The sequence below is a fragment of the Camelus bactrianus genome, chromosome 10 (genome assembly GCF_048773025.1).
Source record: "Camelus bactrianus isolate YW-2024 breed Bactrian camel chromosome 10, ASM4877302v1, whole genome shotgun sequence".
Taxonomy (NCBI): Eukaryota; Metazoa; Chordata; class Mammalia; order Artiodactyla; family Camelidae; genus Camelus; species Camelus bactrianus.
The window spans coordinates 49,443,467-49,564,558 of record NC_133548.1 but is presented as its reverse complement, the minus strand read 5'-3'; the positions used below and the strand labels follow the sequence as shown (position 1 = coordinate 49,564,558).

Sequence of the window (121,092 nt, the reverse complement as noted above, 5' to 3'; positions counted from 1 at the left end):
GCCTGGCTTAAAAACTTCCCAGGGTGCTCTTCTGGTAACCAATGGCTTAGGGGCTTCAAGGCTGGGGCTTCAGCAAAACCCTGTTGGGTCAGGCACACAAGCAAGACCCCAAGAGAGTTCTTGGCCCTTAGAAAAAAGTCTGAAACTCCCCGGCTCCGCCTACCTCTTCCCATCTGTTCTGCTCTTTTTTCTCTGGGAGCTTCAGCTACCCTGAACTTGTCTGGGTTCTTCAACAGAGCAGTGCTCTCCCTCACCTCCAGGGATTTGCCCAGGCTAGCCTCTGCCCAGACAGGGCACTATCCATTCCCTGAGACTCCCTCCTAAGCTAGCTAACCCCTGCTTCGGGCCTGAGGCAGCCTGTCACTCCCTGAGGGAAGCCTCTCTTAATGCCCCCATAATAGGCCACGGGTCCCCAGAAGTGTTCTCTCAGACTGCCTGCTTTTACACATGCTATTTCCTCTGCCACGAGAACACTTCCCTCCACCCTCTGAAGCCTGGTGCTCACCCAGTCCCTGCCAAGTAGCAACATCTTTATTTCCCTTTTACAGATGAGGAACCAGAGGCTCAGAGAGGTTGAGTAACCAGTTCAAACCCACACAGCTTTGCCCAAGAATGTGATAGTGATGAGAGAATGGAATCCTGTGTGAGCTCTATGGTCTTGGGATCATCACTTGGCCACTCTGTTTTGGTGGCCTCATCAGTGAAATGGGGTACCTATTGCATAAGGTTGCTGGTAAGGCCTGCAGAAAACCTGTACTGTGCAGGCTCCATTCCTTTGCTCCCCAGGCCAATTAGTGGCTTTCACATGGCCCCTGCAGGACATTCAACTCATTTATTCATACATCAAAACCCTCCAAGATCTGCTCTGTGCCCCGCCCTGCGCAGGGTGCTGGGGTCTGGGAACTCAGAGCTACATCAGACACAGCTCCTGCCTGAAGGCTCGAGGGGAGGGGAGGGAGCACACGGCAGAAACCAAGACAAGGAGAGAGAGAGCGCGAGAATGTGTGTGTGTGTGTGTGTGTGGTCCTCACACACCTCTGCTCTTGGTTTCTTATTTTTAGAACTGACAGCGACGCTCTTCCCCGCGGATGGGCGCTGGGAATGGGGAAATGTTGAAGAAAGATCTGCTCTTTGTTTCCAAACTTATTTTTCACCGATTCCTGAAATTTGAATATTTCATGCCATCCAATACTCACCTTGCGTTAAGCCCTAGAAGCTGGGGAGGGAGAGGAGTACCGCGAGGGTGTGTCCCACCAGTCCCGAAGGCCGATAACTCACCTAGCCTCCACCCTGCTTTTTCCTACCCCGACCCCTGTTCCTACCCCATGACTCCTCCACCTCCGTGGCAGCACCCCACCTCTCCCTACATCCGGATCCCCCGCTCAGCTCTTTAACCCCCTCTCCCCCTCATTGTCCTCTGTCCAGCCGCACCTCTCCATTTATGGCCCGCCCTCTCGGAGGTAGAGTCCAAGTTCCGCAGAGCTCCGCTCCTTTCCCACTCTCCGATTGGCTCCCGCTGCCCGACGGCGCGGGACCAGGGAAGGGGATCTGGAGCGTGCCCCGCCCCTTGCCTGTAGCCCGGGTGGGGCGGGGCCGCGGGCTGGTTCCGCCCCACTCGGGAGCCCCGGCGCTGGGCGGCGCTGCCTCGGCTCAGCTCTGCTCAGGTTCGAGCTGCAGCTCCTGTTGGGGGTGGGCGGCAGGGATGACAGCGGCTGTGGTAGCCGCTGCGGCGCGAGACTGAGCGAGCGGCGAGAGAGCCGGAGAAAGAGAAGGAAGTGGAGCCGCGACCTGGAGCTCTGGACTCAGCTGCCACGCCGAGGACCGCCCCACTTCGCAGAGCGAGCCGAGTCCGGACCTAGGAAGACTTACCCGCCGGGCGCCGGCCGCCGCGGCTCCGAGCCTTTTTGCCGGCGCCCTGCCCTGCCTGCCCCAGCCCCGGGTTCCACCGGGACGCTCCCTGGTCCGCGGTCCTGGTCGTGTAGCCGGGACGCCCCGAGCCCCTGACCCTGATCCAGTGCACCGGGGCGGGACGCTCTTGGCCCACCATACGGCTCCATGGTTACGGGCTCGTTCCCAGCCTTTCTGTAGTGTGTGTCGGAGCCCCCGGCCCTCCGCCCAGGGTTAAGGCAGAGTGCAAAGGAGCCCTGACGCCCCCAGACTCTGGTTCGCCGAAACCCTAACCTTAAGCTGCCTCCGACTCGGTGCTTAGGACTTGGGACCGTGCGAACGTCCGGGAAGCCCCAGTCCCCGTTCAGAGCACTGTGAGGGGTCCCAGTCGGACTGAACCGGACCAGGCTGGTGCTGCGAGCCAGAGCTGCCGCCTTCCTGCTGCCCCAGTTTGAGGGCTGAGCGATTGCTCCGAAGAAAACACAGGAGAGAGCCGAAAGCTGCAGGTGAGAGAGCCCCGGATGCCGGGCAAGGGCGGTCTCCGACCCCATCCGGGTAGCGCCTGGGCCACCTGCGGGCGTGCGCGGGGCACAGCTGCAGCTGGAACTGGCTAGGAGGGGGCTTAGGAAAGGGAGCGGGGAAAGGGAGAAAACGGGCACATATTGAACGCCCATTGTGTGTGGGTCCGCGCCCCACCCTTGCGCAAATAATCCCTCAAATGTCTCGCTACTACTCCGTGAGATAAAAGGTGCTGTGTGCTTATAGATGGGGAAACAGTTTCAGCAGGGTTGAGTGATCTGCCCTTTTCACTCAGGCTGAGACTGGGGAGGATTGACTGTTAGACTGGAGAGGGAAAGGAGCGGAGAGTGGGGAGGAAAAGAAAGGACGTGCTGAGCCGCCAGGCAGGAGGTAGAGGGGAGGTGTCAAGGTGGGGCCACTGGGGCATCTGAGAGCTGATCCTGAGGCTGGGGAAGTGGTTTCCTCTGGCCTCTTTCCCTCCCACTCCATGGCCATTTCACCTCCCGGGAAAGATGACCCAGAGTTGAGAGCAGAGGTGAGAAGCCTCCCTGTCCGAGAGCAGCTGCCCCTTCCCCTGTGTGCCAGACTCCAGTGTCTCTAAGACACTCCGGAGGCCCTGAGACTCTGCTTATCTGCTGGGAAAACACTCTGTAGAGGACCCCAAGTCAGAGCCCATCAGAACTGGAGATGAGCCCCCTCAGCACTCCGCAGCTCACATCCTTCACAATAGTAAGGGGGACACTGAGGCCTGGGCTCAGGGCAATTGTTGGGGTCCTAAAGTGAGTGAGTAATTGAACCAGAAGTACACTTGAGAAAACCTTCCCAAACATCTTTCAAGGTGTCCACCCACCTCCCTAGTTAGCGTCTTCTGGGTGGGTGGCTGGGGCTTTCCCCACCCCTGATGTGAGGTCTGGGTGACCATGTATGAAGCTGTTGTGAGAGTCTGTGTGGTTGGTGCTGGGGCGTCAGACATCCCAGCAGCCCCACAGCCTTTGCCCCAGACTAAGGGTCTGACCTCAGCCTCTCCGGGGCAGGGGAACCTGCAAGACACCTCTGGTCCAGGAGGGGAGGGGCTTGCACAAGACCTCAGGGCTGGGGGCACAGTCTCTGGTGTCTGGATTCCCAAGCAGGGACTACTTCTCTTGCACCCTGGGGCTGTACAGAGAGAGGAGTGTTGTGAAAGAGAGCTTGGCATGGCCTCTGTGGGCTGTTGTTCAGGGGTGAGGGGGAACGTGGCCTCTGTCTGAGCCCTGTGGCCTTGGCTGGGACTAGTTAATCCCTGCTTTGCCCAGCTTCCTGGAGTCTAGGGGAAACCACCTTGGAAAGCCCCTGGGAGGTGGGGGAGGGTGGAGAGGTCAGCTGAAGCCTGGAAGCTCAGTCCCTGGGGGTGAGGGGGTGGGGGGAACCAGAAGAGAAAGTGACTGAGGGACTTGGGATTCCCCCAATATCACCACCATCCATGGGGATTCAAATTCTCATAATAATCCCTGCAACTAAACAAAGCTCCTCTTTGATGAGATAATTTCACACCTGTGATCTCGTTTCATGGTGTGGTGGGAATCTGGAGTGAGGCAGAACAGGGCTGGAGGGCCATCTGGGACCTCTTGGATCCATCTATGGCTCCAAGCCTCACCTGTTAAATGGGGTCAAGGCAGGCTGTGTGTTACTTGCTCAGATAATGGGACCATCACATCCAACACACTGTCAAGTGCTGAAGAGTTTTTTTGTGTGTGTTTACCAAGACTGGGCTTGTTATTAATGGCTACCTCGTGTGGGAAACTGAGGCTCAGAGAGGTTGAAACCACCTGCTCAGGGCCTTTTGAGTTTGCTTCAGGAATTGAGTGCCGACTCAGGTGCCCTGGAAGTTACCCAGATGGAAAAGGCAGTGTGGTGACTAGCTCTCAATGGAGTGCGCTAAGCGGCTTGGGCTAGCCACGGTGAGTCAGCGGACCAGGCGGCATACATCTGCTTTGATTCCTCCCACTGGCCATGTGGCGTTGGGCAAGTCACTTCACTCCTCTGAGCCCCAGCTGCTTCTCTATAAATTAGAATTCCTCCTTAACAAGGTTGTTGTGAGGTTTAAATGAGATATAAATATACAGTGCGTGACCAAATAGATTCTGTTTCCTTCCCTAGAAGACAAGGAAGCTTGAATTTTGATCAGGAAATCCTGGGACATTCTAAGATTTGCCTTAGATTGGAATGCAAGCTACTGTTACAGGTTCAAAGGCCTGGTTTGTTCAGCTGAGACCCCTGTATGGGTCAGGCTCCCTTGTACCACGTCCCTGGTCCCACAGTCCTCTAGAATCTGCCTGGGGACCCTGGCAAGGGGCTCTGGATTCTGGCCCCCCACCCCAGGGCTGCTGGCTTCCTTTGGGGTTGTGGGGAACTGGTGTTCATTCCCTCTGGCCTCCCTAGGCACAAAGGTGCAGTGAATAATTTATGGCTCCCCTCACTGGGAGGCAGTCTCAGGGAAATTACTCTATGTTCAGCTGAGCTTCTGAATCCCACCAGAGGAGGCAGGTGGTTCCTGTTAGTGCTAGAAGTCTTAGATACAGGGGAAGGAGGGATAGGAAGAAAGTGACCTGTTATCCGCCCCAGCTCTCTTATCAGGGGCAAGGTGGACTGACGGGAAACAATGAAAACCAAGCTAGAAGAACAAGGATCAAGCTGTGGGCCTCTGATTCCAAATGAGTGGGGAGGGGTTGTGAGGAGAGGAGGCTCTTAGGGACTGGAGTAACCAGGAAGGCTTTATTAAGGAGAAAGGTGCCTGGGCTGGGGCTAGAGAGTAGTGGTCCTGACAGTTCAAGATAGAATCCTGGCTGTGCCACTTACCCACTGTGAGACTGTGAGCAGGACACCTGACCCTGCCAGGCCTCAGGTTCCTCTGTAAAGTGAGGGTAGTTATGGTGACTGTGAAGTCATATATGTAAAGCAGATGGCACGATAGGCACTTAATGAAAGGGTGCTTCACGGTGAACATGAACCATGAGGTGGGCTAATGGCAGGGAAGATGGGAAAGTGTAATAAGCAGGGAAGTGGGAAGAACTCCGGGGTGATAATGGATCTGTGGGGTTAGAAGGGGGTTTGGAGAAGAGGGATGGGTGATCAGATGGTTGAGGACTTTGAGCGTCAGACAGAATTCACACTGCAGAAAGCATCATGAGGTCCCCATTCAGAGCCCCTTGTGACTCCTTGCCAGTAAGATGGAGACCAGGTCTCTTTGTTGTACATTCAAGGCATTGCCCACCGCAGCCACTGTGTGGACTCCTGGTCATTGCTCGTCATTATCTCCTAAACACATCACCTGTGGCCCCTTTATTTAAAGGGTTCCTCCCATCATCCACACCATCCATACCGCCTTTTTCTCAGCTCACCTCCCTGTCTGACAGGGCCCAACTCAGGTCATAAATTCCCCCAGAAACATTCCTGGATTACCTAGCCCTCTGATCACACCCCCTCTGAATCTTTAACATGTCACAGTAATAGTTACAAACAATACCTACCATCGCATCACATTTTACAGTTTGTAAAATGCGTCCACATGCTCATTTAATAATACTGTGATGGTGATGTGAACTGTTGCTAATGCTCTTGAGTTTTTATTCTGAGCCAGACACTGTGCTAAGCTCTTTACAGAGGATCTCATTCACAGCTCTGGGAGGTAGCTACTGTTAGGCCTCAGAAACGGGGGCTCAGAGAGGTACATTGTCTTGCTCAAGGTCACACAGCTAGACAATGGGGAGTGAGGAATCAAGAGTGTGCTCTTATCTGTGACCAAACAGACAGCTCTTAGAAGATGTCCTGCCTCTTCAACTCCACCCAAGTAGCAGGAGAGCACACTGCACGTGTAAAAAGCCTAGAAATGAACCTTCTCAGGTTAAGGAAGGGCAGTGCTGAGTTGTGCAGGGGACCCTGGGCCCTGCACTGGCTGGCTGTGTGATTTGGGGTGAATCAGCCCCTCTCTGTGGTCTTTTTCCCGGGTCTATGGTGAATGGGGTGGTGTCTGAGCTTCCAGAGCTCCAGCCTTCTGCAGTGTCCTTTGTGACCCTGGAAGGTAGGGGAGGAGACCACAGCATCAGGGCCAGAGGATGTGGTGTGACAAGTGACTGTGATTTTTGGCCCGGTCGCTGTCTGGGCCAGCAGGCTCTGTAGTTAGCTGCTGCCTCCCCCGAAGGAGGGTGGTGGCCTGGGCTGCTGGCAGCACGGTCATTAGCTGGGCAGAGGAGACCCTGTGATTGGGAGCTGGCTGGGCCAGGCCAGGTTGGCAGGGCTGGCTCAGCCACAGGGGGGTCATTGGCAGGGCAGCTGGCTGGGCAGCTGCTTCTCCTTTCACAGCCTCCAAGGCGGTACCCTTGGGGCACCAGAGCTTTGTAAGCCAAGGCTTGCCCTTCCTCCTGTGGTGGTCATGGGAGTGGAGCAGTGAGGAATCTAGCCAGGCCTGAAGATACCTCCTTCTAGAAGCTTCCAGGATTCCTCCCTCATAGATCCACAGCCCTCGCTCACCGACTGTGGTCTGTGGATTGGGCTTGGGCAGGTCTGCTTCCCTTGTTAGCCAGTCAGAAGTAGATTCTCTGCCGTCCCAACCCTCCGAGTGCCCAGCAGCGTGCGTGGCACAAAGTGGCCGCCCCACCCCTATCTGGGACAGGTAGTGTGAGCTACCCCTTGGGCAATTTGCTCACTTTGTACCTCTATTTCTTTCCCTATAAAATGGGGCTGTTAATCACAGTGTTGTGGGGGTTGGATGAGACAATGGGAGGCAGGTGTCAGGCCTGACACACAGGCGGGTGCTCCTTCAGCAAGAGTCCCCTTGCCTGTCCCCTCAGTAGCTTCAAGATTGAGTGACTCAGTAAGAAGCTGATGGAAGAGTCCAGCTAGTGATGCCAGGAGTGGGGTGTGCCAGGCAGGCAGGGAGGGCTTCCCAGAGGAGGACACTTTGCTGTCATACTGTCAGATGGGATTTGCAGAGCTGTGATTCCCACCACCTTCCCACTGGGCAGGCCCCAAGCTAAGTTAGGCAGGGAGCAGGACCAGGATGTCCAGGGACCTGATTCTTCTCAGGCCTTAGCAGCAGGAATGACTGGGAGAGCCGATCTGGGGTCTAGGTAGCAGATGCTGCAGAGTGAGTCCTTCCTTCAGGGGAAGCAGCATTCGTTTGGTCTCCCTCTTTCTCCCTCTCACACACACACATCCAAAATGTAACACGTTTGGAGATTTTGGTCTTTAGGGAAAACAGACACTAAACAAGTAAACACAGATCCAAAACTTCCAAATTGTAAAGAATGAGCTCTCAGGGCGGCGACTGGTCCCATCGACATCCTTGGATGGTGGGTAGAGGGTAATGCTCAAATCACAGCCCAAGTGCACACTTACTAGCCGTGTGACTCGGGCAGGTGATGTAACCTCTTTGGGCCTCAGTTTCCCCATCTGTAAAATGGGAACAATGATGTTTGTGGTGAGGATTAAATGAGTTATATGTGTAAAGCACTCAGAAAACTACCCAGCACATAACAAACACTTGATGCATGTTAGCTGTTGTTACCTGTACCTGGAGCACGAAGCAGAGTCTGGTAGGACAGGTGCTAAGGAAGAACGAATGGAATGAATCCCAGGCAGAGGCAGCTGCTCTGTGCAATGAATGAATGAGCGGTCCAGTGGGGAGGGGAGGCAGCAGTGCCAACACAGAATAGACAGAATATGGCAGGGAAGGCCAGGGGCTGGGGTTGTCCAGTGCTGGGTGGGGAGGAAGTCGGAAAAGGCTTCCCGGAGGTGGTGGTCCCGGAGCTGAATTTGAAAGAATTGTTTAACACATATGCACGCACACGCACCTCAGCACCACTGTGAGGTCAGCACTAGGCATGAACTCAGAGGGGACTGGTTCCTGTCCCAGGGTAGCTGTCTAGGAGGAGAGCTTGGGCAGACCCTAGTTCTGCTGGACTCCACAGGCATGCCTCTTCCTACCACCCCACGCTATCTCGCCATCTGTGACAATCTGCTTGGAGGGTGCAAGGAAGGCAGGTGGGGAGGAAGTGTGGGCCTAGGTCTGAGGGTCCCAGCTCTTCTCAGGCCTGGGACAAAATCTCCTACAGAAAAGAATAAACAGGCCTTGCTCAGAGTTCTTTTATCTTCTTGCTCCCAAGGCACACCCTCCTGCAGAGGTGGTCTTCCAGCATTAATCCCACAGCTGTTTAGCTTTTGAATGAGTGGCCTCTATTTGAAAAAAAAAAAAAATGCCATGAAGAATTCATCTCACTCTCCCACCCAGGAGGCTCAAAGTGAAAGTTTTCTTCCACTGACAAGGGAGCCAAGACCCCCCAAGTATCTTCAAAGAGTTCAACCCAGAGGCACCCTGAAGTCCGGGTCATCTCATGCTGCCTGCAGTCATGGCTGGTTGTGGGGCCTTGAGGACATGACCTCGTCCCTTACGTGTTGCCTGGTTTTTGTCCCTTTTGTAAAATGGTGTCAGAGTAACAAAGCCCTTCTTTCCTTCAAGAGGAGTGGGGTGGGAAGCTTGTGAGGGAGGAGAGGCTGTAGTGGGCATCTGGGCCCATGGGTCTTAAATTCGCTGCACAAATTAGAATGATTTAGGAAAATTTTAAGAGTCCTGCCTGCTCCCACCTCACAATCTGAGGCAAGACCCAGGTATCAGTAGTTTTTAAAGCTCCCCAGGTGATGTCAACGTGCAGCCAAGATTGAGAACCACCTGGCCACCCCTTGCAGCGTGGCTCCTACAGCATTTCCAGCACGATACCTGCACTTCCGGGCTGCTCCCTCCTCTGCGATACTGCTCTCCCTGGAGAAACAGGGGAGTGGAAAGACCTTGCAATCTGGTAAACCTGGGTTCCAGCACTTCTCTCCTCCCCGCTTGGGTGTCTTCTCTGAGCCTGAGCATCCTCATCTGAAAACAGAAATAACAATAATCTCTCTCTGGAAAGGCCAGAGAGACCAAACGAGGCTGGGCACAGAAAGCACCAGTGCAGTGCTGGACCCGCTGGCCGTGTGCAGCAGAAGTTCGCAGACAGTGGCAGAGCTTGGCTGGACTCAGACCCTGGACTCCCCATGCAGTGCTCTTTCTACTGCCCGGGCCACCTGAGGCTGGGTCTCTGAGGTGGAGGCTGATGGGTGGTTGGGGATCAACACCCAGTGTGGGGGCCTTTCCCTGTCTGCCTTCTTTCTAAGAGATAAGACAAGGCAGCAAGCATTTTATCTTGCTTGGTTTTGTTTTAATGGCCAAAGCGTCAAGCTCTCCTTAACAATGAAGCCTTGTCTGAATCTGCTTGTTTTTCCAACCTAAACACCCAATTGCACTGCCTGCTCAGGGCTTCCGTCCCACCTGGGAGAACTGAAGAATGTCAGAGGGTTTTTTTTTTCATCCAGGGGAGGGTACTGGGGAGACATGGGAGGCCTCTGTGTGGCCCTCACCAGTAATTGACCCCACTTACGTCAGCTGCCTCTGCTGAAAGCCAAACCAATAAAATTCTTTCAAGGTAGTTACCAGGATGTGTTTTGGAGGCAGAGAAAGTTGCATTTGAGTCCTGGCTTTGTCATTTACTGGCATTATGACTCTGGGTGAGTCATTTCAGCTTTTTGAGCACCAGTTTTCTCTTCCATAAAATGCATAAATAGGGTGTACCTCCTTGCAGGGTTCTGAGAGGCGAATGGAGTGCTTGGCGTGTAGCGCACAGTGCCTGCCGTATGGTGAGCACTCACACTGGCTGTGACTGCCTCACTGAACTCAGCCTCCTGCCCTTCGTGGCCCAGTCCTGCTCCCTGCCCCCAACCTGTTCCGCATGCTGGGCCAGGCCAGGCGGAGACAGTAGAGACCTGTATGCTTAGTAACAGCACCCCTGCAAACCACTATTCTGCAATCATTTGTTCTGTGCACATTGAGAGGAGGCTCTGTTTGAGGAAAGACTGCAAAAATGGGGTCATTGGCGGCAGCCCGTGATCCTGCTCTGGCCCAGCCAGAGAGGGTGCATCAGCCCAGGGTGAGCTGCCCGGGAGTGGAGTGTGGCAAACCAACAAAGGGAGGGCAGTACCCGGGGGCAGCCACTGCCCAGGGCTGCAGATGCCAGGGGAGGAAGTGGTCAGCTGTGTGGACAGCAGCTGTGTCCTGCAGGTGAGTGACCCAGTCAGCCTAGGAGACCTGGTTAGGGAATAAAACCTCAACTCTCTTTCTTCCTTCGGTCTCCCATGGGGGCCTCCTACTAGGTAAACCTCCAGCGGCACGTAGCCCAGTGCAATCCATTGAGATCAGCCTCCATGACTCCACGCAGAGTGGTCCAGGCCCAGAGAGGCAAACGGAAGATGTTCCTCACTCTCTTGGTCAAAAGCAGTGGGGTCTGTGGACTCACCCTCCTTAGGATGCAGTTTAAGGCTCATCTCTTGGTACTTGAGCATATCCCTTATGAAGGGGGTCTCAGCCCCGACCCCAGAGACGAACCAAGGCATCCCAACAGCCGCAGTCCCCTCAGGGAGAGGAGTTCAGGGGGCACCCATCTTTCCTTATCACCCCTTTGAGATTGGTGCCTAGGCCCCCGGCCGCTATCCCCATCACTTGATTCAGCTCTGCCACCACCAGTCCACTGAGGACCTGGCTCTGAGTTTTTTCCATCCTGTGTCTCTGTCCATCTTTGTCAGGCAATGGAGAGTAGTGGTTAGAACACAGGCTCTGAAACCAGACTTTATCCTGCAGTCCTGACTCTGCCGTAATATGGCTGGGGAACAAAACAGTGTGCCCCTTAATCTCTCTGTGCCTCAGTTTCCTCATCTTGGAAATGGGAATAACAGGAAGTACTTTGTAGGGTTGTTGTGAAGATTTAGTGAATAAACAAAAAGTGCTTCAGACGGTGCCTGGCAAGCAGGAAGTGCCCAGTAAATGACAGCCTTTACCATTATCCCAAATAATACAGTGAAAGCCCAGAACTGACGGTGTGGCCGGACCTTTAATGAGAGGATGGGGACCATCACCGCCCTCAGTCTAGACTTTGCCCCAGTAATGAGGCTGTGACACTTCCCCGCAACCTTGCCACGTTGTTGACACACACCTGTCAGCTATCCTCCCCTCCCCCAAGCCCTCTCCTGCAAACCAGGTCCTGTGAGAAGTGGGAGAAGTGGCCTCTCATTCTATCAAGACTCAGTGTCCCCTCTGTGGAAGAAAGCAGTTGGACGAGAGGTCCCCAAGTTCTGCCCCAAAGTGTGTGCTGGGAGCTGGGAGCAAGAGGACTCGGGTGTCGCTGCCCTGGAGGAGCCCCAAGGCTGGGGTGGAGGGGAGTGGTTGGGACACAGTCTAGGTCTCTTCCTCACGGGGCAGGTCTGGCAGCTACGAGCAGGAGACAAGTGAGAACAGAGAAACTCGGAGGAGAATGAGAAATCAGGGAAGCTTCACGGAGAAGGGGGCATTTGAAATGAGTCTTGAAGTTAGACTAGGACCTCCACTGGCCCAAACTGGACAGGAAAGGTATTTTAGGAAGGGGGAAGGGTAAGCATAAGGCCAGGAGGCATGGCCCCAGGGGTCGTGGCGAGCAGACCACACAGCAGGCGCTCACAGGTACAGTGATGTGCTGGGGACACATTTGGCTTCTGGAATCAGGCAGACCTGGGTTTGAATCCTGGCTCAGTTTCCTATTGAATTATTCCTTATACTTTAATGGTGGGCAAGTGTCTTGGTTGCTATGACCTTCCATTTCCGCAGTGGTGGGATGGGGCTCAGCCCTTCCAGGACCAGGGCAGTGATGTGTGAAGCACTGAGTGCATCTAGGGGAGCCAGGCCTCCTGTCTACCCTGTTGCTGCAGAGAAGACAGCAACTCTCCCCCCAACACACACACATCAGGCTACAGGTGGCTTCCAGGGTGGCCTTGCCAGGGACAGCCTTATCTCCAGAGTGGGACAAAGGCCACGGGTAGGCTGATGTCAGGGGAGCTGAGGTGCATAGTGAGACAGAAGAGGTGTCGGGCACATTACATGGAAAGCACCTTGAGGCTCCAGGGCATAGCATCTTGGGGGCAGCTGGGCAGGCCGGGAACGCAGAGCCCTTTCTTTATAACTGGCCACCACTGAGTGTCTGAAGATGGGCGGTAAGATGCCTGTGGTGGGTGTGGTGGTGCCTTGATCTCGATCTCAGAGGCCTTCCAGAGAAGAGAGATGTGCAGTCTTCTGAGTCAGTCCTGGCTTTGAAGCCCAGCTCTGCTTCTTCAGAGCAGAGCTTTGAAGACACTGGCCAAGTCACTTACCCTCTCTGAGCATCAGTTGCTCATCTAGAAAACATGGGCAGCCACACTTACCTTTCAGGTCTGTTTTGAAGCTAAAATGACATAATGAGTGAGATAGCATCTTGTCTTTTAGAAGAGACTCTGCAACCGCTTTCATCCTGCTCCCTTTCTCGGTGCCCTGTCATTTTTAATACTGCCTCCGGAAGTTCTTTCTGGTGTCTAATTTAAATCCATTATGCTGCAACTGGAACCTCCTTCCTCTTCTTGAGGACTCTGCAGAGGCAGACTGAGCCCATTCTCTGTACAAATCTGCCCTGTCAGTATCTGCAGTGAGTGAGGCAGGGAATGGAGCAACTAGCTGCTGGTTTTCAACTTGCTTCTTGGGGGTACAGCTGTCAATGGCCAGTGCCTCCTGACCAGCGTCGGGTGGGGTGGGTGCATCATCTTGACTATACTCACTGTTCTCTGCGCTTGATCCACGCTGCAAAAGGAGTGACTCTAGGGCAGTGGGGAGCCCTGGGTTGGGCCTAGAATGCTTGGGTCCCAGCACCCACTTGCCTTCTGATTTGCTGGGTGGCCTGAAGCCAGTTAGCAGCTTCTCTGGGCCATGTTAGGCCTATGAGGATGTCTGTGCCCCAGGGCCCAGGTGTCTCCAGTAAAGATAAATGCGGTTCATCTGAAGCCCCTTTTCCTCTCTCTCACTTACCTGGGCCCCAATTACCCTGGGAAGCTGGCAGATTAGGGTCCTGCTGGTGGTGGTAGTGGTGGTAGGAGCTGAGTTCACCTCTCAGGCCAGGTGAGGAGTTTAAGGTACAGTGGAGGATTCCTTGTGGGTGGGGTAGTGCCTTCCTCCTCAGCCAGGGATTTTGAGAGCCTGGATTTCGTCCTACCCACCCAGTTAAACTCATCCAACAAAAGTTCAGTCATATTTGTGAGTCCCTCTTTGGAGCAGATCCTTTCCTACGTGAGTTCTGCTTTAATCCCTCATTTTGTGGGTGGGAAACCCTAGGCTCTGATCGATGAGGCAACTGGCCCAGTGGTGGGGTGAAGGAGCCTGGAGGTGTCGAGCATAGCGGGGCAGCGGAGGTGGATGGTCAGGAATGAGGTCGTTTCTGAGAGGGGCCCCATGGGCTGTGTAGAGTTAGATGAGGCTCCTGGCGCTGCTGGGGCCAAGGAGGTGGAGGGATCAGGAACCAGGAGTCCTGGGCTGCTGCCAGATCTGAGTGCCCTGTGAACTTCAGCGTTTGCTTTCATAGAGGGTTGAGACTGATTTCTTGTTGGCTTTGGAGACAAGATCGTTTACCTTTACAAAGCAGTTTGATATCCATGACGTCACCGAATCCTCATGGCAATCTGTGAGAGCAGTGCGGGACGTGTTGGGGAAGGTAGGAGACAGTGAGCTCTGGAGTCAGACAAACCTGGGGTTAAATTCCGGCTCTCACCAGCTCTGCCCTTGGGCATACAAGTAACCAGCTGAGCCTCAGTTTGCTCATCTGTGAAAGGGACCATCTTCCCCCACAAAGTAAAGCAACAGCTGTCTTGCTGGCTGTGTACATGAGGTGAGACAAGGTCTGTAACCACTGGTCTAGTGCCTGGTGCAATGTAGTAGCTTCTGTGATTTTTGTTATATGCCCCATTTGATGGACAGGAACATGGAGACTCAGGGAATGAGGGTGACTTGCCTGAGGTCATGTGGGGATTTAGTTTGGTCCTCCAAGCTTCCTGTCTACGGCTTTTTTGTTTCCCTCCATCACCTACTCTTTCCTCAAGTGACCCAGCACCTCATTTATCTATCCAAGTCTTTGATGTGTGACACTGTCTGATGAGGCCTTGTGTCCCCCTCCCCCAGCACCTAATAGCACTTGCCTGGCACACAGGAGGCACTTTAAAAATGTTTGTCCTGTGCATGAATATGTTGATAAGTTAGTATAAAAATGTAAGGAAGCAAGGAGGGTATAGCTCAGTGGTGGAGTGCTTGCTTAGTAAGCATGGGGTCCTGGGTTCAATCCCCAGTACCTCCATTAAAAAAAAAAAAAACTAATTACCACCCCCTCCCCCTCAAAATCCAAAACAAAATAAAAAAAGGGAAAAAAATGTAAGTATTTTTTCAGACAGCTGAGGCTTGCGTCCCTAAGGCTTCCTTCTGTTCCCTATTCCTTTTAAAAACAACCCTTTTATAGTTTTGGATAGAAATCTTTGTGAAAAGAATTGATTACTTCCTTTCTCAGCATGACGCCCACAGTTTAACCTCTCAGGGGTGGGCCTTGTGAACACTGACTGCTCTGCTGGGAGACCAGCTGTCCCTGCACCCAGTGACCCTGGGCTGCTGTGCCCCTTCAGCACCATTTTCTGACTTTGTAGGTTTCTGCCTTTTTTCACCCCGACCCTTCATTCTGCTGCCCGCAGACCCGCTTCCAGCAGCCCAGCACCTCTTTTCCTCCTCTCTTGCTCTTATTGTGGATATTTCCTAATTTGCTTCTTCTACCAGTTGACTAAGAAATGGAGCAGTTGAGTTTATTGGAATTGGTTCATTGATTCATTCATGCATAACTATTCAACCAGCCATTTGTTGATCCCAGGTCTTACTAGGGATTCCTTCCTTCCATCCATCCAATCTGTCCATCCTGATTGGAGGACCTCTGCAGTGGCTTGTGAGCAATCAAAACTTGACACACCCTCCTGGCAGCACATGCAGGGAAATAATGATGTATATAGCAAATGCCAGTACAGGACTTTACAGTTTATAATCTGCTTCTGCCTGCAGTACCACACCGCATTTTCACAACAGCCCTGAGAACAGCATTATCTCTGTTTTGCAGACAGTGAAAGCAGAGCTCAGCAGGAGGAGGTCCCCTGCCCAGTGGCCAGCAGTGAGCACAGCATGGCAATGGGAACTGGGGTCTCCAGCCTGGCCTGTTACCTGTTCCATCCTCTGTGCTCTGTTTGCAGCTGCACGATGCCCCATTCATTTAGTGCTCTGTCACAAAGAAGTGTTGTTGGTGGTTTGGGTGGGACCTTCTGCCTCTGTAGAATGATCAGCGCAGGGAAGTATGGGCTTGGCTGGGTGCCAGCCACAAATACCCTATAGTGCACATGCATGTCCTGCATTGGACTTGGGCACGCCATCTAGTCCACACCTCCCAGACTGTGCTCTGGGGAGCCCTGGTTCCCTGGGATGGTAATGGGTCCTAAGGCACATACAGATATGGAAAATTCGAGTTCACGAGTTCACGTAAGTCAAAACAGGACTTCTCAGGGCCTTTAATAGGTTGATACGAATGAGGGATACCCAGCAGGTGGCCTGGTGCCACCAAACGTTCCCAAGCCTGTGTGAACATGCAGCTCCTTTGTCACAGAGCAGGGTCTGTGACTGATAGCCCAGAGATAACACTTCAGAGGGCTGATCAGCAGACCTTAACTTTCCCATTTTTCAAGGAAGCCTCCAGCTAGAGCTCATTTCTTTCCCAGGGCAGCTTGCATTTTGAGAGAGGAACCCAGGGAGCACTGTTTAGCCCCAAGAAAGAATTGGTAATAATGGTGGAGTTTCAGGTAGGGGTGGGGGGAGTAGACGGTAGAGATACTTTGATTCTTTAATCCACCAAAGGAACATATCTCAGACATCTCCTGTGTGCCAGGCACAGAGCCAGCGTTTGGAAATGCCAAGACGCATCTAAGAACCTTCCATTTCATTTTCCCGTGCCCACTAAGGTTTTTTTTTTTTTTTAAAAAGACAAATATAAGCCTTAAAAGGAAGAAGTGGGTTTTTCCATTGTTCCAAGTCTTCGTGGCAGGTAGGTGGGGGTGCCACAGTTACTCGATTGGGGGGATCTTTAGTCCCAGGTCCTGAGGGGCGTAAGGGAGACAGTTCCAGGGACAGCTACCCTGGGCAGAGTGCACAGATATTGTCAGGAGGTGTTGGGGGTGAGGGGCTCAGAAGAGGGAAGGAGGGAGGAAGGGAGGGAGCACTCTGTCAGCCTGAGCTGGGGGTCGGGGAACTTGGGTGAGGCTCTGCAAAGCAGAGCTGAGGTTACCATGGGGATTGAAGGGGGGTGGGCAGGTTCTGGCCAGCTGGGAAAGGCGTTCTTGGAAAAGCAACAGCCTGGAACAAACATACAGAGGTAGCAACAAGTGGGTTACACATCAGGGCACTGTGGGAGCCTGAGGTGATGGGGTCGGAGGGAGGAAAGCAGGGGTCACTGGAGATGGGGCTGGAGAAGCTGGCTGGGGCAGATCACAAGGGTCTGAACACCAGCTGAGTGGGTGCCCCCCTGACTAGGGTGCTTTGAGGCCAGGCCATTCATCCCAGTGTCCCCAGCACCTAGCTGATGCCCGGTAGGATGGTGGACTGTCTGGGCTCCTCCATTATGGGATCTTGGACAAGTCCTTCCCTGCTCTGGATCTTGAGTTCCTCATGCTTATGGTTGGGCAAGGTCACTTAGCATGTCCCTTCCAGCTCTGAAGGGATTTCAGGTTTCTTGGCATGTGTGCAGGGGGAGCTCAGACCATTATTCCCCCAGTCTTGAGGTCCACTGGGCTACCTGGCTGGGCAGGGTCCAGAGGCTCCCTGGGTGGGGGGCAAACATTTGCTGGAGTGGAGGTCAGGCTGGCTCTGCTGGAGAAATTCAATCCTCATTCTCTCTTGCTTCAGCAGTTAGCCTGCTGAGCTCAGGATGAAGTGCTCTGGTGTCTTCACTGATGGTTCATCTAAGGCCCCAGACTATGACTGAGGGCTGCGGGGTGGAGCTGAGCCAGGCTGGGGTTGAGGGTTGTGTGCAGGGTAAGAAGTTCTGCTTCTTCCTTCTGTGTGAACATGGCTAAGGTACTTAACCTTTGAGCCTCAGTTTCCTCATCTGTAAAATGGGAACAATATTAACTCCCACACTAGGCTTTTCGGAAGATTCAATCACATGAAATTTGTGAAAGCCGATAGCTGACCCCACATATGTAAACAGCTCTTGTTATTGGTGGTATTCATTTGTTTGATTTCTATAATCCCCCAGCCCTCTGGCCTGCTCACCCGTTTCCCAGAAGTGCTCCCTGTTGCGGGATTCTCCTGTTTGGTACACTTTATCCAGGCCAAAGCAATAGGAGCCCATGAATTATGTACAGGTTGCACCTGCAGGCCAGACCTGTGTGTTTGCACTCCTGTGTGTGTGCATTCCAACAGGAGGAGAAACTGCTCTGGGCCCTGCGACCAGACACTGCCCCTCCCCAGCTGTGCCCCAGAGGCCTTCGAGTTTTGGGTCTGGCCTCTGGGGAAGGGTAGGGGCAGATGTCAGGAACTGACCCTCCCCAGATTGTCTGTTCTGTGCACAGCCTGGGTCCAACAGAGCTGGTCTTTGTACAAGGGACTCTGGCCTGTGTCCCTGGGGCAGGGGCAACAATAGATAGGGCCTAAGAGGCAGAACAAGACTGTCACCTCCATCCTTTCCACTTCCCAAGAGGTGTCAGTGGGAGCAACTCAGATCTCTGGTGTGGATGCTTCTTTATTTCAGCAGGGCCTGGGCTGCCCACTCTAGGGGGCCACAACCTGCCACACAGAGTGCTTGGTCAAAGCCACCCTTGCCCAGGATGGGGTATGGGGGACAGGGCTGGGCTGTGCCAAGCATCCTTTTCCCAAGAGTTCTGAGGGCTCCTCTCAATGCCCTTGTTCCTGAGCGGCTCCCAGATGGTTTCCTGGCCCCACCAGGGCCAGGGTCGTGGGCAAACAGCTGGGCTCGGCTGGCACCCAGAGGCATGACAGATGTTCCCTCTTCTTGTGTTGGTTTAGGGTGGGGGGAGGCTGGCAGGGAGAAGGATATAGTGGAGTAGCAGCATAAACTTAAGCCATTTAAGAAAAAAAAAAGCCCAGTCTGTTCTCCCCCATCTTACAGAGGCCTGACGTGCCTGGAGTTCTGTCCTAGCTCTACCCCATGCCTGTGCAACCTTGCATTTGTAACATGGCCAGTCTGAGGCTCAGCCTAGGCTAACCTCAAGGCTGGTATGAAGTCAAATCAAACCACCCAGTGGGTGTGACACCTAGTAGGGTGCCGGGCACGTATTAGGCCACCGATTTGCAGATAGGATCTAATTCCAGCCCAGAGCAAAGAAACTGGGTTTTTATATACTTGATCTGTGATCCTTCTAAGCAAGAAAGGAAATTTCTCTAAGCTCCTCAAAAATGGTCAGTGCAGCTTAGACACATTCTCACACTGATGAGCCCAGCAGAGGAGGCTCCAGCTCCCCGGGGCCCTGGAGAACTTCCCTCTGGGACCAGGTGAGTCTTGGCAGCCCGGCAGCCCTGGGTGCAAGTCCTGACTTTGCATGCTTACCAGTACCTAGGGTGAGTCCCTGACCTCCTTGTTCCTGTGAAAGGGAGATAAAGGACTCCTAACTCTCAAGGTTGTGAGATTCAGATGAGAAATTACCTGTAAAATTATCAGAGTAAAAGCACTACTGATGCATAGTAGGCATTCGGGGGCATCTGGGAGGGCGCCCGGGTTGCCGGCCAGTGGCTCTGGAAGCCGAGGCTGCATTTGCTCCCTGTTCCGGTGACCAGCAGGCTCTGTGAAAGCCAGCCAAGTACAGCCTGATGTGCTTTCCTTAGTTGGGGGGGGGGGTTAATTAGCCTGACAAGCACCCCCATGAACTCCCCACACGTGTCAGGTCAGCCCTAGCCAGACCTTGTCAGCCCTATGCTCAGCTGGCCAGCCTTGGGCAGGAGGCTGTGACCCACTGTCCCATCCCCTGATTCTCAGCTTGTCCCTCAGATGACCCCATGGAGCAGTTGCTGTGCTGGGAACTGAGGGAGCAGGAGACAGCTCTGCCCCTGGAGGCTGCTTCCGGGTGGGCAGAGAGCGGGAATCCAGGGAAGGATCAGTGGCAGGGACATGGTCAAGGGATGAGGGACAGTCAGTGGAAACAGTTCTGCCTGGCTCTGCCCCCAGAATTCTCTGTGACCTTGAGCCCTTTCTCTGTCTGGACTTTGGTTTTCCATCTAAAAGAGGACGTTGGGAGAGGTGGTCCTGGGAAGCTGTGGGCTGAAGCAAAGCAGTGTGAAGCCAGGAATGATCTCTGAAGTCAGCCAGGCCTGGGGTTCTCACCCTGGCTCCTCCACATCCCAGCCTTGATCTTGGGCAGATCACAGAGCCTCCCTAAGCCTGCCTGATGGGATTACGGTGGCCCTGCCTGCACAGGGCACACAGTTATAATGGACGCCCTGCCCAGCAGTGTCTGGCGATGGTGGGCCTCAGGGCAGCTTCTACCTGTCCTCTCCTCCTTTCCCAGTTTCTCCTGCAGGGTCCGGAAGTGCCCCAGGAACTCCTGCCCCCAGCAGATCTGGTGGGAGGGGGAGCAGCTGAGTCCACCAGGGCTGTGTGTGTGGCTTGTGCCAGGGGCCCCAGAGTCAGGATAGAGCCCGCCATCCTCTGCTTCTTAAGAGAAAGAGGAGGTGCACATGCTAGAGCCCAGTGGCAGATCTTTGTTAGCATCTCAGAAACTTATCCTCTAGAGCTACAGAATCGTTCTATTCCCAAATCTTGGAAGCACTGGATCATGGAACCTTAGACTCTTGGCCCTTTGAAATCAAGACTTTGAGAAGCAGGCTGGACTCAGAAGTGGCCTTAGGGGTCATCTGATCTGGATCTCCATCCAGCCTAGGCAGCCGCCCTGGATACCCCAGGGTGGAAGCTCACTCTGCAGCCCTCTCGTGCAGGGCTCAGGCTTCAGTCAGGTCACCCACCACCTCCTTGTGGTCATGACTGACCCCCAGGTCCACACCACTGGGGCTGGTGGCGCTGACAGGCAGCTGGGAGGGAGCTACGCCCCTGGTCAGCTAAGAATAGAGAAGGCTTTGTGCGATTTAAGTAGCAGCCTGATCATATCAGGCCTCCCAGACAGGCCTTGGGGAGCTTAGGAAGCAGGACCTGGGGCCACTGTGGGTCCTCCTAGGTGGCGGAAGGAGAGAGTGGGTGAAGGGTACTGGGGCAGCCTCCGGGCTTCCCCAGGACTTCACTCCCATTTCCATGTGACGATAATTTTACTTTTTCCATCAAGTAAAGCTCATTGCTCCTCCCTTCTCCCTGGGGCTAGCTGGGGAGCATCACTCAGCATTCCCCCTGGAACGCTGGGGAAAATCTCTTCTGGGAAGAATTCAAACAAACAAACCAGCTCTGAGTGGAACAAACAGATGGATGAAAATGGCTTTGTCTTCAAAGAGAGAGCGGATGATACTGGACATTTATTAAGCACCTATTGTATGCCAGACCCTGGGCTCAGCATTTTGTGCCCTTGCCTCCTCTAACCCTCCCAGGGGTGCTTCGGGAGGCACGCTTGTCCCCACAGTGCAGACCAGGACATTGAAGCCCAGCTAGTATTTGGCAGATCTGGGCTTGGAACCAGGGACTGTCCTACCTTGTTCTTTCTGGGGACAAAGGATTCCTGAGTCCGAGGAGAGGTAACAGTCAGAATTCTTGGAAAGAGCCCTGGGCATGGAGGACTTTGTCTCCAGGGCAGTGAATTGTGCTTTACCTTATGTTACTCCAGTACTGGGCTAAGAGGGGAGATGGTGATCTTGTCCCAAACATGGTAGGTGTGAGCACCTGTTGGTAGAGTTGGAGTGAAACCAAACCCCCTTGGGTCTCACAGTCCCCTTCTGGGAAGTGGGCAGAGGACACCTGAGGCAGGATCATGATTCCTGGTCTTTTGACTAGGAGTGTCCTGGTCCCAACTCTCTGCAGTTTCCTGATGCCTCCCATCTCCCCTCCTCCTCAGAGATTATTCCCAGTGTGAGAATTGGAAGGAATCCTGGGTGACCTTCTGATTGTACAGACTGGAAAATTGAGGCCCCAGAAGGACAGGGACTGGCCCAAGGTCACTAAGTAAGGGGGTCTGGGAGCACGTAGTAGGGGTTCAAGAAATCCCTTCTTTAGTCCAGGCCAGTGCCTGCTCCCCTGTGGGTCACTGTGTGGGGAGCCTGGGGTGGACTGAGGGATGGAGTCAGCTGGATCCTGGAATGGAGGCCGGGAGGCAAGGGCCAAAGGCCAAGGCTCTGTCTGTAGTGCCCCAAACTCAAGTATGCTTGCCCAAATCCTGCCCAACTCAAATGTCCCCTCTTCTGTGAAGCCTGCCTGGATTCTCGCCACTAAAGCCCCTCCTCATCTCCCTCTCTACACCAAGAGTGGGAATTTTGTTAACTGTGGTTAAAAAGCAAACACATAACTTAAAATTTACCATCTTAATCATGTTTAAGTGTATAGTTTACTAGTGTTAACTATATTCACATTGTTGCAACAACAGATTTCTAGAACTTTTTCATCTCAAAAACCTGAAACTATACCGGCTAAACAACAGCTCCCCGTGCCCACACCTGCCCCTGGCCGCCGCCACTCTACTTTCTGTTTCAGTGGATTTGACTGCTCTAAATGCCTCAGATAAGTGGAACAGCAGTGTTTGTCTTTTTGCAAGCAGATTATTTCACTTGGCATAATGTCTTCGCGGTTCATCCATGTTGTTAACGTGTGACAAGATTTCCTTACTTTTTAAGACCAAATAACATGACATTGTACATGTATACCACGTGTTGTTTATCCATTTGTTCGTCAATAGATACTTAAGTTGCTTCTACCACTTGCTATTGTAAAAAGAGTGGGAGTTTTGAAGCTGAATGGGCCTGGGTCAGATCCTGGTTACCAGCATCACTTGAGTGGTAAGCCTGAGGTCCTTTGTCACTTCCCCTTGTGCCTAATGGGCTTGCTGCAAGGATTAGGAATGGTGCATAGGAAAATGCCGAGCATGCATGAGCTCCGGGTGAGTGGAGGGGAGGCGAGAGGTTCATTCTCATTATCCACTTTCCTCCTGGGGACACATCTCTTTTGGGGTTTATAGGACCCACACACTGAAGCTCACCTCAACCCCCACCCACTAGGCCAGCTCAGCATCTGGTGAGTCAGAACAGTGTCACTCAAGGGCATCTGGGATCAGATGGGCTTGCTCAAGTTCACACAGCCAAGGTCTCCAGCCTCCCCACCTGGGAAGCTTCTCGCTGCAGTCTCCAGGATCCGCAGGCCATGTCTTTAGGAGAGACGGGCTCTCTGGGGGATAACCCTGCGGCATGCAGGCTGGGGCAGGCGGGGAGCAGGGAGACAGCATCTCGGGCTCGTCTGTGAAGGGCAGAGGTGGGTGGCATCTGCCAGGCTTCTCTGATCACCGCCTTCTCCAGATGACAAGGGGCTCATGTTAGATTCATTTGCATGGCTCTGGGAGCTCACTCTGCTTTCTCTTACACTCATTCCACTGTTCTTTTGCTTATTCTGTCCCTTGCTCCTTTATTCAGCAACTGCTCCCTGAGGCCTGCCATGGGCCTGGAGACCAATCAGACCTTGGAGAAACCTAGTATGATGTGGCAGTGCATAGTGTGGACTCTGGGGCTAAACTGCCTGGATTCAAATCCTGACTCTGCTGGTTACCAACTGTGTGACTTTGGGCAAGGTGCTTAACCTCTCTGTGCCTTGGATTCTTCCTCTTTAAAGAGGGTGTAATGATGTTCCAGTTACTATTGTTACATAACCAGTCACCCCCAAACTTAGTGACTTTATGTAAGAACAATCATTTTATTACCCCCAGTTCCTATAGGTCAGCATTTAAGATGGCTCAGCCAAGCGGTTCTGGCTCAGGGTTACTCACATGGTCTCAGGGCTTCATTTCTCTCCACAGGCTCATCTGCACTTCCCCACAGTCTGGCAGCCTCAGAGCAGTCAGTTTGTCTGACTGTCTGCATGGTGGCTCAGGGCTCCAGTGGAAGTGTTCCATTAAATGAGCAGACGCTGCATCCCATTTGATGACCTGGCCTTGGAAGTTTTTGTAGTGCCACTTCAGCCATTAGTCCCAAGCCCTCCCAGATTCAAGTGGGGGGTAATAACATAGACCCCACCTCTCCATGGCTAGAGTGTCAGAGTTACGAGAAGAGCATATGGGATGGGAGATATTGCTGCTTATGTCTTTGGAAATGTAGTCTGCCAGGGTTGTAAGCGTTAGATGAATCAAAACACAGGAAATATCTAGAACAATGCCTAGGCATTGTAAATAAACGGTAGCTATATATAGTCAAGGGTGATTTGGACCATATGCAATTCACTTGTGATGTGCTGACTTCAAGATGTGACTCCCACCACCTTAGAATCTGGTTCACTAACCAGCAGCATTTCTCATTTGGGTAGTGAGGGATCTATAGGAGTCAACAAGCAGAAGCAAGTGGGAAGGCATTCTATGCAGAGGGAACTAGCTGTGTAAAGGTGTGGAGCTGGGGCAGGGACTTAGCTCCAAGTGGCTGGGGCTCCCCTGTGGCGAGGACGAGGAACCCAGGAAAGAGAGTTGAGGTCAGACTGAGAAAGGCTTTGTATATGGGGTTTGTTTGATCCCGTGTAGGTTCCAGGGAGCCCTTGGCTGGGGTATTAGGGGCTGGAGTGCCCCACTGGAGGAGCCACTTCTAAGGTGGAATCAGCAGGACTTGGGGAGCTCCTGGGCTGGGATCAAGTGTAGGGAGACGACAGGAATGATGGAGCTTATACCCAGGTGTTTGCCTGGGGTGTTTACATCAGCTTTGCATGTGCTCTGTACACCCACCTGTCTTGCTTTCCAACCCCTTCCAGTATATCAGATACTTCAGCATTTTTTTTCTCTGCTCAGATTGGCTTTCCTACAGAGGAAGATAGAAGGGTGGGAGGGTGGCTGCCTTGGCAGAAGGGAGGGGAGTCTGGCAGCCAACCCTGGGGCAGCCAGCAGGGCCGGAGAACACCCAGTGGCCGCCTCCTCTGGCCCCAACCCCATTGTAGGGAGCAGCCCCTGCACCCCTTGTGGTCTCCCCTTCCCACGACCCTTCCTTCTCTGCAGCCTTGCAGGGTCCAAATGGAACTTATCCCAAAGGCTGTGGTATCCAGCCTCCCTCACATCGCAGGTGGGGAAACTGAGGTCCAGTGACTTGCCCCACATCCCACAGCAAGTTGGTGAAGGAGCAGCCACAGGCCCTTCACGTGGCTGCAGCCAGGTGCGGTGGTGCTCAGAGCTCCTCCCTGCCAGGCTGTCTGTCCCCCACTCCCAGCCCCACTCTAAGGCCAGTGCTCCCTCCTGAGGGAAGTCATGGCTGGGAAGATGATTTCAAGGAAAGAAAAGAAAGGCTGCACAGTTATGTGGCCCTGGGGAAGTCAATGTCGTCTCTCTGAGCCATGACTTTCTCATCTGTAAAAGGAGCGTGAGAACACCGACCCCAGCAGCTTGTCCTGAGGATTAAATGAATTCACCAGTGCTGAGTTCTTATCTCTCTAATGCTGGTGCCACATCTGGGAAAGGGAACTGCCAAGGGTTACTGGGAGGGGACATTTGAGCTGTGATTTGGAGGCGAGGCAGGACTGGGGCTGGGAAAGTAGAGGATCTTGATCCTGAAAGCTCTGGGCTGGTGCAGCCCTCCCCTTGCGTATGAGAAGGGAAAGATTGAGGTAGGATCCAGGCAGCATCCCTTCTGGGGTCAGCCTCCTCCCCCAGAACTGAGAGGAAGGGTATGATGAAGGAGGGCTTCCTGGAGGAAGAGTTTGTGAAAATTGAGAGGGAAGGAAGGGCTGAGGAAGTTAGAGGTCCTCTAGGGCCAAGCATTCCCCAAACCCCTGCACTGCAGCTGTAGAATCCCATGCTGAGCCAGCCTTGACTCCTGGAGCCCTCGATGCACAGAGAGGCAGTGGCCCAAGTCCATGCTGCTTCCAGGAAGCTGTGTCTATGAGAGCCTGTCTGCACATCTTCACATACCTCCATGAGCCAGCGTGCCCATGAGTATTTACCTGGATCTGTCTGTGATTGTGTGTTTGGTGTATTTTTGTATGTCTGAGTATATGTATGTGCAGGCCCCATGTGACATCTCCTTGAAAATGCATGTAAGGTTAGAACGTCTTCTAAAAGGGGACTAAGTGCTCATGTGTTTTAAGCCCTGAAGAAGGGCAGAGCAGAGACAGCCCTTGCCCCAGGGGGCCTGTAGGCTGTGGGGAGATCCAGACCTCACCAGTGGGGAAAATTCAGCAGAAAGATAAGTTCCCAGATTTGAGAAACCTCTCCTGGGGCCTCTCTGTGCTGAGCTCAGCCTGGATGTCAGGACCCAGAGACCAGGCCCTGGCCTTGCACCTCTGAAACCAGCCTGGGGCCATCAGATGCGCAGCCGGACACTAGTGTGGTTGCTGAACTGAGGGCTGTACCGGGCACACCTTGGCTTGGAAAAGCCAGCCCAAGTCTGTCAGGAGAGTCAAGGAAGGCTTCCTGTAAGAGGAATCTGAGCAGAGGGAGATGTGAGAGACATCTGGTGGGAGATGAAGGGAGAGGGCAGAGAGCAGAGCAGGGCTTGGTGCCAGGTCTGATTTGGGGGCTTGAAGGAGAGGGAGGTAAGGAGGGTGGTTCTCATCTTCCACGCCTGGAAAACGGGAGAATGGAGGCGCCTTGAGATGGGAGGAAGGGAGAGGAGCAGTTTTAGGGGAATGTGAGTTCCCATTCGGCCACTGTGGGTGAGAGGTTCCTGTGGGATGTCCTGGTTGAGACAACCAGCCAGGTCATTGGTTACCAGGGCCCTGCAATTGGTCCAGGCAGGGAGGGGTGGCTGAAGCCCCAGCAGTGGGTGGGATTGCCCTTGGGGAGTGTGAAGGTCAGGGGAGGAGGAAAAAGCTTAGGATAAAGAGCGAAGGCCTGGGCTGAGGAGGAGCCAGCTCAGGGCTGGGTGGGGGCAGCCAGAGAGAGAGGAGGGAAACCAGAACCACTGGTGTCCAGGAAGCTAGAGAAGGAGGACATTTCCAGAAGCAGGGTGAGTGAGGGTCACGGTGTCAGGAAGGACTGAGGACTGTCCAGGGAGCTTCCTCACATGGAGGGTGTGCTTGAACTTGGTGGGAGCAGAGGGCGGTGGGTTTAGCAACAGGTTGGAAGGAGGAAGTGAGACTGGAAGGAAGAGGGCAGGGCACAATCATTAAAAGAATGACACAACAATTAGCACCAAGATGGTGGAGAATTCAATTCCCAATAGACCCTGAGGCCCAAGATGGCGGGAGATTTGACTCCTAGTAGACCTTGGGCTTTATTAGACGCTCATTGTAATGTATTAGCATGGTGAATTACACATTCTGAGGCTAACCATAAATGGTCAGAAAGTGGGTGGTGGCCCATTTCCTGGGAATCCCAACCACTGCCCCAAAGTAGTTGGAATAATCCTCCCACTTGTTAGCGTATGAAGCTACCAAGCCCTCAAAAACCAGCAACCCTGCGGCCTCTCATTCCCTTTTACTTTAAACTAAGCGCCCGACCCCGCACCTCATGGCCTTTCTCTTGCTTTCTGAGACGGCCTGTACTCTGAAGCCAAGGACCCTCACTTGGCGGGGTATGTCCCAGGGACTCAACCGAGACCTAGGGCATGGCGATCCTCTTACGCCCAATTTTCCTGTATCAGAAGTGGAGCGCTGAGTGTTGACAACTCTTTCAGAAATTTGGATGAGAATAAGAGAAGGGAGTGCTAGCTGGAAAGGGGTGGAGGGGGATGAACTGGATGAGACTTGGGCTGGTTTACTGCTGTCCAGCAGGAGCCAGGAGCTGCAGGAGGGAGACGCACTTTTATAAACACCTGCTGTGGTTGCTGCAGTGCCAGGAGGGTGCCCAAGGGGAGCTCTTCCTGGAGGGATGGATGCAGAGGGCAGGGGCAGAGGAGGTGACCAGATGGCAGATCTGAGCTTTGCCAGGCTCCAGGGCCTCCATCCATGCTCGGTGTGGGGAGGATTGGGGGTCCTGAGACTTTTGACCTCCTAGGAGGCAGAAGCCCCACAAACTCAGCATCCTCATAAACCAGGTTCCAGGTCAGCAGTTGAAGCGCAGGGCTGGGCAGAGTTGGTCTCCGTGGTTTGTGTCTTCAGTGCTCACCAAAGTGGCTTCTTAGACACTTCAAACAAGTAAGGCCTGGGAATGTCAGAACATCGATTCTTCTGCCTCCAAAGAGGGCAATCCCATCCCTGGGCCAGCTCCCAATTATCGGGAAGTTCTTCTTCTGGGTCTAGCCTTAGTCTTTCCTGCTGTGCGTTCCCTACCGGTGAACCTGTTCAGCCCTGCTCCATGGAGCCAAGCTCCTCAGCAGGCCTCTTTGAGTGGGGGCCAGGGCTTTTACAACTTGTTTTCATGAAGTTGGTTTGAAGACTCCCTGCATTCCCAGAATGTCAGACCCGCCCTGATTCGCAAGGATTGACCAAAACAGGATCTGAGCCAACGAGAGGAATCTGAGGACTTAGTCATCCTCCTTGGATCATCTACAGATTCTCCTGCTTTCCTTCCAGTAGGAAAAAAGAGGAAAAATTAACTCAGATGGCCTGGAGGGGACAGCGTTTGGGATGTAAACAGGCTCAGATTGTGCTGGCAGTGGACCGAAGGGGTCAGTGCTCAGGCTTTGCATGGAGTTGACCTCAATTCAAGTCCCTGTTCTGTGGCTTGCCACATGGGGCATCTTTGACAAGTCTGAGTCTCTGAGCCTCAGTTTCCTCATCTCTGAAATGGGAAGATTAACAGCATCTATGTCATGGCTGTCTGAGGTTGGAGGGTCTAAAAAGCAGACCCTGAGAGACAAGGATTTGTTTGAGAGGGATTTATTAGGAAGTTTAAAAACAAAACCAAACCTAAGGGAATAGGGAAAGTAGAACCAAGAAAAGAGAAGGAGAAGCAAGAGTGACTTCAAGCCAAGCTCTGGGAGGGGAACCTGGCTGAGTCCCTAGAGCTGGCTGCCAGGGGCAAGAATGCTGGGAAACTTAGACCTTGCCTGAGGGTCACTGGTAAAGGGATTCAGGCTGCCTGAGGGCAGTCTGTCCACATGCCTTCACAGATGTTGGCTGTTGGGAGGCTGGGTGGGAAGGTACAACCTGGTCTGACCCTGAATGGCAAAGGGATCCCAGGGGTGGGTGGAAAGAACAGAGGCCTCTCCTGAGGATTTGTGTTTGGATTTCATGTGATGAGCAAATGGGATGCCAATTATGCAGAACCTGATTCAGAGGAAGCACCAGTAAGTGTCAGCTCTTCTCACCTGTTATAAAGGGGGTGCAGAATGGGTGCCCAGAATTGTGTGGTCAGCAGCAGGCAGGACCTTCTGAGAGCTGCCCTGTGCCCTCACTGTCCCCCCGACCCCAGGCACTGGCTCACTGTCTCTAAGCTTCCAGAGGCAGAATTTCTCAGAGCTCCCCTGGCCCCAGCCCTTGGGGTTCTCTCCCACCACTTGGCTTTGGATAATCTCTCCAGCCCTGCCCAGGGTCTGATGCCCTGATAGCCCCTTCTGGGGAAGTCTGCCTCCATGCCACCCTGCCTCCAGCCCTGCCTACACCTCCCAGAGGGGATCAGTGAAGATCAGGGGATAGCACAGTGCTATGGGCAGAGGTTTGGTCAGGACCATGGAGGCAGTGAGCACCATGGAAGAAACTGAGGTCCCAGGGGCCCATCCCCAACTGAACTGAATTTGGTTTTTCTGCCCAGCCCAGCCTACCCAACTCTGTCTACTGGGCTTTTTCCATAGAAAGTGCTCAGGGATCGCTTATGAAACTCGTGTTGGTCAATGTGTCCCAGGAACTAATAAACAAACTGTGCTTCTTGAGGACTCTGATGATGATGGCTTTAACTGGTGATATGAGCCTGATGAACTTGTCCCAAACCCTTTCTGGCACCTGTGATATCACAAAGGATGTCACCCTAATCTGGCCTCTAGGAGTCTAGCCCCACAGAGTGAGACAGGCCTGGGTTCTAGTCTAGAGTTTATCACCTGCTGTGTGACCTTGGCCAAGTCACCTGCCCTCTCTGAGCCTCTGTGCCGCATGTTTCTGACCAAAGTTTCATATGCACCCATCTAAAATCAGATGATTTCAATGTGATCTTAATCCCTGCTTGACTCATACCAGAGAGGTGAAGTGATTTGCTCCTGATCACATAGCAAAAGGGTGGAGGTAAGGGGGCTGGGTCCCACTGCCCTGCCCCCACCATGGCTGCTTATCTGAGCACCTTACCCTTTATCAGCTCTGCTCCGGCCCCCACCAGCCCTAGTCTGATTGGAAACCTGAGCTAACTGCCTAGTGGTCACAAGGAACTGAGCTGGGCATCACAGTGGTCAGTCACTGCTATTTAGTCATTAGTTCTCTGACCACAGTTTATTAAACACCTACTGTGTAGGGGTTCTGTGCTCAGATGGACAGGATCCTACTTTTGCCAGGCTTACTGTCTAGTCTGCTGCAAGGCTGCACCCTATCCTAAGGCCTGGGGAACCCACAGACCCCAGGGTAGAGGTGGACATAGTGTGGTGGTCCTGGAGGAGGAGGAGGTCGTCTGAATTGTCTAGGGCCCTGCCCTTCCCAGGGGCAGGCACGCGGGTGCTGGCTGAGTGGTGGGTACAGGGGAAACAAGTTTGCTCCACTCCTGAGTATCTGTTGCTGCCTATGGTGGGCTAGGCTGGGAGGCAAGGCAGCTTTGATCCACCAACAAGGCTCTCTCGTGCCCCTCCCCAGGCAGGATACCTTTGTTCACATGCACTCTCCATACGTCTGTCTGTACTGTGGACTGTGGGCTCCTCCAGCAGGTCTGTCCCATGGCCTCAGGGCTCTGTTGGCACACAGGAGAGCTCAGGAAATACGTGTTGGTGACTGGCTTTATGTTGTCTAGACTGGCTTGGGAGACAGACAGTGTATGAATCCTGACTCTGCCACTTGCTTAGCTGTGCCCTTGAGCACGGCACCCAAACCCCCTTGAGCCTTGGTTTTGCCATCTGTAGAACGTACTTGGAATGGGAGGCTAAGAGGATTAAGTGAGAGAACGGACTGGGAATCTTGGCCTTGTAGAGGGCTGTGGCCAGCCCTCCATAAATGATGGACAGTGTCTTAGTATACAGACTCTACATGTGCCAGACTGAGTAGGAAGAACAGGTAAGATGAGGTTAGGCCCCATCACGTGGTTCAGTACTTTACAGTTTACAAAGCCCCATCAGATCCTGCTCACTGGGATCTCCATTCATCACACAGGCAGTCTGGGCTGGCTACAGTATCCCCACCTGACAAATGAAGACCCCGAGCCTAAAGAGGGGGCCGACCTGCCTTTCAGTGGCCAGGCCAGGCCCAGAACCCAGGTCTCCCTGCTCTCAGTCTCCTTCCCTCTCCTCAACACCCCTACCTTGAGCCCCTCCAGAACCTGGTTCCTGCCCTCTGGAAAGGGCCCCAGAGATGCCCTTTGTGGAAAATGATAGGAAGGGTGGCAGGCAGGGAATGTGATTTGTCAGCCCAGATGTCAGGGGGCTGAAGTTGCATGCTGGTGGCTTTAGCCCGAAGAGGGTCACTGTGACTGGTAGGCCCAGAGTAAGGGGGCAAGAGGAGGGCATGAGTAGAGGTGGACCAAGTTGGGGTGCAGAGGAAGAGAAAACCAGTTGTGTGGGCCACGCTCAGCCTGAGCTAGTTGGCGCTAGCCTGGCCAGGAGGCTATCAGCCTGGTGTACCAGAGGTCCACCCAGGGCCCTTCGCAGATGCTGCTGGAATGTAAGAGACTTTAAGGAGAGCCAGGTTTGTGGGAGATGGCAGTCAGGTCATGGTCACTGCCCTTGAGGACATTCATGTCAGCTCTGGAAATAAGACTCTGATCTAAGCATGAGGACCTCTCATGTATAGGGCACTTTCTAAAAGGCAGATTCAGGAAGACAGGGTGACTGGCTGCCCCGCTGAGCCTCAGCGAGGAGAAGCGACCAGCACAGACAGCCTGGGTCCCACAAAAATGAGAGCTGGTGTGCAGGTGCTGGACAGGCAGGTCTGGCCCCAGATTTGCAGAGCTCAGGACAGAAATACGAATAGAGACCCATACGTGTTTGTCAGATATTTGAAGGTTATGAAAAAGACCAAGAAACTATTAAATAAGATAGTTTCATTTTCCCACTTTGATAAATAAAACTTCATAACGTAAATTGAAATATACATGTAAAGTTATGTTTTTTGGTGGGGGGGGACTAGGGTTATTTATTTTAATGGAGGTACTGGGGATTGGACCTTGTATATGCTAAGCGAGCACTCTACCACTAAGCTATACCCTCCCCCTTTAAACTTATGGTTTTGTACGACTCAAAGTGGCAAAATATCAAGGAAGAATGAATGTAGTTATTATTGCACATCTGGGTGTTGTGTTGGTGGGCTGGTGATGTTTGGATGAATAATAAGACATATTTCATACATTGTTATTTATTTCATAAGATGTATTTTATTATCTTCATTTTAGCAAGGACACTATAATTGTTATAACCAAGATTTCCACATCATTTGAAAATTCTGTATTGATGATAATAGTCTGAAGGATCCGAAACAAAATGCAGTTGTATTTAAAGTGCATAGAATTTGAATATATTTCCATCAAAAATGTAAATTAAACATAAAAAGAAAATTTCTATTTTCAAAAGTTGGTTTTATTCCTTGAAATTATCTAGGAATTTAAAACTATACACATCATAAATAACAAATATCTGATTTTCAAATAAAATTATTTAAATAGACACAAAATAGTAATTCAAATTTTTGAAGATTTTGTAAAAATGAAACTATTCGCAGTTTCAGTGTTTAATGTTCATCTAGCTGCCAGTGTGAAGGGTTAGTATCACATTCCATGTCACATTGATTTGAGTAACATCAATTGTTAAAGACTGTAAGATGTTCCTCAGCTGCCTTGTGCATTTATTGTGAATACCACACTAATTCACAAGTACTTTTAGAACCACAAATTGGAACAGGGAGAAAAGCCAAAAAGAAAAAAAAAAAGGATGCTCAGCATTACTGGGAAACGGATACTTTGTTATGCAAGAAGCTGTTGCACATTGCTCTCTGAAAGGATTTGACAAGTTTAATTTGTCTGCCCCTCTAAACATTCTTGCCACTTAGTTCCCTCTGTCTGCCTCTCCCGGCCCCTGCCCCGAGTAGTGTCCCAGATCCCCCAACCCCTCACCCCCATCAGCAACTGTGCAACCCGCAGACTTTCATCTGGACAGAGTCACCATTTGTTCTTCAAGCCCAAGAAAAGGAATTTCTTTGGGACCTGGGACCTGAGCAACGTTAGGGGAGCAGATTAGCCTTGTGGGTCCCAAGGATGGTGTGTGACTGAAGTTCTGTATGTTCTGTAATATACCTATGGAATATATAACGTTTGTGGTGTGTGGGGCTCAGGGCATGGCCTTCTTCCCTGTGCCTAAGTGTGATTCAGGGGGTGTCTTCTTGCCAATGAGATCTCTGTCCTACAGCAAACAATAAATAAGTGATGGTGCTTATGCTACAGCTGGAGCTTAAATCTAGGTATTGGCATTCACTCATTCATTTCTCTCATATATGTTTTTGTTCATCTATTTAAATCTGGATTCACATCCCCGAATCCTTTATTTCATTGTAGAACAAAAGGCCATAGCAGTCTTGTAGTGCAGTCCCATGAGTCTACAGATGAGGGAATTGAGGCTCAGAGAGGGACATTGATGTACCTAAGATCACACAGCAGAGAAGCCCCCTGGCCAGGTTTCACAGTGCAGAGGATGGGTGCTGCGTTTGAGTTTTCTGTAAAATCTGAATAAGTGTTGCTCTGTCTCAGTCAGCTTCCCTTCCTTCATCAGACTCTGCCATCTAGGCCACCTGCCCTGGGGAGATCCTTGGAGGAGGGGGGTTCTGTTTGAAGAGCTACTTCCTGTTTGTGGCCAAGTGCTTCCTTCAAGTGACTCACTGGTCCCCAATGGCCCCCTGCTGGGAAGCCAGTGAGGGGGTGGAGACAGGTCTGGGCTGCATCCCCTGCTTGCCACCCCAGCTGGGTGACCCTAAGACCGAGTGCCACTGACTGGAATTAAATGGGTGATGGAAGGAAGATGCTAGACTGTTCTCCTGGCCCAGACTGTGGGGGGAGGGGCAGGAGGTGCTGACAGCAGGGCTGGAACCCCCGACCCCGACCCCACCCCCAGAGAGAACTTGTGACACTTTCTCTTCCTTTCAGGACAGTAAAGTGTGATGGAAAGAGCACTAGGCTGGGAGTCATGGACTTGAATTTTTGACACTGACTTTCTGGTGACCTTGTCAGTCCTGGCCCCTCTCCAGGCCCCAATATCCATGTCTGTCTAATGCAGGGAGGGCTTGCTGGCTGGCACATGTTGTGGCAAATTGTTACTGCAGGATTTACATTAAGTGATTTGTGTTTGAATTGTTGCTCCAGTGCCTTGCTGAGTGTGTCCACCTCTCAGAGCCTCCATTTTAAAAATTTTGAAATAATAATCATCATTTTAAGCATTTTACATAATTCAATCCTCACATCAACCCTATGGGGTATATTTTATTATGATGATTATTGTTTTATATGTAGAGATTGACGCACAGAGAGGTTAAGTCACTTACCCATGGTCACACAGTAAGAGCCAAGATTCTAACTCAGGCAGTTTGACCCCAGCGCCCATGCTGTTAACAGCTGTGTTCTTGCTCCTCAAATTGTGGTCCCTGGACCTGCAGCATCAGCATCACACAGGAGCTTCTCAGAAATGTAGAATCTCAGACTCCAGCCTAGACATGCTGATTTGGACTGTCTTTTAACAAGATCTTCAGGTGATTTGTTTGCACGTTAAAGTTTGAGAAGCCCTGCTCTGTTTATTTTCCCTCTGTCACTTAAGCCTTAGGATCGTTGTGGGAGATAAAGGAAATAAGTGTGTTTTCTAAACTGTAAAGTGCAGTGCATTCAGGGCTCAGTGAGAAACCTGCGGCCTGGAGGTGGAGGGCAGGGCTGGGGGCCTCCCAGGAGTCCATCTCTCTGCAGCTGAATGTCATTTTCAAGCTGTCTCTGAGCCCAGCTCTGTGCCCCTCCCATCCAGGGCTGAGACTTGGCTATATTTCTTGCTGGTGTGTGGCTCCAGGGCCCCATCAGGTTGAAGAGAATTCTGTTGACATGGGATTGGGCTGGGCACTAGGCCTGAACCAGTGCTTCCCTGGGTATGCCAGGCACCAGGAGGCCTGGGTCTCACCCTGGCTCTGACTCTGACTCTCTGGGTGACATAGGTAGGCCCCTGGCCCTGCCAGCCTCAGTGTCCCCTAGTGGGCAACGTGGCAGCATCGATACTCCAAAGCCTGCAGTGCTGACCTGGAGCCCCCTTCCACTCTCCTCTTCTCCCCAGGGCCTGTCAGTACCATCTCTCCTCCCAGTTCCTGGGCAGGGGGGCTGCCCTGCTGGCTGTACGACCTGGTGATGGGGAGGCAGTGTGTGAGTCAGAAGTCAGCCACATAATTGTGGTGCCCCAGATCCCGCCTCCAGCCCATCAGCCCTCCCTCAGTGGCTGCTTGAGAAGACAGCTGGTTTGGCATCTGCCTCCAGAGAAGCAGGTCCCTGGGTAGCACAAAAGGGCCTCTGTCGCCCAGGAGCCAGGCACAGCCCCAGGTTTCATCCCAGGGTGGCTGGGCCTTGGATCACATTTCTGTGGGTCCTGAGAGGGCAAGAGTGGTTCAAGGAGCAGGTTGTACTGGGTTTGGGGCTGGGGATGGTTTGTGGGCAGCGTGTGTCAGGGTAGGATTGCTTGTGTGGGGTCTCACGGCCCACGACTGGTTCACATACGTCTCCTGGGCTCACCCACCAGCTTGGCGGCTTCCCCAGGGAATGGACTAGATGTGACCCATCCCTGGGCCCCATACCCAGCACAGGGTGAGCACAAGGTGAGGGTTCACTGAGAGTTGGGTGGGAGGGGAGAAGGCGGGGTGGACTGATGTGTAATCTGTCTGGGTTTGTCCCCTCAGCTCTCCCAGTGAAGTGACATCACCACCTCCGTGGACAGGACCCCCTTGGGAGCCCAGCTTACAGCCACTGGTACCTTCTTCCAGGTAAACAAAAAGCAAGGAAGGAGGCGGGGAGAAAGGTGTTAGAGGCAAGGGAAAACAAAAAAAATGGAGACTCTGAGTCGTCTCTTGCTTACTCCAGGGGACCAGGTACTTATCTAAGCATCTTACACATTTTAGCTCATTTAATCCTCACAACAGCCTGTGAGGTTGGTCCTAGTATTAGCTCTACTTTATAGACAAGGAGGCCGAGGTACAAAGGCATTGAGAAGCCTGCTCAGTTAGTAAATGGTAGAGCTGGGTTTCAAGCCTGGCAGGCTGGCGCTGGGTGTACATTTCTAACCCCTGTGATTTACTGCCTCTCTAAAGCCAAGTATTAAACTAAGTTTCCTTGACCTCTAATTTGAAGGTTTAATGGGCTCCCATTTCCAGGGGAGATATTTATTTTAAGAGAGAATCCTAGAGAAAGTGATGCTTCAACCAAAGGAATGAATGGTGAATGATGAAATTGGAGGCCTTGAATCATGGATTTGGCATGAACCTTCAAGGTGTGTTGGGTCAACCAACCCTAGGGACTTTCTCTTTCAGCATTCGAGCAAGGTCTTTTTTTTTTTTCCCCTCAAAAGGAAACCAGGAAATTTGAAACAGGGGGAGGAAAGATCAGGCCCCAGGTTCTCAGACTTGCCTGGAAGTAGAGGGCTTGCTGCTCGCCATAGAGCACCATGGTAAAGAGAGATGCATATGACAGTGAGGAAATCAGTATTCTGTGCTAAATCTGAGGTCCTCTTATACTAGACCTGGAACAGAAATGTGCAAACAGGTATCAGAGGCTTTAGAAAAAATTGTGGGAGAAAATACTTAATTGAGCCTTTTTTTTAGTAACTTAAAATTTTCTGTAAATAGGGAAAAAGCTAATTATTATTCAGAGGCAGAATTGGGACCAGGCTCAGAAGTGGCTCAGCAGTTGGATGGCTTAAGAGGCTCCAACGGGTTCCTTCTTCCTTTGCACGTTTAACCAGCTTTTCTGACTGACATATAAATGGGTGCCTTCTTGATGCTGGCCCAGTGCAGGGACACAGGTCCCCCTGTACAGTGGTTCCTTTAGCAGGGATGGGGCCTGGGGTATCTTGTGTCCCCATCACCTGGTGTAGGGTCACAGATACTGTGGCTCTTTAGAAAAGCGTGGCTGAGTGGATCAGAAATCCTCGCCTCAACCTGGTGGGCAAGGCAGCTTCGGAAGCAGATAATTATGGTGCACAGAGGCCTGTGATCATGTCTCAAGAGCTCTGCTTGGTGATGTGAGCACAAAGGGAGGAAGCAGTGGGCTCCTGTGCAGGGATCAGACTGAGCTTTGCCCAGGGCGTGTTGGTTGGGATGGGTGGGATTTGGATTGGGGTTGGGGGAGGGCTCTCCTGGCAGAGGGCCCAGCCCGAGCAAAGGCACAGAGCAGGGAAGGCTGGGAGGCGCCGTGTGCTGAGACCACAGCGGTGTGAGGTGGGCAGGGGCAGGTGAGGCTACACAGGGAGGCGTGAGGGGAAGGAAGAGAAAGATTCTGAAAATGGTAGGACTTCCTTCTCCTTCCATCCCCAGGGCCTGCTTGGGAAGCCTGTTTGTGTAATACCTCTGCTATTTTACATGAATAAATAAAATAAATCATTGCTCTCCATTCCCTCAGGGGGCAAAAACTGGGCAGAGACAAGTTTGCTCAGTGCATGTCTCTGCCAGACTCCGCTTCCTCCTCCTCCTGTTCGCACTCCCTTCCCCCTTCCCAGGAACCCAGGGAGAGGCATTGGAAAAAGCCGGCCTGGTCCCTGTGACTGGATCACTGCGTGCATGGGAGGGGCTAGGGTGTCCACTGAGGGCAAGAGGTTGGTGAAAGTCTCTCTCCTCGTCAGTCCCCTGGGCTAGCCCTTGAGGCCTTGGGGACGTTGGCTCACTCTGCCTGCTCCAGGCAGAACCTGTCAGTGCTGATGGGGGAGGAGGTGGCTGGGGCCTGGCCACTCCCATCCAAGGGCCTTCCTACTGTCCTGGCTCAAAGAGGGAACCACTCAGCCCTTCAGGGAGGGAGGGGCCTGTCATGAGGCGTCTGCAAGCCCATGCAGGCCAGTAGTGGGGAACCACCACTTGAGGCTCTTTGGCGAATTTCTGCAGGGAAGGGAGGCTGGATGGAATAGCTCCAGGTCTTTCCTGGTGCTGACACTTGATGACTTTCATAGTCTGAAATCCAGGGGTGTTTCTGTGATCTCTGTTGGGCTGCGACTGGACTCCACGGCTGTGTGCATCTTGGAGGAGGTGTTCTAAGTTTAGAGAGTGTCTGGGTCCATCCCAGTGACTTTGCAGCCCAAGCTCATAGCCCTGACCTGGGAGAGATTCAAGGAGAGGTCCTTTCTGTGCCAAGAACCCACAGGCCTTGGGTAGGGTCCCGAGCCTGGCCCCCATTCAGCCTATGGCCCCAAACATGCAGGTCTGTCCCCCGAGGGCCTTAACCTAGGGTGCGGCTCAGCAGACCAGTCCTGCCCTCCACCAACTTCAACTTTCTCATCCATAAAATGGGGATCTGGTACTCATCTGCGGAGTTGAGGCCGTGCTTCAATGGGAAATGTGTGTGAAGGCTCTTTGTATATTGTAAAGCGCTGTGCGTGTGGTTATAATCATAGCTGCTGCTGCTGCGATGAGGTCTTCTCCTTGAAAGGAAGGGCCATGTCTGATTCTCTGTGAAATCCCTCTTGGGTCCCAGCAGTGCCTGGCGCATAGGGGAAGCATTCACTGAGTGAGCTAAAGAGCCTTAGATGTGGAACAGATCGTTCTGGGGCCGGGATTCCCAGGAAGCCAGCCCTTCCCGAAGGAGAAGCGGGGAGTGCTTCCTGCAGGAGGGCAGCCAGGAGCGACCAGAGAACCAGAGAACCCACCACTGGGAATTTCCCTGAGAGGAAGCGCAGTCAGGAGTCTTCTGGGACAGAAGTGTTGGGTAAACAGGAGGCCCTGGCCCCACAGTGGAAAGAGATTAATAATGACCCTAATTACGGCATGATTGATTCTTTGATGGCTCCTGCTGGAGTCCCAGCCTGGCCCACTGAGTAGCTTTTCCCTAAAGAAAGAGTGGCCATGACAGGGGGCTGCTGGCCCCCCAGGCCCCTTCCTGCACCTCCTCCCCCAGCCTCTCCCCACTGGCAGCTGCCTCAGTGACCGACTTCCTTCCTGCCCTACACCTGCTTATCTTCTCTGCTAATTTCATTAGGATCTAGGGCTTTCTCTGAGGCCCAGAGAAGTGGAATAACTTGCCCAGGGCCACACAGTGAGATGTGGCAGCCCACATCTCTCAGGTTAAGCCATCTAATGAGGCCCAGGCAGCAGGGAATGTAATGACTGAACATTCTTCATAAGCTAAGCTCGGAGGCTGTGCCAGAGAGTTGTGGGGTGGGGTCTGGAATTGGCTGGTCCGGAGAGTGGGAAGTCCCAGAATCAGCCCTGTCCCCCCATCTCAAGCCCCAGCTCTGGGGCCAGTGGTTTGTTTTGTGGGTTTGGCTTCGGTTGGTTGTTTGGAGAAACAGCCCAGCTGGCGAGCTGCCTGGGGGGTGCCCTGTTGCCCCTGGGTCCTCAGAGGGCTGGGAGGCTACTGTTGGCAGCAGACCCCACTGTCACCACCAGACAGAACCCACATGGGGATTAACTTGCTGCTGGAGCCCTCAGCCCTGGGAGAGGCCCTGCCCACCCCTCCCTGCCACCAGGCTTTCCCTCTGTTGTCCCCTTACCTAGAGCCCCTTCTTCCCTGTTGTGCTACAGATCCTCCTTTATTTCTGAATTCTGTTGATATCCACCCTCTCCAGGAAGCCGCCCTGCAGTGATCAGAGCTGGGACCAGAGGAAGCATAGAAGTTGTGGATCCAGAAGGGACCTTGACCTAGGCAGGGCTGGGTTCCTGGGGGAGGGGCTGCTGAGCTGAGATGAGTAGGAGTTTTCCAGGCCTTGAGGATGGGCAGAGGAGCCCAGAGCTACGGTGGTTTCACAGGCACACCTGCTTGGGGACAGGGGATAGTCATGGCCGTGGGAAAGGACAACAGGGAGGCCCTTGTCTCGCTCCAGGGCCATGTTCCCTGAGCACTGTGAGGAGGGGTCCCCATGGCCCTGTGCCTTTTATTCCTTGAGTTTCACCCTAAGTGAAGTTTGGGCTCCTCACTGAGTTATCCAGGCCATGACTGCCTACACCTTGGTCCCTGTCAAAGATGTGGAGGCACCTGGGCAGCAGCAGAGCCCTGGCTGGGGCTCAGGGTGACCAAGCCTCTAACCTTGTCGCAGGCCTTCCTGCAGCTTTCGTCCTCATCTCGACTACCCCAGTCAGTGGCAAGCTGCTGACTTCCAGCCACTGGTCCTGGGAATGGAGGGGGCTCTTCCTCATCAGATCAGGCAAGGACTGTGGGATTTATCCTTCCATCCCTTCCAGCAACCCCGTCTCTGCTTATCTCTGGGGGATGAGGAGAGAGTAGGTGGTGAAAGGGTTTTAGAAGCTGAGTGCCAAAAAGGCCCTTGGAGATCATCTGATGTTGTTCAAACCCTCCTGTGATACAAATGGGAACGCTGAGGCCAGAGGCTTATGGAGGTCACCCAGCCCTGTTCCCCCATCTCCAGCCCCAAGGCAAGGCTAGGGTTGAGGCCCAGTGAGGACAGCCATGGCCAAGGAGAAGGCGAGGTGGTCCCCCCTCCACAGGTGTGCCCTGCCTCCTTCCCTGGGGCCCTGGCAGGTTGTTGGAGGAGGTCAGGTCTGTGCTTCCCTCAACCCGGAAGGAGTCAGTGAGAGGCAGGTTTCTTTTTCCTCCCTGGGGTTCTTGGTCCCACACTCCACGCCCCTGCTTCTTTGGTGCCAACCAAAATATTGAACTTGGCCCTTTGAGGTGCAATTTGCAGTGACAAATGCTGTGGCTGGCATAGGCATAGACATGGAAGGCGGCAGAAACATGGGCAGACGCTCCCTTTGGGGCTGGTGCCATGGAAAGACTGGTCTTTAGGATTGGCAGCCCTGGGTTCATATCTTCTCTCTTCCACAGCTGTTTGGCCATGGGTGAATCACTTAATCTCTCAGGCCTAGATCCATTGATCTAGCTATCTACTGATCAATCAACATAGATGTTTAAATTAAATACATATATAGTTAATTAATAGACTATTTTTTATAACGGTTTTAGGAAAATTGATTGGAAAGTACAGAATTCCTACATAATCTCCCTCCCCCACCCCATGGTTTTCCCTTTTATTAACATCTTATGTTAGGGGAGTATATTTGTTGTAATTGATGAGCCAATATTGATATGATATTATTAACTAAAGTCCATAGTCTATGGTAGGGATCACTCTGTGTTGTATATTCTCGGGGGGTTGACAAATGTTTAATAACAGATATCCATCATTAAGTATCATACAGAATAATTTCACTGCCCTAAAAATCCCGTGCTCCAACCCCTGGCAACCACTGATCTTTTTATACTGCTTCCATAGTTTTGCCTTTTCCAGAATGTCATGTAGTTGAAATCATATAGTTTGTAGCCTTTTAAGATTGGCTTCTGTCCCTTGGCAATATGCTTTTAAGGTCCCTTCATGTATTTTTCTGGCTTGATAGCTCATTTCTTCTTGTTGCTGAGTGATACGCCATTGTCTGGATGGACCCCAGTTTTTTCATCCATTCATCTGGGGTCCATATTTCTCATCTGTAAAAGAGGTCAGTCAAGCTCTGCTTTGGACGGTTGTCATCAGGAGCTGAGGCAGGTACGAAGCTCAGCATGGGCCCCACAAGCCCCCACACGACCTTCTATGACCAGCTTCTTTCACTTAACATCCTGTTTTCAAGATTCATTCATGTTGTAACATGTATCAGTGTTTTATCCCTTCTTATTGCAGCCTTGGGCTTTTCTGTGTCACTCTGTCTAGTCCCCACTCCTCAGACAGGTGAAGTAAGGCTCCAAGGTCACACAGCAAGTCAGTTGAAGGAGACCAAGCTGGAGTCCTCTTTCCATACTCAGGAAAGAGAGCAAGCTTGGGGCCAGGGGCAGCGGGCTCTGGGGGCAGTGAGGGCCTGCCAGTCATGGGAGGGACAAGGAGCAGGGGATTGGGTGAGGTGTGTTCCCAGGATGTCAGGAGAGAGAGGCCCCTGGAGGTGTGGGCCTGTCCCCAAATCTATTACTCCATCTCACTCCTGACTCCTGGAAGGCCCCTCCCTGTGCAAACAGGAGGCTGTACAAGTTCAGGGCAGGGACCAGGAATTCAGACAGAAAACAAGACTCAGGGCTGAGGAGGGCCCTCAAACATCAGACTCAGAGGTGAGAGCTTTCTCTTGTCCCAGAGCCAGTGGGGGCTCTGGGCTGGGGTTTCTTTGGAACTTGGCTGATATCAGCAGCTTTGGGAGGTGGCTTGGAGAAATCAATTGATGCTAAGTAATGCCATTAGCGCTGGCAGGAAGTGGGGCGGGTGGGGAGGGTCTGGTCTCTGGGAGCTCGTCCAGACTACCCAAGGTTGGGCAGCACATCTGTTAGCAGAACTTCTGGACTTTCTCAGAAGTGTAGTCTAGGAAGCCCCCAGGGCCGCCTCCCCGTGCTGCCCTGGGGATGTGGGAATAACTTGAGTAGTCCCATGGGGGAGACGGGCATGTCAGTGGTGCTCAAACAGGCTGCCCAGGAAGAATGAGGAACGCTGGGAGCCCTCTAACCAAACCTGAGGCTCGGGAGAGGCTCCCCGGCAGAGATAACATCCGGAGGTGTTAGCCAGATGAAGGGACAGCAAACTCTGGAGTGGTGAGGCTGGGGGAGCCGGATCCTAGCCATTTGCCTGCTCAAAAGCTCACTCTGGCTGCAGGTGAGAGCTTGGCTTGGTGGGGCAAGGCCACTGCAGGGAGGCCAGAGGATTCCCCATCCAGGGGAGAGATGAGACCTGGCCAGGGCAGGGCCGAGGGAATGGTGATTAAAGGGCCTTGAGGGATGTTAGAGGCAGGTTGGGGGTGGTGAGGCTGTCACTGTGTGCTGGGTCTGCAGGGCCTGGGTGACCCCCTGGAGACAGCACTGTGCCGTTGGCTGTCTTGATGGCTTCAGGAGAACGTGCAGAGGAAAGAGAAGTTTGCCTCTCTGAGATACCCCTGCAGTTATGAATACTGTGAAAATTCATGGTGGGGGAGGGGGAGAAGGAGTGCAGGAGGGGAGTAATTCCAAGAGCTACAATCAGCTGAGTCCTGGGTGAGGCCTGGAGACCTGGAGCCGGCCCATCTACTTCCCTCTTTTCCAGATTTGAAATGGAAATTCCATTCCTGGGTGAGTTGTAATGCTCAGTCATGGGGGTGGGGAGGGGGAGAGGTGAGAGGGCACATGGGAATCAGCCCTGGGTTGGGTGGGGGAGGCGGTCCTGGGAAAGGAATGTGAGGGCGAGGGAACCTGCTTGCAGAATGCCCACCTGCTGTACCTCAGTCACTGCCGTGAAGTGCCCTCCTGGCATCCCCCTCCCCAGTCATCTGATCTTTTTTAGAAGTCAAGGCAAAAGCTGAAGCCAAGGCTTAGGGAAGAGCCCTGAGTGGCTGTGGCTACAGGGCAAGCCATTGGCCAAGGCGGGATGAATCTGGGCTTCTTTCTACATATCAGCTGCCTCCTCCCTTCCTGGGGAGGTAGGGGCAGGGGTGGTGGCCAACCTGACAGTGGAGGCCCTCATCTGGGGGTGCACATGGTGAGACCTGACTCCCTGGCTGTGAACTCTGGCCTTTGACCCCTCTGGAAGGCCGTGGCCATAGGAGGACATTAGTGAGTACACACTCCTTCTAGAGAGGAGGAAAGTAAAGCCACGACGATCTCCTACCTGCCCACCCCGGCCCCAACCTCCCCAGCCTCCTGAGAGCTAAGCCAACTGTAGTAGCATCCCTTCCTATCCTATCCCCCAAGCCCTGGGCTCTACTCAGAGAGTCCACAGGAGCTGCACCATGTTCCACGGGGCTCCCCAGGGAGCCGCGGGCACAGAGGCTGCATCAACAAATCCCAGTGATTAGGAGGATCCATGTCAGCCAGTATTCCCAGCAAGCCCCTGATGCATCTCCCTACCCGGACTGGAGGCTGTAATCCCTGTGTGAGGTTAGCACTTAGGGAGTGGGGGCAAGTAGGGGGTGTTAGGCAGAGGCCCCGAGTAAGGCCCAGACGTGGAAGTAGTTGGTGGGCCTGAAGCCCGCTGCCCCTGTGGTGTGGCCTCTGGGGCCTTAGCAAGAGGAGCTCATCTTGCCTCAGCTCGGCGCTGCCTCTGGGAAGCAGCCCTGACCCTCCCCGTAACTGTTAAGCCCCTGCAGCGCCCTTTCCTCTCTCCACTGTATGCTGCACTCCAATACCAGTTCCTGGGCCATCATAGCCTTGTGGTTACGGGGTCAGCAGACTGTCCTTGTAAAGGGCCAGGCAGTATGTATTTTAGACTTTGCGGGCCACATGGTCTCTGTCATAACCCTGCAGTTATACTTAAAGCAGCCATAGACAGTACATAAGCGAATGAATGGGGCTGCGTCCAATAAAACTTTATTTATGGATACTGAAATTTGACTCTTCTATAATTTTCACGGATCACAACATATTTTTGTTTTGGTTTCCCCCCCCAGCCATTTGAAAATGTAAAAACCATTCTTAGCTTGTGGGCTGCAGAAAAATATGTGGCTGGTTAGATGTGGCCCATGAGATAGTTTGCCAACCCCTGGGTTAGAGCAAGGAGCCAGACTGCTGGCCTCTGCTGTGTGACCTTTGACAGATGGCTAAACCTTGCTGTGCTTCAGAATTCTGATCTGTAAAATGGGGATGATAGTACTTTGAGAACGTAAAATAGTGCAACAGTTTTGGAAAACAGCTTCAAAAAGTTAAACGTAGAGTTACCATGTGATCTAGCAATTCCATCCCAAAGTATGTCCCTAAGAGAAATGAAAACATACATTCACACACAAAAACTTGTTCATAGCGGACTTAACCAAAAACTCTATCAACTGGTGGATGAATGGATAAAATGGTATATCTATACAATTAAATATTACTTAGTCATAATAAGGAATACGGCACTGATTCAGGCCATAACCTGAAGTGAAAAAAACAAGACACACAGGGCCATATATCATATGATTCCATTTATATGGAATGTCCAGAATGGGCAAATCCATAAAGACAGAAAGTAGATTAGGTTGCTGGGTGGGCAGGGTCTGGGACGGGAGTGGGGGAGTGACTGCTAATGGGTATGGGGATTCTGTTGGATGATTAGGTCATGGGTGGGTGGCAGGGCACTGTCCTGGGGGACCTGCAAGGATAGGCCTCTGACTCCAAGAGAGACAGGGACCTATTGCAGGGCTCTGAGCAGAGACTGACCCACTCTGACCTAGACTACAATGACACATGCTGTGTTGGGGCCAAGTTGTCACCCTTCCCCTGCCTCACAGGCCTGTGCTTCCTCCTGCAGGACCAGTTGGGGGCCTCCATGGGCGCCTGAGGGCAGGGCGCCAGGGCCGCAGGCACGAGCATGGTGAGACACCAGCCCCTGCAGTACTACGAGCCACAGCTGTGCCTCTCCTGCCTCACGGGCATCTACGGCTGCCGCTGGAAGCGCTACCAGCGCTCTCACGATGACACCACACCGGTGAGCTGTGCTGGGATGAGGACAAAGGACCCAGGGAGCCCCAGGGTCTGGGGGGAAGGGTCTCAGCTCTGTCACTCTGCTGTGTGGCTCCGGACAGGCCACCGCCCCTTCTGGGTTTCAGCTTCTCCCTCTGTAAAATGGGCCTGTGGTAATTTCCGAATCTACCTGACTTGGTGGGCAAGGAAGTAGGCCAGCCTGTCATGGGTGTAGCTAGTTGTTAACTCTTCTCTGACGGTGTAGGGGCTGGGCTGCTCTCAGCAGGGAGGGCTCTCCCCATGGTGAGCAGAAGTTCTCAGCTTCCTGGCAGATCCGGACCAGGCAGGAGGCCAGAGGGGAGGGTGAGGAGGTAGGTCAGGCCATCCTGGAGCCTGGGAGCTGGCAGTGTCATCGCCTGGCACCAGGGCCCAGTCACCTGAGCTGCTAGCCTGCCAGGGCTGGCAGCAGGTGCTCAGCCAGATAAAGAAAGCCTCCTTTAGTGTCCGGCTTCTCAGGCCAGACCCCCAGCCGCACTTCCGTCCCTGGGGCGCCATCAGCCAGTGGATCTAGTTTCTTCTCTGAAGGAACCCAATTCCTTCAGGAGGGAATGGAGAGAGAGATAAATGGTGTTTATCTAAAAGCTTTGCTGTCTGGAAAACAACTTTTCTCCTCCCTCTGGCTTGTCTGAACAAAGAAGCCAGCCTCCAAATTCAGCCAGCCCCCAAACAGGCCAGAGTGGCCAAGGGCGGGGTGGCGGCTAAGGTCAGAGGCCAAGCATCGCCGGGCTGTCTAGATGGGGAGGTTGGGGAAGCTTGTCTGCCTGTCTGCCCTCCTCTGCCTCTGCGGGGAGAGACAGCGCTAGGCTGAGTCAGGAGCCTGGGGTCATGACCCCCAAAGGTGAGAAGCACGTACCACCTGGTGGGCACCTGGCCTGATTTGTTACCATGTCTCCAGTGTAGCACAGAGGAGGCAGGGAGAGGAAGGGGCCTGCCCAGGCCTACAGAGCAGGCCCCCGCCCGGGACAGCCTTGCCCTCTAATGTGGACCTAGAATCTCCTCAACAGTGGTGCAGGCCATCAGATCAGGAGTCAGGCAGCCTCAAGTTCAAATTGTACTGACTTGACTTTGAGCCTTCTCACCTAGTGTTAAACAACACCCACCACTCTCAAGGAGCTGCTGGGTGGATGGCGTGCGGCACAACATGAAGTGACCGGCACAGTGCTGGCTGTGGCTAGCCTTAGACAAGTCATTCCTGACTGCCACGCCTCGGCCTCTTCACATCTGAGGTAGAAGCGAGGTTGGGTTAAGACTTCAGAATTCCTTAGTCCCTCTGCTTTACTCTGAGCTCCATTCTCCCCTGAGACGGTGGAAGGGAGGCAGCAGGGCCTCCGTGTGTCAGGAAGGCCGGAGCTCGCAGGCAGCTGGCACCCGGGTGTCTGTGTGCCGGGTGCTGAGGTGAGCTAGTTGTCATTGCCACCACTTCACATGGGTAACAGAAGCCAGGGACGTCTGTAACCAGGCCGAGGTCACACAGCCGGTGAGGGGCAGAGCTGAGATCTGGCACTGTGTGGTGTGGGCCCAAAGCTCTTGGGGAAGTTGGGAAGGGGGAAGGGGAGAAGCTGAGCCTGAGGAAGGGAGGAGAAGGCTGGCTGAGATCCCAGCAGACAGCCCTTGGCTGTCGAAGTAGACACTGGAGGAAGGTGGATCTCCCAGGCACCTCACACCTCATGGTGGGCCCAGGGCCAGCCAGTCATAGGCTGTGGAGTCAGGAAGTGACAGGTCTTGGCTGTGGCCAGCGCCAGGCCCAGGGTGGAGGAAGTGGTAGGCTGAGGCCGGTTTTGCGCTGGTGCAGGCTCTGCAAATGCCAAGGCCCAGGGTGCCAGGTACGGGGTGATGGCAGGAGGCTGTGAGCCACAAGGCAGCTTGGCTGGGAGAGGGGAGAGGGTTTGCAGCACCTCCGAGTGGTGGGGCCTCTGCAGAAAGGGCTGAGCTTACCTCAGGCAACCCCAGCCTCCCAGCTGAGGAGGTGTCTCCTCCCCCTTCCTCCCGCTTCCTTCCTACTTCCTGGGTTCCAGCCTCAGCCTGCCCCCCTTCTCTCCCCATCTCTCTCCTCTCTTTTCTTTCCCCAGTCCCTCCCCAGACAGCTGGGCCAGGACAGGGATGGGGGGCTGGGCTTCTGGCCTGACACAGTGAAGGGAACAGCAGTCTGGGGTCTCAAAGTCAGGGTCAGTGCAGAGAAGCTTCTCCGTGAATTTTGCTGAACAAATAGAGGCCCAGAGTGAGCTCTGGGAGCACAGGCTGGGAAGTGAAAGGAGAGCCCCTCGGGCTTGGCAGGTGGAGAGGCGTCATCCCCATATTCCCCTCCTCCTTGTGAACCGCCCCCTCTTAGGCATTGCCTTTCCTCAGGACCTCTTTGGAGAGTCTCTTGTTGAGCACCTCTGGAGCACCCATTGTTTACAGGGAGCCTAACATTGCCAAGTTTATTGTTTTAATACCCCTGTGGGGCATGCTGTTTATGGATGGAGAAATCAAGGCTCCAAGCCATGTCATACCTGGAGTTCTTGAGAGATTTGCAGCAAGAGCCTTAGGAAGATAGAGGCTGGAGGGAAGGCAGGTGCATTTTGAGTCTGGGTGTGTTTCAAGGAGAAGAAAGGAAGGGCAGGGAGGAGGACTTGGGAAGTTACCTGATGCAAAGAGAGAGCAATGGGCCAGGAGCATTTGGGACAAGATAGGGAGTGAGTGGCTTGAGTGCCAGACTAGGCACCCTCAGTGCTTCCCTGGTGAAGATCTGGCCCTGTGGTCCTGGAGTGGCTCCTGGGGAGGGCAGAGGCAGGGCAGGGAGTTTGGGAAGGAGCCCCCTCCTCTCCCCAGACTGGCCTCCTTCCTTCCTGTCCCCTCCCCCCAGGACACACACTTGACAAATAAGGAAACAGGAAACTGAGGACTGGGAAGAGGTGAAATGACCTCTTCTCCTGTCCCCCAGCACGAAGGGAGTGGAGGAGCCTGGCAGCAGGAGGCCGGCTCTCTTGACAGCTAAGAAGGGGAAGCAAAAGCTTTTTATAACTAGGGATAATTAATTGGTTGTTGTCTGTGACTCATTACTCTACTACTGCCAATTAAGGATGGGGCAGGACAGAAGACAGTTCTCAGGCCATCCCCACAGGGTCCCCTGAAGACTGTGCATCTGTGGGAGGCAGCACAGTGTCAAAACCAGCTTCGCTGCAGCAAGGGGGATACAGGTCAGATGCCTAGAGGAACTTCCAGCCCGAGACACTGCAGGAGACAGACCGTGATAGTCAAGTCTCTTGTACTTCTGTAGTATGTTTGCCTTTCAAAGGGTATTTTAAGCTTGTTGTGATCCCCTTCTTCTTACGGATGGGGCTCCAGGAAGAGGAAGTGATCTATTCAAGCTAAGGTGCAGAAGGCACAGCATGCATTGCCCCTGACTGCACCCCCAGTCCTATGCCCTGTCCCCTGACCCACAACAACAGTCTTGTCTGGGCAGTACTGGTCATTTATTCAGTCAACAAACCTGTCCTGATACCTGCCCTGGGTCTGGGGGTCTCAGGTATATCAAACCTGGTTTCTCCTTCCCTTGAAGGGCTCCCAGGAGGGTGCAGAGCAGACAGGAACTGACATCCAGACCACCCAGGTTGATCACTGCCAAGGCCCAGGGACACCCCAGGCAGGAAAGCTTGTCAGAGAGTTAGCTGGTCATGTCATGCCAAGTGGGAAAGTATTCAAGGCAGGGGAGCTGCGTGTTACAAGTGTCCTGCGTTTGGAAACTGAAAGCAATTCAGCCTTGGGGGGCCAGGGTGAGGAGAGGGGGAGAGTGCGGCCCAGGGGGCTCAGCCAGAGGCTGTGCTAGGGAGCCTGCTGTCCATCCTGGGCGGTGGGAGCACAGGCGGACTTGGGCTGTGTGGGGACCCCTCTGGCTCAATCATGGAGAATGAGCTGAGGGGCCTTGAGTGGAGGTGGGGAGGGCGGGGAGCCAGATGAGAAAGGCTGAGGTCTCAACAAGGGGAAGGGGTCTGCATAGATATAACAAAGGGAGGGAGTCTAGGTGCAGAAGCATCTAGAAGGTGCAGTCGAATCTTGATGATGCTCCTGTCATCCTATGATTCCCACCTGACTGAGGCCGTTCCTGGAGGTGGGAAACCTTGCTCTGCCCAGAGTGGGCCCGGTCTCAGCAGAGGCCAGGAATAGCGTGGTAGAGCTGGGGGGAACACAGAAAAGATTATCTCCCCCAGCTGCCTACCTCTTTCAATGGGAGCCCCTCCCACCATGGCAGGAAGACACCTGCAGTGAGGAAATCCATCAACATGCCTTCACCCTTTGCTACACACACACACACACACACCCCCCCAACCACCCAAACCCACACACATCCACACACAACCCCACCCCCACCCCCCACCCCCGCTGTGGATGGACTTTTAGGTTGCTTCCATGGCTTGGCTGTTGTAAATAGTGCTTCTATGAACATTGGGGTACGTGTGTCTTTTTGAATTAGAGTTTTCCCTGGTTACATGTCCAGGAGTGGAACTGCTGGACCGTATGGTAAGTCTATGTTTAGCTTTTAAAGGAATCTCCATACTGTTTTCCGTAGTGGCCGCACCAAATTACATTCCTACCAACAGTGTAGGAGGGTTCCCTTTTCTCCACACACTCTCCAGCGTTTATTGTTTGTGGACTTTTTAATGATGGCCATTCTGACCAGTGTGAGGTAATACCTCACTATAGTTTTGACTTGCATTTCTCTAATTAGCGATGTTGAGCATCTATCTTTTCATGTACCTATTGGCCATCCATTTGTCTTCTTTAGAGAAATCTCTAGGTGTTCTGCCTGTTTTTTGATTGGGTTTTTGGTTATTGAGTTGCTTACTGCATTCCAGTGCCCCTGGCTATAGCTGGAGGGAGGGGTGCTGACTCAGCCAAGGGACCTCCCAGGCCACCCTTGGAGCTGGGTTCAGGCTCTGCCAATGGGCAGGAAGAGGGGGTGAGTTTCCTAACTGGCTCCCCACCTTCCTTTCCTACCAACACCATGTGGACCTGTAACAGGGGCAAGGAAGAATGGATCTCACTGGGGAATCAAGGTGGACTCCCTGGAGGAAGCAGCCTTTGGGATGGGCTCCAGGGTGTGATTGGAGTCCGCCAGAATCACCTGGGCATTTCTGGCCGAGGGAACTATGACCTGAACTGTACCCTGCCTCCTCCAGTGACTTAGTGTGTGACTTTAGGCAAGGCCAGACCCTCTCTGGGCCTCAGCTTGCTTGTGGGTCAAGTGGAGGTACAAACCCACACCCCATGTGTCCAGTTAGATAACAGATACCATCGTGTCTTATGTCCCAAACAAGACAGACCCTTGTTCCAACCTGGGGAAAATGTGTCCTCCATACAGACGTTCAAAGGGATGGCTGTTCCCTTCTCTGGTGCTTTGGGGAAAAGGGACCCAGCAGGTCAGAGAGGGGCCCTCTGAGCTTCAGTTTCCCCCTTCTAAATGGAGATGATAAGACCCATTTAATCCTGGAAACCTGGCAGGGTTGCTATGAGGATAAGAAAATGGGAGACGATATTACTGCATCCATGAGAGAGAGAAAAGGCTGGCAGAGGCCTGGCTGTTGCAGTGCAGGGAGCTGAGGATTAATTACTGCAATAAGGCCAAGCCGCCTCTGGCCTTCGGGAACCCCCGGACTCCACCTAGCTTCTCTCTGAATGGCACAGAGGGTGCCTGGTATAGTCACGCCACACTCCGGGGAAACGGATACGCTCTTGTTCATGACTCCGTGACAACCTTAAGTTTCTGCTTAGGAAGCGTGGATGGGGCAGGAGATGATGGGCATCAGCAGGAGGCTGTGGACAGTCACCACCCTGTGGCCTTGGCACAGCCCTCTGTGGGGCGCTGGGATAATCCTTTCTAAGGGCCCCCAGCTCTTCTGCTCATGTCTCCCCACGGGCTGATGCAACCACAGGATGGGTGGGGAGAGACGGCCCGCTCCAGGCTGAGCCCGGTTTCATTTTCCTGTCTAATGAGCCACTCTGAGTGCACCCCAGCAGATGCAAGGGCAGACAGAGGCCTAATTGCCCAGCTCTGTGTAGCCCAGAAAAATAAATCCAGCCTCTTAGGCTGTCAGGAGCTGGCTGGGGGTGGGGATTTTAATCCTGTTCCCTTTACGGCCCTAATGCTGCAATACATCTCAAACCTCCCTAGGCTGCACCCTCCCCCAAATCTCCTGGGTCAGGGCCAGAGTAATCCTGGCCAGGGCTGCCCATCTCTCTCCTGCAAGCGCCCCACACCCTTCCCAGCTGACATTCATCAGCACCCCCATTTGGAAGTTGGCGAGGGTTAATTAGACTGATGACTGGACGAGCTGGCATGCCCAAGGTCCAGCCTGCAGGTGGGCAGACTGGGTGGGTCGGCACCCCTCAATGGCCCTCCAGTTGCTGCAAGACTGTGTGGTGCTGAGGGCGCAGTTGGACTCTGAGGCCTCAAAGCAGAGCTGGGACCACAGGAGTGGCACAGGGAGCAGAGCTCAGACATGGGGAGGGAGCAGTGCCAGGCAGAGCCAGTACACGGGGAAAGGGCTGCCTTGGGACAAGCTAGAAAACCTGGAAGCAATCCACACACATCTGAGAACGTACTGCATAGCAAATGATCGTGGAAATTATTGCAAATATCACAAACCGTACAGGGACAGCTGAAGTATCCGTTTGGTGAAAGTAAAATTAGATCCCTGCCTCTTACCTCAAACCAAAAGAAATTCCAGATGGATTAAAATGTATTTTTTTTTTCCATAAGATCCCTTTTTTTCTATTTAGGGAGTACACATTTGTTGAGGAAATTCAAACAACTCAGGAAGATGTAAAGGAAAGGAAATTCTAATCTCAATGCTTTAGAGGAAAGGCTTTCAAACCTCTCTCCATACACATATACACACATAGGGAGCTATAGATAGATGGGTGGATTACAGATTTAAATGTAAACAGTGAGAAATTACCAATGTAAAATATGAATTAAATATATAATCTTGGGCCACCTTCCTTAAACATGATACCAAAGGCAAAAACCTGTAAAGGAAAAGAAGAGTGTAGATTTGACTGCATAAAAATTTAAATTTTTATATGAAAAGCATGAGAAACAAAATCAACTGATAAAATAGGAAAAAATAGACATCTATGTGAAAGTTAATTCTCTTACATAGAGAAAGCTTTTATAAGCCCATATGAAAAGAAGCCAGTTGCCCCAAACGCTGCCAGGCTCTGCACCTCTGCATCATCCACGTCCTCACTCTGCCCTTACCTCATCCCAGCAAGCCCATTCCTTTCAGCTTTTTTGCAGGCATTGCCTCCTCCAGGAAGCCTTCCAGACCATCCCTCCTCCCATAACTAGCAGTGTGATCCTAAGCAGCCCTTGCGAGCCCCAGTCACCGCAGTCATTTCTAGGAGTGGAGTTGCGTGCTAGCTGGTCTGTGTAGGTTGCTCGGAGTAGTCTCCAGGCCTCATCTAGCGCCCGGTGTCCGGGGCTTAGCACCTGTGTATACAATGACTGGAAGAGACTGGTGGTGAGGATGTGGAGGGGAGATGCTGGAATTTAGTTGGAGTGGGGTGTGAGGTAGGGGTCTCATTTTCTTTTTTATCGAATGGATGTCCAGATGTCCCAACGCCATCTGTTGAATTCTCCATCCTTTCTGTACTAATTTACCTGGTGTTAATCTTGTGTGCATTCTTCGAGGACATTCCCTGTTTTGGGGTCTCAGTTTCTCCATTTCCTAATTGGACCTTTAGAGGATGAGGCAAGATGATCTCGGAAATTTTTTCTAACTCTAATTCCAGGCTTCCCGCCCTGGCACTCTCTGTGACTTGCTGTGTGACCTTGGGCAAGGCCTGGCCCCTCTGAGCCAATTTCCTCCTTGGTCAGACAAGGATAATTACATGTCCTGCTTTTGTTGCTTTGGACAGTTGAGGAAGCTGGAGGCACTCAGACCTGGGTGTGAATTCTGGTTCCATCATTACATTTGCCCTTTGTGACCTTGAGCAAGTCACTTACCCTCTCTGAGCCCTGTTTTCCTCCAACTATTCCACCTGATTTGCAGAGCTGTGGAGAGGATGAGATGAGATGGAGTAAGCAGAGGGCTCTTAGGAGTGCCCCAGCCCTGACTCTGAGGTGCTCATGGAGGCTCTGTCTGTAGCCCGGGAAGCGGGGCTGTGAGCCGGGGTGGGGCAGCTGCTGTGCTGGGGTCTTCTTCCTTCATCTTCCTTCATGCTGGCTCCTAGGACTGCAGCCTGCAGAACTGAGCCTGACCTCTGCATCCCCTGACCATGGTACCGACCCTGGACTGGGAGTGGGTGATCTGCTTAGCTGTCCTCAACAGCCATAGAAATTTGGTGTAGAGCAGGGGGTGGGGAAGACTTGATCACTGTCTTCACATAATTAAAGGGCTGTCAGACACGGAATGATAATTATAGGCATGATCATGGATTTGGCGACTTACAGCTTACATCTGTAATCGCATTCGTGCCTGGCAGCCCTCCCGTGAGGTGGAGGTGATGTCATCCCCACAAACAGAGGAGGAAGCTGAGGCTTGAGATCCTGAGTGATTGGCCCACAGCCACACAGCCAGTGGGAGAATGGCAGGGAATTAAAATCCACCTCTTGATTATATTCCTCCACGTCCTGGTCGTTGGACCCCAGTATTCTTGCCCTCCTGCTGCACTTGTTTTGTGTAGTATCAGAGAAGCAGCTGCAGGTCAGCAGCTGAGGAGGCAGATTTCAGCTGCACCTCAGGGAGGGATGGAGACAAGGAAAACAACTCCTGCCACCCTGCTGTCACCAGACACTGCTGTCCAACGCTGCTGTCCCCATTTTACAGAGCAGTAAGCTGATGTTCAGGAAGGATGAAACGATGCCTTCTCTGAGGTCACCCATTTAGTAGGAGGCCTGTCTGGGATTCACAACCAGTGTTACTGGACTCCCAGATGCAGCCAGCCCCTCTCCGGCCGCTGTCTCAGAAGGAAGACCTTTCAGTCCAGTGGAGGAGTGGGCAGCATCCAGAGGGAGAATGCCCATCCCTGGAGCTGCTGGAGCAGAAGCAGGACGAACTGCTGCCCTGGAGGCCACAGAGGCACTCTCTGCCCCAAGGGGGACAGATAGGGAACAGGAGTCCAACAAGACAGCTCTGGCTCCAACAGTGAATCTGAAGTCTGCGGTGGTGCCAAGGCCAGGGAGGCGGCTCCTGCTCAGATGTTGTCCCAATGCAGATTTCAGGCTCCAGGTTCTATTTTGGGGACCCAGGGTTGGAGTGCTCCAGAGCCTTTGGGGGCCCTGGCTATGCGAGCAGTGTCTGTGCCCTGGCCCAGGGACGGGGTCTGGGGCGGGCAGGCGCCCGTAGTGGGCAGCATACGGCAGCAGCAGGGCCCACGCCTGCCTCTTGTGCGGAGGGCTGGGGTTTGCGGCTGCAGGGCTCTGTGACCCTAGGAGCCCCAGCTGCTCAGAAGCTCTCTTTCTGCATGCATGTTCTTTGAATGCAGAAGGCTCTGGTCTGGGTGGGACAGAGATAAGAGGGGTGAGGAGAAGGAAGGACAATCAGGAGACAGTGAGCAGGAGAAATCAGCACACTGGTGCCCAGCAGGGGATGGAGGGTCTCATCTTCCTGGAGGGTGGGGGCAAGAATAGGAGGAGATGGGAAGGAGCTGGGGCCTCTGGGATTCTCTGTCACAGCCACTACTGGAGCAGGGATGGAGCAGCCTAATCCATCCATGGCCAGGGGCCATCCCCTTCCCCAGCTGCTCTCAGCCACTCCTTTGTCCCTGCTGCAACTTGTCAGCCCAAGAACCGCCTGACCTTCTTCCCGCTCCCAGTGACTGTTAGGCTCTGATAGAAAGGGTCTGGGGTGTCACAATGGGAGCTCCTTCCCTCGGGCTCCAAGCTCAGCCTGAGGATAAGTCTGGGGTTGGATGACATCCTTGTCCACTGGTGGCCTGAGGTCTCCCCACATCTCCCCCCATCACATGCACACTTTCTGTTCCTCCCACCATGTCTCAGTACCACCTCCGAGGATATGGGCCCAGCCATCCCTGCCCTGAAGGAGTCCACAGCCCTGAGAGCTGTCCCTCATTATGCACCTACAGTGTGCCATATGACAGGCATCACCTCTTTTAACATCAGACCTCCGAGGTAGGGGTTATTATTCCCATTTTACAGGTGAGGAATCTGAGGCTCAGAGGGGTGAAGTAACTCACCCAGGTGACCTGGGTCTGTCTACGTCTCGAGCCTAGGCTCTTTCTGCCTCCACACTTCACAATGTGCCTGAGGGTTGTTGGTGGGTACCAAGAGGCTGTGCAGAAGCAGTCAGGGAAGGGAGGGCTTAGAGGCTAGAGGGATGGGAGGGCTTCCTGAAGGAGAAGGAGGCTTGGCCTGAGGAGTGAGTCCCAGAGAGAGAAAAGAGGAATGCCAGGGCGCTGAGCTGGGCCTGGGATCACCACGCTTGGGTCCCAGAGGGCAAGGGCGGGTTTGGGGGAGAGCTGCGCAAGGCTGGCTCCCAGGGGGGCTTGCAGAGGATGGACACCTGCATTCAGCCCCATCCTACTCCTCCCCTACTTGGTCACCTTGTGTATGTAGCTCACCCTCTGCCTCACCTCTGCTCACCCATACTGAGTCTCTGTGCAAACTAGCAAGGGGTGCCCCTTCCCCAGGGCTCTTGACCAATGACTGTTGGAAAACTGTCATGACAAATCTGCACATCGATGGTAACCACAGCATGAGTGGCACTTCTTAGTGCTGGGGTCCACAACTTGCTCAGCAGAGTGTGGTGGGCCCTTCTCTGAGACCTGGTGTCTTCATTTACTGTCGGATGGGGATAAACACCCAGGCATCGTGCAGACTGCGGGAGGTGACAGAGGGCCAGTGGCTCCAGCATCCCTGCCCATGGCCTGCATCTCTGGAGCAGGGCCAGGCTGGCCCGTTGATGGGAGGAGCAGGCTCAGGCCTCTTTCCTGTAATGCACCCTGACAAGGACCACTAGTGCCCTTTGGAGCCTCTTTGTCTGTGAGGCTGCTCCCCAGGCCACTTCCTCCCCCAGTTCCTGGCCTTCTCTCCCCTTTCTTTCAGCCTCTGCCGTTCAGTTTTTCCCTCTGATTGTTCTTAGAGTGACCTGCCATCTCCATCCCCATCTACAGGCTCTCTGTGGCCACGGGACTTCCGGCTTTCAGCTGCCAGGATTTTCATCCTTGGGTGGCCCCCAACCCCAGCTCATGCCTGGTTCCGATAATGGGGTTCCAAGTTCTTTATTTCCCAGGGGTGGGGGAAGCCCCTCATTCTTGCCTTGTCCTCCCTGCCCCACTGTCAGGATCAAGCCAAGTGAGGACAGTAGCCCTTAATGCACAGACCCCTGTCTCCTGTGGGCCCTCCTGACACCTGCAGTCTTCCTGGCCACCTGTCAGAATTGCCCCTGGGTCCTGCATCACACATCACCATATGACATCCCCCCAGGTACCTGTGGCAGGTTCTCTACCTGCCACTGTCCCTGCAGCAATTTCCCTGGCCCCACCACCTACTGATCCCCATGCTGCTGGCCTGGGACAAGACCCATCACAGGCCAAGGCTCACCCCTCACCTGGGCCCTTCTCAGAACCTTGTCTTCTGGCCAGCGGCCTTGCCCCGCTGAGGTGGAGAGATCTCTGCAGACAGATGGCCACTCACTGCCGCTGGCTTGGGGTTCACAAAAGACCAAGGGCTCCTCTATGAGTTTTGGTGGTAAGCCCCAGTGAAGTCCCTCCTGGGTGGGCATACTCATGCCAGCGTAAGAGAAAGGGTCTTTTCTCACCTGTGATTTCACTGTCAAATCTTTCTTCAGTTTCCACCCACCCTGGGAATATGAAGACCGCACAGATCCTTAAGGTGCTTAGAGTAGAACAGGGGAGACCAAGGTATAGAAGGACAGTTCTAGAACTGTGGGGTCTGTGCCATGACTAACATGGGTACCGTGGTCATGGGAGCTCTGAGGAGATAGGATTCGCCTGCTGGGATAGGGAGGTCCTCGGGGAGGAGGGGGGTTGCCCCGTGGACCAGAGAAGGGCTGTTTTCTCTAGATGGAGCCATCAAGAGGTTAAACTGGGCTTAGAACTGTAGCTCCAACTGGCTGTCCTGTGCTGGAAGGATCAAAGAAGCCAGGAGAGCTGCAAGGAGCTCGGCAAGGGGCCTGGGCCACGCCCAGGTGAGGGCTGCTGGGCTCCTCCAGCCCCTCTAGGTGGGGGGTGGTCTTGGTTCTCTGCTGCATTGACTTCCCCTCGAGGGCTGTTGTTCTGATGATCTCAGCAATTTCCCAGAGAGCAGGATGTTCCAAGCCTGTTGTACTTCTGAGATAAGCGGACGGATGAAAGCAGGGATAAACCCAACGGCTCAGCCGGACATGCCTGCAGACCCCTCGGGAAGCAGCAGTGGTGGGGTCAGCACTCCCATCCCCCTGCCCCCACCCCCATAGGAGACAGAGGCCTGGCGCCCAGCAAGGGTGGCACAACACCGCACTTCTTCAAGTCCAGAGGCTGGGCACTGCTTTTCAATCCTCCTCTAACTGGGTGTGTGATTTGGGAAAGTAGCTTCACCTCTCTGGGCCCCAGTGTATTTATCGGTAGCCCAGGGCAGAGGTGAGGAGGAACACCTGCTTTGCAGACATAGGGGAAGAGGGGAGGAATGTGACCTCTCAGAGTGCGGATCCCCCTCCCAAGGCAAAGGCTTAGGCAGACGTGGCCTTTGCTCCTGGAGACTGGTGCACGTTGGAAGGGCCTCCAGCTGCAACATAAAAGGCCCAGCTCTGGAGTGGAGTCTGACCCTGCTCCAGCTCCCCACTGTTTTGTGACTTCAGGCTTGGTGATGTTGGACAGGTCCCTTCCCTCTCTGAGCCTCAGGTCCTCACCCTTGTAAAGAGGGCAGTAATCCCTGCCTGGCAGTTGGGCTCCAAAGAAGGAAGAGTAGGAACATTCTGGGGGGAGGTGGCTGGAGGGGCCAGCCCTGCCCCACTTGACCCCTTTCTTCCCTTCCCTCTGCCCCTCCAGTGGGAGCGCCTCTGGTTCCTGCTCCTCACCTTCACCTTCGGCCTCACGCTCACATGGCTCTACTTCTGGTGGGAAGTCCACAATGACTATGATGAATTCAACTGGTGAGTGGGGATCTGGGGTATGGGGGTCGGGGGCCTGGGCCCAGGCATCCGGTGACTAACACCGGGATTTGGGTTTGAGCTGCTCTCCCAGGCTGGTCCTCAGGGCTCTGCCTCCACTGGCCACAGGCTCTGTAGCCCTGGGGGCATAGTCCTCTGGAAAGAGGGAAGGCTTAGCAGGAACAGAGACCAGCTGGGGAGAACAGGGAACTCCTTCCTGGTGTTGCTGTCATGGAAAATAGGAATGTAAGATGGGGGCTGCGCTCAGCAGGGGCAGGGGCCTCTGGACCCCTTTGTAGACAAGGACTCCAAGGCCTAGAGAGACCAAGGCCTCAGTAGAGGAAGTAGCTCCAGACCTGAGGCCACCTAACTCCCTGAGCAGGGCCTTGGGCAGGGCTGGCAGGTGCTGTAGTTCTGGGACGGTTCAGGGTCCTCTGTGGGCCCAGCCTCAGGTCCAAGGGCAGGGCTGAGGCTGGGACCTGGGTGCACAAGGGCACCTGTTTGTTCGTCACCCCCTGCCCCCCACAGTGAAAAGCATGGGAGGAGGGGAAGTTCCCTGGGTTCCTTTGGGAACTCCCTCATCAGCAAATGTGGAAACTGAGACCCAAGGTCACACAGCCAGGTTGGGGCAGAGTTGGGGCTTGGCAGCCAGGCCTCCTCACTCCCCATCCAGTGCTGTCTTTTCCTTTTGGTTAGTTCAGCTCAGTGTGACCATGAGCACACTAAGTGTGACTCCTCTCTCGGGCTCAGTTTCCTCAACTGTAAAATGGGACAACTCCAACCTCATCAGGTCTTTTCGAGGATGAGATGAGATGATGGACATGACAGAGCTCCAAGCTCACCTAAACCTGAGGGCTGCTTCCTAGGAGGCTGAATCTCTGGCTGGAAGGTGGCCATGATGTTAGAATTTAGAATTTCTGGACTCTGGGCTTCTGATGGGCTGTGGTTCTAGGATTTTGTGATGATCCTAAGATTTGGTTCACAGAGCCTGGGCATCCGCTCCCCTCTGCATAGCACTGGGCTGGCATTTTTATAAATGAGCCCCATAAAGGAGGGGATGCCATCCAACTGCAGCCTGGCAAGATGAGCCAGAGCCCCAGCTGAGTCCCAGAGGTGGCCTCTGGCCTTTATTAAATGCCGTAAATCAATTATTCATCTTTGCAGGTATCCAAAGCACAGGACTGCTGTCGGCAAATAGGAGCATTCCCTGCTGGCCCTCAACTGCAGACCTTGGACAGTTCTGCTGAACTGCAGTTCTGCTGCCCCGATGATCACAGGGACCACCCTATCATGTACAGATAGGGGAGCTAAGGCCCAGAGAAGGGCAAGATTCACCCATGGCCACACAGCCAGTCAGTGTCAAATGTACACATTGAGGACAATCTGAGACTGAGGCTCAGAGAGGTTAAGTAGCCTTTCCAAAGTTACACAGCAAGATGCAGTCAGATCTGGGTCAGGGACTTGAACCTGCCTGACTGTCTCATGCTGTCCATGGAGCTACCCGGCTCTGCCCAGAGTGTGAGCCCCCTGTCACTGGGCAGCTCAAGCAGAGGACAGGTGCCTGCTCCACTGGGGAGGCTGCAGAGGGAAGGCCTGCCTAGGCTTAGGGATGGCTTGGGGACCTGCAGCTCCCCTTGCCTGTCACCTCCATTTTGTGGAGCCAGTGCTGGGATTCGGGAGAACATGGCCCAGACTTGATGGTCTGGAGAGTCTCTGGGGATAATTTATGTCATAAGAGGAGGTGAGCAAGACCCAGATGGTCAGGGCTGGATGAGGAAACCCAGGGAGGGACCTGGGCTGTTGCTATGCAGGGGGCTCTCCGTCAAAAGGGAGAGACAATGGAGCTGGAACATCTGGCAGGAGCAGTTACCAGGGGAAGGTCCTGCCCCACTTTGAGCCTCTGTTTCCCTAAGTGTGCAGGAAGAAGAGAGCGCTCAGTGATCTTCCAGGCAATAGGCGTTCCCGTGGAATCGGAGGGTGAGGGCCAGGGAAGGGTACGGGGGATAGCAGATACCCCATCATGTCCTCCTGGTGTCCCCTCCCAGCCCAAGCCCAAGAGGGCAGCAGGCCTAAAGCTGCCTGGCGCCGCCTCAGTTTCTCTGATGACCCTGAACAAATTGCTGCCTTCTCTGAGCCTCAGTTTCCCCTGTTATACAGGGAGGATGTGGGTGGTTCAGTCTTTCTGGAGAACCACTAAGCAGGATCTATCAGTAACCTTAAAAAGTTAATTCCCTTTGACCATGTAATTCCGTTTGTAGAAGTCTATTCTATGGAAATAATTAGTAGTACAGAAAGGTATGTGCAAAAAAAATTTTTTTATGTTAATTTATAATAGTGAATAATTGGAAACTATTAATTGTTAGTAGAAAGCTGGCTTCATACAGTACATTCATTCAATAGAAGACCGCGTGATTGTTAAAAAAATCACGTTTCCTCAGGATTTGACTGACATCAGCAAATGCTTGGGTTAGTAAGAAGAGGAGAATTGAGTACTTATCACATGCCTCACCTCACTTCATCCTCAGGAAACCCTGTGAAAGGCACTCTGCTCTCCCCATCCTGTAAAGGAGGAAACCAAGGCTCAGGGAAGTCGGGTATTACATTTTTATCAATCCTAAGATCTCGTCTTGTCACATTTTCACATTGAAATTGAGAAGAATGTCACAATTGATGGCATCTTAGAATCAGGGGAGCATGTCACCTCTCCACAGACTCCTGCAAGCCAGTCAGAGATAGAGTGGGGATTTGAACCCATGTGCACCTCTCTCCAAAGTCCGCACTCCGACCGCTGCTGTACACAGTGGGGTCCCAGCTTTGCTCTTTACGTAAGTCTCAGCATAGGGGGCCAAACCCACTGGAAGAAGTCAGTGAAATTTTGGTGATGGTTGCTTCTGGGTAGTATAATTAGCGGGAAGCGTTTTCTTTTTTATGCTTCTTGGCATGCCCAGGGGTCCCCTGTGAGCGCCCCCCCCCCCCCAACACAGGCCTGACTGATGCTCAGGGAAGCAATGACATCATTCCTGAGTGAGCAGGGCCTGGTCACTGAGTCCGGCCATGTGAGAGCTGAGAGCTGCCCGGCCTGAGGGAGCATCCTGGCTCCCTGGTGGAGATCTGATCCCTGCCCCTTCTCCCGGCAGGTACCTCTACAACCGAATGGGCTACTGGAGTGACTGGTCTGTGCCCATCCTCATAACCACAGCCGCTGCCTTCACTTACGTTGCGGGCCTCCTGGTATGTGGGACTCTCTCAGGGGGCAGGTGGCCCTGCTCCCAGGGAGAAAGAGACCTGGCCTGGGCCGGGCTGATGGAGGGGCCCGCCCTGGACTAAGGAAGACAGCTGGCTTTTCTTTGAGCCTCTTGGGCTGCTGCACCTCTGGGGCTTGCTTCCTTCAAGGTGGAAGGTCACCTTGTTTTGCCCCATCCTGGCATGTTTTCCCCCGACCCCATGGGAGCCATCCCACCGTTAAGGCCCACTGCAGACTTCCTCTTCCAGGATCTTCTGCTTTGGTCCCAGACTCAGGTCAGTTTCGTGCTGGACTGGGGGCTTTTTGGGGACAAGGTTCAAGTCTGCTTCAGAATCCTAGGCTTTGGAACGCCCAAAAGATTAACTAGGTAGTCCAAGTGCAGGAGGGCCCAATGACCTCTTGAGGGAAGAATCCTAGAGGAATAGGAGCCTGGAGGCCTGGAATAATCTGGGAGGAGGCCTGGAATAATCTGGGAGGAGGCCAGGCTTGGGCTGGGCTGAGCACTGTCGTCGCCTACAGGGAGGGTTTGCTGACTGCTTGAGACAGGCCCAGAGAGCAGTGGGGAGAAGGGTGTCTGGGGAACTGGCAGAAACACTCGGGTCACATATGGTGCCTGACTCTTGCCCTGCGGGTCCCCTGTTTAGGTCCTGGCACTATGTCACATCGCTGTGGGGCAACAGATGAACCTGCACTGGCTGCACAAGGTAGGGGCTGCTTACACGGAGGCTGGGGGAGGTGGGGGGAGGCCGGAGGCCGCAGCAGCAGAGGAAGAGCCTGGACACGTCTTCTCTCCCCTGGATCATGATTGTAACTGTTCTGGTAGCTAACACTGAGGACCCACTGTGTGTCCAGCACTGTTCTCACGGTCTAGACTTAGTAACTCATTTAACCCTCACACCAGCCCTATGACATGGGTACTGTTATCTCATTTTGCAGTTGGGAAAACTGAGGTACAAAGAGGTAAAGTAACTTGCCTAGACCTCCCACTTGAGAAGGGAAGGCTCCAGGATGCTAGCTCTGTAGCTGTGATTAACCAGCACAGGGCACAGCTCCGGCCCTCTGGCTGGCTCTGCCTACGGTCTCACCCTCTCTTCAGTGAGCTCATTCAAAACTCTGATCCAGTGATATTATTCCCAATTTAAAGCCCTTCCCACCACTTCCAGTACTCCCAGGATGATCCACACCCCCCAACCTGGCATTAAGGCCTTTTATGACTTGGCACCACTGATGTCTCCCCAACTGCTGTCACCAGATCCTCACCCTCAGCTCCTGCCACGAGACATCTCAGGCCCTCCCAGTTGTCTGCCTCTTCTCTGCTTTACCCCTGCGCTCCTGCCCTCCCTCTCACTTTCCGACTCTTCCTTGGCTCTCCACCTACACGAGGCTTCTCAGGCTCCCCCAGCCCCTGCAGCCCCTGCCACAGTCCTGGCATCTTGTTGTCCATTTCCATCTGGCTCCCTGACCCCAACCCTCTCTGATCTGGGAGCTCTATGCAGACCAGAATCGATCATTCATCTCCGTGTCCCCAGTGCCCCACGCAGGGCTGAGCCCAAAGCAGAGAGGCTCCATCCCTTCCAGAGCCTTGGCTCTCACTCATTGTTCATGGCACACATGGTGCTGAATGCGTGGGGCTGATGCCTGCCCTTCCTGAGGCCCCAGTGGGCACAGGGGTGGCACAGAGCTGACCAACAGAGAGCCCCTCTCTCCCAGGAGCACCTGGGCCTTGGAGGGAAGCCAGGGACATCTCTTTTCCCCAAACCTGGCTCAGAGTGGTCATGCCACTTAGGAGGGGCAAGAAATGCCCAGAAATAACCATGACCCCATGAGATGGGTCCAGAGTGACTCTGAGGGGAGGGGCTCACTTCCAGCTAGCAGGATATGGAGCAGGAATCAGAAGAAGGACCTGGTGAGCCTGGTTGGGCTGCATGGAATGGGAGGTGCCTGTGGGCATCTGGGGCGGGGGGTGGGCTCTGAAATCTGGAGATAGGGAGCCAGACCCAGGTGACTGGAGTCCTGGAGGGATGAAGAACAGCAAGCCACCCCTGGTCCCCTCCTACCTTCCTCCTGCTTGTCACTCTTGCCTAAGGTCTCCTCTGGGCTTCTGAAGTCCCCTCTGTGAGGGACTTTCTTCTCCCAGCTGCAAAGCTAACACTTGAAAGAACTGCACCCGCTGGCACCCAGGCAGGGGCTGGCACACCTCTGGGGCACGCCTAGCTCTCAGCAGGCCAGGGCGCACCTCCTTGATCCTAGCGGAGAGGCGTCTGGAGGCGCCAAGCCAGTCAGGCCAGCAGATCAGTGCAGGGGGTCTTCTCCTGGGGGCAGGGGACTCAGATCCCTTCATCTGCACTGGTGCCAGCTCCCAGGGTGCCAGTCCTGCCTTCCTCTCCCCTATGATCCCTCTCAAGAGATCTCAGCACGAGGACAGTCCCCAGGCAGAGCTGGTCCATAGCTGGACCCACTGTGCCAGGAGGGAGTGGGTCTCAGAGTGTTCAAGTAGGGCCTGAAAGTCTACTCATCTATTTCTAAGATTCTATCATTTGATTCTAAAATCCTAAGGATTCCGTATTTGTTTTGTTTTAACCAATTTTTGACCTTTAATACATTGACAGGGTTCAAAATTTAAAAGGTGCCAAAAAAGCTCAAAATGTAAATCTCCCTGTTACCTTTCCAGAGATATTTTAAGCTCCCTTCCCTTCAGGACATTAAGAGCATTCTCATCAGTGTTCATCCCTTACTCCTGTCCCACAACCTAATCCCTAGTTCCCGAGGTATCTAGCCAGTCCCCTGTTGATGGGCCTGATCGACATCCCAGTCACTTTCAGTTCGTTGCCAGGACAATGTGGCAGTGACCTGCGTGGGGGAATTGCTGGGTTAAAAGTGTGTACTTTTCTAATTTGGATAGTTCTTGTCAAATTGCCTCCTTGCCAGGTGCCACCAATTCATGGTCCCTCAGTAATGCATGACTGCGCCTATAAAAATACCCTTGTCCATAAAGTGTCCAGAGATTTCTTGACTTTGCCAGTTCGATAAGGGAAAGGGGTAATAACTCCGTGTAGTTTTAATTTGCATTTCCCTTATGATGAGTTAGATTTGGCATTTTTCACCTGCTTACGTCATTTGCATTTCCTTTTCTATAAACTGTCTCTTCATATCTTTTGCCCTTTTTGCTGCAAGATTTGCTTTTTGCTTATTCATTTGCAGGAGCTCTGTATAGATACAGAAAATGAGGCCTTTGGCTGACGAACTGCAAATAATCCTTCCTAGTTTGTCATTCATCTTTTGACTCTGCTGGTTATATTTTTGCCCTCGGATATTTTTTTATCTTTAACGATTTTTTATTCTTAAAGATTCTGTCATCTCTTTTATGACTCCTGGGTTTTGTGTCAGAAAAGGCTTTTCCACTCCAAGATTATAAAAAATTTCTTTGCAGTATCATTTGATAATTATGTTTCTACTTTTTTAACATTTCAACTTACGGAAGGGCATAGTGTGACCTTACTTTTTGCTTTTTAGATGGCTTCCCAGTGTTCCCACCTCTCTACTGGGTAATCCATCCTTTCCCCTCTAATTTGAGATGCCACTTTTATCATATACTAAATATTTTTATGTGTTTAGACTTGTTTCTAAGCTTTTTATTTACTTTTATCTATCTCTGTGGTCATATACCAGTACCATACTTAATGCTACAGTTTTATGCTATGTTTTCATCACAATCTTTATTTCAAGTCTCTGGTCCCCCCCGAGTCCTGAGTAAGGGAGGCCTGAAGGACAGAGGACCTCAGGGCAGTGCAGGGAGGGAACCATTTGCAGCAGGTTGGGTCCTATGAGCAGATCCAGTGTCCACTTGGGGCCTTGCCCCTCCTCCCCAGTCCTCCCAAAACTCCTATTTCCCGGAAACCCCTTGCTGCTGAGCCTCCAGAAGTCCAGGGACCCAGGGCAGGAAGAAGAGGGTTGAAGGGTGCTGGGGGGGTTTTACAGCAAATAGGAGGTGGTTTCCCTGAGGTACCTCCCTTCCTAACCCCACTACTCTACAATCAGCTCAGAGACCACCATGGTGAGGGGCTCTGAGCACAGCTCCTGCCTCTTCAGGCTGTCTTTTCCCCGTTAATACCCCCAATGAATCCAGACTGCCCTCCAAACAACCGGCCCAGGATCCACAGTTCTTCCTGGTGTCTAGCCTCAATCCCTCCAGCTGCAGCTCAGGAAGGCACACTCATACTGCATGTCAGGCACTGTGCCAAAACTATCATTTATTGGGTTACATGTGAGGCGCTTTCCACACTGTATTTTCTTTACTCCTTGTAATAATCCTGTTCATTTGATATTATGCCCACTTTTAAAAATTAAAATTGAAAATTATCCCACTAACATTTAGTAAGCATTTGCTATTTTGCATCTGCAAAGCCATGATGCTAAAACTCTTCGCTTGCATTTTCTCATTTTTCTTTCCAAACCTCTTTCAGGTAGGTGTTCATTCTCCCCATTTCACAGCTCAGGAAACACACTTGGAGAGGTAAACCACCCCTGCTAACACAGTCATCGAGGGAGGTGATATAAGTGTGTCCCTGAACCCTGGGCCAACCGGCTGCCATTTGGACCACAGAACCCAGATTCTAACCACCCCCCACAAGAGGCCAACCTGTTGGCAAGGCTGGGTTCCCACTCCTCCCAGGTCCCCACACGGGTACCTCCTGAGTCCTCCACCCCTCCTGCTGTCCTCACAAACCACAGTTCCTCCAGCACAGAAAACCAAAGACTGCTTTCTCAGAGGAGGACAGTGGGCTGCCCTGGGCCTTCTGGGTGGGATTTATCCTTTCCAGTCAGATTTGAGGAATGGTGGTCACGTTGTTGGGAGTCAGTGCTGTTATCATGGCTTAAGGCTGTGTATGGGGAAATCCCACAGATGTTGAACATTGTAATAATGCTGCGCAGCATGATGGGTGCCACTACAGCAACTGCAGAGCACAGAGAGAATAAAAATTTTAATTGCGTTAGGATTCTGGGAAATCAGTTTTATTACAAGTATTTCCACAAGCAGTTAAATAACTGTAATAGAACACTCCCAGAGATGACCCTTCAGAGGTGCTTGCAGGGAGCCTGTGTGTTGCTGGCGGGGGAGGGCAGGGCGGATTCCCAGGGACACTGTAGCCCAGAAAGAGCACAACCTCCCAGACAGGCAGAATGGGGTTCGCTTCTGGATCCACCCTCTCAAAGCTACATGACCAAGCAAACCCTTCTGCTCTCCAAGCCCCATTTTCCTACGTGTAAAATGAAGATGATAACACCTCAACTGGGATTTTACGAGAACAAACATGAAGAACAAGGAAAGTGCCTCCCACAGACCCAGGCCCACTTGGGCCCTCTGCACACTGTCATTTCTCTTCCTCCCATGTCCTCCAGGCTGGCACTTCAGTCCATAAGGGCCCCTGCCCATTCCAGACTTATTACTGCTTCTTATTGGAACATTTGTTTTCAGGCTGATGGGCTGGAACCACAAACCTCCAAAGGAAAACCTAATCCCAGACAAAATGAATCTTCCCCGCCTGGCAGCCAACAAAGATGGATTAGCCTCTGTCTCTGGCCTTACCAGCTAGAAACTCAATTTAGAGCTTGTTCAGTCGTTGGGAGGGTTCTCAGAATGCTGCTGCCTCCAGGAAAGGCACTGCATGAAGAGAAAAGGAGCGAGGGCCCTGCTGGCACAGAGAACAGCTGGAGGCAGGCACCAGGGGGTCAGGAGGGCTGGGTGTGGTGGTCTTGGCTGGCCCCTTATGACAGTGGCGCTTTAGAAGGCTTCATGGTAGAGATGTGACCTGAGCAGGCCTGGTGGTGTGGAGAGGGTAGGCAGAGTGAGATCCAGGGCCCAAGAGGGAAGCCCTGAGGGCTGAGTAGCCGGAAACTAGGCATCACTTAGCATCTTGTGTTACACATTTCAGATCCCATCTGTCCCCAAAGCTTTCTGTCTTGCGAGGGTTCTGTCTAGTCTTGCATCAGAGTTGTGCTCCCCACTTTCTCTGGGAGGGCAGCTCGCATAGCAGAATCTGGAAGCTGGTGGCTGGGACTGAGTAAGCCTTGGCAACGCGGGGCAGGTGGGCCAGACCCCTGCTTCACAACTCTGCTTGGTCCAGCCTGAAGACCAGGGTTGGGGAGTGGGCTGGGCTGGGCTGAGCATCAGGCTCCTAAAGGGCCTGGCTCCTTAGCCTTTTACCCTGTGGCCTGGGCAAGTCACCCTTCACTACCTCCAGTGGAGCCCCTGTTTCCTCATCTGTCATGCTTGATGAAAGGTGGCTGGGAGGGCTGGGCGGGGCCTGGGACGGGACTTGCTGGGCTCGTGGAGGCCCCCATTTGCTGAGGGTCTTCCCTCCTCACACCCTGAGCCCAGGGGCTCTGCCTCTGTCTTACCCAGCTCCAGCGCATTGGTCTCCTCTCCTCTCCACCCTCCCTTATTCGCTGGGTCTGCCTGCCTCCTCCTACTTCTGTCCCTTGCAGTCGGTAGTCTGTCTGGCTGCCTCTGGCTTTCTTTCAGTTGGTGCCTATCTCTGCCCTGCTTTGTCAGCCTCTCTCACACTCTCCACTGTCCATCTCTCAGCCTCTCCCTGTCTTTCTGCCTCTGCTCTCCCTCTCATGGGGACCCTTGGGCTGTCCAGGATCTGACGCTGCCCTGACCCTCTGGTGGCTCTTCCCCTTCCAGATAGGGCTGGTGGTTGTCCTGGTGGCCACGGTAGTGGCCATGTCGGCCGTGGCCCAGCTGTGGGAGGACGAGTGGGAGATACTGCTGATCTCCCTGCAGGTAAGTGGGGGTGGGGGGCTGGGTAGCTGCTTCCCCAGGACCCTCTAAACAAGGCAGTGCCTTCTCGTCTCCCATTTTTCCAGACCAAGGCCCAGAGTGGGTAGGGAGGGGTCCACATCACATAGCAATTCAGAGGCAGAGACGGTACTACAACCCAGGGTCCCTGGACTCCCAGTTTCCTCCATGGAAAAATGGACACAGAGTTGCCTGCCCCATGGATAGAGATAGGCTGTGAGGATGTGTGTGACCAGAGGGCTTAGGCACAGCTGGGAGCCAGTGATCTCTCTTGCCCTTTCCTGCACACCAGGGCACGGCGCCATTCCTACATGTGGGGGCCCTGGCCGCCATCACTGCGCTCTCCTGGATTGTGGCAGGACAGTTTGCCCGTGCAGAGCGGTCCTGTAAGTACAACTGGGCAGGACCTGCCCCTCACCCCCACCATGTTCTCCAAGTACCAAGGCCAGCTTGTCCTGCCCCAACCTGGATATTACCCGGGTGGCCTGGGGATACTGTGGGACCCTCACTGTCAGCATAAGGGGTCCTGGTCAGCGTGGCCTGCAGGTTCCACAGAGGTTGCAGCTTCGGCCTTGCATGTTTCCTCTTCCGTGTCTTTACATTTGTGTGTTTGAGGCCAGGTTCACCTTCCTGGGAAGAATGAGGTTTCTCCTTGGTACAGGGTCCCCTTGGAGCATCTGGGTTCTGACAGGTGGAGGGAGGAGGGGTCCAGCTTGCCCTGCCTAGCTGCCCAGGGCTCATGGTTGGGCCCATGTCTGCAGCCTCCCAGGTGGCCATTCTTGGTACCTTCTTCGCCGTCGTGTTTACCCTCTACCTGGCCCCTCTCACCATCTCCTCTCCCTGCATCATGGAGAAAAAGGACCTGGGTCCCAAGCCTGCCCTCATTGGTCACCGCGGGGCTCCTATGGTGAGTGCCACCTGAGGGCCCTAAAGACCAGGGTGAGGGGTGGCGAAGCAGCCATTCCAGGGGAAAATGGGCAAAGACCTATCTCCTTGTAGGGAGGAGCTTGCAGGGAAATGGATATAATACCTGTAATGTTACTAATAGCAACAATTTTTAACCCTTTTGGTGGGGGGTGGTATGTAAAGGATTGGTGAAAAGAGAGTGCTTGGTTGGGATCAAGTCCTGAAGAGCCTGAAAGCATCTTGCTGAAAAGACAGAACTTTTATCCCAAGCCCTGGAAAGACACCACCAGGTTGTGGGTTAGGAAGGCCCAGGAGAGAGAGATGTTGGGAGAGGAGAGCTGGGCCTGCGGGCAGGGACAAGGCAGCAGGAAAGCCCACCATGCTGTGCAGGAGGCTCAGAGCCCACTGCTAAAGCAAAACATTTGAACTGGGGTGAAACAGAGAGGAAGAGTCAAAGTCAGCGCCTGCTCCTCCTCTGACACTCCTGTGACCCCACAATAGGCCCTGCCTTTAAGAGGACGTGCTCCAGAGCCAGGCTTCCATGCTCCCTGGCAGCTGTGGGAACCTGGGCCAATTCCAGCTTCTCTGTGCCTGGTTTTCTCATCCTATACCTTGGGATAATGGGAATGCCTGCACCATAGGACCACAAGAAGCAGGAATTAGCACATGTGAAGTGCCCAGGTTAGAGCCTGGCTCACAGAAAGTAAGAGTTAACTTTCCTGTTACCTTGGACCAGCCCTTGCCCTTCTCCAGACACAGTTTCCTGACCTATGAAAACTTTGAACCTGTTTTCAACTGAGACAGTACCACTTCTCATCACCAGAGGGTGCTTGGGGACTCCATGAGAGCTTTTTCTTGGTGGTCACAGTAATTGGGAGTTCCATGGTGTCACTGAATTTCAGGGCAGTCAAAGGGGCCTCACAAAGTAAGCGTTTAAAAGTCTGTCAGGGCTGTGAATCACCCTGAAGGTCCTACCCCTCACTGGGTGTGGGAGGCATTAGTGTGTTCATTGTCTAGAAAAGGCTCTGAGACCTGTACCCCTGAGCTGGACCCTGATGCCCTCCCACCACACCCCGTGAACAGTGCTACTCCTAGCACCTCCTGGAGGCAACCAGCTGGAAAGGCCATGGTTTTGGAGTAAGGAATCTGGATTTGAGATCCAGCTTTGCCACTTGCTCTCTGGGTCTCAGGAGGTTTTTGGTCCCCTCCAAGCCTCCTGCTGCTGACTTTTGTGAGGATGAGTAGGAGCACATTCTTCCAGAAGGCAGGAGCCCAGAATATAGCTGCTTTTCTCTCTGTGACCCCCATTACCCACCCCACCTGCTCTGGAGGCCATGGGACAAGAGGGAGTGCTGAGGCAGGGTGGAAGGAGCAAGGGGAGGGAGGGAGCAAGGTGGCCCTCGTGTGGATTTTTTTTTAGCAGAAAGATTTCAAACATTCACAGAAGTGGAAAGAATAGTATAATAATGCAATACACCTTCAACATTTATCAACATTTTACCATTCTTGTTTCATCTATCTGCTTTTTTCCCCCTGCTTCAACATTTTAAAGCAAATCCCAGACATACTATTTTACTCATTCTTACTTCAGGATGTATTTCTAATACATAAAGGCTTTTTATTTTTTATTTTTTGAGGGAAGGATGTGATTAGATTTATTCACTTATTTTTGATGGAGATAGTGAGGACTGCACCCAGGACCTCACGCATGCTAAGCACGTACGCTACCCACTGAGCTATGCCCGCCCTCCCACCCTCTAAGCCCACAAAGGTTTTTAAAACAGAACCACAACCACAAGGCTGCTGTTACATTAGGTTTATTCACTTATTTTTGATGGAGGTAGTGGGGATTGAACCCAGGACCTCACGCATGCTAAGCACGTACGCTACCCACTGAGCTATGCCCGCCCTCCCACCCTCTAAGCCCACAAAGGTTTTTAAAACAGAACCACAACCACAAGGCTGCTGTTATACTAGGTTTATTCACTTATTTTTGATGGAGGTAGTGGGGATTGAACCCAGGACCTCACGCATGCTAAGCACATACGCTACCCACTGAGCTATGCCTGCCCTCCCACCCTCTAAACCCATAAAGGTTTTTTAAAACAGAACCACAACAAATGCTGTTACACCCAACCAAATTAATAATTCCTCAATATTATCTAATACTGAATCAATGTTCAGTTTTCCTTTGTTGCCTCAAAAATACTTTATAGTTGCGTTGTGAAAAATTAGGATCGAAACGGGGCCCACATGAAGCATATGGCTGAGGTCTTCTAAGTATCTTTTAGTCTATAATAAAGCTCCTCTTTTTTTCCCCCATATGCTGTTTATTTGTTGAAGAAATGGACTCATTTGTCCTGTACAATTTCCCGCATTGTGTGCCTGGCTGATTGTGTCCTGGTGGTAGTTCTTGAGGGGCTGGCATGGGGTCTGACACATCTCCCTGTGTCACTGTGAATGCCTAAGTATTGGTGTCTACACTTGTGTGTATCTGCCTGGGTGTGTGGGAGGGGGGGGTTGACTCTGGGTCCACACATCTGTGTGTGGTAAGCCCAAGTGCTCATCCCTGTTTTGGAGACACTGTCCATGTGCCCTTGGAGATATCATTCCTATGTGGGTGGCCTGTGCATACGGGCGTACTTTAATATTTCATAAGACCAACTCCAAAGCTGGGCCTTTTAACCACCCGGCCCACATGCACATTTCTGACAAATAACCCCACCTGGGCTTAGGCCTAAGGCAGTGGGGGTCTTCTTTCTCCAGGAGGCCAGCTCCTAACCCTGGGAGATCTGAGTTTAAAAAACCTCCAGAAAAGATTTTTCCTTTCCCAAACACTTCCTCTGCCCCGCAAGGGTCTTCATAGCCTCTGCCACACTCTTCGTGTCTACCTAGTCTACCTGCTGCCACTCCAGCCCATGTGGGAGGGGACATTGGTACCTCTCAGGTGGTCACTTGTGGGAGGTCTGGGCACAGGGCATATAAAGATGATCAGGCAGTAAATCCACCTCTCTAGATGCCTCTGTGTGGTCTCACACAGCCCACTAGACCTAGAGACAAGGCAGCACATCCCCCAGGGAACATGAGGGAAAGGGGAAGAAAGGAGCTCACACTGCAGAGACTGCTGACGTCTGTTACCTCACCTATGAGCTTGATAAAATCAGCCCTTTTTTTTATAGCTAAAGAAACCAAGGTCCAGAAGGTGAAGTGACAGCCCAGGTCAGTGACTGGGAAGGTAAATTGCTCCTTCTCAGCTCTAAAGCCTTTGCCTTGCCAGGCTGCTTCCCAGAGTATGTTCTGTGCTGGGGAACAGCATGGCCAGAAGGAGAGAAGATGAGAATAAGCATGTCTTGGTAGGAATGGGATAATCCACAGGAGCATGCTCCACCCATCCCTCTCTGCCAGAAGTCCTCCTTGTCCTCGATCCCACACCACACCTGGTCCAAGCCTAGTCCTTGGTATGGTGCTGACCCCCAGTGGCAGCGAAGTGTATGACAGGATCATCAGACCAGACAACTAGGGAGGGAGACTAGAACCCCAACTCCCTCAACTGGAAGGACCCTCAGAGAACAGTGAATGTACACCCCCAAGTGGCAAGTGGGGAAACTGAGGCCCACAGGATAAAGAGATGCAGTGAAAGTCACAAACTTAGTGAACGGCAGAGTTTGGACTAGACCAGGATTTTCCGATATATATGTTATAGGGTTAACAGTTGTCATTTATTAAGCACTTGCTATATGTCAGGCAACGTGTTAGGGGCTTTTAATCCTTATAACACTCCAGGAGATAGTCTTGTCATGTTTATATATATGTGGGAATGGGTCACCCGACTGAAACTCTGCCATACTACCTTCCCTCTCCTCTCCCTTTGGGAATCTCCACCTGGACTCAGGGTATAATTAGGAGGAAACTTGGCATTCAGCCCAGCCCAAGACTGCATACAGGCAGAGGACTGTACAAAAAAAAAACCCTCCCACCCCTACATTTATATACATCAACACTAGCCACCCCTGTCTGTCCCCTCAAACTTGTGAGGCAGATGTGATTTAACAGATGAGGAAACTGAGCTTCAGAGAAGCTGTGTAGGTGCCCAGGGCCCCACAGCTACTGCTTGGAGGAGTGAGAACTGGAACCAGGCCTCCACCAGCCTCCTAACATGAAAGATTTCCCATTGACTGGGGAAGAGTACATCAGTTAAATCTCAACCCTCCCCTCACCACCACCTTCCTCCCCAGCTCGCCCCAGAGCACACGCTGATGTCCTTCAGGAAGGCGCTAGAGCAGAAGCTGTATGGACTCCAGGCTGACATCACCATCAGGTAGGTGTGGCGGCCCGGAGGACAGCACCTCTTCCTCTCCTCAGCACATCCACATCCAGGTATCTACTGGAGAAACCTCTGGTCCCAGAGCCTTGGAGGTGGGAGAGCAGAGGCTAGGATTATCCACTGCAGGGCACCATGTTAGTGCAAATAAATATTGTGCCAAATTCCAGGATATAAAATGGAGGGGAAAAAAAGACACTTTTGGTTCAAGCAGGGCTGAGGTGAGGACCTGGAGTCCTGCCACAGATCCACTTAATGTAAAGACTTTATCTATATGGCTCAGCGAGATGGAGCTCAAACATTGTGATGAGTGAAATATGCAAGTTGCAGAGTGATACATTCACTGTGATGTCAATTACAATTTTAAGGATCACTTAAAAATGATTTATACATTTTCTACACATAGATATGTAAGATGTGTAAGTATGTGTTAGTGTAAAGGGCAAGGAGAATCCACACTGATCTGATAACATCTCTGAGAAGAGGAGAGGGACAGGGCTGCCACTTATAGGTCCACAGGTTGTGTATTGAACAAGGGCACCACATATGTGAGGACATGATTCCCATTATAGACACAGAATTGTGTATTTATCAAAACTTTCTAGCAGATGGTAGAAAAACTCCTTGAGGAAGAGGAGCACAGGTGCCTTGTACTGTTTCACACTAAGCTACTTTATGGGGCTACTGGTAACCCCAGCAAGGTAGACCAGGATAATGGTAGGGTGGAATCTGTCAAAAGGGCTTGCATTTGCACTATTCTGATAGTGGCTTCATGTGGAGTGGGTTCTAAGCCAAGTTTTACCATTTATTTTTCTGGTGGGCCTTCAGTTAGATACTGCTCTCTCCAGCCTCAGTTTCCCCATTATCAAATGAGATAGCACCTACCTTCCAAGACTGCTAAGAGAATAGGCCCAGCTCTTCCCCCCTCAGCAGTCCCCACCCCTGTCTGACCCTCAGAGAGAGCCAGAGGGAGTCATTTAGTCCACTGACCTCCGTCTGCAGATGGGAACCTGAGACCTAGAGAGGGGCAGAGCCTGCCTGGTAGGTTGGTATAGGTGGGCGAGGAGGAGTGTGTGGGAGGGGCAGGTAAGGGACCTAGGTGGGCAGTGACTCCATGGCCCCAACCCTCCCACAGCCTGGACGGTGTGCCCTTCCTCATGCACGACACCACCCTGCAACGCACCACCAACGTGGAGGAGGAGTTCCCGGAGCTTGCCCGCAGGCCTGCCTCCATGCTCAACTGGACCTTCCTGCAGAGGCTCAATGCCGGCCAGTGGTTCCTGAAGGTCTGGCAGCACCTGTCCCAGTCCTAGGCATGGAAAGCATGGGTGGGGACCCCAAGGAGTGAGGGGGCCAGGGGCAGCCATCAGCTCAGGTGACCCCTACACACTGAGCTTCCCCGACTCACAGCCAGGCTGGTTAGTGGCTTCCTTGGGCTCCTGCCACTGCAGCCTAGATGTCGTGGGTGTCACTGCTTGTCTGGTTCTGTCTCCCCACCAGAAAAATTTGATAATGATTTTAATGGTTAATAGTTGAAGTTGTTAAAGCTGCAAAACTGTAGAAGGTTTGTTCTCTGGTCTGAAATGCTACTGAAGGAGAAACTACTGAGGTCTGGGAGAGGTTCCAAGGGAATCAATCTTTTGGTAAGCAGACTGGGACAGAGAGGCTAGAATGGGTTCTCCTGGAGCCCCACAGGGCCACAGCCTTCAATTTGCCTGACTTGCACACACCAGCAGACACTGACAGATCAGGGGTCTCCAAGTTTGGCAGCCAGGAAGGCACACGGAGGCCCCATAGGACTGGTGAGATAAGCTACGTGCGTCCCTGTCTCTGCCAGACGGACCCCTTCTGGACGGCCAGCTCCTTGTCACCCTCCGACCACAGGGAGGCCCAAAACCAGTCCATCTGCAGCCTAGTGGAGCTCCTGGAGCTGGCCAAGGGCAATGCCACACTGCTGCTCAACCTGCGTGACCCACCACGGGAGCACCCTTATCGCAGCAGCTTCCTCAACGTCACGCTGGAGGCCCTACTGCACTCGGGCTTCCCCCAGCACCAGGTGAGGTCCTGCAGCCCAGTCTCATCCAGCTCTACCCCTAGGGAGCCCTGCCCTTCCCCTCCGGGAGCACCACCCAGCCCTGCCCTGCTTCGCACCCTCACCCCCAGCCTGCCTGGAGTCTTGCTCCAGCAATAAACTCACCACATGCTCTCTTCAGGCCTCAGCTTCCACATTTGTAAAATGAGGGTAGCATGCCCCTCGCCTCCCTGACAGGGTCATCATGGAGTCAAGAGGGAACAAGAAAGTTCTTTAAAATGCACAAAGGGCAGAAGCAGGGCCCGTTCTTGGGAACACAGTACTTCTATGAAGTGTTGCCCACATCCTTGTGGTGTAATATCCAATACCAACTATGACAGCACACTGGACACTGGTGGCCACATGCAGAGTAACTGATGTTTGAGAGATTATCAGTCTTGTCCTGACTTGGGTCTGGAGGGGAAACTTCCTGAGGTGTTGCCAGAGCAATTCCCAGCCTTGGCTGGGACTGAGTCGTCCCTGGAGATGATTATTACATGTAAGTTTTCACTGCATGCCAGGTCCTCTCACTTTTACCCCCTCCAGGTACTCCATTAGGGAGGGGTAGACATCCTAACCCCACCTTACAGAAGAGAAATCTGAAGCTGCTCCTCTCCTGCCCGCAGGTCCTGTGGTTGCCTAATAGGCAGAGGCCCTTCGTGCGGAAGGTGGCTCCTGGCTTCCAGCAGACATCGGGTTCCAAGGAGGCAGCTGCCAGCCTGCGGAGAGGCCACATCCAGTGGCTGAACCTGCGTTACACTCAGGTGTCCCGCCAGGAGCTCAGGTGCCCAGACTCACCTGGAGGACTGGACTCACGGGGCTCAGGGTCCAAAAAGCAGAGATGGCGAACAATCAGGCAGACCTGGGTTGTATGTGAGCTTGGCCCTCTGGGAGTGGGGATGCCTTCCTCCAGGGTCAGTTGTGAGGATGGCATGAGGTTGTGAAGGGCCCTGCTTTACAAGCTTCCAATACTGGTCCAAGGGCCAACCAGCCTCTGTCCCTGCCCCACAGGGACTATGCATCCTGGAATCTGACTGTGAACCTCTACACAGTCAATGCCCCGTGGCTCTTCTCCCTGCTGTGGTGCGCGGGGGTCCCGTCTGTCACCTCTGACAACTCCCACACCCTGTCCCAGGTGCCTTCCCCACTCTGGATCATGGTGAGTTGGGGGGATGTTGGCAGCAGAGAGCTGCCTGTGACACCTGGGGTGGGAGGCAGTTTCCACACTTGGGGCTGTCTCTCTGGGGAGGTCTCAGGGTGGAAGAGTGCAGGCAGGTGGGGGGGACAGCCATGAGGCACGAAGAGGATTCCTATGGCCTCTGGGGTCTGCACCAAGGTGCTGGGAGGTAGGAGGAACCTGGGCCTGAGCCACATGATGAAAAACATCAAGAGCCCTAGAAAAATAAATACCTCCTTGGGCTTTTTTGGTTTGGGGGATTATTATGTTTTGTTTTAAAGGAAGGGAAGTCATTGGGGAAAGAGGGTAATAAGACAAGAATAAGGAACATTAAAATCTGTTCAGAGATTACAGCCAGTAAGACCAGTTTTCAGCTGGTTGACCCAGCACCTGAAGACAGGCCTGCATTCCAGTCCCAGTTCTGCCAACCAGGGAGCTTGGGGAGCCCTTGACCTCCCTTCTGTGTTCCCACTGCCACCTCCCTGAGGACATGCAAGGCAGATGGACAGTCCCATTAACAGCTAAGACAATGACAGTGAACCAGATCTAGGTTACGGGTGGTTATCTCCGTCTACTCACCCACTGTCCTTTAAAATCTCTGAAGGCTCAGCTTGGAATGAGATGATGTAACTGACTGTGGCGGCAGGAGCTATGAGCACAAAATTTGAGGCCACAGGAGCTGACCAACAGCAGGAAGTGCCCCTCACCCAGCCCCAACCCCTCCTCCACACGTTACCTGAGATCGAGGGGGTGGGAGGCCTGGCCGGTCTGGAGGCTTTGCCCTCCCTGTCCCCTCTCTACGCATCCCCTGGGGAGGAAGCCCCCACACTCCACACCCTACAATGATAGCCACATGGATGCCACACACCTCTTCACATACACACCTGCTAGTCACATCACACCCTCATGTTCAGCTACTTGTCTTTCATTATTCAGCTCTCGCTTTAAGGCCCTTAAGCACACAGACCTTCTAGGTTTAACACATACCACCTCTACTCTGAACACTGCACAGATCTCTTTTATCCTGTGTACACACACACCCAAACCCGGTGCCTAGAGCCCACCTCTACAAAGTATAATCTCAAGCCCCCTCCAGGACCTCCTCTGCCCCTCCCTGATTGTGATGTGGGGTCCTCCTGCCCATGGACCCTTGGTCTGGACCAGCCATGACTGGAGGCTGGCCATGGGCCATCTGTCCACAGCCCCCGGACGAGTACTGCCTCATGTGGGTCACTGCCGACCTGATCTCCTTCACCCTCATCATTGGCATCTTCGTGCTCCAAAAGTGAGTAGGCCCTGACTACCTTCCATGGCCTTCCCTGCCCAAGACAGGCCAGCCCCGACCCTAGCCAGGTGAACGTCCTCCTGAGCCCTCAGCCAGGAGTTGTCCTGACCAGACAGCCCTGTTCAGGGGAGGAGGCCTCCCAGTGGCCCCCAGCCCGTCCCCTCTCAGCCAGAGCAGGGTGGCTTCTGGAATGAGCAACCAGCTGGGAGTCCCGAGCCAAGCTGTGCCAGGATTTGCTGTGTGGACTTGGGCAAGTTTTGGTTCCCCTCCAGGCTTGTCTCCTTGCCTGTCACCTAGGGTATGGGTTCCCACAGCACTCACACAGTCATGCCAGGCTGCAGATCTCTCCACCCCTCAGGACAACAGCTGGGGTGGTAGCCACAGGGGAGGTCGGGGTTGGTCCCAGGGAGGTTTTAGGGCCAAGCCGGGGCCCCAACTCAGCCATAAAGCAGTGGGCTGGGGTTTTATTCTTGACTGATGTTCTCTCTCTGTCCCATACTGCTCTGATCCGGCGCATGTCCCTCCTCTCTCTCCCTCCCTTTCCCCCTCTCTGCTGCACTCTGGCATCTCACAGCTATCACTTGATCAGGTAATTCTGGTGTGGTCCTCCTCCTCCTGCTCCTCTTTCTCCCTTCTCACCGCCCCTTCTCCACTTCCGTTCAAAAGCCTGCCTCTTGAGAGCCCTGGGCCCGGGTCACCCTCCCAGACACCTTCCCTGCCTGAAGCCTCCTCCCCTCCCCTCCTTTCCCCTGCAGTCCTCCCTTCTCTCTTCCCGTCTTGCTGTGTGTGTCCCTCTGCTCTCTGTTCTTCCCACAGACAAGGAATAAGTGTTTCCTTGTAGGTTGCTGACCTGGCCTCTCTCAGCACCAAAGCATTTCCCTCTGGGGAGGGGGTTCTTCCTTGGCATCACCCCTACCTCCACTCCCAAGTTTGGCACTCTGGGCAGGGCCTTCACCACTACCTGCCACACAGCCTATCAAGTTCTATCTCTCCCTGCCCACCTGTTGCTTCCCCACCTCTCACATCGCTCACTCTCTATTTTTCTGTCTGTCTCTCTCATCTGTTCCTATCACTTCTTCACTTTCTGACTCCCACCACACGTCTCCCCCTATGTGCACAGCATCCCCCACTTTCCTCTGGGAAGGATCCCCAGTGGTTGAGCTTCCTATCCCTGATGTACTTTGCTGTCCAGACCCGGCCGGGCCTGACACTTTCCTCCTGGGTTTAATGTTAATTTCCAAGGTAAGACCTAAGTCTTGGGGATCCAAGTCCCCCTTGGTCAAGTGCCTTGGGCCTTCCTGGGTCAGGCACCTTCACTGACCAGCTTCTAGGAGGAACTCCGTGCTCCCTGACTGTGGGACTGAACCCAGCAAACAGCCATTTACCTGGTCCTTCCACCATCTCAGTCGGCATATGTACACACGTGGTGGCTGGGTCTGTACTGGGCCTGTAGCAAGGAGTCAGGCCTTCCCACCCAGAGCCCCAGTGTGCTCCATGGATACAACCAGGGCAGCATCACTGTCTTCCTGGGGGTCAGGAAAGGCCTGATGGAGGAGAGGACCCTATGGAAGAAGATCATTTCCCTGTGGGCCTCATATTTCCATTCATTCACTAATCAAGTAGTTATAGTACTCAGTGCTAGGGGGTGGGGTGGACACAGCGATAAGTAAGAGACCCAAATGCTGTCCTCATGGACATGTAGGGCAGCCAGCCCAGCAAGAGTGCCGGCTGCCCTCCCCTCTGCCTCTGGCTTTCCCCTTGTCTGTCTGCTTTATTCATCCACCTGTCTGCCTGTCCTTTCTGTTCATTTCTGCTGCGCTGATCCCATTTGGAAACAACCAATTTCTGGTGAAGTCTGGGCTCCCTCCACCGACTCCAGCAGGGCTCAGGGCCCTGAGGGATTGGGTTTTTGTTTCCAAACTGATCCCCACTTCCCTGAGTGGGGATGGGGGTCAAATGAGTCCTTCTGTCTAGGTTCCAAGAAAAATACAAGTTCAAAGGCCAGGGATTTGGGGCTAGTTCAGAAAAACTGTAACAGCAAAAACTGTACCCAGGGCTGGGCAAAGGAGCCCAAGTTCTCCCAGCTCCGCCTGGTCCCTACATGACCTATGCAGCCCCATCTCTCAGCCCATTCAATTAATTTTTGCCCCCACCTTTCCCCATCATTAAAGGGGTAACACCCCAGCCTGTCCCTCCCCATTAGGGATTATGCACCCCACTCTTCCAAGGCTGTTGGAACAGAGCAGCAGCAGGCCCCACCCTGAAGTCACTCCAGCACCCTTGCCTTGTGCACCCGTGAAGATAAGCTCCCTGCTGTCTCCCCTCCCCTCCCTGCTTTCCTTCACTTCCTCTGGGGGTTCCTCACTGGCTTCACTCAGCCTGGTTCTGATGGTGGAGCTGTAGGTGACATCAGCTGGGGCTCCTCAAGACTGGTGTGTACCCTAGGTGGGTCATCAGAGTTCATGCCTGCTAAGAAACCCCCACCCCCAAATTTCTCCTATCCAAAGAGAGCTAGGTGTATAACTGGGGGCACCTGAAACATAAGTAACCAACCCCAAACCATCTTCCTGGGCAAGGGGAGTAGATTTAGGGTTCTAGAAGTAAGAGGACTGGAGAGCCCTGGCTGAGAGCAGACTCTGACTCAAGCCCCAGCTCTGCCCTTCTCTGGGCCTCAGCTTCCCCATCTGTACAGGACAAGAGTCCTGCTGGTCTCAGGCCAGATCCAGAGAGAACATGGGAGTGGGCAAGATCCCTGCTCCCAGGAAGGGTGGGGAAGGACCTGATGCCCATGGGGCTGTCTCTGCAGGTGGCGCCTGGGTGGCATACGGAGCTACAACCCTGAGCAGATCATGCTGAGCGCTGCGGTACGCCGGACCAGCCGGGACGTCAGCATCATGAAGGAGAAACTCATCTTCTCAGGTGTGCAGCCCTGCAGATAGGTTGAGATAGGCTCTGTGCTCTGTTCTCTGCACCCAACACGTGCACACAGGTGGATATGTACACACTTCACACGCAGCACATACCAGTAGGGACACGGCACAGATATCCACCTAGCTTCATGCCCACACTGGTCCAGAGGTACGCAAATACACACACACACACAGAAATGTGCACCCTTCCACATGCAGCCAGGTACTGTGGATTAGTGTTAGCCCTACGGGTGGTGTGCAAGGGTGACATACAGGGGTGGAGGGAGGAGTCTGCTTTGAAGGCCCATCCTGCCATGCCTGGTTCATACACAGACCCCACAAATACTGATTTCACCTCAGCTTGCCGCTAACCCCTGTTGACATTCCCAGTCTGATGGGGGAGGCAGCTGTAAACACACACATGGAAAATTAGGTGTCATGAGAGCTCTAACAGATGGGGGTGCTGAGCCAGAGTGGGGTGCAAGGAGGACAGAAGGGTTCAGAGCTCCCTGGAGCAGTTAGGAAGGTTTTAGGACCTACTTTACGAGGGGATATAGCTGAAATGGGAAGGAAGGACATTCCAGGCAGGAACAGCATGTGTTCAGAGGTAGTGAGGGGGCACTGCTTGCTGGGCAACAAGAACTAAACATCATTGTACCTGGCTTGAAGGGACGGCCTCTGGCTGACTCACCCCAGGATGGCACTTGGGAAGAACTTGAGCCTCGAGTGTGTGTGGTCAGGAGCTTGGGCTTTGTTCTGATAGCAGAAGAGGATTACAGGTAGATTTTTCTTTGTTACCATAAGGCTGTAATAAAGTACCATGAACTGAGTGGCTTAAAAACCAAAATGTATTATCTCAGTTCTGAAGGCCAAGGGTCCATTATCAAGGTGTAAGCAAGGCTGTGAGGGAAAGATCTGGTCCTGGCCTCTCCCCTTTGCTTGTAGATGCATCTCTGTGTCCAAAGGTCCCCTCTTTATAAGGACACCAGTCATTTTGGATTAGAGCCCACCCTGATGACCTCATCTTAACTAATTACATCTGTAATGACCTTATTTCCAAAGGTCACATTCTGAGGTGCTGGGATTAGGACTTCAACATATGAATTTTGGGAAACACAAATCAACCCCTAACAAGGGTGGAGGGTGGGTTAGAGGGGGAAGCTGGGGGCAAGGAAACCAGTAATTCAGATGAGAGATGTGGGCATGGAAACAGAGAGGAAAGATTTGAGAGACATTTAGGAGCCAGATGGACCTGGATTCAAATATCAGCTTATCCCCCAGCTGTGTGCACAAGAGCACATGATCTAACCTCCCTCAGCATCAGACTCCTCTCATTTGTAAAATGGGCTAGCTTCCCCTCACAGGGTACTTGGGAGGGTTAGTGCCACATCTGACCCAGAGGGGTACTTGGTATACACAGCTTAAATGAACCAGAGCCCAGTGAGGCTGACTCTCAGGAGCCTGTGAACATCTACTCATTCACTCCTTTATTCCTTCCACAAATACATGCCAGGCACTGTTATAAGTGCTTAAGATACACAGATTCTTGCTTTTGGGTGTACTTAATTTCTCCTACCCTTGCTCAGAAACCCTTCTCCTGGGAGCCTTCCCTAAGCACCGAAGCTGGGTTGGAGTGCCTCCCCCTGGTGTCCCACAGCCCTCTGACGACACTGGGGAGGTTTTAGAAGGGGCCAAGCCAGGGTACCCTTGGTCGTCTGGCTCCTGCACTGTGCCTGGCCCAGAGAAGTGAGAAAGGGTGGGTAGAATGAATGGAAGGCAGGAGGCTAGCACCTAGGCCTGGCAAGTTCTGTCCCCCAGGCCCGAACCACCCCCCTCCACCCCCTTCTGCAGTGCCAGAGAGGCCTAGCACCTTCTGAGTCCTGGCCCTGAGGAGTCAGCCACAGGTCTCACACCTTGCCCACTCCAGGTTGAGAAGTCCTCTTCAGGGACCCTCAGCCCCCCAAGGTACCCTGAGTCCCCTTGGGGTGGGCTTAGCTTCCTTCAGCAGACCTTTTCTGAGCCTCTGCTATGTGTCCAGCACTGTGCCAGGTACTGGGGACACACAGATGCCCAGACCTCACCCCTGTCCTTAAAGTGCTTCAGCCGGTGGGGGCCACAGACAGTGACAGTACAGGGTATGATGGGGCAGGTGGGAGCAGGGTAGCCATGAGGAGGCACCACCCTGGCCTGGGGGCTCAAGAGGAGGCTGCAATAATAGAAATAAGAAGAATTTAGCCAGATTTTAAGAAAAGGAGGTAGTATCAGGAGATCGCTCCCAGGAGACAGGCCAGTATATGCAGAGCCCTGAGGAGAGTAAACACGTGCATGGCAAGCTCATGAGGGTGCACATAGTTTTCTGTGGCTGGAAGGTAGAGTTCCAGGGGAGAGGAGACTGAGGTGCAGCCAGAGGGTTCACAGAGACCAAGGAGGGCCTTGAATGCCAAACTCAATATCACACCTGTTGCCACAGACCATTCTTCCCACTGCATCTGCTGCCATCCTTGTCCATTCCTCTCCTCCCCACACTCACATTCTGCCTCCTCTGGCCCAACAGAGATCAGCGATGGCATGGAGGTCTCCGATGAGCTCTCTGTATGTTCGGACAACAGTTATGACATGTACGCCAACAGCGCCACTGCCCCTGTGGCCCCCCGAGGGAGCAGCAGCCGCGCCAAGATCCTCACAGACCAGAGTGGGCATTAGCTGAAGACTGATCTGTCCAGTCTGTACCTCATGTGGAGAACAGGGAAGCCTGGAGAGCTAGCAGAAGCATGCTCCAAGAGCCAACTCCACGGCCTCCTTGTCGGCTCCAGCCCCTTGTCAGCCATGGCCTCTCTTGGAGGGGCTCCCCTCTCCAGCCTCCCAGATGCCCCTGCAGGCCCAGGGCTCCTTCTGGGAAGTTTGTGGCCTGGGGCCTGCTCCTCTCCCTGAGGCCCTCCCTTGCATCCTATTCTGGAAGCTTTGAGGGGTCACTGGGCTATTCCATGACCCCTGTGGCAATGGAGGATGTGGAGCCATGTGTGCCCGTATGTCTGTTCTCTTGTCTGCGCTGCAAGGAAACAGACTTCTCATGTCTCTCCTGCCTAGAGGGCCTGTGCTCTTCCATCAGTCTCAACCCACAAGGAAGCTTGGCCTGGGAGGAACACTGCTGCAGTGGTGGAGACACTCCTCCTCCCTGTCCAGCCTCCTGCTGCTGCTGGCCCTGCCCGAGAGGGCCTGAGCCATCCCCTAGGAGCAGCTGGAGATGGCCAGAAGAGCAGGCTTGGGGCTGATGGATCCCACACCCAAGTGTCCAACAGGCCTCCAGGGCAGACTGGCCTGAGGGCCCAGGAGATCCACAAACTGACACAACCTCAGGTTCCCACGTCAGTGGGCACAGGGCAGGGGCCACGTGGGAAAAGTGTTCAAGCATGGTAAAGGGTGGGTATATGGCCAAGGAGGCCTACAGCAGTGGGAGCCTGAGGGACCTTGGCCAAGATGATTAAAGCTGCCACCTTGACATGTGTCATCTCTGAATTGTCAGTGGAATGGTGGGGACAGAGCTTGTTGGGTTTGGGATTCAGGTCCCATGACAGGAAGAACCACTCTCAGAAATGAATGGGAGAGTGGCATGGTGGTGCCCTTCCCCTGCCTCACCCAGTGCCAGGGCTTCCTTAACAGCCCTGGGCTTGGGAACCCATGTCCCCATATCATGCAGGAGACAGTCTTGGAGAGGTAAAGTGACTGTCCACAGCCACACAGCTTAGAAGTGGCAGAGCCGGAATCCACCCCCCCCGGGGGGGGGAGTATCTGGCCCCAGGGAGTATCACTTTCAGACATCTGCCAAGTGCTCCCTTCCTGGGGCAGAGGTCAGCTCCAGCCTCTCCTGGGCACCAAGAAGTGTGAGTGAAACTTGTAATGTCTGGGTCAGGAGTGGGGCACACTGCCCCACCCAAATGCCCCAGTAACCTCCTCTCCAGCCTCTGGCAGTCCTTCCCAAAAAAACACAATTGACCTTTCCTGCCAGCCCTTTCCTGTCCAGTCAGTGTCCCTGGGCCCACTGGCCAGCATGTCCCAGGCTCCTGGCCACACTTGGGCAACTTGAGATCCTGGAGTCTTCAGGAGTGGGGAGGGGGGACTGGGAGTTCTGAGTGGAACAGCCAGTCAGCATCCCACTCTTACCAGAGCCCTACACTGTACCCCACCCACCCATTCCCCAATGCAGAGGCAGTCTAGCTGCCTCCCCTCATCCCAAACAATGGAAGAAGGATGGAGACCATCCCCTAGCTGGGCAGATGGGTGGACCCCTCTCCACCCTCAGCTAAGCCCACAGCCTGTGGTCAATCCTAGCTTCTGTCCCTCGACCTGAGGGGTTACTGAGAAGTCTACCTTCCTAATGCTCTCCGTGGGTCCTCCTTTGTCTGTGGAGGATGGCCTAACTGCCCTTTACAGAGAAACAGGCCCTTCTCTTCCTGCCACCCCTGAAGACCTACTCCTTCCTTCCTCTCTTAGCTTTAGTGGGTGAGACCTTTCCAGGCTGAGTCCACCCTCCATACCCTCCAGGGCCTTCCTTCTCAAGTATAGGTGTAAAGGTGCCCGAATCGCTCACATCCTTTAACACACAGCAACACATACACCCCTTTTTTATGGGATACACCATTCCCCGGAGCAAAGTCCACAGAACAGACTCTTCCCCATCAAACACACACTTGGCCAGCATCACAGTGACCCTCTCCCATCATGACTCTTTCCACAAACTTGGCCTGCCTGAACCTCTGGGGGGCAGGTTCCTACAGGATCCCAGCCTCACAGACTACATGGCACTTGGGTTTCACTCACAAACCCTCTTGAGTGTCACAGTAACCCCAATAAGATTAGCAGAGCAGGAGTCGCAACTAGACCATCTTGCCTGCTGAGATGAAGAGCTGGGTTGAAGGGGTGGGCAGTGATCACCCTGGAGCTGCATGGTGAGTCCCAGGACCAGGCTCCAGGTGCCCCAGGACCACTGAGGCTCTTATCTAGACAACCTCCTCCCAAACTGGTGCCATCTTCCATGAAGGCAAATCCCCTTGCCTGCCCCACAGACACAGGCCCTGTGACCCTTCGTAGAGGTAGCAAGTGATCAGACACCAGCCTGTGGAACCACTTTCCTCTAGTTCTAGGAGGCCAGGCCAGCCCAGAGCTACTTTGTTCTCACCCCCACCCCCACCAGGCCAGCCCATTAACACCACACCTGCCTCACTGTGCCCTCTCCAAGGCAAGTACACTGTCGAGTAAAAACCACCTCAACTCACACCATACCACAGCCCCAGGACCACATGCTGTCCACACACACAGTCCATGAGACAGCCCCCCGTTACACACAGAAATGAACTATCACATAGGGATACAGACACAGATAGGGATACAGAAGGCATATAACCAGATACATGAAATCCCACAGTGACATATCTGCTGTCATGTAGGAACACAGTACAGAGTCATATAGAGGCAGGAGAAAAACCCAGACCTCTAAACTGTGCAGTTACATTCTTAGTCACACCTACAGCTACTCAATCACACCCACCCCAATGCCACACAGTCACCATGTCCCCATGCACTTCCACACTTACATACAGGTATTCTGGAACACCTGCACACTTAACCCCCCCAGCCCCCACACCCCGTCCCCCACCCTCACATCCATGTATCATTCAGGGGCACAGCTAGTGCCAAATCACTCCCAATCCAGGCATGCGGATCCCAGAGTTGTACATACAGTCAATCCCACATCTACCCCCACCCTCCTCCCTTCTCCCTTCCCAGGGTTGGTCCAAGAGTAGAACAAAAGCCCAGCATCCCCTCCTCCCCATCCTCCTAACTCCCCTCCCTTCCCCTCTGGCATCCAGCCCCTTTGTCCTCCTGCAGCTGAGCCTGAGAGGGAGTCCAGGCAGAGCGGCAGGGACATTGGAGCCCAGGCTGCCAGGGCTGCAGGCAGCAGGACAGACAGGAGTGGTCAGTGCAGGAGCAGCAGCTGTAGAGTGCCTGGGAGAGGTCATGGCCAGGTAAGTGCCAGGTACACTTGGGGACTTAGGATCCAGGGCTGCCCTGGCTGTCTGGTATCTACAAGTCTGAGTGTGTTTGTGTGAGTGGATGTGGGTATGAAAGAGAGACAGGGTCGCATGTCAATGTCTAGGGGGTGGGTCCCTCAGTCTGTGTCAGGACCCTCAGCTTGAGACGCCTAGACTCATAGCTTGGATGGGAGAAAACTGCATCAAGCCCTGCCTGGGAATTCCCTACCCTTCATGTTCCAACAGGGTGTCCTTCAGCGCCAAGACTGGAAATCTCTAGGGTGGAAACGGGGTCTGATGTCCTACTGTGTCCAGTGCCCAGCACAGTAGACAGCAGGAGAATGAATGAAAAAGTACTAGCGCACTTCCCAGGAGGGGACTCCTTCCCCTCTCCAGGCAACCCTTTGTGCCAGGATATCTCTGCAGAGAGAAGTCACATCTCTGTAGAGAGAAGTCCCTCCTGTGCTGATATGACCTGCCCTCTTGAGCCTCAGCTCAGAGTGCGGCTGCTTTCTCAGCCAGCAGAGAAAAGAATAGGGGCAGCATGCTCCCATGACTGCTCTCACCTCCTTCCTCTGGTCCTGGACTGTTTCTTGGGACACACCCCAACCCTACCAAGTGTGGCTAACCCACTAGGTATGCAGAGTCTAGAGCCAGGTGGATTCAGGCCCCAGCCCCTCTACTTGGGCAAAGTAGCTAACTTCCTTAGACCCTGCCCACCAGAGAGCTAATTTCCTTTGATGCTGAGACAAGGGATCCACCACCCAGGATAAGGAATGAGCAGTGAAAGCCAGACTGACTACTAGGCAAATCTGACTTCCAGGGCAAAGCAGTCTCAGAGGAGGCAGAGCAGCTGATATCAAGAGAATGGAAGGAGAGGCAAGGGGCAGATAGCAGAGCTCTGCTCCCCTACAGTAAGGTGCCACATAAAGGAGTGAGCGCCCTGTCCCTGGAGGTGTGCAAGCAGAGTCTATATGTTTGTAATGGCCAGACCCCAACCAGCCTTTCAGTCTGTAGAATGCTTTCACAAACACTCCTCCTTTGATCCTCACAGCAACCTCCAAAGGACAGGTTCCCTCTGTGTGATTGTTACTGCATGACAAACTTTAAAAAGGGAGGAAAGAGTTTAAAGAAATTTTCAGGTTTGTGAGGATCAAATGAAATTATGGACATAAAAGCAACTAGAACACATAGTAAAAAACATGTGAGGAAACATTTGTTGAGCTTGTACTGTGTACCAAGCACCTCTCATACAATCCATTTAATAGTCACCAAGTCACAACAACTGCATGAGGGAGGCATTACGACCCCATTTCAGATTAGGAACCTGAAGGGGGAGTGACTTGTGCAGGTCACACAGTGAGTCAGTGGTAGACGCAGGATTAGAACCCAGATCAGTCTTCAGAGCCAGCTCTTTTCACTTCCCCACAGGGCTTCCTTGAGAACAGAGAACTCACTAGAGAGAGAGGGCCAACTTCCTTCTCAGCCTAGGCTCTAACCTCATGCCCTTCTTCCCTCTGAGTCCACAGACTGTTCTCTCAGGTGGAGACTTACTCCCTCTACTCCCTTCCCTTCACCTGGCTAATTCTACCTACTCTTCTCAGTCTGATGGTTCCCCCTCAGGGACACCTTCTCTGACTGCTCCAACTGGGTTCAATGCCCCTTCTGAGCTCCCCAATGCTCTGTACTTCCCCATGGGGCCTCCGCCAAGCTGAGAGCTCCAAGAGGGTAGGGACTATGTCTTGTTCACTGCCTGGCAGAGAATAGGCTCTCAATAAATACTAGCTTAATACATTCATTCAACCTTGAATGGGTACTAATTAAGCACCTACTATGGGCCAGATCCTGTACTTTGTGGGGAGGAGCAGATATTAAATAGAATAATCAGGGTGTGGTCAATGGGGGAGCACTTACAGGAGATCCTTAGGAAAGAGGATAAGGTGAGGAGAGCGGGGTAGAGTTATACCCTGCCTACACACTGGATCTCTGGGGGGTCACCTGAATTCCTGGACTAAAGACTACCTCCTGTCAGGGGGCCCTCCTTATACAGATATTTTGTGCAAGTTTCAATAACCTCCCAGGCCTCTGCCTTCAGACCCTGGGTAGGTAAAGGCTCCCTGCTGTTGGTAGCCACGTGGCACTGCTCTAGTCCTTGTGGGAGTCCCAAAACACCGTCGATGCCTTTGTAAATCCTTCCTTTAATATTAGACTCTTCTCAAATTACCCCATTTGAGAGTATGCCATCTGCCTCCTGCCAATACTGATAGGAAAAAGCTTAGGGAGTTTGAAGAACAAAAAGAGCAAAACGGCTGGAGTAGGTCAGTGGGGGAGAAGGTGGCACAGCTAAGATAGGGTCTAGTCCTTTGGGTAGGCAGGGACTAGCTCACCGAGGCCATTAAGAATATGGAAGGGTTGATGTAAGGAAGAGCGATTGTGTGAATGAAAGCACACGCGTTTAGTTCCTGCTCACCTTTCTGAATAAACTAGTGAACCATCCAAGGGAATGAATGGATAAGGGCCCTCCTGCCGTCCAACCCGGCCCCAGCCAGGTGGATTTGCCGACGCTGTCTGTGTTCTCTGCCCGGCAGGATGCTCGAGGGCCCAGTGCCAGAGGAGTCGGAGCGGGGCTCCGAGGCGCCATGCGCGGGGTCCTGCCACGCGCAACGCGTCCTGCAGACCCTCAATGCATACCGGCGGAGCGGCACCCTCACCGACGTGGTGCTGCGCACCGGTGGCCGCGACTTCCCATGTCACCGCGCCGCGCTTAGCGCGGGCAGCGCCTACTTCCACAGCCTGTTTGCGAACGGGCGGCCGGAGGGGGAACTGTCCGTGGTGCCCGTGGTGCCAGAGGTGTTAGGCATGGGTCCGGCAGGGGCAGGGGCAGCGGCAGCGGCAGCGCTGGCCGTGGTGCTCGACTACGTGTATGGCGCGGGCGTGCGGCTGCGCACCGAGGAGGAGGCGGCCGCAGTGTTGGCGCTGGCCGAGCGGCTGGGTGTGGCGGGCCTGCGCGAAGCCTGCACGCGCTTTCTCGAGGGCCGACTGCGCGCCGCCAACAGCCTGGCGCTGCGCCGCGTAGCCGCTGCCTTCTCACTCTCCTCGCTGGCGGAGCGCTGTGGCCGCGTGCTGCGCCAGGCCTTCGCCGAGGTGGCGTGCCACGCCGACTTCCTGGAGCTGGCGCCCGACGAGGTGGCGGCGTTGCTGGCTGACCCGGCGCTGGGCGTGGTGCGCGAGGAGGCTGTGTTCGAGGCGGCCATGCGCTGGGTGCGCCACGACACGCCTGCCCGCCGTGGACAGCTGCGGCGCCTGCTGGAGCACGTGCGCTTGCCCCTGCTGGCGCCTGCCTACTTCCTGGAGAAAGTGGAGGCTGACGAGCTGCTGCAGGCCTGTGGCGAGTGCCGCCCGCTGCTGCTCGAAGCCCGAGCCTGCTTCATTCTGGGCCGCGAGGCCGGCGTGCTGCGGGCCCGGCCGCGGAGGTACAGCTACCTGCCCCCTTGCCTCATGCCTTCCCTTATTCCTGTGTTCTTCAACTCACTTCTCACTCACTCCTCCACCATCCTTTAACCCAAGCACTTGACAGTGCCTCTTGAAAGAGATCCAGTCATACATTCAACAGACATTTCATAGGCTTGGTGCTGGGCATCCTGCCCTTAAGAGTTCACAATTCAATGAAGAAATGCAGGGACCTCACACCTCGCGCATATTCTGTCTCGTGCCCCACACTCAGGAGTGATCTGAAAACACCCCTTACCCTCTAGGAGCGCAATCTAGTAAAGGGTACAAATAGGCAGGGCGTGGGGAAAAAATGAAAAAGGCCTACTCCCACCCCTGGAATGCAGACTGTTAGATTTTGAGTGGAGTGGTCAAGATGGTCTGTCACCCTCAGAGGAATAAGAGACGGGTTCTGCCTTACTCATTACTGTATCTTCAACACTTAACTCAGGGCCTAGTTAGTGCAAGAACATGTTCAATATTTGTTAAAGGATTAGGCAGTAAACCATTGGCTAAAGGGTCTGGAAATTCTGGTGAAGTCAGAAGCCTGAGGGGTCAGTGGGAGGGGGAATGTTTGCTGAAAAGGTGTATAGCCTGGCTCAGTGTATTTCATGATTAGGGGATGGGTTTAGGAGATGGTTACCAGAGGAGGGATGCAGCAGAATTAGCAGTCCATGATGGAGGTCAGACAAGGGTGAAGAGAATGGGTTAGTGGCAGACCAACCTGGGCTTGAATTCCAGCTCTGTCATTTTTGGCTACATGACTTTTGGCAAGCCAAAGTCTGTGAGCCTGTTTCCTCCTCTGTAAAAGGAGTAATAATCCCTCCCTAACAGAACTGTCATAAGGATTAAACGAGGTGATTTTTCTAGGTAAGGGTATGGGCTCTGTAAAGTTCCTTTCCTGTAACTCTGAGGTCAGTAGAATAGGGTAAGGAGTAGTGACGCTCTTCCTATCAATTACTAGAGAGAAGGTTGGAAGTGGCAGAGTCCAGCATGGGAAGGGTGGGGAGCAGAAGGGCATGGGAAGGCAGTGCGGTCAACAAGAGGGTAAGAGGGCTGAAACCTGGGTGCGGGTCAACCAGCACTGGGCTTGTCCCCACACCAGATTCATGGACCTAGCTGAAGTGATCGTGGTCATTGGCGGTTGCGACCGCAAAGGGCTCCTGAAGCTTCCCTTCGCTGACATCTACCATCCAGAAAGCCAGCGCTGGACCCCGCTGCCCAGCTTGCCGGGATACACGCGCTCAGAGTTCGCAACCTGTACTCTCCGCAATGATGTCTATGTCTCTGGTGAGGGCGGAGCCGCAGCCAGCGTCCCACAGGATTGGCTCACCATCTCCCGCACACTGCCCTCTTTGTTCTTCCCTCCAACTGGGATGGCGGGGGGGGCGGGATCTTTCCAGATAACCTACAGTTATTGGCTGAGGTGGTACTGCAGAGCCAATCACTGGTGTGACTCCACCCTTTATTCAGCAATGCTTACTTCAATTCAGGTTATATTAATCACTTCTCTTCATCTAGTCTACCATGTGCTGTGCATTATGCTAAACAGCTTAGATTATTTAATTCCCAGGACAACCAAATTTTATAGGGAGACTAAGAATTTCCCTGTTGTCTTGAAAATGGCAAATATTAGTCTGACATCTGAGATCTGGGTCCTAAAGACTCAGAGAATAAAACACAGTGCCTGCTCCCCTGGAGTAGGGGAGACATAGACTTCACTTTACCACCAAGCAGAATGGGATCAGAGCTCTGAGTCCCTATGTGATCTGGATTCCCAATCAAGGAATCTGGTCCAAGTTCATGGAAGGGATGATTTTTCAGCTAGACCTTGAAAATTGGAGGGAACAGCATAGGCAAAGACATGAAAGCAGGCAGGAACCCTGCTTACTCAGGTCTCCAAAGTGGAGGTGAATGTCTCTGGGAGAGGTAGGGACACAATTGTAGACAGGGCACAAAAGGGAGTCTGGAGTCAGATCAGGGAGGCTTTGAATCCAGGCCTAAGTAGACTGCACGTGATGTAGTAGGGAGCTGTGGGTACCTGGGAAGGTTAAGGAGAATGAGCCAGGAAGGCGTCAGCAACCAACCAGGCCATACTTTATTACTGGATAACTTATTCAAGACCACTGATGGCCACTGAGCAACATGTGGGGCCTCTGCCTGATACACTGGAAATACACAGCAAGGGTTACAAAACAAGCGGATAAGATCAGGCCCAGGCTGAGGGGTGCAGCTAGGGTTGTCCCTGGGAAGGTTGCTCCTGAGAGGTGAGTCACTGGTCAGGAACCCCAGGATGACCAGACACTGGGAGAGCCCACAACCTGCACTCCCAGTGCCTGGCCCAACTGGCTCTGCAATACCACCTCAGCCAATCACTTGGGGCATACCAATGCTGAGTGTGGGGGACTGGAAATTCTGGTCATTGCTCTGGCAGTGAGAGGCCACTACCTTCTGTAGAGTGGTAAGTGCCCCTCTCTTTGCTTCCCTGAGCACAGAGCCTAATACACCACCACAAGGCACCCAGTGAAGATCAGCTTCTCTCAGAATCTCTCAGGCCTCTCCCTTCAAGACTTTCTGCCTGTTTTTCTAATTCAGACATTCCCACTGCTCATTCAAAGCACACTGTCTGGGTCAGAGACCCAGAGTCTCACATAAGCCCAGGGGGAAGTCTTCCCTGTTGTCTACCTTTAAACCTTCTTTTGGATCTGGGGACCCTTGTCTCTAGCTCCTTAGAAGTGCTGGGGATAGCAAGAGGACCTGGGATCAAAAGCTGCTTCTCTCACTCTAGGAGGTCACATCAACAGCCGTGATGTGTGGATGTTTAGCTCGCATCTGCATACCTGGATCAAGGTGGCCTCACTGCACAAGGGCAGGTGGAGGCACAAGATGGCGGTCATGCAGGGGCAGGTAGGGACACCCAGCAGCTGCTGCCCTGAGCCCAAGGTAGAGATTTATAGATTCCTGGGGAAAGGCCGTCTACAATTCTCTTTTTAAGAAGGGATGTGAAACCCCCCAAAGGAAAAGGAATTGCCCAAAGTTGCATAATGTTAATAATAACAATTACTGTAATAGTACAACCTAATAGAGCAACAAGGATGTGCAACATGGGGCCAAACAGCCTACGTCTGAATCTTGACTTTGCCACTTAAGACCAAAATGAAAGAAAAAAAATATCTGCCAATTATCTTTGTAAGCTACATCCTGAATTCCAAAAGTGCTTCTTAGAATCATTTCTAAGGTGGTAAACCCCTAAGAAATTACTACCTATTTGTATTAAGCAACAACTTGGTGCCAAGTACTTTATAGATCTAATCCTCATTCAGTACCCATCCTACAAACCAATGTCATTATCCCCAGTTGGTAGACGAAATCTGCTAAGGAAGGTTCAGTAAAGGGGAGGCTGTGGCGGGGTGGGGGGTAGGGTAGAACCGGAGGCGGAGGGAGGGGTGGAGGAGCCAGGAGCTGGGATGAGCCCACAGGTGGGTCTGGCCCTTAACGCTGTGGGCGGGAGATGCAGGCTTCGTTAACTCTTGCGACCTTCCTGACCCTCTTCATCCGCAGCTGTTCGCAGTGGGCGGCTTCGACGGCCTGCGGCGCCTGCGCAGCGTGGAACGCTATGACCCCTTTTCCAACACCTGGGCGGCAGTCGCACCACTCCCAGAGGGGGTGAGCTCCGCCGCCGTGGCGCCCTGCGTGGGCCGGCTCTACGTGATCGGGGGCGCCAAGCAGGACGGCGTCAGCACCAATAAGGTGGGTGGGGAGAGGGCAGTGGAAGTCTGCTGTCTGCCAGGCACAGAGTTGGGGCTTTCATGTCCTGTTTTCTCACTTAATCTCATCGACAGCCCTGAGGAGTTACCCCCAATGTTTCAGGCAAGGAAATGAATTCAGAGAGGCGACCCCAAGGTCAAACAGTAGGTCTGGACCCAAACGTTTGGGTTGGTTCCATATGGGTTTCATAGATTTTAAAAATTAAGTGAGGGCAAGGGTGGGATTAGTTTAAATGCTTTTCTTCCATTAAAAAAAAATACACTCATGATTGAAAATCTAGAAAACAGAAATAGGAAAAAAAAATTCATAATCTCACCACCTAAGGATAACTATTGCTATTAATATATTTTTGTGCATTGCCTTCTAAGCTTCCTCTGAATCGGCTTTAGCTTTTTAGTTTTGTGTTCCTACTGTTAGTAGAATTTTGCATTCCGCTTTTTCTTCCAAGTACTTTCCACATGCTTAGAAACTCTTCACAGCCATCATTTCAGTGTCTGTGTAATAATCTACTGGGTGGATGAATCATAGTCTACCAAACTTTCTGATATTGGACATCTAGGATTTTTTTTGAATAAAAATTGACCTTCATTGTGGCAGCTCCCTCCCTGCCCTGATGGCCTCACAAGCCTGTGGTCCTGGGATCTGACTCTTTCCCAAAGTAGGATCCCTCACCTCCTTATTCCGACTCCACTCCCAGCACACCTTCCTGGGCTGGCTAGGGGAATGCCCTTTGGTACCATCTTGTGCAGCACTGATGTAAACAAGCCATTCTGGGGGTTTCCAAGGCAATAATTGAGGAAACAGGGAGTAAAGTGAGCAGGCATGTATAGGTATGAGCCCTTAGAAACTGTGGAAGGTGTCGTAAACACCCATGGGCCTGGGAGGCCTCTGGACAATGGTAGGAATGGAGGCTGCAAGACACCCCAGCTGGAATCTTTTCATGACCTCAGACCACATGAAGGGGGAAGAGGGTTGATAGTATAAGCAGCCAAGAATGCATCTCTATGGGGCACCTGCTCTGAGAACTACCTATAGCACTAATACAGACTAATGCAGACTCCTGGGATGCAGACCTCTTCCTGGACCTTGAAAGATGAAGAGGCTTTTGACAATGGGAGTCCAGGAGCTGGGGGTAGAACATGGAACCAGGATGAGCACATCTGAGGGTAGGGACGCTAGCTCAGGCCTGGCAGACATAGGTAAATGTGCTGAGTAAGTCCCCCCGACAGAGAGAGATGAACGGTGTGGGCAACAGGGCAGTTGGGGGTTAAGTCTTCACTACCGCTCCTCCTGCCCCTCAGGTGCAGTGCTTTGACCCCAAGGAGGACCGGTGGAGCCTGCGGTCACCAGCACCCTTCTCACAGCGATGCCTCGAGGCTGTCTCCCTGAATGACAGCATCTATGTGGTCGGGGGCCTCATGAGCAAAATCTTCACCTACGACCCTGGCACAGATGTCTGGGGGGAGGCAGCTGTCCTCCCCAGCCCTGTGGTAAGTGGAGGCACAGCCCTGACACTGGTTCCATTTAGGAGAGTGAAGACCCACTTCTAAGGATCTGGATCCCAGAGGTAGTGAGTCTTGTGTCTGACTCCATGCTAGGTGGTTTTACATAGTTCTCTAGCTTTGTCCTTACAATGATAATCAGCCTTGCACTTTGAAGATAAGGAGAGTAGCCTTAGAGAGGTTGAGGCCACCAGTTAGGCCATGAAAGGCAGAACCTCGAACCCCAGTTCCAAGTGCTGTAGCCCTGGATGTGGGGCTTGGTCTCAATGACCCTGCAGTCTCTCCTGCTCTGAAGGCCACTAGCTGGTAGCCTACTGTGGGGGGAGGAGGGAGAATGGAAAAGGGACTTGTTAAGTTGCCTTGTCCCAGTGATATGAAAGAAGGGAAGTCTAGGCCCTGGAAGCTTGGCCCTTGCATTCCTTGTCTCCCCACACTGTTCTGTTCCCTTTCCAAAACTCCAAAGACTCTATAGTGGTGTGGATGGATTGGTGGTCCCTGCCAGCTCTGACCTCCTGTGATACTAAGAGCCTGAGATTTCTGGCTTTTCTGAGTCTGAGATCCTAAGTTGGTGGGGTGGTAATTCTTAATGGAATGCTTACTATATTCCAGGCACTGTGTAAAATGCTTTCCAAGCTCAAGCTCATTAACTGTTAAGGGAACTTTATGAAGAAGCTACTATTACTCTTCTCACTTTGCAGATGAGGAAACTGAGGCCCAGAAAAGTGAAGTGACTTGTCTAAGCCTATTCATTTAGTAAGGGTCAAGCCAGAGCCTGAAGTCAGGTCCATGCAATTCCTGCCTGCCATCCAGACGGCCTGCTTTTATTTTGTGGGTCAAAGCTTTCTTGTCTGACCTGGCTATCTAGGGACAGGCTGGACATTGTAGCTAATTGTCTGTTTGTCCACCCAGGAGAGCTGCGGCGTGACTGTGTGTGACGGGAAAGTCCACATCCTTGGTGGGCGGGATGATCACGGGGAAAGCACCGACAAGGTCTTCACCTTTGACCCCAGCAGTGGGCAGGTAGAGGCCCAGCCACCTCTGCAGCGCTGCATCAGCTCCCATGGCTGCGTCACCATCATCCAGAGCCTGGGCAGGTGACTCATACCTGAGCCAGGAGGTGGGGAGGGGAGAACTCAGGCTCACCACTGCTCCCCTCATGGCACCTCCATGTAAAGAGCCTCTTAACTTACTGCCCTTTTTCTCGTAGAAATAAAAACCTTCAAAGGTTGGGTCTGTGTTCCAGCTTGAGCCTCCTTAGCTAAGAGAAGTGATACCCAATACCTGCTCCTTGCTTTGACTCTTTACAAAGCACCTTCATATATGGTTACCTCATTTACCTTCATAATAGCAGTGTGGACATTTTTAAAAATTATGAAATATTTCATATGTAAGAAAAAATATTTTGTACAGTTTAAAAATTATAATAAAATAAGTGTGTTCCCACCACCTAACTTAATAAATAGATCACTACAAATGCCTTTGTAGGCCCCAAACCCATTTCTTACCCCATTTTTCCCAAGAACAGTCACTATTTTCTTTTGTTTGTTTTTGTTAACATAGGTACTAGGGATTAAACCCAGGACCCCGTGCATGCTAAGAATGCACTCTACCACTTAGCCATACCCCAAACCCCAACCACCACCGCCAGCCCCCAGCAGCCACTATTCTTAAATTTCAGGTTATCAGCAGTTTGCTTTTTTAACTTTTAGTGAGCTAGCTACTAATATCTGCATTTTAACAGAGAAGGAACTGGCTTAAAAAGATGAGGAGACTCACCCAAGGCCATATACTTAATAAGAGGCAGAATCTATGACTTATTTCATGAAACTTCAGAATCTATGAGGCACTTATGGACCGGATGGTTCTCCCTTTCTAAACCACCTTCACCAATTCAAACACGTAGAAATGATAGATAAAATTAAAATCTAGACAACTAAAAAGAGGCACAAGCTTATAAGCAAACACGTATGAGAACCAGAAACAGAACTGTAAAACCATAAGGCAGGCAGTAGCTCAAGCTCTTGGATTCAGACTCTGGGATAAAGGCCTTAAAAACAGGATTCCAAACCAGGCTCACTGCTAGAAGCCTGGGCCAAGGTGGGGTTCCCCAACTCATAAAAGAAGTTGAAGCAAAACAGAACAAAGACAGGTGTACAACTGAGCAGCCTTGAGGTCAAGGCTCACAGCAAACTCGAGAGACAGGGTGGTAGGCTCCAGAATCACAGGCCCCTAAGACTCCAATCAGCCCTGGACACGTCTCAACATTAACAGGGGGCACAAGCACCTGATGCCATTGTAAGCACCAGGTTTAGCCGGGGCTCTAGGGCAACAACAGAAAATTGCTGGGTCAGGAGGAGTGAGCTCAGTGGAGGAAATAAAAAGGAACAAAGGATGCCACAGATTCTGTGAGGCAAGGCCCAGTGGTTCAGGTGCTGTGCCTGTATTTCTGAGGCCTGGAGGAGATGGTCAGGCCCCATCTGGGGCTCTCCTTATTTACACTCAGATTGCTTTTTGAAGAGCTGTCATGTGCTCCTCCATCCCCTCCAGCATAGGGCCAGCTCCGTGCCCCCCTCTATCTTCCAAAGCCCCAAGGCCCTGTCTGCGGGATCTCTCCAGCTGGGGCTGGCCCAGCACAGCCCAGCACAAAGGCCTGGGTCCCAGCTGGGATTATCCCAGATTAGGGAGCCTGTGACCATCTGGACACAGCTGATAATGGCAGAGTGGGAGGGGAGTGAGGTAAAAGCCCAGCCTCAGAGCCTGCCTGCTCCCACCCCACAGATAACACTCAGGACAAAGCAAAGGCGCCATTATCACTTGCCTACCCAGGCAGAAGACAAGAGAGGAAGGTAGGGGCAAATCCAGGGCAAGCTCTTCTCTGGGACATGGGTGCCTTACCTAGGATGAGCATTTCTGTGTAGCCAGGCAGATTGCCTAGCTTTCCCACATGATGGCCATTTGTGCCCCTAGTGCTCTCTCATGCAAGTCCTGATGGCTCTTTCCTGCCCTACCTGGCAGACCTGACACACTACACCCCACAGCTGACCACTTCCTCCTTGTGCCCCTTCCTTATCAGCCCTTCTATCACCTGACATATGGTCAGGCCTTTATGTGACATCTCTGGTCTCTCCTGACACACCCATAGGATGCCTCTTGAGGCAGGGAAGGTATCAGCTTCATCTGTGTCCTCCAGTGACCGTAAGACCTCCCACTGAACACATGAAATCAAAGTTTCCTTTATTTCCATCGCATAATGCTTGTGAGGTAGGCACTATTGCCCCCACCCTCCAGCCCCTTACAAATGAGGGAACAGATTCAGATTTATGAAGTGACTTGCTTACTAAGGTCATGGTGCAGGTCGAGTGGTGACAGAGCCAGGATTCCAGCTCAGGTCCAGCTATCTCCAAAGCCTGTTCTCTCCATGCAGCCTCTGCTAATCTGAGAAAATGATTGGAGTGCAGCACTGGAGTTGTTGAAAAAGTAGAAGACACATCATTTCCACCATGGGAAATTCCAGCCTGATACGATATTATCCCTGACCTTCTGGGCTTCCGACTTGATAAGGGAAGACATGGTGCATGCTCCTGGTGAGTGAGGCTCATAGGAACACAAGCAAAAGTTGACACCCATATGTCCTAACTTCCTAGGACTACTGATTAGACTGAGACTATATAAAGAGGGTCTCCCTGGCTCCTAGCCCATTGCTCTCTGGGCCTCTGGGCTGCCTGCTGAATGTGAACTGTTACATTCAGTTCAGCAGGAAGCCAGACCACAAGTCCATGACCCCTTAGCCACACATGGTTTTGCCATCCTTTCCCCAGATGAGAACAGACTTAACTCTTGGTATGCCATCAGAAGCCTTTGGACCCAAATTTAATTTTTCAGTTTCTTTTTTGAGTAGTTCTATTTGTAAGGATTGGTAATTTATGATTGTTCTTTCTTAGTGGGCTTCTAAAGAACAATGAGAAATTTGCTTATTTTTTTAAAAAACAGAGCAAAACATTGTATTTTGCAATTACTGTATGGATTTGTTGGATTCTTTCATAAATTCAAAATATATCCATGCCGTATACACTACCCATTCATTAGTATAGGAAAACATATAGGGTTCCGTACTATCTGCAGTTTCAAGCATCCCAAGGTCTTAGAACGTATCCCCTGTGAATAAGAGGGGACTACTTTATTCAGTTAAGTTGTTCAAGAGGAAAGATTTCATCACCCAATTCTTTATGACAAAAACCTGGACTATCCTGTTTTGCTCAAAGGTGGTGTGACAATAATATTTCATGATGCCTATGCCCCCAAATTTACTTGGCAGTTTGTTACAGTTCAGAAGTAGAGACATGCTGAAGGCAGCTGTATACGAAGATAAATGGAGGGAAATAGATGCAGTAGAAATTTTAAAAATTCATTCCATTGGTCATTTGAATTGACCCTTATAAATCTAAAAGTGAAAATGTTTCAAAATTATTAAGTAAATGGTTGTCCACTCTTCAAAAAAATTATGAGCAACCAAAAATCTTAAAAGCACTGCATGTTGACAATCCAAGTGTAAAACAAAACCAAAAAGGCCCCAGAAGCTAGAGCTCATTAGATGTATTTGATATCTAGAATCAAGTTACAAGATGAATACCTTCACTTCATGGCAGTTAATGAGCATTTCTTTGCATCAAGTGACAAGGCTTATTTAGAGTATACATGCCTTCAAGACAAGTAAAATGTGAAGGTGTTTGTTGTTTTAATTCATATATGTGTAGTTTATACATATACACGACAGCTTTAATGAGACACAATTCACGCATTACACAATTCACCCATATGAAGGTTACAATCCAATGTTTTTAGTATATTGTTATGCTGTTAATACTTGTTATATTTTTAATATTTCTGAGTACTTATTAAAACTTGTAATAAATCTTTTCCACTATGCCTTTACTCTTACTTCTGTAAATTATTTGTAAAGTGACTTAAAACATAAAAGGAACATGTCTCTGGGCCCAGACTGTAAATATTCATAACTATTTTTCCTGGTATATTGAGGGTAAAACCAGTGAGCAAAAGACCCATCTCCTCTGGTCCCCTCCCTGATAAGAAAGTGACCCTACTGCAGTGCCTATGCTCTCTCTCTTCCCCTCCCTCTGAAAAGCAAACATATTTTTAAAGGTTACAGGAGCCCTACCCACCCTCTAGGCAATTTTGGATTTTAATGGGTCCAGCTCCTCTGGCTCACCAACCAAAGGACTGCCAGGTGAGGATAGGATGAATCCACCACAGCCACCCTCACCATTCAAGAGGACAAAGGCCCAGCTGCACCTGGGTGACTGAGCTGTTGGTACAATACAGGACTGAGCAGCAGAGGCATGGTTTCATTTGAATGTCAGAGCTGCAGGTCTCCATCTTTTCTGCTGTTATGGTGAGCTCAAGATAGTCAAAATACAGCTGACCCTTGAATATGGGTGTGAACTATCCAGTCCACTTAAACACAAATTTTTTAAAACTACAGGACTATACTATCTGGGGTTAGTTGAATCCACAGATGCTGAAAGGTGGATATGGAGGAATCATGTACACAGAGGGTTGACTATGTTAGGGTCTGCACCCCTACCACCCTGATTGTTCAAAGGTTAACTGTATTTTCCAAAGCCTAAGAGAAATCACACATTCCCCTAAGATGTATTGCATGGGTTAATTAAAACTGCTGTAAAATGAAGTTAGTAAGAGAATCTGCCCATTACAGGGATTTGGGGAAGATTAAATAAGATGTTCAAAGCAGCCTCAGGGCATGTAACAATTATATCACCATGGTCATGCTGCTTATCAAGTTATAAATGTAGCTTTAGTAACAGGGAAATGGCTTGTTTAGTAGCCATCTGATAATCTCATGTCTCTGAGAAAATAGTAAGAAAAACTCTCTCTCAAGAAAATGTTGACTGTCAATGTTTTCCTGGTCTGATGTTGGTAGGCCTTACTGACATACAATCATTGGAGCTCAAAAACAATCACAAGATGAAACATGGCACAGAAAAAGGGCACTCACCATTAACATGGGATTAGTGAAATGCCCTGCTATGCCCACCTCCCTGGAGAACCAGAAAGCATGTCCCCTGTGGCCAGGGCCCTTACAGTTAGGATGGGGAGAATCTATTACCATGAAGTTAGCTATTAAAGGTTTCCATGAGCATATGCTAAGCAGGTAGTAGTAACAGCCAGCATTCACTGAGCACTTTGCTATGGGCCAGGCACTGCCAAGAACACACAGTGGCACACAGCGGAACAGAGGCACAGATATCTAACTGATGTGCCCATGCTCATACTGCTACAAGTTGTGAATCTGGTTTTGAATTCAGTCTTACCTGAAGACCTAGGCTTAGAACTGTCTCCAGATTACTAAACGATAAATACTGAAGAAACATATTCATATTTACAACTCCTTTAACTCCCACAACAGCCCTGTGAGATAGTTGAGAATCAGAAAGATCCAGTCATCCTCTCAGTAAATCAGTGCTGGTGCCAGCATTTAAACCCACGTCTCCAATTGCAAAGCCAAGATTCTCCCCACAACCCTGAGTTTCCTTTGTAAAGCGCTCTGCAGAGAAAGGTATCCACCACCCTCACTATGCTCTGACACCCTCATAGCTTTTGCCTCATTTTCCAGCTTCTAGTGGAAAGGATTAGCTGCCCTGGGGTGGGTAGATGCGAGGGCATATAGGATACAAAGATCTACATACAGCCTACACTCGGCTGTGGGTTACAACAGCCTTTGCAACTGAGTAGCCTGCAAAACCAGATTCTGTCTGGAGGCAGAAGTCATCCCCTCTAAAATTAACCATTGTCCTGACCCCACCAGTTCCTGTGCTTTTCCTGGTTCTCTAGATGGTACAGTTGCTTGGTCTCCAACCCTTGCTTGCCCTCTGGGCCTATTCCCACACTCTCACGTTCCAGCACATATTCTTTCCTTGTCTGATAGGTAAGCAGTTCAATCAGTACCCGACTTTTGTTTGAGACCCCCCCACCAGGGGCCAGAAATCCTAATGACCAGAACCTACATTTTCAGAACCTGATGGTAACCTCTTGGTGAAAAGCCCATGCAAGGCTTTGGCATTTGCTTCCATGTTGCCAACAGCCAGTTTCCACCAGCAGGTCCCAAGGGCCATTTTACAACATGGTTTTGACTGCCCAGCATCAATACCTTGCCTACTAAGGGGGAGGGGATCACTGCATGAATCTGGCCACAAGAACAGCTGTCAGATGCTCACACCTGGGAACCTGAACCTTAAAGGAAATGAGGCAAAGAAAAGGATGGCTGAAAAAATCATTCCGAGTCTGGGAGTAGTGGTGATGACATCCGCTAAGGTAGTATGCATTTTTGGATGGGCTGTGATTATGGAATGCTCATCTAAGCTCTACATTTATTCCATGATTTTATGCAACAAAAGACTTAATTTCACCCCTCCTGGAGTAATCTGAGTAATGGGTATACAGGGATGTTCACATTGGTAATTCAAGCCGTATACCTGCATACTAATAACCTGCATACTTTTCGGCATATGTGGTATACCTCAATGAGTATTTTTCCCTCCCCAAGCTGCTACTCTGGTGCTTTTTCTGTTACAGCACCACCTGGTGGAATGCTAACAGCACTACTGAAACCCAAAAACTTCCAGCTTTAAGTGGACTGGTATTTGCAGAAAACTCACTAAAAAAGGAATTTAAAAGATCATCCAATCAAATATGCAAAGAACCTTCTGACTAGTCAGTTCTAGATACTAATCAGAGATGCCAGTACTAGATACTAATCAGAGATAACCAGGACTGTCTTAACCTAGGTTATTTTCAGCACCCACTATTCTACAGGCTCAAATTAGTTGACCTGGTTTCACTACCAATCAATCATCCACAAGTGCAAAAATACAGGAAAACAAAGAAACTTAGCTGAGCTCAAACCCCGACGTTTTCAGTAACTACCTCTTAGCCCTTCCCAGAAAACTTTCATTGGCTCGATAAAGAGCTCATTCCTGGAAATGTGTCACCCCTGAGGTGAGAGGAAGCGTGGGGAAATGAAGACTATTTTGTACTCAGGATCTAGCTCCCAAGAGAGAAGATGTACATGAAACCACTCCCTGGAACAAAGTAGATGGTCATTAACATATTAGCTCCTTCAATTGTAGAGAATTCTAGAAGGGAGTATTTCTAATGAGATGTGGTCTCAATTTCATTAACACTGACAAAAACAATGAGATGTTACTGTCTACACGGTAAAATTATCAAAGGCTCCATTAAAAGGGGATACACACACAGACACATCAGTGTGCTCTTAACATAATTCACTACCTCTAGTTTTGCAGGATTTTCACGCTAATTTGTCCCTCTTACTAGTTTCACCTGAATAAACGAAAAACTATTTCTTGTAAATACATTATCAATAGAAAACATTTCAAAATATTAGATAAAAATGTAGATAATTTAAACGTTCTTACACTTTATTCTGGAGTGTAATGGTTAAGAGAACAGGACGTAGAAATGTGCATTTTAATCACAGCTCTCTAACGCTTAGGCAAATTTACTTCTGAGCATCAGGCTCTTCATCAGCAGAGCAATTAAATCCCCTTTTAAAGATGTTGAGGAATTAATGAGAATGTATATAGAAAGACCACCTAAAGCATAACATAACTCAAAGCTTAACGGCCATTGTATTTACTTTTTCTGTGTAATACAGAAAACCATCTATGCCCCTCTTCTAAACCTATAACCCCAGACTCCAGGTGAGTCTATTAAAGTGCTGTCCTGTTAGCAATCAACCTTTACTGTCACCAGATTTTCTCCCACCTCAGGATATTTCTCCGGTTATTTCTGCTCGGGTCCTCCTGTTCTGGCCCTCGTCTTCCAAGTACAGTTAAAACCAAGAGGATTTCAGAGAAAGCACAGAAACATTACAAACAAGACAGCCTTAAGACTTCATCGAGCAATGTTTCCATGGGCGACATGACCCTCAGTCTGAATACTGGATGTAGAGTCTAGTCAGGTCACATGTCTTTTAAAAAATTTTATTAAAGGTCTTTATAGAGCAACATCCAGAATCCAGATCCAGCTGCCAAGAAGACCCTGAAACCAAACAAAGTACAACAATAAGAATAGAAAATTCACCTGAATACCTGGTTTGCATAAAAATTAGTAAGATGCAGGATGCCTAGAAACAACAACAGGCATTGCACATAGGAGGCTTGCTGTTAGTTTTAAGGGGGCTGCTGAAAAACAGCTAATCACTAGCAAGAATGCCTTGAAGTTTGAACAAGGGAGGACAATAAAGGAAAACTCATACTTAGAAACACTGGTAAATGCAGAAATTTCTTAGAGACCAAAGGCAAACATTCCCAACAGAATACCAATTAAATGAATCCCTGCTTCAATCTGTGTTCTCATGTAAAGCAAGTGTAATACAATTATTCTCTAGGTGCTCCCACACTGTGGGACACAAGTGTTACACAAGGACAACGGAACAGAATCCTATTATACTCCAAGAGACCCTGAGAGACATACCTATTATGCTGTGGGTACCGGCTGGGGCATGGCAGGCGGCTCTGGCTTCCCACCCTTCTGTTCGGAGATGGGGGTGGTGGGCAGTATTTCATCTTTGGGTTCCACAATGCTCACATGGTCAGGCAGGGGCTTCTTAGGGCCAATCTTACCAGTTGGGTCCCAAGGCAGCATGATCTTTACCTTGATGCCCAGTACACCTGGAAGATGCCACAGTTAAGACCTGGCTATGGTTCCTCTAGTCCCCACTACACAACAGGATATGGCAGAAGGAAAACTGGTTACTCAGGCATCCCTGAGTCTAGTCCCTTCTCAGACAAATGCCTCTAATCAATCAATGAACAGGACACTTGCAAAAGGAACCCATGCACAGCACCACAGAACGTGGCACTGACAAGGACCAAAAGCAAGGATGTGCCCTTTCTGACTCGTCATCATGTCATCACTGAAGGGTACAAAAGCACCTAGGACAATGACAAACCAACTCTCAGATCTGACGGATACCAGCAATTCACGTCTTAAGAATTCAATGAAGCTAAACAATAAACCTAAGGAGTACAAAAATGATCCACTACTCCCAAATTCCCAGAACACTGAGGTGTGTATGGCAAACCACTTCCACTCATTTAAAGCCCCTTGCCCAAGCACTTCTGGGTGCTCACCCTGTCTGAGCAGCACGTGGCGCACGGCGGTATCAACATAGTAGTTAACAGGGTCCCCACTGTGGATCATCAGGCCATCCACAAACTTCATGGATTTAGCCCTCTGTCCTCGGAGTTTCCCAGACACCACGACCTCGCAGCCTTTGGCCCCACTCTCCATGATGAACCGCAGCACACCATAGCAGGCCCTTTGGGAGCGCAAGAGACAGATAGCCATATGTGTTATCATCAGACAGGACTGCTCAACCCCACCTTGCCCCCAACGCATTAAAAAAAAAAGACTCATTAGTCTGTACTGATTACTTTCAATGTTCCTTTAATGGAGAATAAATTTGACCAGAGCCTTACTCAAGAAATAGAAATTTTCTTCCATTCCCATCACACCTAAACTTACATTAATTCGTTAGGGAATACACACAAAGTTCCTTCTAACCAAGTGCTTGCCAACCTTGGCTGCACATAAGAATCACTTCAAGGTTAAAAAGAATCACTTAAACTTTGGTGTGTGCAAAATTCACCTAGAGAGGGCTTATGAAGTCAAGTTGTGGGGCGGCACCCCCCACTTCCCAATACAGTGAGCCTGGGATAGAAACAGAATTTTTATTTCTAACAAGTTGTCAGGTGACAGCAGTGATGCTGGCCCAGGGACCAAACTTTTGAGAACACTGTGGTGGAGCTGGCAAACCAGGTGGGCAGTCTTCTGCACATCCTTCCTTACAGTATTCCCACCATTATCAACCTGTCCACAGCATAGCTCTCATGCTGAAAAACCTCCCAGGGCTCTGTATTAAGTACTGACAAATTCAAAAACACCCAGGCAAGACATTCCAATTACTCCACAAATAGTGGAACTGCTCAAAAAACTGCCAGCTGACATCTCTTCAGCAGGCCCAGTTTCAGGGGCCACTCTAACCACCTCAAGTCCTTCCCAGTCCATCACTCCTCATGTTATTATTGACATACACCTAGAGATCTGACTAGATTTTGAGCTCTCTCACCAGGGAAAGAAAGGTCTTATCTCCTTATGGTCCCCAAAAGAGTTAACACATAATGGATCTGAACGATTAACAGGAAACCTACCCAACCCCCACGTTCTATTTTTCACGTACTCCCAAAACACACCAAAAATAGTCTCCCATTATAGCACTGACCACTCTTTAAAACCCTGCTTCTTTACTAGTCTCTCATTAGGCTGCTAGTTCAGACAACAGACTAGCAATATCTCATTAAAACCCTCAGAGACTAGCAGAGCCCTTCACAGTCTATTGACAAAATGGCTGATATTCCAATCCACAAAAGGACACAATCATTTTAGTCTCAGGACACTTACCTCCGCACAGCAAGGCCTCCTAGGAGTTTGTAACGTAGAGACTCTGCCTGGGCGATGGCACACAGACCTCTTGTGGCCACCTTTTCAGCATAAAGCTTTAAGAAGGAAACAAGGCACACCCTTAAACTTGTCACCTTCACCTGTTTGCAACTAAAAACCAGCCCATTCATTATACAAGCACACCACTGTATGTATCACGGTGCAACAATTTTCATTCACAGTATCCAAGTACTAAAGCAATTCTAATGCCCACACCTAACACAGTAACATAGGCTGAACCATTCCTCATTGCCCTCCCACCCCTAGCTCCTACAGCCACACCAAAGAGACTGATGGGGCAGCCAATCCCTCATATATCATTACTACATGCCAAGGTGAATATAAAATCCTCCAACTGCTTATTAAGAGAACTTCAACAAGATCCCAATCCATTTGTAATACTCAATGATCACAAACAAGTAATGTTTTCAGGATGATGTGAGTTTTTAGAAGTACCATCCTAAAGCGCCATTTCCAGGCCCATAGTAACCTCTGGCACAAGCCAGGATCACTCACCTCTACACTGCCCTCGGGAAAGCCAAATCTCTTCTGAACAACAGCAGTCAATTCCCGGATCCGGCGGCCCTTCTCACCAAGAACATTCTGTGTCCTGGGGAAAATAAAGAGTGACAATTCACACCGTATAGGACAGGGAACTATATTCAATTTCTTGTAATGAGCTGTAATGGAAAAGAATCTGAAAAATATATATACGTATATGTATATATATATGTATTCTGCACTGATTTGCTGTACACCTGAAACTAACAGTGTAAGTCAACTACACTTCAATAAAAAATAACTAGAGTGAGTCAAAGTAAATAAATGTGTGTTGTAAGCAAAGAAAGGTGTAAAGGATGGAACTGCATTTTGTTAAAGTGATTTTGTCCCAGAGCTGTTTCTAGATGAGACAATCAGGGGACAATACAGACACAGAAAAGTGATGGAAGTTTCGTGCAAAAGGAACCCTGAGAAAAGTTTTGTACACGGTTAGGACTGTCCAAGTTTATATTTCCTTTTAGTAAGTAAATGGACTTTGTTGTTCAAAGCAAAATTTAGAATGCTGCTTTTGGTAACAGGTTGTATGAGTTTCTGTGCCTTTATGGGACTTGTGTCTGCTTTTTTTTGAAAACTCTGTCTCTTTAGTTGACTGAATAAGCATTGTTTCAGTGACAAACTTGTTTTAAAACATTTTTGGTATTTTTAGCACTTCCCAAATATCGAATTTTACATCAAGTTCTTAGTTTCCAGCTAACTCTGGGATGCTTGCTTCAAAGGAGTCCTGAGACATCTCAGGGAGGAATAAATTCGACTTATTTGGTATACTAAATTACTTGAGGAACAGCGCCAAGTGATTGAAGATGAACTGTAGCTGCACGAAACGCTAACGGAAAACCTGATGACTTCATCCAAATCAACAGGAATTATATGGGACCGAATGAACTGATAAATGTGACTTAGAACCTTATGACTTTTTTAAAGGGAAAAAAAGTGACAATTCACAGCTCTCACAAAACTTCAGAAGCAATTTTAACTCCTGGGTGCATAAGTGGTAGTAAAATCTCATTCATCTGACACAAGCAAGAATAAATTTTGGATGACAAGAAGTAGGATTAGATTTATTTTTCAATGCAATTTAAAAACATCACATCGGCAAAGGCCAAATTCACTGGTTGTCCCAAGTTTACAGAATAAACCATCCTAGTACAGATAATTATAGGTGCTGGCCAGGAAAAATGAGTTTTTACCTGGTGGCCAGTATGATAATTTCTGTCCTGGTTGGTGTAACTCGGACCTCGACTCCAGAGTATCCATCTTCAGCCAGCTCCCGAGTGAGAAATTCATTCAGTTCAGCTTTGAAGATGCCATCAGCGACAAACTAAACAAAAAGTACATGAGTACAGGCTTGATTTTCCTAGCCCAGTCTTCCAACCAGTGCAGCCCTCATCAAAACCTAACACCTCCAACAAATGACCCATCATCAATCATACTACCTTTGTTCCAGCAGGAACATAACCACCCTTCTCAGACAAATGCCTCTAGGTCATCTTTTGGAAGTTACTTTGACCCAGGGCCCTTAAAACTGTGCCACAGAACGCAGCACAGAATAGAGGCCACCTGGACAAAGAACACCTCCAGTCAGACTCGTCATCTTCTCTTCATTGAAGGGTTTTAAAATTGTCATTTACATGTACACATACTAAACAAAAAATTGCTCTAAAAGGGCACATTTACAACTCACAGCACAGCAAGAAGATATTTGCAACCAGTGAAAGAACAGATAGGGCCTTGAGTTAAGTAGTTTCACCTGTAGATACAATTTGGCCCATCACTAGAATCCCAGGCATCTTATTTTGCCTTACTTGTACCCACCTGCGTTTTACAAAGCTACGCATCCTAACTCAAAAAAACCTATGGATTTCATTTTAACATCGACGTTATGGATACACGAAATGGCAAATGGGCACCCCTCTCCCATGGAAAGGTAAAGATAAACTCGAGGAACATTCTTTCCAGGTCCCCTTCCTCCATGTCCCCAGAACTTTCTCAATGGCCTCAAATGGAACAAGAAATTGTCAGTAGCCTTCCCAATTGAGGTCTTTGGCGTCAGAGGACTGCACCCAGACACTATTAGTAAAGAAATACAATGCTACCTCCCTTTTCCAAAGCCATGGTAAGATTGCGAGAATGGCTCACGCCCTCAAAACCACCACATGTTTACTAATTTCACTGACCAAGAAATACTCACAAGCACCTTTTCCGGGGCTGGACGGGCCCCCGGGGTTTAACTCTGCTCTCCGCCGGGAACCGGCAAAAACCCGTCCCTCCCATCCCCAACACCCTGCGCTCGCCCGGCTAGGGCCTGCGCTCGCCCGGCTAGGGCCTGCGCTCGCCCGGCTAGGGCCTGCGCTCGCCCGGCTAGGGCCTGCGCTCGCCCGGCTAGGGCCTGCGCTCGCCCGGCTAGGGCCTGCGCTCAATCTACCGCCATCCGCGGCCCAGAGCAACGCAGGGAGCCGCCGGTCTCGCGACGGCACCCAGAGAATCCCTTGACTCACGCGGCGCCACAGTTCCCTGCACCCGGGCCCCAGAGTCTCACCTTCCTCTTCTTAGAAATCTGCACAGCCATCTTGCCGCCGCGCGCCGCCGAAAGGAAAAGAAAGAGCTAGAGGGCGGAAGTACGTATAAAGGGCGCAGTATGACGACAAAAAACTGCGCGACGTCGACGCCTGTGAGCGTTCATGGGAAATGTAGTTTTTACTTTAGGAAGGCGGTAAAAGGAAAGAGAGGAGTAAGGGAGACACCTATAGGCAGAAACAGGAAAGGGAGCAGATCAATCAGAACTTCAAAACTGCAAGGGAGTTTATAAAGTTCAATTCTCAGATTAAAAATGAGCAACGTCAGGTGCAGAGATGGAAATTACAGGTATACTTGGAGCCCTGGTCCCTACCCTCTACATTGTAATGAAAATTGGCTGAAAGCCCTCAACGAAACTTTTATTTTTATTTAAAAAAATTTTTAATTGAAGTATAGTGAGTTTACAATGTTGTGTCAATTTCTGGTGTACAGTATAATAGTTCAGTAATACATATACATACATATATTCGTTTTCATACCTCAGTGAAATTCATGGAGGCGCCTATCTCTTCCAGTATGTGTCCATTTCTTCCATTCCAAACGTTAATGATAACATCATTAAATATTCTGAGGACTGTTTAAAGACCTTTACATTATTAATCCATTTACTTCTATCTCACTTTCATAAAGTCTGTTACAACCTGTAACAGCAATCACAATAGTGGCTAACGATTCTTTTTCAATTAAAAAAATTTCCCTTTATATTTTATTGCAAAAAATTTCAAGTACACAGAAAAGTTGGAAGAATTGTGCAGTGCATACCCATATATGCATCACCTAGGTGCTGCAATGAACATTTCTTCCATATTTGCTTTATCTCGTATTTCTCCATCCCTCTATCCACCCAACAATGTACCTTTTGATTTCAAAGTTACTTGTAGACATCAGCATACTTCATTCCTTAACACTTCAACAACAGTTTTTTTCCCAGCTTTATTGAGAAATAATTGTCATATATCAATGTATAAGTTTAAGGCATACAGCATGATTCTTGATTTACATATATTATGAAATAATTACCATGATAGGTTCAGCTAACATCTGTCATCTCAAATAGATACAATAAAGACAAAAGGAAAAAGAAAAAAGTTTTTCCTTGTGATGAACAGCTTTATTTTCAATTTAAATACTTTGCCTCTATTTAAAAATCAGGAAATTTCTCTGTAGAACTATTTTAGGTTTTCCTTAAAAACACAGAAAAGTCTAGCAAAGCACTGGGCCCACATTTCCTCATAGCAGCACTCTCCTTCCCTATTAATGGATTAGGGCTTTTCCAGAATTGTCCCTGGCAGCTTCACTCATTTCTTGTCTGGTCTTAGAAGCCATTTGAGCTTTTCCCCAGCACTGAAACAACTCTAATGCCAAGATCTGTCTTACAATCATGAAATTAACAGAGTTTTGGGGGCTGCAAGGAGTGGCTGTACAGAGGCACCAGGGAAAATGAAAAGAAGTGGATGAACCAAAGAGACAGGCTGTGGACCTGATGTATCTTGGTGATGGATTGAGGGTGAGGGGGGAATTGAGAACAATGCACTGGTTTCTGATTCCAGGAGTGAATGCTTAGTGACAAGCCTCACTGAGGTGAGGAACCCAGAAACAGACTTTTTTCTCCACCTGTCATCTCCCTCTGCTCTTCACTCCTGTCCTTAGTCCTCATCCAGCTCCGTGGTCTGTTAATTCAGTGGTACCAGGCTGCTAAAATCTCCACCCTGGAGAATCTGCCTACCTGACTTCTCTACACCCTCACCTGGGGTGTGGGCACTGTGGGAGAGCACCCAACCTTGCATGCTGGGGTCAGAATATTTCCTCATTCAGATGTGCCTCTCCTCCCACAGTGCCTATTACAATCTTTACAAATCAGAACCTCCCCTCACTCTCACTCTCAGCAGTCAACTCCTTGTCCAGCAAATAGATTGTACAACCAAGGACTGCTTCTCACCTGCCATATAATTGTGTGTGCCCTTGGCCATCCAAGGCCCTTCTTCTCCCTACTCAGAAAAGAGAACATCTTTTTGCCGAAGGTCATCTGCACCCCTCACCCACTCACCCCCTGTGTTCTGAGTCAAGTTTAGTTCTGTTCTTTTGAGACCTTGCTCCAGCAATCATGCTCTCCCTTTTCTGTGAAATCTTCCTTTACTGGCTCTTTCCTACCCCACTGTCATGTTAAACATGTCACTTCCTTCAGGAATGGGCCTTCCCTAGTTGCTCCCACACCTGTAACACTCATCTCGCTGGGTTGGAATGGCCTATTTACGTGTTTGTCCCACTGCACTGTAAGCTCCTTAAGGGCCAAGACCAAGGTTGTTTTGCTCATTATGTCCAGAGCCTAGGATATGGCCTGGCTCAGGCCCAGGGTCAAAAAAAGTTTGATTAGCAAACAAAGCAGTGCATGGAGTCTGGTTTTAGATCAATTCCTGGTAGTATGAGTCATATGAATTTGCTTGCAAGTGCCATATATCTTACCTGGGAAGCCCACAAAAACAAGTTGTGGAGACTCAGACCATGGCAAGTTCTCTGAGTAAATGTCACCTCTGGAGTCTCCATGGTGGCTCAGCTCTGCCCTTCCCCAGTGACACAAGAGGATGCCTGCCTGGGTATTGCCCTCTGGTCCCAGAGAAATCCCATGAAGGAAGTCTTTATCTTTATCATAATGCCTTTCGTTTTATCTATTATAAGAAGACATTATATTACTCAAATTAATGCTGTAAAAATAGTAGTCACAATACACTGAATTCTAATTGAGCTGAGACTGTGAGAGTGACTTACTCTCTTCTTGGATAGCCAAAATATAAACAAGCGTTACTCAGTTTGTCCCATCATGCCACAGAAGTGCCCCCAAAACTGTGAAGAGAGGGCCATGTGTCTGTGAGTGCCACACAGGTCCTGTCCTGAAATTCCTAAAAATCAAAGGTGAGACTTTGCCTGGTTGAATGAATATAGCCCACAGTTTTGGAGAACAGTTTAGTCCCTGGAAGACTAGCACAGTGGAATCTCATAGAAAACATTTAACATATGCGGATCCAGTTGGAGGAACTTGGCAAAAAAAGAAGAGAGAATTTAAATAGCGTGAGTTAGGATGGGTGCCCCCGCACCCAGCTCTGTGAGCACATGGCTCTCGGTGAGCACGGGAGGTGGGAGGACAGAAGAGGCCCTCCTGCTCAGCCAGGCCATCTAGGTCTTCCCTCCCCGAGGGCCTCTCATGGGATGAGCATCAGCTGGGCTGAGTGTTCACCAATTTACGTCTTCTTTCCTACAAAACCCCTGAATATCCAACAAACTTATCTAGTGCCCAACCAAAGAATCAGGGGGCTGTTCCAGTCCTGGAGGGAAAACTGGATTCATCAGTCTCCACCAGAGCATCTCTAAGGGATTATTGTTCTAGGATGACGCCGACCACATTCTGTCATCACTCACTTTAGATGACACTCCCAAGCGAGGTGTGATGCCACTATGTTCTTAATTTGATTAAAATACATCAATGACTTGCTCTGGGCCTGGAATGGAGTCTCTAGATACAAATAGACGAATACTGTAGAATGAATTTTAAAAGAATTTTTTAAACGTACTGCTTTTGTGTCATTGCTAAAAGACTCACTGCTGATACCCCTACTTCCAATAAAAATAAGATACAGTGTATGGAAAGGTGTGAGAAAAGGAGCTCCTCACCCTAGTGTAAACTGGGCTCCTTTGGGAGGGCAGCTCGATGATATCTACTGTAATTTGAGATGTTGATTCCCTTTGGCCCAGAAAATATATTCCTTTTTATCTGCTCCAGAAAAACACGCAAACGGAAGTGGTGCAAGAGTGTTCATTATGGTACTATTCATAATAGTGAAAACATAAATTAAAACAGCCTGAAAGCCCTTCAGTAGGGAAATGGTTATGGAATATTATATAATGATGAAAAAGAATGAGGTGAATCTGTGTATGCACATGAGAAGAGCACCAAGAAATATGTGACCACATGGACATAGAAAACAAACTATGGTTACCAAAGGGGAAAGGACGGGGGAGAATAAATTAGGGGTTGGGGATTAATAGACACACATGACTATATATAAAATAGATAAACAGCAAGGACCTACTGTATAGCACAGGGAACTATATTCAATTTCTTATAGTAACATATAATGAAAAGAATCTGAAAATAAAATATATATGTATGTATATGTATGACTGAATCACTTTGCTGTACACCTGAAACTAACATTGTAAATCAACTACACTTCAATAAAAAATTTTTAAAAATATGTGACAAAACTCATTTGCAGAACAATATGACCTGTGTAATATTTATGTACGATAAGATAAAATGTATATGCATATAAATACATAGGAAGGTGTATACTCAACCAGTTTATTACTGTGAAGGAAAAGCTGGGCTGGTCTAACAAGATAACTCACAAGTCTAGGAATGTGGAGAGGCTGGGCTGGGCTGGCAGGATAACTCACAAATCTAAGTATTGGAATACTGATCTGAGTTCTGCTGGACTAACTTGTAAATCTAGGTTAATTAGTGTTGGTTTGCTGTTTATGTTTTTTTGCTAGCCAGCTGGATTTTCAAAGATACATATCTGGCTTTGGAATGTTGGTTTGCTGCCTCCCCACCTCCACTTTTGTGATGATAATGCTGCTAAAGCTGTTCCATGCCTATTGGCTGAACACCCCAAGCTTGTACTTTACCCTATAAAACCTCATGTGCACATCCTGAAGGGGCTCAGAGCTTCGGAGCAGAAGCCCCTCTGAGCCTGCCGGCTTAATACATCTGAGTACTCCAACCCTCCAAGTGGTGCTTGTTTCTTGACTGGCCTGTCGTTTCCGTAACATTTCTAAGATTACTTGGGAAATTAGAACAGTATTGGGGGAGGTTTGGGGGCAATTTACTTTATTGCTTGACCTTTCTTATAATAAAAATTTATTCATGTATCACTGGTGAAATTGAAAATGCATAAAAATGGAAAAAAAGCAAGGGCCACATAAAGGTATGGATTTCTGATCACATAGCCGCTTGTGAAAATTCAATGTGAATGTCCCAGCCTCCAATACCAAATCCCATCATCCTTTCTTCTGGATGCTCAGGGTAAAGAAAATTCTCTTAGTCAGACTAAGGCTGCCATATGGCAGCCACTGGCCTTGGAGAGCTGTTGAGCACTTGAAATGCAGCTGGTTTGAGTGGAAAAGTGTAAGATACACACCAGATTTCAAAGTAGTTTAAAAAGGACATCTCATTAACAATTTTTCATACTGATTGCATGGTGAAACAATACCATTTCAGATATGTTGAGTTAAATAAGATATGCTATTAAAATTAAGCTCACTTGTTTCTTTCGCTTTTCTTTCATGTGGCTACTGGAAAATGTACTTATATCTGTGGCTCCCACCTATGACTCTTAAATTTGTGTTAGACATGCTGCTGTTATCCTTTCAACCTCAGAAATCAATGGTGTCTTACTTCTTTGTGTCCAGGAGATTAGGCACAGTGATTGGCAGAGAGCAGACACTTAGTAACTGATTGCAGAACAGAAGATTTGCAGTAACTGTTTAAAGAACAGAAGATTACAGTGGAGTGTTACATACCAATCTTGTTACTCTGTTTGCCTCAGGTGCTGGGAAACTCAGAGCTGTTTCTTGCTCAGTTGAATTCCTGGGACCCCGCCCTGGCCCAGATCAGCTTTAGACAGGTGGGAAGAGGCCCCTCAGGCAGAATTTGGGATTGTTCCCAGAGCCAAGACAGTGAGACCATCATAGCCCCCTCCTCCACATACACGAGCCACTTTTCTTCTATACACTGAAGCCCACGAGGTCCAGCAAACGAATAGAGGTGAATTCAGTGACAGCAACCATTTAACCTTGTTCAGGTTCTTGTGAGCAAACTGCCTGTGTGTCACTGGATCCATACAGCAGGCTGGGGTATGGATTTAAATCCCTGCCTTTGGGGACACTCAAAACATCCTTCAGGTTGAATGATACTTTAGGGAAACTCCAGGTTTTCTCATTCAGCAAAACTTTTGCAAGCGATTATTTGGTGTGATGTCATGTTTAAGGTCACAGACTTGAGCCAGACGGCCTGGGTTCACCTCCCTGGTCTGATCGTTTGCTAGCTATGTGACCTTAGTTGAATGATCTCTGCATAAGTTTCCTCATCTGTAAAATGGGATGGAAATCATAATTAACTCATCCCATGGAATGGTGTGAGATTAAATTAATTGATACAGGTAAAGTACTTAGTGCCTAGTAAAGCACCTGGAACATAGGGCTCAAGAAGCATTAGTGTAACTTGGGTCCACTGCCTATGTCAGGTCCTGGGGACACTGATGAATTTGACTCAGCTCCTGCCCTCCAGGAACTCAGAGCTGAGGGTGGGGGCTGGGGAGACAGATAAACATTTTAAGTATGATGGGGACAACAGGGCACTGAGGAGGACAGGGTGTTGGAAACATGTCACAGAGCTCCAAGCCTTCAACTGAGGCTCACAAGACACTTGAGTGGTTGCCAGACAGGCAGACACATCAGACAAAATGAATAGGAGCAAAAGAAGGACTCCTCCCCACCATTATGAAAATAGTGTTCTTTCCCGATTCAAAAAAATAAAATGCATTCATAAAAAACAATGAAAAAGAGAAGCAAATGAAAATGACACCCTTCTGGTTAAGCGGTACAAACATTTGGGGAATGTTTATAGCTCTCAAGCCCGTGAGAGACAATGTGATGAATGGCTGTGCACCTGCAATTGTAGCAGAGAATAACCTTTGTTTTGTTGGAGGTTTATAGGGACGCCATGACCTAGCCCACAGGGATGCCTGCAAGAACAAAGAATGCCTGCAGCAAGAAGATTACAACAACCACACCTCCTCCCTTATTTTCCTTCACCCTCCCTTGTTTTTTGTTTTTTTTTTGTTTTTTTTTTTTTTTTTTTTTTGCATAAAAGGAGCCTGTATTCTGACTAGAGCAGGATGGTCCTCCAAGACATTAGTCCGCTATCCCCTCGGGCTGCTGGCTTTCTGAATAAAGTCACTATTCCTTGCCCCAACACCTCGTCTCCTGATTTATTGGCCTGTCATTCGGCGAGCAGAACGCGTTTGGATTCGGCAACACAACGTCACACAGATGGGGTCACCCAATGCGTGGATGACGTGAAGGATGCTGGAGTCCTGCCAGGAGGTGCTGAGGGAGTACACAGCTTCGTCAAAGGCAGGGCAGTAGAGAAATAATGAATCCAGCTCAAACTGTTCCATATTCCAGCTCTATGCCACTTACCAGCTTTGTGATCTCTGGTAGGTCACTTAACCCCTCTGAATCTCAGATTCTTCAGCTGGAAAGTGGAGAAATGATCATTAATCTTATAGAATTTCTGTGATTGAATTAAGTGGCATCTTTAAGGCACTCAGCATAGTGCCCAGAATGTGGAAAGTGTTTGTGGAATGGGACTTTTAGTGCAAATAAACAACTTGGCATTTAGTTTTACATCAGTCTTCAAAGTTTTGGGTTAGGGTTAGTCATCTTGCCAAGTACGGTCCAACACTAACCCACAGACTCACAGCTCTGCTCTCTGCAGAAGGTCACGAACCACCAGTACCTTTCATCCTCACACGCGCAGGGCACTATTTAACTACAGGTAGAAGGACCATACTATAATGCATGGGGCAGAAAAATAAATAAGGGAAAGATGTGGGGGATATCAGGCTACACAGAAACAGAAAGACATGGCCAAGGGAGAGAAAAAGGCCATGGGGGTCCCAACTCATCAAGCTTCTTCCAGGGGTGTGAGATCAGTGCCTGGTCTGGAAAGGTGGGGCCCAAGGACAGCTGTAACCAGGCCCTGCCCAGGGCCAGTAAGGGCTGGGAGGGAGACGGCAGAGGGTGCGGATGGGGCAGGTGAAAAAGACCAGCTAGACCCTTCCTGAAGGGGTGTTACCAAGCCTGCTCACGGACAGGGAGCACAGCTGGAGTACCCAGAAACAGTAAGTTTCTCCAGTTTGGTTTAAGAGCACGGAAATTCCACCTTTCCTAAACCGGTTCTCCAAAAGCTCTGCATACTTCGCCATCTGGCGGCCACAACTGGCAATTACAGCGCCTTGGTCAGCCTCTTTCCCAGGAAGGAGCGGGGCTGCTGCTCTCCCCCGAAGACGCTCCCCACCCCTGCAGCTGGTCGCTAGCTAAGTGGGCATCTTTGATTAACCCCGTGCAAGGGGCTGAGAATGTGGAACAATACATAGCCGGGGAGATGAGTGTCTTCCACAGAAACAGGAGGCAAGAGGCTGGTTTCCCAGAAAATGACTAGTGGAATCCACACTTAAAGGCTGAACTTACCCAGGCTCCAGTGGGGTGACCAGAGGACAGGAACAAGGTGGTAACAAGCCAGTGCTACCAACTGCCTAGCTTCCTGCCCAGGGCCAGGCCGTGTGAACGGGTGGCTGTTTAGCTTGGAGACAAAGGGAGAGGGCAAGAGCCAAGGGCTGGCCTTCATCCAGCACTGGGCAGGGGCAGGAGCCAGGCCTGGGGTATGAGGAGGGTTGGCTGCCTTTTTCTTAGTAATGAGTGCTTTGGGATTTTGTAGTGAGAAGCCATTAGAACCATCTAATGTAGTTCTCCAAACCCTGATTCTTCAGGCTCAGAAGGCTCAGAAGGCTCAGAAGGCTCAGAAGGGGTTCTGGCTCCAGGTAACCTCTGCTTAGCCTTGTGCTTCCCCAGAGAGACAAAGGCCATATGTTTGCCTCATGAATGTTGCAGACCACCACACAGGCATCCAGCGCTGGGGAGGATGTGGAGTGAGGGAACTCGCCTCCACTGCCAGGGGGAGTGTAAATTAGCACAGTTGCTTTGCAAACTTTGGTATCCTTGAGGAATGTTGGTTGTGTGTTCCCAAACCTCAGCAATTCCACTCCAGGGTATACAGCCCAGATCCCCAGTCTTCAAAATTCTGTGCTCATATTCTCTCTGCAAGAATTTAAGGATGCGGTTTTCCTTTGTATATTCCAAGTTATGGAGATCTTTATTATAGGTAGAACTCTTCATCGTAAGTTTAAACAAACTCAAAAAGACTCTAATTTCCAGTATTATCATAATGTCAACTCTTTAAAGCTGTTAGTCACTCTTTTAAATGTATGCATAGGGATATATAAAGGCCACAGTGGTTTGATACCCACAATTATCCACTTTAAGATAGACAAACAGTTTTTCTCAAACAGTTGCATGTTATACATTGTTTAATTTTCTCCTTGAACTTGTATTTCCATTCCACACAACCCTTGGAATGTCTTTGTGTACCCTGGAAAATCCAGAGTTCCCTGTGGGGTCGACCCTCAACCTCTAACCCATCCACTCTCCTTGCCCTGGTTGGCTGAGTTAACTCAGGCTTGGCTCAGTTGGGTGATTTTCCAGGAAGATCCTGAACCAGCTGGGTGTTTTCCTAGCTCAGTGGTCCGTTGAAATTTAGTTCTTTTCCATTACTCATCAGGAAGGGTCTGATCCAGGGTACTAGCATGCAGGGAGGGGCACAAGTGCTCCTAGCCATAACACTCTTAAAAGATTGCTGTTTATGTAAACAACAAGGAATTTCATACACTAACAGTTACATATATCTAGTTTATGATGTACCAGGCACTGTGCTAAGTGCTTTATAGACACTACTGCCCCATCCTCACCATATAGTTTAACCTATTTACCATGCTATTAACCCATTTTACCAACAAAAGGTAAGTGTCTTCTAAAGCCAAAAATCTACCCCCTAAATAAAATTACTTATCAATATCCAGGAATTTAAAGGATTAGGTGATATTTTCCAGACGTTACTGATAATTTTCCACCCATAACAAGCCACAGTTGAAGTTGAGAAGTTGAAGATGTCTTCTATTTTCATTGTATTGAGACCTGTTGAGAAGATAGTAACTAGGGACCAGCATATTTCTTAAATTCATCATGTAAAGCGACTTTGAATTAACTAAAATCAACACAGGATAGTCGATACGTGAAATAAATGGTTTGGGACCACGAAGTGTTTCAGGATACCGAGTCCAGTCCAGTCCCATCGCGAAGATGGGATGTCGCTGAAGAGCAGAACAGCTTGGAAGAGGAGCCGCTAGAGGGCGGCAGAGCACAGCGGGCCCGGACCCGTCACGGGAAACGCGGCCGCGGCCCTGAGGTCCAGTGAACTCAAAAGAAAAAGCCTGGCGGGCGGGGCGAGGGGAGTGGGGGGGGCACACTGACCGCCCAGGCCGCACCACAGCTTCTCCTGAAGGAGAAGGGAGGCAGGTGCCTGGAAGAACCTCATGCATCAGCGCTGTCCGATAGAAATACAATCTGAGCCACTTCCGTAATGTTGTTTTCTAGTAGCCACTTTATAAAAGAAAAAAAGGAACAGGTGATGTTAACTTTAATATTTTAAAATTTACCCCATATATCCAAAATGTTATCATTTCAACATGTAATTAATATAAAAATTATTGAGATCTCTCACTTAAAATTTTTTTGTTGTTGTTTTTTATTTTTTATTGGAGGTACTGAGGATTGAACCCAGGACCTCTATGCATGCTAAGCATGTGCTCTTTCACTGAGCTATACCTACCCTCATGATCTCTTATCTTTTTTCGCTTTTGGCATTAAGTCTTTGAAATCGAGTGTGTATTTTCTGTTTATTATGGCACATTTGGACTAGCCACATTTCCAGTATTCAACAGCCACTCCTGACTAGAGGTGTTTAATTTCTTTCAGGTAAGTA

General features: G+C 51.2%; 3 protein-coding genes and 2 non-coding genes across 14 annotated transcripts; 2 read left to right on the top strand and 3 right to left on the bottom strand.

Annotated features, from left to right (window-relative positions):
- Window positions 1–1,620: 1,620 nt before the first annotated feature.
- Window positions 1,621–84,265, top strand: GDPD5 (glycerophosphodiester phosphodiesterase domain containing 5). 10 transcript variants are annotated; one of them, XM_045508804.2, is made up of 18 exons: window positions 1,621–2,393; window positions 35,394–35,477; window positions 44,873–45,049; window positions 58,075–58,178; window positions 61,313–61,406; window positions 61,569–61,694; window positions 62,064–62,123; window positions 68,108–68,206; window positions 68,514–68,607; window positions 68,983–69,128; window positions 73,363–73,445; window positions 74,584–74,734; window positions 75,286–75,504; window positions 76,146–76,303; window positions 76,531–76,678; window positions 77,899–77,981; window positions 80,788–80,900; window positions 83,445–84,265. In XM_045508804.2, the coding sequence occupies exons 3-18, from the start codon at window positions 44,933–44,935 to the stop codon at window positions 83,591–83,593; spliced, it is 1,944 nt and encodes a 647-aa protein (XP_045364760.2). In that variant the 5' UTR covers window positions 1,621–2,393; window positions 35,394–35,477; window positions 44,873–44,932; the 3' UTR covers window positions 83,594–84,265. The 10 variants fall into 10 exon arrangements, with proteins under 10 accessions (XP_045364760.2, XP_045364762.2, XP_010971449.2 ...); XM_045508806.2 differs by lacking the exon at window positions 35,394–35,477; XM_010973147.3 differs by lacking the exon at window positions 61,569–61,694.
- A 5,213-nt stretch (window positions 84,266–89,478) lies between these two features.
- KLHL35 (kelch like family member 35) lies at window positions 89,479–96,776 on the top strand. The gene is made up of 6 exons (XM_074372657.1): window positions 89,479–90,392; window positions 91,514–91,698; window positions 93,197–93,315; window positions 93,970–94,158; window positions 95,478–95,666; window positions 96,588–96,776. Exons 1-6 carry the CDS (start codon window positions 89,509–89,511, stop codon window positions 96,774–96,776), a joined length of 1,755 nt encoding a protein of 584 aa, XP_074228758.1. The 5' UTR covers window positions 89,479–89,508.
- Window positions 96,777–104,703: 7,927 nt separating this feature from the next.
- Window positions 104,704–110,497, bottom strand: RPS3 (ribosomal protein S3). The gene is made up of 7 exons (XM_010973146.2): window positions 110,338–110,497; window positions 108,989–109,119; window positions 107,757–107,850; window positions 107,202–107,296; window positions 105,872–106,059; window positions 105,213–105,409; window positions 104,704–104,777 (listed from the first exon to the last, which is right to left on the bottom strand). Exons 1-6 carry the CDS (start codon window positions 110,365–110,367, stop codon window positions 105,216–105,218), a joined length of 732 nt encoding a protein of 243 aa, XP_010971448.1. The 5' UTR covers window positions 110,368–110,497; the 3' UTR covers window positions 104,704–104,777; window positions 105,213–105,215.
- Window positions 105,517–105,660, bottom strand: LOC123613711 (small nucleolar RNA SNORD15). The gene has a single exon (XR_006721120.1). It is a non-coding gene; the product is annotated as a small nucleolar RNA SNORD15 (small nucleolar RNA).
- LOC123613712 (small nucleolar RNA SNORD15) lies at window positions 109,261–109,408 on the bottom strand. The gene has a single exon (XR_006721121.1). It is a non-coding gene; the product is annotated as a small nucleolar RNA SNORD15 (small nucleolar RNA).
- Window positions 110,498–121,092: the final 10,595 nt, after the last annotated feature.

Excerpts from the sequence above, each read along its gene's own strand:
- GDPD5 (XM_045508806.2), top strand. The coding sequence starts at position 44,933 with ATGGTGAGACACCAGCCCCTGCAGTACTACGAGCCACAGCTGTGCCTC. Across the intron at positions 58,179-61,312 it reads GACTATGATGAATTCAACTG|GTACCTCTACAACCGAATGG; the intron begins GTGAGTGGGGAT and ends TTCTCCCGGCAG. Across the intron at positions 75,505-76,145 it reads CGGGCTTCCCCCAGCACCAG|GTCCTGTGGTTGCCTAATAG; the intron begins GTGAGGTCCTGC and ends TCCTGCCCGCAG.
- KLHL35 (XM_074372657.1), top strand. The coding sequence starts at position 89,509 with ATGCTCGAGGGCCCAGTGCCAGAGGAGTCGGAGCGGGGCTCCGAGGCG. Across the intron at positions 91,699-93,196 it reads CAATGATGTCTATGTCTCTG|GAGGTCACATCAACAGCCGT; the intron begins GTGAGGGCGGAG and ends CTCTCACTCTAG. Across the intron at positions 93,316-93,969 it reads TGGCGGTCATGCAGGGGCAG|CTGTTCGCAGTGGGCGGCTT; the intron begins GTAGGGACACCC and ends CTTCATCCGCAG.
- RPS3 (XM_010973146.2), bottom strand. The coding sequence starts at position 110,367 with ATGGCTGTGCAGATTTCTAAGAAGAGGAAG. Across the intron at positions 109,120-110,337 it reads AGATTTCTAAGAAGAGGAAG|TTTGTCGCTGATGGCATCTT; the intron begins GTGAGACTCTGG and ends CTTTTTGTTTAG. Across the intron at positions 107,851-108,988 it reads ATTATCATACTGGCCACCAG|GACACAGAATGTTCTTGGTG; the intron begins GTAAAAACTCAT and ends TATTTTCCCCAG.